Source organism: Eptesicus fuscus, chromosome 7, assembly GCF_027574615.1.
Source record: "Eptesicus fuscus isolate TK198812 chromosome 7, DD_ASM_mEF_20220401, whole genome shotgun sequence".
Classification (NCBI taxonomy): Eukaryota; Metazoa; Chordata; class Mammalia; order Chiroptera; family Vespertilionidae; genus Eptesicus; species Eptesicus fuscus.
This window is the reverse complement of record NC_072479.1, coordinates 96,873,925-96,983,116: the sequence shown is the minus strand read 5'-3', so window position 1 is coordinate 96,983,116 and position 109,192 is coordinate 96,873,925. Positions and strand designations below refer to the sequence as shown.

Genomic DNA, 109,192 nt, shown 5'->3' with positions numbered 1-109,192 from the left:
TGACCAGTTGCTATGATGCGCACTGGCCACCAGAGGGCAGACACTCAATGGAGGGGCTGCCTTCAGCCTGCAGGTCCCACGCCAGCCAAGGCAAGTGCCGGGGAGTGGGGGGGCAGGGGGGGGGGGGGGGGGACCCAGATAGCCCCACCAGTTGCCTCCCACAGAGGGAGGCGACTGGCAGCGGCAGTGGGAGGCAGGGCCGGCCAGCGGGCGGCACCAGGCCGCCAGCCAATCACACCAATCACCCAATCACCCCACCTGCTGGTTGCCCCACAGATCGGTCCTGATGGCTGGCCAGGCCTAGGGACCCTATCCTATATATTGGGAACAGTCTCTTAGATTTAAAAATTAAAACCTGGCAAGGATACTCTAATACTGAAAAAACAGGATGATGGCAGTGATGACATGCATGGACTCTGGCTTGCACAGTGGTCAGCCCTGATTCTGACACTTACAACTGTGTGACAAAGCCAATTACTTAACTTCTCTCTGCTTCAGTTTTTCCACCCATAAGATGGGGAAAATGGTACTACTGCCTCAGAAGGATCACGTTATGTACTCCTTTTTATAATCAGGGCAAAAAAATGCAGCTGCCCATACAACAGCAAGATGCCTTTTACCTGTATGAAAAGTATGGTTACTGGTGCATGCAGTGTCCCGGATTGCAAGAGGGATGTCTGACTGCCAGGCCAAGGGACAACCCCACCCCTCCAATGCATGAATTTTGTGCACCAGGCCTCTAGTACCTTGGTCGGCAAACTGCGGCTCGAGAGCCACATGTGGCTCTTTGGCCCCTTGAGTGTGGCTCTTTGGCCCCTTGAGTGTGGCTCTTCCACAAAATACCACGGCCTGGGCGAGTCTATTTTGAAGAAGTGGCGTTAGAAGAAGTTTAAGTTTAAAAAATTTGGCTCTCAAAAGAAATTTCAATCATTGTACTGTTGATATTTGGCTCTGTTGACTAATGAGTCTGCCGACCACTGCTCTAGTATATTTAATAAAAATATGTTAAAGTAACTGTCTATATGCCATAAAAACCCTTCAGTCTGTGAGAAGTGCAGTTAACAATACTGACACTTTTATAATCAGTACTTAGATGTGTAAATGAAAGTTACACACCCACCCACATACAGCTGTCTGTTAAAAAAAAATCCATCTTCATTGAAGGAACATCATAAGTCAACCCTACACAAATCAATATTCTCTTCCTCTACCTCCCACTGTCTCATTTGGATGCTTGAAAGCAATTCTTAATGAATGTCTTTAGACACAATCTGCTTACTTTTAAACTGCCTAAAATGAAACGAGAAACACTGTATTTTTAAAAGTACTAAAGGCCCTGGAGTAGGAGGCAATCCAAGCGAGGGCACAGCTCTGTACGCAACGTCCTCTGCAGAGGTCATGGACCCCTCAGAATGGTAATTACCCAAGGCTCATCCCATTGCTAAAAATAACTTTCTAGTGAACGAAGAGTTTTCACATATAATTTTAAGTGCTCTTAAGAAACCAAGGAAAAAAATGCTATGTCCTCTGCGTGGCAACAAAAGCAGGGGTAGGGAATACTTTCCAGACACACTGGCTCACTAGATGACTGAATTTGTATTACCATTATTAATTTGCTAGTAACGAAGTAGCTTAGAACAACAGGCATTTATGGCCTCACAGTGAGGGAGGCCAGAAGTCTGAAATGAATGTGTTGGCAGGGCCATGCCCCCTCCCTCTGTAAGCAATAAGAAAGGACCTGTTCCGGGCTGCCCCCTTAGCTTTGAGTACATAGTTCCTTGTCTTGTTGCAGTTGTGGGGGAGGAAAATACTGTCCTCTACCCTCAAGCTTCTTTGGCTGGTCAAATAGACATGAGACAGAATTGCAAGAGAAAAATAACTAAATTTAATACATACATGTGTAGGGGAATCCCACATACATGAGAGAGTCAGAGACCCCACAAACACAAGAGGTTCAGAGACAGAAAGGGAACGTGGATATGTAAGACATTCTGAACTGGGGTGAGGTATTGCCCCTTGGGGCTTCAGGAGGTCACTGCAGGAAGGAAAGCACATGTTCAGTGATTTACTAGTTTGCCCTACCATAGAGATACTTAAAAACTTATTTCTGGTGATAACGCTTTTCATAGGTCAGGCTCCTGATTTAAATTCTTCTAGGTAGTGGAGGTGGGAGGCAGAAGTTTCTCTAGAGCCTGCAGGGTTCATCTGCACACCACTGAGGCACATCTTGGGGTGACTAGCTCTGAACCCTCTCCTCCCCCAGCATAACTCCAATCTTCACACGGCATTCTCCTTGTATATGTGTCTGTGTGCAAATTTACCCTTTTTTTTTAAGGACCTCAGACAAATTGGATTAGGGCCTATCCTAATGACATCTTAGCTTGATCTTATCCTATATAATAAAGAGCTAATATGCAAATGGTTGTCACGCCCTCACGCAGTAACAGCTCAGACACTCAACACTGGGGAGGAGGAATGGGGACCAGCCAGGCACAAATGAGCTCAAGAGAGGAATGGGGACCAGCCAGGCACAAATGAGCTCAAGAGAGGAATGGGGACCAGCCAGGCACAAATGAGCTCGAGAGAGGAATGGGGACCAGCCAGGCTGTGGCCCAGGAGAGGAACAAGCCACACACCCCGCGGTCCCAGGGGCCAGCCCCTGTGCCTGCAGCCCAGAAGAGGGACAAGCCACCCACTCCATGGTCCCGGGTGCCTGTGGCTGCAGCCCAGGCGAAGCCACCCATCCACGGTCCCCTGAGGCTGCAGCTGGCCCGGGCAAAGTCAGCCCGGATCCTGGCTGTCTGCAGCCGGCCAGAGGGAGGGAATCCTGGGTCCCGGGTGTGGGGTGAGGCAGGGGCGATTAGGAGCGATCAGGCCAGCAGGGGAGCAGTTAGGATCGATCAGGCAGGCAGGCAGGCAGGCAGAGGAGATTAGGGGTGATCAGGAAGCCAGGCAGAGGGGTTAGGAGCCAGCAGTCCCAGATTGCAAGAGGCAGTTGGACATCCCCCGAGGGGTCCCGGATTGGAGAGGATGCAGGCCGGGCTGAGGGGATTCTTCCCCGCCTCTCCCCCCACCCCCTCCGTGCACGAATTTCGTGCACTGGGCCTCTAGTTTTCAAATAAGTTCACACTCACAGGTACTAACTAGGGTTTCTATGAATTTAAAGCACACAGTTCAGGCAGTAACAATTGCCATATCCTTCTTCCTCCTAACCTTGCCAGACTCTGGTGGCAAACAGCATTCATTAACTCAGTCATTCAATCAACATTTGATGCTTATGTATCAGGTTCTGTACTGGGTAGGTATTGATGCAAAAAAAAAAAAGAAAAAAGAACTGGGTGGGGCCATGGTCCTTAACAAGTCACACTTTAGAGGGAATCAGAGGCACATTATTATAGTAGTAAGTACAATTATTGAGCACCTACTTGCACTAGTGTTGAAGTAGGCACTTTTCATTGTCTTCTCAATATAATCTCGAGTGTGGTGATTATCAAACATGCGGGGGGGAGAGGCAGGAGTATTTTTACAAATTAGGTTGCACTGCATCTGAGTCTAAGGGAATGTGCAGAAATATGCTAGGTAGGGCAAAGGTGGTTGTAGTGAGCAGCAGATGCAAACGAAGATTTTATAGAGGGGGAAAAAAATAGCAAAGAGTAAAAGTTTAAGAGATACAGATTGTAAACTGGGGTTTTAGCCCATTTTCTTCTCTCCTGGATCTCCAGCACTTTGAGCAGTGTCTGGTTCATTCAGTAATTGTTGAATGAATATAAGGGCATCACATGAATAAGGACTGGCATGGATTACAGTTCAATGTCCTCGGTACGGTGGGCAACGGCCGCACTCAATGTAAGAGACGAGGGCTCCCATACTGTTGATATTCGCTAGTATTAGGGAATTACAAGAAGTCCAGGAATGCTTGGCACCCGCCCGGCCAATTACTCCACATCCCCAGAGCAAGTTCAAGGGTTACAGCACCTTTGGAATGGCGCTGCACACTCCAAAGTAGGGTTCTTTGCACAAAGCTGGATTGATGCACGCAGTTTGGCATCAAAGTCGACGTTGAGCCTCCTCCGTCCTACTCTCCTCCGTCCACCCCATCTGCCCCCACTACCCGCCGGGCCCCCTCGCAAGACTCTCAGAGGGAACAAAGCCGCCTCCGGGCCTTCTAGGGGACCCCACCACCCGCGAGAGTGTCCCAGTGCGTCAGCCCGCGGCCCCGCCCTCGTTCCCCCAGGAACGCAGCGAGAGCGCACGCGCACCTTCCCCGGCAGAGCGCGCGCCCGCGAGCTGCCCGCAACCCCGTGCTCATCCGGGTCTCAGCGAGCCTCAGCCAATGGAGGAGGCTCACGGCCACCGGGGGCGGAGCTAAGCCTTCTCTCACGTGGGGCCTGTGAGTCCCCGAGGCCCTACCAGGCAACCGCGACCAGCCCGCCTAGAAAAGGGGTTGAGGTAGAGAGCCCAGCTTCTAGGCGAGGGCCCACAGTTTTGAGATCGAATGGCTGCCGCCCCCTAGAAGCGACGGAAGAGCGAGCACATCCCCCAGCCCGCGCCGCAGTAGTAAACACACTTCAGAAACGTGAGGTGCCGGTGGTCACGTGGGCAGCGCGCCTTCCAGTCAGGAGCTGGGGGGCGGGGCCGAGGCCGCTGACGCGGCGCCGGCGGCGGAGTCACCCGGGCCGGCTCGACACCGGTCACCGGCGGCAATCCTCCAGCGGCCTCGACCGTCGCCTCCGCGTTCCGTCCTCGCTCCTGGGCTGAGAGGCAGCGTGGCCGGCAGGGACTGAGTCCTCGCTCCTCCTCCTCGGTGGCTCGCCTCGGGCGGGCCGCTTTTCCTCAGGCACCGCCTCGGTGGGGCGAGGTTTCCGTGACGAGCCTCCTGGGGCTCCGGGGACCGGCTCGGGCTGTCGTGGCGGCTCGAGCTCCTGGAACTCGCTCGCCCTCCGGGGGTCCGCGGCCCTCGGAGTTATGCGTGTCCTCCAGGCGGTTGCGGCGGGTGCCGGCTCCTAAAGGGCGTCACACCCGGACTCCGCTGCCCGGGCAGCCTCCGTGCGGCTCCCAGCGGCGCCTCCAGCGCCCTCTCCCTCTCCGGTCCGCTCCTCAGACTCATTTTTTCCTGTCCCCCCTCGGCCGCCCTGTCCTCCTCCCGGGGGTGCGGCGATTCTCCTGGAAGCGGAGGTGTCGGTGATGAGCCGGACCCTCGTGCCTTGAATCTCTTCGGTGGAGGAGGTCGGCGGTGAGCCGCCGCCCGCCGCGTGCCCGGGATGGTGGTGAACGCGGTGCACTGGTTCCGAAAGGGGCTCCGGCTCCACGACAACCCCGCCCTGAAGGAGTGCATTCGGGGCGCCGACACCATCCGCTGCGTCTACATCCTCGACCCCTGGTTCGCGGGCTCCTCCAATGTGGGCATCAACAGGTGGCGGTGAGTCAGAATCCCGGGGGACATGGTGTTCGGTGTTTTAATGAATCAGGGACTTGGACAGATCGGCCCAATCGGAGCACTTCAACCCGGGACCGCCTGGCTTACGCCGGTTGAAGAAGTGTAGCTGCTTCGAGTCTGAACTAGAACGGACCGAATGGTTCTCTGGTCCGAGAGCGCTGGCAGCCTGGGACACCCGGGCCTCCCGGCTGTGAATTACGCGTCTCGGCGCTCCTGGGAACTCTTTCCCCAGATGTATGGGGACTTCTTGGTGGCGGGCTTGAGGAAACACCCGCCCATTTCTCAGTGGCCCGCGGGTTGATTTCCTTGGCCTCTGGGTGGCATTCGAAAGGATTGCGGTTTTTAATGTTTACGGTTGTGTCCCGGTAATTCATAGTATGGAGAAAATTACTCATTCAGTACAGTCGCCTCCAAACCCAGTTTTCTTCCACCTTGAGGTGGATGGAGGAAAAGCAAGGGAAATCGCCTCTGGTTTCTCTTTGCTCAGCGCTTCCTCTCGAGCTCCCCCTGGTGGTGGACCGGGCAACACGGTTTTTCTTTCTAGGCAAAGGATAATCCTTCTAGGGATCAGAGGACTGGCGGAAATCGTAGAGACGCCTTGATGATCTTCCCCCGAAATACCAGGCTAGGTGCTTGTTCGGCCCCCTGGTGGAAATGAAAGTGTTCGATGGCCCTAGCCGGCTTGGCTCAGTGGATAGAGCATCAGCCTGCGGACTGAAGGGTCCCGGGTTCGATTCCGGCCAAGGGCACATGCCTGTGTTGAGGGCCTGATCCCCAGTAGGAGGTGTGCAGGAGGCATCCGATCAATGATTCTCTCTCATCATTGATGTTTCTATCTCTCTCTCCTTCTCCCTTCCTCTCTGAAATCAATAAAGAAATATATTTAAAAAAAGAAAGGAAGTGTTCGATGAACAGAGTGATCACCTACTATATACCAGGCAGGCACTGCTTTAAACCCCAGGGATATAGCAGTGAATAAAACAGACAGTATGCTTCAGAAAGTAAGATATAGAGTATTTGGTGGTGGAGAAATGCTGTGGAGAAATATAGAGCAGAGAAGGGGGATAAAGAATATAAATGTGGCGATTGGGAAAAAACTCGAGAAGGTGGCAAGTGAACAAGGTGATGAAGCAAATATGGACCGCAGCTGTCTAGGGGAGAAGCATTCCAGGCAGTGGGACGTCGGAGAAAGGGCCCTGAGGTGCAAATGTCCTTAACCTTCGGAACAAACAGCAGAAGAAGCCAATGTGACTGAAGCAGAATAGGTGAGAGGAAAAGTAGTAGATGAGGTCAGAGATGTAACAGGGCCATATTGAGTAGAGCTTTATAGGTAGTTGTCAAGATTTGGACTTGTACTCAAAGAGGGAAGTGGGAATAATGGCAGGATTATGAGCAGAGAAGTGACATGATCTGACTTAAGTTTGAAAAAATGTCTCTGGCTGTGGTTCTGAGAACAGACTGAATTGGAAGGGGGTGGGGTGCAGGTGGAAAAGAAGCAGGAAGAGCAGTTAGGCTGTTGTTCATCCAGGTGAAAGGTGAGAATGGCTTGGACCTTAGTGATAGTGGTGAATGTGGTGAGAAGTAGTCAAATGCTGAATATATTTTGAAGGCAGAATCCACAGTATTTGTTGGCAGGTTGGATATGTGGTGTGAGAGAGAGGAATTAGGAATGCTTTAAAAATATTTGGCTTGAGGAACTAGGAGGATGGAACTGCACTTTGCTAAGAAAGTGAAGTTAGAAAAGCCATTGGGAGGGTGTTTGGAGTTCTCTTTTGAACTTGGTTAAGTTTGAGATGTTTATTACACATCCAAATGCAGATAGCAGACAGGCAATTGGAGTTCAGGGCAGACAGAGATCTAGGCAGGAGGTATAAATTGGAGAGTCGTCAGTTTATATATAACATTTAAAACTATTTATTCATCCATCCATTCATTGAGCATACATTTGTAATGTATTTAATATATGCCAGGCACTGTGTTATGTGCCAGCATTCAGCATAAACAAAACAGCTAAAACAAAACAAAATCCCTACCCCCTTGAAGCTATATTCTAGTGAAGCCATGAAACTATATGAGAACAAGAAGGAAAAAAAAAGAAACTATATGAGAACATTAAGAAAATAAGTATAGTTAGAAAAGAGAGAAGAATATTGAATGTCAACTGTAATTTAAACACGAACTGAGCCTTGGGTGCTCTAATGGGTAGATATTGAGGAGAAACATCTATTAAGTTAGAAAGAAAACCCAGCAGAGTATAGTGTCTTGAGAAGCTAAGTAAAGAAAGTATTTTAAAGAGTGTGTTTTACCTATGGTCAGGTGCTGTTGATAGGTCAGGTGAGATGAGGATGAAAATTTAAAAATTGTATTTAGCATTTTGAGGCCACTCATAATCTTGAATAGAGTGGTTTTAGTAGTGTAAAGACAAAAGCCTTTTTGGAATGTCTCAAGGGAAGCTGATAGGAGAAAGGTGGGAGACAACTCACATAGACAGCTCTTTAGGAAGTGTTGCTGTAATGGGATCAGAGAAATGTGGTTCCTTGAGTGCAGTGAAGTCGAGAGGATTTTTTTTTAAGGTGGGAGAAATTACAGTATGTTTGCATGTTGGTGGGAATGATACAACAACTATATATGAAACACTCATTAGCAGAATTAGTGTCATTAACGTTGATCCAGGGAAAGATGGTAGATGTAAAATATTTTAATGTATTAATATCTTACAGTAATAGAGTAATAATTCCCTTTTCATAAGATTGTTAGGAGAATTAAATTACTTAACAAATGTAAAATGCTTAAAATGTGAGTGGTAGTAGTAAACGCTTGTCAATTGCTATTAAATTGGAAGCCTTAGGTAAATAATATCTAATTAAATGTCTGTAGTAAGTTTTTTTCTAGAGCAGTTTATAAATTTATAAAATCTAGACTGTTAGCTTCTGTAGGAGGGGGATTATATATTTTTTAACTTTGTACACCCAGAAACTCACATTAATGAGTCAAATAATGAGTGAAATAAAACTGGTAACCACAATAGAAGTAGTCCCATATTTTCCTTCTTAAAACGATTCTTTATTAAATATAGCCCTTTCTAAAGATGGGTAAAGCTGTAAATAATAAATAGAGACAAACTAAGTTATGAAAAGGAACAGAGTTTTATTTAGTCTGTTCTCATAGAACCAAATTCAGTGTTTTCCATAAAATAGTAACTTGGTTATTTGTTGAATGAAATGACATCCATGAGTCAATAATTTTATGTTTTTAAACAACTTTATTTCTCTATTGACCATAGGATAATGTGCAAACTCCTTGGCATGGCATTTAAAATCTTGTGGGTTTCTATCTTCCGTCTTTGGTGCCATTTCTTTCAATCAGCATTTCTTGGAAAAGTGAATTTTTTAAATTTTTTTTCACCTAAATAAATTAACAAAAAAACTTTTATTTCATTGAAAAGGATGCTTTCACATAAAAAAGTTTGAGAGACATTGTCCTTAAAATAAAGGACAGTCCTTTGACTTGAATAAATTAAGCTTTATGAAAATTCACTTTGCCTCATTTGATCTCAGACCAGTGAAAACTTTATCTTGAATTTGTCATCTTTGGAATTGAATGGTTTAAAATATTTCAATTCCTCCCTTCACTTATCTCTTATTAAAATCATATCACATAAAAACATATACAAATATTCATAGATTATTCACAACTTATTATTAATCATAATACATGTCCATCTACTGATGAATAGATAAACAAAATATGTTATATCCATAATATGGAATATTATCTATAATAATAAAAATGTAATATGCTAATTTGACCGGATGACCTTCTGGACGAAGTGGGGGCTGCGAGGGAAGTCTGGGTCCCAGGTGCCTGCCGGTGGCCCGAGGGAAGCCTGGGTCCTGGGTGCCAGAGGGAAGCTGGTGGTGCGGGGGTGGGGGGGGGGGTGCGCAGGGGAGGAAGGCCTACTCTTGCACAAATTTCGTGCATCAGGCCTCTAGTTCAATTATAAAAGGAAATGAAGTACTGGTATATGCTGCAACATGAATGAACCTTGAAAACATGCTCAGTGTGAAGAAGCCAGTCACAAAACCCCACATATTATTTGATTCTATTTATATGAAATGTTCAGAATGGGCAAATATGTAGAGACATTGGCTTCTTAGGGTTAGGAGGGTTGGGGGAGTTGGGAGGTGGTAACTAAGGGTCATGGGGTTTCTATTTGAGGTAATGAAAATGTTCTAGCAGGTTGCACACTCTGTGAATAAACTAAAAACTGTTAAATTGTACACATAAAAAAAAAATCTCACCCCTTTAAGGCCCAGTCCAAATGCCATTTTTTCCATATTACCTTTTTTTAAAATCTTCACCCAAGAATATGTTGATTGATTTTAGAGAGAAGGAGGGGAAGAGGAGAGGAAGAGAGAGAAAGAGAAAGAAAGATTAATGTGAGAGAGAAATATTGTTTGGCCGCCTCCTGTATGCTCCCCAACCAGGGACTGAACCCACAGCCTAGGTGTGTAATCTAACAGGAAATCAAACCTGCAACCTTTTTGTTTATGGGACAGCACTCCAACCAACTGAGCCACCCAGCCAAGGCTTTCCATAATACCTTTCTTTATTACCTTGTCCAGGATGATTAACTCTTGTGAACTCTTAATCCATTTTTTGATTTGCTTCTCACATCACTTTTAGTATTTACTCCTTTCATTTGTAAATATTGATATAGTCCTCATATATTCATTTCTCCCCATTTAATAGATTGTACCTCTCCTTTCTGAAGAGAAGGTACCATTTCATTAAATCAAAAATTTATTTTGTTCTTATTCATGGCAGGCATTATTTTTGGTACTGGGGATATAATAATGAATACAACAGAAAAAGTCCCTGCCCTTGAGGAGCTTCTTCTAGTCTAGAAGGAGAAATAGACAATAAAGCAAATATGATAAGTCAAGTGATGGTAAGTGTAATGGAGAGAAATAAAGCAAAATGTGAGAACAGAGACCTAAAGGAAGGAAACCAGCTATGCAGATACTTGGGGAAGAGCCCTCTTTTGTATTCTCCCCAATGTCTAGCATTGTGTCCTATACAAAGAAGGCATTTGATAAGTATCTTCTAAATTTCTTTTCTAAGTCTAGGTTTTAAGAGTGGGGCAGTTACTTCATTTAACTTAAATGCTAGTGTATAGCTTAAACTCATAATTCAGAAAAATACTTTTCAATTAACAGATTATTTTTAATATTTAAACTTCAGCATGTTATTACTATCGGATGTAGAGTTTCTTAATTTTCAGTAACCAAATCTATACTTATAACATGTCTGATTTTGTTGCTGGGGTTTCATGTTAACGTTCATGCCTTTGCCCTCTGTCCAACACACACACACCACACAGGAATTCCATGTCCTGTGGCCGCTTCATCCTGGGCTTATGCATTCCTGGGTCTTTCAGTGCCATCTCTTATTCTCTAGTTAGCTTCCTTCTTTCAGCCGGCCCCAACGGCCAGCGCTGCGGGAGGACCCATGGGGCCGGCAGAAGGCGCTGGTGGCAGAACTCGGGGTGGCCAATTGCGTGGCTGCCGGCACCATTTTTCTGCCAGCACCAGTTTTCCTCTGGCCACCCGCTGATCGGAGCGCTGGTGGGAGGCGCTCGATAGAATTAAGACTAGAACAAGCCTTCTACCCATAAGAATACATGTATCTTATTTCTAGATCCTTGGGGGGGAATATATTTACTGATGCTGTATGTTCAAACTTCATGTGGCAATAAATACATTTTGTACCACTGAAGTCTTTTAGATCTCACAACACTAAGGCCACTACAAAAAATCTATCTATGTATATAAAATGCTAAGTGACCATCCGACTGTCCGAACGGCCGGTAGGTATGACGCGCACTGACCACCAGGGGCCAGATGCTCAACGCAGGAGCTGCTGAGCTGTGGTACCTTGGCAGCGGCAGTTCTCGGGTGACACATCCCAGAACCAGAGAGGAGGGAGCCCGATTCCTCGTGGGGCCACCTTCGGCAGTGGGTTTATTGTTCCTGGGACACTGCCAACCCCGAATCTGGTTTACTGCACACTTGCATTTGCGTTCCACACCTGTACGACAACAACTGCAGAGTGCTCTCTCGCACTCCAGGACCCCTTGGGGGATGTAAGAGCCAGTTTCAGCCCAATCTCTGCAAGCCAGGCCGAGGGACCTGCTGGAGGGACCCTGCTCACTCCACAGATGTAACTTCGAGCCGCGGCGCTGCCCCAGGTGCAGCTGGCCGGCTGGGGAGGGACCGCAGAAGGTTGGGTCCATGGCATGTCCAGCCATCTCTCCCAGTCCTGCCCCCCGGCCACCACCCAGGACCGCCTGCATTAGTCCCCACACGGGAGCCAGTGCCTCGAGCTGGAAGACCCGAATGTGAGTTTTCTTTCTCCCCCCCCCCCACTCCTTTCAATGTGCACGAATCCGTGCACCGGGTCACTAGTGTTTTCATATGTCTCTTGGCCTTCTGTTTGTCCTCCTTCGAAAGGTGTCTATTCAGTCCTTTGCCCATTTTTTTATTTGATTGTTTATCTTCCTTTTGTTAAGTTGTATGAGTTCCCTATAAATTTTGGAGATTAAACCCTTATCAGAGTTAACATTGGCAAATATGTTCTGCCATGCAGTGGGCTTTCTTGTTGTTTTGTTGATGATTTCTTTTGCTGTGCAGAAGCTTTTTATTTTGATGTTAGTCCCATTTGTTTATTTTCTCCTTAGTTTCCATTGCCCTAGGAGCTGTATCAGTAAAGATATTGCTATGACAAATTCTGCTATTTTGCTGCCAATGGCTTCTTCTAAGATTTTTATGGTTTCCCGCCTTACATTATGGGATCATGTTAGTCTTGTAAGATAAATTGGTAATTTTATATCCTTTTTATGCTCGCTAGTGGTACAAATAACAGGATTTCTATGTTCCATAAAGGTTTGCTAGAATTCACCTGTAAAGTCTTTTGGGTTGGGGGCTTTGGGGAAGAGGCAGATTCTTTTTGTAGATATCTCAGTGTACCTGCACAGTCCACACCTTAAACTACCCACATCAAAATCCTGACTGAAAGGATGAATTTAGCTTCCACTTTAGTAGCTCTGTGATCTACTTTTTCTCCTGTGGATAGTTTATTGGATCTAGAGTCAATGCCTGACCCACAATGTACCAAATTGGAACATGAAGGTTTGGAAAAGGGATACTGAGACTCTTATTGGTTGGTATTGGACCTTAACACTGAGCAGTCATAAAATGCTAAGTCTCTTAGCATAGAAAGATGATTATAGAAAGAAAAAAATGAGCACATGTGCAGAAAGGAACAAACAAGACCATTCAGTTCCAAAAAGGAGCCGGTGTCCTGGTTCCTAAGATTCTAGAATCTTTTTACTTGACTTTATTTCCTGAGCACAGGTTCCATGAGATACTCCAGTATTCTTCCAATACTTTTTCTTTGTTTGTTTTGGCTTAATATGAGTAGATTTCTGTTTAGAAATAATTACTGATGTAGGCCATTTTTTGCCATACTTTTCAATTCCATTGGTGTTTATTAACTTTCTTAGGTTTCCTTTTCAGTCAGTTCGTTAGTTGAATTTGATAATAATTCTTATTTTCCTAACATGTCTACCATTTAATGTAGTCTGACATTTCTCACATTACTAATACGTTTTATTTTTCTTTCTTTTTTTTGTTTCTTGGTTAGACTTGCCAGATGCTTTTCCATTTTATTGATCTTTTGAAAGCAAAGCTCTTACAGAAGAAATAAAGAATATTGTTAATGAGTTACGTCCATAAAAAGCATCAGGCTCAGTTGTTTTATAGTTTGGTTCTACCAAACTTTTAAGAACATGTAACTTTAGTGTTATAAAAAGCATTGTTCTAGAGCAGAGTAAAAGAAGAAGAAACTACAGTCCTATATGATTTAGGAATAAATGTACAAATTTTTCAAATAGAATACAAAATCATACTTTAAAAGTATATTCTACATGTACATTGAAAATGCAAGGATAATTCTATATTGGAAATGTATATACTAATATAAAATATTAATAGGCCAAGGAAAAATTGTAAGATCATCTTCATAGATGCTGAAAAGACTTTTGATAAAGTTCAACATCCATTCTTTTTTTTGTTAATCCTCACCAGAGGATATTTTTTCCATTGCTTTTCAGAGAGAGTGTGGAAGGGAGAGAGAGGGAGAGGGAGAGAGGAGAGAGAAGTAGACATGTGAGATTGGTTGCCTCCTGCAACTGGGGGTGGGGAAGGGATGGGAAGCGAACCTGCAACCCTTTGGTATACAGGCCCATTCTGTGTCCAATGAGCCACACCAGCCAGGGCTCTTCCCTTAACTTTTCTTATACCTTCCTTCCCCAGTTAGTATGCACTCTATTATCCTGCTGTATAGAGTCTCCTCCTCTTCTCCTAGAAAGGCCTCAGTAAAACCACAATAAATTCCCAGTTCATAGATCAACACTCAACCACTGAGCCATGTTGGCCAGGCAGTATTCTGTTCCTCTTGCCAAGATTTATCTCTTGGACTTCTGTTCTCTGTTTAGTGTGTACATTCCTATTTAAAGTTTATTGTTGGGGTGTATGTGTATGTGTGTTTACCAGGTGCTAGTGGAATAGAATATTATTCATTCTGTGTGTCATCTATTAATATTATAGTATTATCCTGAGTATGGATATTTTTTGTCATGAGCATTATTTTTTTTAAAAGAGTTGTGTTTTCATCTGTAGCTTTAAAAAAATCTGTAGCTTCAACATTTCAGACACTTTTCTTAATGATTGTGTGCCAGTGTTCTCACTCTTAAAATTTGGGCTTATGAAAAAAAAACAAAGACAGAGAGAGATTCTTTTATAAGTATATTCTACATGTACATTGAAAATGCAAGGATTAACCTCCAATTTTAGTTTTATTTCTCATTGGACTCATTCATAATAGGGTAGGAAGGACTTTATCTCTTTCAAATCCTGTGCTATACTGCTTTTTTTGCCAACCCATCAGGTGCCAATTATTTATGCCTACTCTATAACAGGTATACTGTAATACTTTCTACTTAACATTTACCAGGTATGATTTACACTGTTTAAACAAAATACCTGTGTGACAGGAACTTTGTAATTCTTTCTACTTCACATTTTTTGTCTTTATATAATTTTCAGTGTTGTCTAGTCAGTTCAGATTTTTTAGTGAACACACAGCATTAACTATAAGGGAAGAATTTATCAATTATTAATTTAATTTCATTAAAATTAAGAATTCTGTTTATTAAAAATGATAATAATAAATAAATAATACAAGAATAAACTGTGATTTGTATAGTCACAACTGTAAACCTACTTTTGCCTCCACACTGTATGTAGCTCTCTAATACATTTGCCTTTTATAAACAGATTTTATTTCATTCCATGTAAGTACCATAAAGTCCCCAAATAGATGTCCTTCTTGATTTTATCTGTCCTTTTGAGGTCACAATGCAGTGCTGTCTAAAAATAGACAAAGATTAGTAGGAAGCCTAGATCGCAAATACATCTATGTGATTTTTGAAATGAGGGTGGCATAAGTTCCATATACTTACATTAGTGTAATTTAGTTCCAGAAGATTACCTGATATTTCTGTTGAAGATCATCTTACACTGTTATCAAAAAGTGAAATGCTGTGATAGTAAAAGACCCGTATCAAACATTATCTTCGTGAAATCTTATGGCCCGCCTTGACAGATTTGATTCCTCTGTGTTTCCTTGGTGCCATGCACTTTTAATAATACAGTTTAATAAGTAATAGTTCTTATACCTTATTTTAATTAAATTTGAGAGGCATTAGGATGGGAATTCTATGTTTATTTTTCTATCTCAGTAAAATGCCCAAGTGTTAAAGAATGAATGAATGAATAAAAGTGCTTCAGATATGTTTTTCTTCATTTTTTTAGTCACTAGTAATTAACTATTAAAAAAATTTGTAAAAGTGCTATGGACCATACCACCAGTGTGTCTCCCCCTCTCCCGATCTAGAGACCGCCACTTTTTCTTATCTATCGCTTCCCTGCTACAACTCTTTTTCTCTTTTCTCCCATCCATCTGTTCTTTCTTCTATTTGTCTTACAGCTATTAACACCACTTATGCAATGAATCCCAAGTTTATAGTTAACTATCAATATGTCTATCCTGAATTTCAGAGTTACATACATCATTTGATAATTAACAAGTCCACTTGCCTATCAAATAGACACCTCAAAGTAAATACATATAAGACTGAACTCCTGAGCATTTCTGTTTTTGGAAATGTCTGGTTAGGTTGTCTTAGACTAATATAACTGCTAAAAATATCTAGAGAAGCTGAAAAAGTATTTGTGAAAAATCTCTTTGAAGTCATCAGAGAGGTCCAAGCACAGTAAGAATTGGTGGGGCTAATATCTAAAAGAAAAAGAAAACCAAAAGAGTTGGACCTGGCATTTGATGCTGCTTTTTACTTAATGCAGAAGTCAGTTCTGAAAATTAAAATGGTGACTTAGAAGCTAAGCATAATTTTCAGCAGTCTCATGGGGCTAGAAGGAAAAAGTAGAGTTCAGAACCTGCAAATTCTCTCAACTTTGGGTTGGGACCCTTGAGGGGCAATATTCTAGGAGCAGGGTTTGAATAAAACAGCCTGTACAAGCACTGAAGTTCTGCATTAAATTAGTTCAATCACTGTTTGATTAATGGCATCAGCTGTAGTTTAGAAACTTTCAACAAGCAAAAGTTAATAATTTTCTAAAGGAGGATATAGTTTTTTTTATGTGCATAATATTCTGTACACCGTCAAAATTAACAAGGCATACTAAAGGCCAAGAAATTATTGAAACAAAAGAAAAAAACTATTAGAAGCAGACCCATAAGAGATCCAGATATTACAATTATCAATCATGGACTTGAAAACAATTGTGATTAATATTTTCAAGAAATTGGATAAGAAAGAATTTTGGCAGAAAGCTATGAAAATAATCAAATGAGAATATTAGAAATGAACAATTCAATAGCTGAAATTGATAAGTCAATGAATAAGTTTAACAAAAAGATTAGATGTTGCTGAGGAAGGAATTAGTGAACTGGAAGATAGTTCAGAAGAAAACAACCAGAGAGACATTAGAATAGAAAATACAGAAAAGGCTGTGAGAAACATATGGAACCTGGCAAAGAAGTCTAGAATATTTCTATTGAAATTCCAGAAGGAGAGGAGAGAAAAATCATTCAGGAGTAGCAGATCAAATATGAAGGATATTCTAAAAAGATTCTGTCAGGCAAAAGAAATTATTCTATATAAAATACAAAGATACAGGTGTTATAAAGACAATAGAAATGTATCTGAATGAATACTTACTGTTCAAATAAATAATAATGTCTTTTATTATGTGTGTGTATACACCTATATGTTAAATGGAGTCAGTATACTCTAAGGTCTTTGCATTGTTAAAGAATCAATAAAAATACTCATTTATAGTGAACTTTAAGAAGTTAGGGATGTATGTTTTGATTTCTAGGTGACCTCTAAAAGTACAGTTAAAGAAGTTATAACTAACAATCTGAAGAATTGAGGAAAATTGTATAATTTTAAAAAAATTTAAAAGAAGGCAAGAAAGGAGACTTTGAATAAGTGGCACAAATATTAAGATGGTAATTTAAACATATGTATGTCACTAATACTATTAATTATAAGTGGATCACATTCTCCAGTTAACAAAGACTGTTCAAATTTAAAAATATAATGAATTATCAGATTGAGCTATATGAAATTTCTGTTTTGTAGATCGATAACACTAAACTATTAGCAATTTCATATGGTTCAACCCCAAATATGCTGCTTATAAAAAATACATTTTAAATACGGGGTTTTAGGTGTGCGTCATTTCCGGCGGCGCGGTCGCGGAGTGGCCAACGGAGTGCTAACGGCCTGCAGAACAACATGCCGAAGTTTTATTGTGACTACTGCGATCCGTACCTCACCCATGACTCTCCATCTGTGAGAAAGACACACTGCAGTGGTAGGAAACACAAAGAAAATGTGAAAGACTACTATCAGAAATGAATGGAAAGAGCAGGCTCAGAGCCTGATTGACAAAACAACTGCAGCATTTCAGCAAGGAAAAATACCTCCTACTCCATTCTCAGCTCCACCTCCTGCAGGGGCGATGATCCCACCTCCCCCCAGTCTTCCGGGTCCACCTCTTCCCGGTATGATGCCAGCACCCCATGTGGGGGGCCCTCCCATGATGCCAATGATGGGTCCTCCTCCTCCTGGGATGATGCCAGTGGGACCTGCTCCTGGAATGAGGCCGCCTATGGGAGGGCACATGCCAATGATGCCTGGGCCCCCAATGATGAGACCTCCTGCCCGTCATATGATGGTGCCCACTCGGCCCGGAATGACTCGACCAGACAGATAAGGAGAAAGGGGAGCCTCTGTTACTTGTTCTGCTTCACAGGAGATCGAGGTGCTGTGACTCTGGGTGTTTTCTAACAGCACACAAGGAAGACTCACTCCCTCTTCCTATCTAAGAGAGAATAGTGTTTGCGGGGAGTAGTGGGACAAAAAAAAAAGCAATTTTCATTTGTATTGTGAAATGGGAAAATAAAATCAACTCTTTAAAAATAAATAAATAAATAAATACGGGGTTTTAGATGGTCTGCAGTTAATAGTAAAGAAAAAGTTTTATGCAAACACTAATAGAAAGCTGGTGTGGCTTTTCTAATATTAGATAAAGGGGAGTTTAAGCAAGAAACCGTTATTAGAGATAAAGAGGGATGTTTAACAGTAATTAAAATGAACAATCTTCCTGGAAGATACAACAGTTCTAATTTTGTATGTGTAAAACATAGCCTCAAAATACAGAAAACTCAAATTGATAGAACTTAAATAAAGGAGAAATAGACAAATTCATAATCACAGAGGGAAATACTAATACATTTCTTTTTAAAAAAATATATTTTATTGATTTCAGAGAGGAAGGGAAAGAGAGAGATAGAAACATCAATGATGAGAGAGAATCATCAATCAGCTGCCTCCTGCACACCCCCTACTGGGGATCGAGCCCGGGCATGTGCCCTTGACCAGAATCAAACCCGGGACCCTTCAGTCCTCAGGCTGATGCTCTATCCACTGAGCCGAACCAGCTGGGGTCATTCCTTCTATATTTATTAATTGGAATTCTGTAATGAAGAGTTGTTCTTTTCCCACCATTTATTTAATTATTCAATAATCTATACATATAAAAGCCTAAGTGACCATTATAACCAAACAACCAGAATGACTGAAATGACCGGTTGCTATGATGCACACTGACCACCAGGGGGCAGATGCTCAATGCAGGAGCTGCCCCCTGGTGGTCAGTGCACTCAGCCAGAAGCCAGGCTCACGGCTGGTGAGCGCAGCTGCAGTGGCGGCAGTGGCAGGCGCAGCAGGGCCAGGATGAGTGGCAGTGGAGCTGCGCCCAGCCCCAGCTGCCTGCCACTTTGGCACTGCTACATCCCTTGAGGGGTCCCAGATTGTGAGAAGGTGCAGGCCAGACTGAGGGACCCCACCCATGCACGAATCAATGCACTGGGCCTCTAGTATAAAAATACTAGGGGCCCAGTACACAAATTCTTGCACCTTGAAAGGAACTGTGGGCCGTGAGGCTGAGGTGAGCACAGGGGCCGGTTTCAGCCCATCCTCTGCACCCCCACCTGTCCCCTCCCGCCACACGCCCTGGTCCCCTGTCTGCTGGCAGCCCCACTCACGCCACCGCCGCTCCCACAAGCTGATGGCGCCGGCCCTGCTCACACCCATTGATGGTGTAGAGCAATTGGGGCCGTCGCCAACAGCGGGTGCGAGAGGCTGCTGCTGCCCCAATCACCCCTCAGGATCAGGGGGAGGTAGAGAAGCTCTCAGGGGCAATCTGGGCCAGCAGCCGCCATTCACACCCACTGACGGCGCTGAGTGATCAGGACCAGTGCCAGGCACTGGCAGCAAATGGGAACTGCAGCTCCAGCATCAGCTGCAGGTGCTAGCGGGGCCATCGCTGGCAGCAGATGTGAGAGGCGGCTGCCAGCCCCGATTGCCCTTCAGGAGCAGGGGGAGGTGGAGAAGCTCTGAGGGGAAATTGGGGCTGGCACCGGGTGTCAGCAGCAGGTGTAAGCGGCGGTTCCAGTGCCGGCAGTGGGAACAAGCAGGGCTGGTGCTGGCAGCAGGTGCGAGCACTGGGCGGAACCGTGGCATGCAGGAGCAAAGAATTTTCAGAGGCTCGCCCCGATAACAGCTACCAGCGCCCCCGCTCACCTGCTCCACCATCTTGCCGCAGCCAACACCCACCATGTCCCGTGCTTGCCCCCTGGTGGTCAGCACACGTCATAGCAACCGGTTGTTTGGGTGTTCTGTGATTTGGTCTATTTGCATATTAACCTTTTATTATATAGGATGGACTCATGAGTATTTGTTTTATTCTTTGGGTTAAAATCTGTTACTGTTACTGTTTATTTTGTTGTTTAAATTGTTCCAGCTTTGGCATCCATCTGTATTTTGACACACATCCATCTTATTTCTCTGGAGCTCTTCCATACTTTGTGACATTTTTGAAATGCTATAGTTCATCCTGTACTTTCCTTGCTCAGCCCTGAATCAGCCACTGCTCTGTAGAACCCTTATTGGAGAAGGATGTTTAGAAACCAAGATCTGGATGCTTGTTTCATCTCTCATAGACTTTTCCCCCTGGCACTCCTGTTGTTTTGTTTTATATTGTATTGTTTTATTTTACAGTCCTGCTACTGAAAACCTATGAAAAACATGAATTAAATCGAGAGTAAAATTAGCATTATTAGGAAAAGCGAGTTTTCTGGTAGGAATATCAGAAAACCATTATGTGTACCTCTGTCATTTGCTTTTGTACATGTGTTGAACAGATTTTATTTAGTTCTATTTTAATACTCTAAAGTCTAGAAGTAGATTTGAAATATTATTTTTGGCCTATTATTATAGTGTCACAAGCAGTGGTTTCTAAAAATACACACGGAATAGAAGTCCTAGATTCAAGTATCTTTATGTGATTTGGGGATTAAGGAGGTATAAATTACATAGCCTTATCTAGTGTAAGTCGACCTCAGAAGTTAAAGATACTTCAAGTAAAGTCTAATTTAAACTGCTGTCACTAAGTGCTGTCATAGATACTTAAAAATCCATATTAGTCATATCTTTGTAAAACTTTGGAGATCTTCCTCAGCATAAATTGCCTTGCTTTTATATGTCCTTTAACAATAGGGACTTAAGTAATACAATTACTATGTAGATGCCCAAATGTTGGTTATATAAATGAAAGGATATAACTCAGAATATGTGATGCTGTATTTTATTAAATTACAAATAATTAACTCTCAAATATTTCTGAGAAGATTAAAAGTTAATGTGATTCTAAATGAATCTCTTTACCAAATGAGAAATGGTGGGGTAATACTTGGGTTCATTTTGTCTCACTTATTATATTTCTCTCTCTAAGCACAGACAAGTTCTATTATATATCATCCACAAAGACATTTCTTATTTTCAACTGTGAAATCAAGTGTATATGGAATGTGTTTGAGGCCTATGACTGGTTCATAATTTACTTATTAGTAATTAAATCAAATTGACCCTTTTTTGTTACTAAAAACTGCATCAGACTTAGGATTCTTAAGTTTCAGTTTGATTGTTCCTTCATACCTCCTTTCTTCCCTTTTTTGACTCTTGCCATCCTACCCTCCATTCCATCTTTGTCCGTTCTTGCTTCTCTGTCTCATCAGTCTTTGTTTTTGTTTCATATACTCTTGCTTCTCTTTTTGAGTAGAGGTTGGAACATGATGTGAGTTAACTTTGAAAATAATCACTTGGACAGGGTAGAAAATGGGTATCAGGCAAAGGGCAGAAATAGGAAGACCACTTAGGAGTCTGGTATACTTATCTTGAAGAGATGATGATGGCATGGATAAGAGTGGTAATGGTGAAAATGGTAAGAACACTTGGAATCTGGATAGAAATTTAAGAGGTAATACAGCATAGGAAGTGGGATTATTAAATCTGGAGTCCAAAGTAGAAGTGTAGGCTGAAAATATAAAATTGTGAGTCATCAGAACATAGGTGGTATTCCTAAAACTAAATAAAGGGAAAGAACTGATGGAAGGAATGACCTTCACTTTGAATGAACAGGAGGAATGCTAGACAGAAGGCTACAAAGAAGGCTGGAGAGAGAGAAGGGGGAAAGATGGAATAAAGTTTGGATAGAAGCAAAGAATAGATGTATGTATTTCTAGAAGGAAAGATGGATGGAATGACTGATGGAAGGAAAGGAGGAAGGGAGGACAGAAAATGGGATAAAGAGCAGTGACCTGGGAGAGAGAAGCATAATCAGTTATGGCCAATTAATTGTGTTATTAAGTGCTTGGCTGAGTCAGTGTAAGGCCCCTTTATGCTTCTCTGGTTTTCCCCTTGTTGTGAAGGAGTCCTTTTGTTCAAATTATGGAACCATAAGGTCAAAGCAGCTAGAATGATAAAGTCACCACTTGGAGAATAACTACTCAGAACTGCAGTGAACTCAGCATAAGCAACATAAAAACTTGTTTTGTCAAGCCACTTATTTGGGGCTTGTTTGTTAACCAACATAAGTATATCCTATTCTGACCAATCAGGTGACACTTTGGCCCGAGTAACTTTAATTATGGAATCATTATTAACTAAGATTAGGAGATATGGGAAGAGAAGGTTTGAGGGGACTTTTAAAAGGAGATGTTGAATAGGCAGTAGGGCATCAAAAAAAAAAAAAAAATCCTTCTATGACCACTCTATAAAGTTACCCTGTCCTCCTTTTACCCTATTTTAGTTTTCTCTATAGAAATGATCATAACTTAAATACTGTGTAGTGGTTCAAGAGCTTAATATCTGGAGCCAGATTGAATGGGTTTAAAATCTTGGCTTTGCTACTTTTCTCTTAGTGAGTCTTTGGGAAAATTACTTAACCTTTCTGTGCCTCAATTTCCTCATTTGTAAATGAGGGAAATACCTATATCAAAGGGTCGTTGTGTTTATGCATGTAAAGTGCTTAGAGCAGTGTATAATACACACTTTTAAACTTTCGCAGCTATTGCTATATTGATTGTCATAGTCGTCGTGGTTGTCATCGTCATCATCATCATCAAATATGCAAACTTCATGACTCCAGGTACTTAATTTTGTTCTCACCTTTACCCTAGGGACCACAACAGTATCAGTAGGATCTCAATAAATTTTTGATGGATAGATGGATGAATAGATAGCATTTATATGACTATCACTTTTTGCAGCAATGTAAGTGTGGGAAAGATTTTGACCTTTGGCCATACTTCAGACAGACCTTTGTGACATGTGCTAGATCATAGCTTTTTTTTAAAAGAAGAAGAAAAATAAGAAGAAATTTTCAACATTGCTGCCTTTTTTTTTTACAGATGAAAATTAAAATTTTATTAAATTATGTTTTTAGCTTTATTGAGATACTAGAGGCTCAATGCACGAAGATTTGTGCAAGAATGGGCCTTCCTTCCCCTGGCTGCTGGCACCGCCTTCGCTCCAGCCAGAGCCCCCTTTCTGCCTTCGCTCCAGCCCCGGAGCTGTCTTTCCGCCTTCTCACACTGCCCAGAGGCCCGGAGCTGCTGGGGCGGTGCAGAGAGCCTGCATCATCACCATGGCAACGACGCAAAGCGTCCCACCCCTGGCCGCTTGGCGCCTGTGTATGCAAATTAACCCACCATCTTTGTTGAGTTAATTTGCATGCTCACTCCTGATTGGCTGGTGGGTGTCGCGAAGGTACGGTCAATTTGCATCTTTCTCTTTTATTAGTGTAGATAATTGACATATAACTACTCTTTCTGAAGGAGAAATTTTTCAAGTAGGATTATTAGAATGCAGAAAAGTATTTTACATAGATCTGGGACAGCATGTTTTTGACCACATGTTGGACAGATTTTATTTAGTTGTATGTAAATCCTTTAAAGCCTGGAAATACATCTTATACTTGATTTTGGCCTAACCTGGTAGAGCCACAATGCCGTGGTTTCTAAAATTAGACAAGTAATAATAGTCGGTCTAGATTATAAATAGCTTTGTGTGATTTAGATAAGAGAGGCATAAGTTATATAAATTGTATTAGTGTAAACTGATTCCAGAAATTAAGTGATTTTAACCCTTTTAAATCCCATTAATTTTAATAACTTTTCTGTATTTCTATAAGTATTTTTGTGGCTGCTCTTTTTCACATTAAGGAAGTTACTAAATAAATTGAATTTTAGTGTCTGCTCGTTCTGCATCTGTTAAATTGGTCATATTTTTTTCTCTTTATTCTATGAATGAAGTGAATTACATTAAACTAACCAACTTTCTGAGGTTAAGCCCAACTTGGTCATGATGTATATTATTTTTTTATATATTGCTGGGTTTGGTTTGCTAAAATGATACTATTGACATTAGCTTGCAATTTTCCTCTTGTGCTGTCCTTATCAAATTTTGGTGTCAAATCTAACCTTATAAAATGAGTTGAGTGTTCCTTTTTTGTCTATCCTCTGTATAAGGTTAGGATACTCTATAAAATTAGATTTGTTTATTCCTTAAATGTTTGATAGAATTCATCTGTAAGGCTGAGTGCCTTTTATGTTTTCTTTGTAATATTTTTAACCACTGATTCAGTTTCTTTAATGGATATAGGAAGGACCATTTATGTCCTCTTTTGCTCTTGAGTCAGCTTTGGTAAGTTTTAAATTTCTTCTTGAGTTAGTTTTGGTAAGGAACTTACACATTTCATTTAAATTTTCAAATTTATTTGCATAAAATTGTTCATACTATCTTATTTTCTGTTTAATCCCTGCAGTATCTGAAATTATATTCCCTTTTTGTTATTAATATCCCTTATTTTTTTCTTCTCCCATTTCCCCCTTAATTTATCTTGTCAGAGGTTTATATTATTGTCTCTTCAAATAATAAATTCTGGCTTTGTTCCTATTATGTATTTGTGTTCTATTTTCACTAATTCCTACTCTATCATTTTCTTCTTTTTATTTTTCTAAAAATTTTGCTGTTTTCCTAACTCAATTTCACATCTTCTTTTCTAACTATTTAAGCCTATACATTTTCTTCTAATACCACTTTTTTTTTTGTTTTGTATTCTGCTCATTTTAGATATATTTTCCTCATTATCATTCAATTCCAGATATTTTCTAAAATCCATTATTATGTTTTATCCCATAAATTGTTTAGAAAAGTGTTTTTTAAATTCAAAATATATTAATGATACCCTTTCCTTTACATTTGTTCAATACAGTGTTTGTTATGACCTATTAGAGAGTAAATTTTCATAAATATCCCACGTATACTTGAATAAATATTCTCCATATATTATATTATAATACCCATTTAATATAATATTCTCGGGCTACTTTATATATTTTATTTTTGGTTTTGAGTAATTTCAATATGATGTGTCTATATGTGGATCCTCTCTCTGCCTTTGTCCTCTTCTCTATATCTCTTCTCATTTCTATCTGTTCTTCATATCTATCTTTAATTCCCCTCTTTCCCCCCCTCCCCCCAGCTTCATCCCATCCTCTGTCCCCTACCAGCTATGTTCTTCTCTTTCTTATGAACCTTTTTTTTTTCCCCATGAGCTTCTTGAATTAGCATCTTTTAGCAGTTCCAAAAAATTCTCAGTCATTTTCTGGCCTCTCATTCTGCAATTCGGATTTAAGTTGTTTCCTTGTGTATTGTGTGATTGATTGTTTGGTTGGTTGGTTGGTTGGTTGGTTGGTTGATTTGGGGGGAACTATTTTGTGGAAATTGAGGCATAAATTGAAGTCGAGAATCCAGAGAATACTTAACTGTCATTTTAGATCACAACCAACCTGGGATCACTTAAAATGCAATGATATGCTTGAGGTGCTTGAGACCACTTAAATTCCATGAACTTGCATTGAGATTATGCACTTGGAGGCATAATTTTAAAATAAATAAATGAATAATAATTATAGATTTATACAAAATTTGCAAAGATAGTACAAAGAGTTCCTGTGTCCTGTGTACCTAGTTTCCCCTAATATTAACGTCTTACGGTACCACCGTACTTTAGTCAAAACTAAGAAACAATAGTACTAACTAAATTCCAGACTTCATTCAGATTTCCACTAATGTTCTTTTTCTGTTCTAGAATCCTATCCATGATACCATGTTGCATTTGGTCATATGTCTCTTGAGTCTCCTCTGTCTTTGATAGTATCTCAGGCTTTCCTTGTTTTTTATGACCGTTATGATTTTGAATACTGGTCATGTATTCTGTAGACTGGCCCTCAAGTTAGGTTTGTCTGATGTTTTTCTCATCATTAGATTTGGGTTATGGGTTTTGTGGAAAATACCACAGAGGTAAAATGTTCTCATCACATTATATCAGAATGTACATGATATCAACATGATTGACTTACATGGGTGGCATTTACTCTGATCATGTGATTAAGGGAGTGTTTGCCAGGTTTCTCCATTATAGAGTTACTATTTTTTCCCTTTCCTTTGAGGAATGGGAGATTTATCTTCTTTCAACTCAAACTGAGTAGTAACAGGCAAGTTTCTTTGCTGTGCTATGCTGTGACTTAAGACTTACATCTAAATTACACTTGAATTGTGGGTAGTGCTTTTTGAAACCCAGGTTTTATATTGAGGGTCTATTATTAGCTTCCTCACCTTGGATGGGCTTTGGGCTTTATTTCCTGACCTCCTCAACCTGGATTAAGTTCAAGGTTTCCAGGGCTCTGTAAAAATCCTCAAGGTTAGAGCTGACTTTAGTACCCTGGTTAACCTCTTGACTCCTTACTTTTGGGGTAGTCGAGTAAATATGTTTAAAAGTTTCCTTTTGTTGTTGTTTGTTATTAGTTATTTCTATTAGGGTATTTTATTCCAATGTAGTATCAGCAACAGAAGTTGGAAGGTATTTTTTGACATTGATTTTGACTATATTTTGAAATGTTAACACTTGGGTTGGAGAAAATTTATATCTTAGTATTAGTATGGAACTGGTAGTCATTTGCTCAGTCCTCTCTCCCCCCACTCGTGTGTATTGTGTTCTTATGAATTCCTTGACTTAAGGACACTATTTTCTCTGCTTTGATTGCCCTTTTCTCCTTTATCCTCTTGATCAACACTTACTGATTCAAAATTGTGCTTAAATGTTTTTTTCCCTCATGCTTACCCTGTTCCCTTTCTTCTGCCTCTACACACAGTTAGATTTTTGTCTGTGCTGCCATAATACACCCTTCATTAAGAAATTCACCATTATATTCTCTTTGTATTGTTAATATTGCTTATTGTTATATAGCATATATATCAATATTGTTTAGATATTATGGTAGATATTATTACTGTTCACCATTATTCAGTGTCATTTACTGCAGGAAGTTTATGCCTTCTGCCTTGAAGTCTGGTTTGGCCATTTGACTTGCTTTAACCAAGTAAATGTGAGCAAAAATGCTTCAGCTGATCTACAATAGATATATATCATGAGTGAGAAATAAACTTAGTTATTTTAAGACACTGAGCTTTGGGGATTGTTACCTCAGTGTAACCTAACATATTCTATCTTAATTGACATCATGCTTGTCCTCCATCTGGAAGGTAAAAACTGTATCTAATCACTTTTATGTCCTTAAAGCTATCAGATTAATTTTCTTAAGACATTTTGATTATTATATATCCTGTAGTTTAGCAGTGTAGCATAGTATAGTGCAAAGAGCATGGGTTTGGAGTCAGACACATCCAAATTAAAATTTTTACTTTATTGCTTAGCTGAGTTACTTTGGAAAATGCCCTTGATTAGTTTAAGATTCATCATTTAAAAAATGAGATGTCTTATATAGTTGTTGTATACATAGGATACCCAGTACAATAGACATTCAGAGAATTTTCTTTTTCTTACACTACATTGACTGTTGAATCAAGTCTCTAACGTCCCTTTCATATGCCTTTACTTAGTTATTTGGTTTAGTTGTTAGATAAATATTTTTCAACTTCCATGTATCAAGCATTGTCCATGCACTGGAAAGTGGTGAATAAGGCCTAGTCCCAGTCTTTAAGGAAGTTATAGTCAAGTAATTCTCCCTCCCTATCTCCCTCCCTATCCTCCCTCCCTATCTCCAGATATTAAAATCATATTGATACTGCAAGGCCTCACCACATCCTTGAAATTTTTGCCTAAATTTTTCCCCATTTCAAAAAAAAAATATTCAGAAGTACATTCCCAATCCTGATTTTTCAAAGCACATTAATGGTATCCATATGTATCTCTTACAATATACAGTATATTGCATTCTGCTATAATAGGTTTTGTTATATTCATATACAACATGTATATTTTCAAGTTTCTTTTCTAGATTTTAAGGTCCTTGAGTATTGGAATCTCATATTATTTATCTTGCATTCTTCAAATAAATGAAATGATGTGAGTAATGAACAGTATCACTTCTTAGAAGGTCTTTTAAGAATTTGTGGGTACATTTTTGTTCGTCACAGTGATTGGAGGTAGCTAGTGGTATTAGTAAAAAGAGGCCAGGAATGGAAAACTTCTTGCAATGCTCAGGATAGTTTCTCAAATAAGTAGTTGTCCTGAGTCCCACATATCTTTCAGATGTTCTACCAGATATTTCATGTAAGTGAAAAACTTACTCATTTTTTTCTGACCTAGAGCTTAAATCTATTCTTATATGTAAAAACTAGGATTTTTTACACAATTTTAATATATACCATGTTTTCCTGAAATATATTTATTGCCTATGTACATCAAGGAAAGATACTTAGTTTTGTCCAGAACTTTACTAAGTCTTGCCTAACATTACAGAATATCACTTCACCAAAGGCAGTACCACTCATGCTCTTTGAGTTGCCAATAATGTGCAACTGTATGAGTCTGTTTTTGTAGCTGTTGGATTTAAAAATAATTCCGTATGTACTTGTAGGTTTCCAACTAATTTGTTGTCTTTTTGTGTCATGCCCAGGTATTTACATACAGAAATATATGTTACTTTTTTAATCCTCACCTGAGGATATGTTTTTATTGATTTTGGAGAGAGGAAAGGAGAGAGAGAGAGTGAGAGAAGAGGGGAAGGAAAGGGAGGGAAGGAGAAAGACATTCATGTGAGAGAAAAACATGTTTTGGTTGCCTCCTGGCTGAGCATCAAACCTGCAGCCTTTTGGTGTACTCACTGATGCTCCAACCAATTCAGCCACACGGCCAGGGCATGTGTTACTTTCTTTTAAAATATAAATGACCCTCCTTTAACTGACCTCTCCCATGTATTATATTAGAGCATTATATAATGTTTTAAAATTGTGTTTATAGAGATACTCTATTATCTATGAATTTCATTTCATAATGTAAAAGAGGGCATTGTAAAATATTTATTAAAGGGACACTGTGACATGGTATAGATCCACTGATTTATTACCATTAGAGCCTTCCAAAATACAAAATTTGCTTTTAAAATATATATTTAATCTTTATTGAACATTAAACTATTCTCCATAGAAAATGTATATTACAAATATTCTGACAATTTGAATGATGATTTAGCAGCTAAAAGCACTAAGAATTTGTTGCAAACCAGAAAAAAGCATATATAAACTTTATGCTATTTATAGAGAAACAAGTTGCAATTTATAATTTTAAATTTCTAATAAAATACCATAGACTTTGGTTAATGACTGAAACTCTCTATTTTTTCTTCATTATAGTTAATAAGTCCAGAACTTTAATTTTTAAAATTTAATTCTATTGTTTCATGCAGAGGATAAGAGAGAATATTATGCATGGGGTTTTAAAGATTTTAATTTATATTCTTTAAATCAGTTCTCTAGAGTCAGCAATGAATTGTTTTAGCTTAAATATTCAAAGTGTAGTTTTTATTGTTGAGCATATATTTTATAAACTAAAGTTGCAGAACCAGATCGTTTTATTCTGGTATGATACATGTTAATTCATAATGCCTTACTTTCAGCACCAGAGGGGTTGTGTCATATTCTACCATTGTCTTTTATAGACTATTTTATAGACAGAAATTCTAGTTATATAAAGCTGTTCTAGCACAGGCTGGAAAGTAGGTCATTGTGACGGGGAGTATACCAAACTGCCCACTGGTTGCTATGGCAGTGACCTACTTTAAGAAACAACGTCTGTTGATTCATGCTGAAATCATCTTTGGAAATGGTATAAGGAAACTCACTGCATGTGTTTTTTCTAATAGTAGTAAGCTAGTGATCTCTGGAGGTTAAAAGCAATCCTTAAAATGTTTAAAGGGAAGAAATATATTTTCTCACCTAGCACCTCTGCAGTTTATTTTGAACTAGTACAGTTAGTGTTATAATTAAATAACACGAGAACTGTGCTTCTATGTAGGCAATACAATTATGCAAAGGGGGATATAGTGAGTTTTACTGGCCTTAGGCCTATTTAAAAACTAATCTGTTGCATGTAGTTAATAGCATTATTAATTTAACCTTCAAAGGATTGTAATTTCAAGGGAACAATAAGTATGCCAAATTGGAGGTCTGAAAATATATTCCTGTTAAAAGTGTGCCCTTTTTGTATTTTCAATATCAGTATTTAAAATCATTGCATTCCATATTGGATGCCTGTTCTAAGGCACATGTATTTGTAATATATAAAGGTTGAAATTGGTGTGTTCTCTGGAACACACTGAAACTGAACTCTGATAGAGTTTACTTGCTTCCCAGCTGAGGATAAAGGATGAAAGGTTAGACTTTATGTAGCACCCTTTCAAGTAACATTATTGGTTCAGCGCTAAAAAGATATCTGTCAATAAGTTGATACTTTGAACCTGAGATATCGGAGGTTTTATTTTATGGTATTATCAAGGAAGAATTATATGCTTAGAGATTAGTTGATTCAGGGTCTTAATTGCACTGTATCTTACCATATATATTCATATTCACATTTGCCTTGTCACTGGAAAAATTTTCATGGAATCTTTATCCAAAGTCACATTTAGGGGAAGTGATAAATTCAAGATGATTCTGTATATAAGTGTATATAGACTAATTCATTGTCTGCTGTTGGCATGCCCAGGTATTTGCATGTAGAAATACACGTTACTTTTTTCCAAAATATAAATTATGGCCCTGGCCAGTGTGACCCAGTTGGTTGGAGCATTGTCCGTCCCATGCACCAAAAGGTGGCATGATCCATTCCCAGTCAGGGCACATACCCAGGTTTCAGGTTCAATCTCCAGTTGGGGCATGTACTAGAGGCAGCTGATGTATGTTTCTCACATCAGTGTTTCTCTCCCTCCCTCCCTCTCTCCCTCCTTCCCTTCCTTCCTTTGTCTAAAATCAATATCTACACACACATATATAAATTATTACCAAGGGAGAATAATTATAACTTCTGTTTAATGATACCTGCCGAGTACTGATGATTCTACTAGGTGATTTTATGCTATTTATAATCCTTTCAACACTGTACAAGACAACTCTATAGGTCATTTTATCCTATTTCTAATCTTTTCAACAAATTGTATAAGGCACATGATGAGATTTGTTTGCAAAATGTAGAAACCAAAACACAGGTTAGGAAACTGTGGTTAGAAATGAAACACAGATACTTTATTTGAAATTCATCAGGAGGAGAAGGTGGTGTGTGGTGTGTGTATGTGTGTTAGCTATAAGGTGCCATCTGAAAGTTTCTTTAGGATGAAGTACATTATGTTCTTTGACAGTTCAGAGGATAAAGAAGTTAAAGCTGGAAGACTGAAGATTAGTAGGATATGAACTTGAAGAGATGGGAATTGGGAAAGGTATTCCAGGCCAAGGGAAAACATGGAGCAAATTCCAGGAGATTGGATGTCTAGGGAAAAGAGATGTAGTTTGTTTTGGTAGAAGGGGAAGGAGAGTGGTAGGAAATCAACTGGGAACCCTAAGTTAGTGGCCAAAGAAAAGAATTTGTTCTTTATTCTATAGAAGATCTTTGTACAGGAAAGTAAGCCTCAGGAATATTTGCTATTGTGTATAATGGATTAGAGTAGAAAGAGATTGTTAGGCAGATCTATTTTAGGCATTGCGGTAACTAATACCAGCAAGAAATAACAAGGTCTAGAATTATTGTAGCAAAATTAGAAGTGGTAGGAAGGAGGGGACAAAAAATAATAGATAACACATATAATCATGGTTACTATGGGTAAGGTACTTACCCATATACATTTCTGTTCCTTTGTTCTAAGAGCTTCGCATATATTAATTTATTTAATTCTCACACAATGCTATGTATGATATGAATCCTATTACTATCCCAGTTTTACAGGTGAGGAAATAGAGCTTTTCAGGATTGATTAAAGGATAGTAATTTGTTGCTAGACCTATTAAATTATGGGAAATCTGGGTAATGGGAGTACAGTAAAACCATGAAAATTCTATTGCTTAAAAAGATGTTCACTATGGATTAAACCAGGTTTATAGAAGATACAGTATTTCTCAGTTTTACTCTACTTTGAAGGATGCTAATTATCAATTTTATACCTTTTTATGAATTTTTTATAATTCTTTATTGTTGAAAGTATTACATTTGTCCCCTTCTTTCCCCCATTGACCCCTTCCAGCCTTCCCCTACCCCACCTTCCACCCCAGGCCTTCAGCACCCTGTTGTCTGTGGCCATGGGTTATGCATATATGCATACAAGGTCTTTGGTTGATTACCTCACACCCACCGACCCTCCCAGCCTTCGCTATTAGATTCCGCACTCTTTTCCATGCTTCATGTCTCTGGATCCACTCTGTTCATCAGTTTATTTTGTTACTTTTTATGAAGTTTTTAAAAAGTGTTTTCTTCTTCAAACCCACCCCAAACTCCCATTCCCCAAGGATAGCTGTTGTTAATAGCTTGGTATAAGTATACTTCCAGTTTTTTTCTTTTGCATATATAACATAAATAGATACATGTTATGTAAATTTTATTTTATCAAAATGATATTTTTTTTGAAATCATAGTGCAAAAAGCCTTGTAAGAAAAGATAGCATAACTGTTTTTCTTTTCTTCACAAGTCTTTTCTATTTAAAATATTTGAATACAAAGTAAGCATTATATTTTTTAAAGTACTGTACCTATATTTGAATACACTGTACTTCTGCAATTTTTATGTGAAATTACAGTGAGTTATAATATCCATGAAAAAAACACCATCAATAACATCTGTTTAGTGGGGTAAACTGTAGCATAGGGACTATAGTCAATAATATTGTAATCACTATGTATGATGCCATGTGGGTATTTGTATTATCAGGGGGGATCACCTCATAGATTTATGAATGTTGTGCTCACTTCGGCAGCACATGTAATAAATTATGTAATTGTCTAACCACTGTGCCGTATGCCTGAAACTAATATAAAATAATACTGGATGTCAACTGTAATTGAAAATAACATTTTAAAAAATAACATCTGTGGAAGAAAAACACCATATTGAAATACATTTCTATTCCTTTGTTCTGTTAAGTGCCAAAACAAAATTAATTCTTTGGTTGCAAAATTTTTTATATTGCAATACATTGATTGCTTCAGTCCATATCATTTTGTACAATGTTTGTTTGTTTCATAGGGTGTTTATTGAAAACATTAAGAATGACTATTCAGCCGAAACCGGTTTGGCTCAGTGGATAGTGCGTCGGTCTGCGGACTGAAAGGTCCCAGGTTCGATTCCGGTCAAGGGCATGTACATTGGTTGTGGGCACATCCCCGGTAGGGGGTGTGCAGGAGGCAGCTGGTCGATGTTTCTCTCTCATCGATGTTTCTAGCTCTCTATCCCTCTCCCTTCCTCTCTGTAAAAAATCAATAAAATATATATTTAAAAAAATATAGTGGCTTCCCCCCTGCGTGTGGGGGAAAAAAGAAAAAAAAGAATGACTATTCAGCTTGTGAACAAGAAAGGAAAAATAAAGGGCCAATTATTAATTAATAGAGACATTCATTTTATTAATTAATCAGGTCCTTTTTATTTTCCCATCTGACAGTCTATCATTGACCTACTTTTACCATATAGAAATATTTTCAACAAAAAGTTGAATGAGGAGAAGAACTCTTACTATATACTACCAGGTCTAGTAGAGAAGATACTGAATGAAACTAATGGTACAAAAAAGATTTGAGAATTATCTCTGCCTTGAATTATCCTTCTAGGACATTTTACTCTTCTACTGTTTAAATTTAAGAAAACTTTAAATTGCTAGTTCATTCAAATTTTTAATTTTTTTTCAACTTTTTAATTTTTGATCTGACTACTGGTATCTAAAAACTCTTTAGCCAAGCAAATGCATAAACTAGATGATTCCCATTAAACATTTATCACCAAACATTGGAAGTTACAATAATCTTTTCCCCCAAAGAATTTGCACATTGGTAGTGGTGGGGTGAGGTAGAGTGAGGATGGAGTGTTAGTGGGGTAACTATGAACCAAGATAGAAAAGGAAGGTGGTGAAATATAAATGTGAGAATACAAAGGTCTGTTTCCTATTTGTTTTAGAATGATGGTGAGACTACTGATGGTGAAATCATGAGATGTCTTTTAATGTCCACCTGAGTATAGCACTATGACTCCCCAAGCCCATAGAGATCATCTTTCTAGCTGAGGGGAACAGAATATAGTTGAAATGTTACAGAAAATTAACATGAGGCAAACAATGAGGTTGAGCCTTCCAGGGGTGGAGGTGTGACATCTCTTTCAAATTTGTTCTTAAGTGGCCACTCCATTTCTTCACAATAAAAGATGCACACTAAGCAGTCTTCTGGTACTGCCCCAGAATTTCCCCAGATATCTATCGTGGATAAACCTTGTTGGTACTTATTTTATTGAAAAAAAATCTGTAGCCCTACCTGCCTCATGAAATCTTTTAAAAAAATAATTTGACATACTTTACACTCAGAGTTAATGCCATGTAATTTAATGTCTATTATCAACTTCTTTTTCTTTAATTAGATCAGAAACTTGAAAATGAGCATTGTTATCTCTCTCCTAGATCATTACAGTATCCCCTAGTAACATGCTCAAATTTTTAAATTATTCATTTGCTCAGAGTGATTAAATAGGATGTTTCTATATTTTTTCCAGTAGAAAATGCTCTGGATTTTTCAGATTCATTTGTCTATATGAACTTGAATTCATTTCATCATGTTTAAACAATGAGATCAATTCATTTAATTATTTTATTTCTTAATATAATTTTTATATTTACAAATTAAACTTTTGTTAAGTAACTATTATTTAATGAAAATTAGTGATTTAATTTACGAACTTCGTTAGGGATACTAAGAAACTTTTGCTGTAGTTAGAAAACATTAGACATATAGATTCTGGAAATAGTAATTTATATATCAACTAGAGGCCCAGTGCACGAAATTCTTGCACTTGGTCGGGCGGTGGGGGGGGCGGGGGTGTCCCTTAGCCTGGCCTGAGCCCTCTCACAGTCCAGGAGTCCTCGGAGGATGTCCAACTGCCAGCTTGGGCCGCCCCCTGCGCCAGTCAGACATCCTTAGTGCTGCCATGGAGGTGGGAGAGGCTTCCACTTCCACCCCTGTACTCACCAGTCATGAGCCCGGCTTCTGGCTGAGTGGCACTCCCCCTGTGGGAGCGCTCTGGCCACCAGGGGGAAGCTCCTACTTTGAGTGTCTGCCCCCTGCTGGTCAGTGGGCATCATATTGACCAGTCGTTCTGCCATTCGGTCAATTTGCATATTAGCCTTTTATTTTATAGGATTAGAGATGATAAGAAATAAGATGATGGAGTTGGCATTTCAACTTTTAGAATAACATGATTTTGCAATATTTTATATCTTCTAAGTATATATTTTAATAACTTTAATAATAATATTTCTCCCTAGATTTTTGCTTCAGTGTCTTGAAGACCTTGATTCTAATCTGAGAAAATTAAACTCTCGTCTGTTTGTGATTCGTGGACAACCAGCAGATGTGTTTCCTAGGCTTTTCAAGGTAATTATGTATAAAATAGTAATCTCTTGTCAGAGAAGACACATATTTGGTAAATAAGGTGTTTTGAGTAATTTAAAGTGTGGGAAATACAAGTTTTTAAATAAAAATTTTGTGGGTTTTTTCCTTTATTTAGTAAAAAAAGTTACACATTATAAAATCAGACAGTAAAAGAAGTGGCTTATAATGAAAAAATTTTTCTTGTGCCTTAAACTGCTAGTTTCTTTCCCAGAAGTAAAAACTACCAGTCTCTTGTATATTCATTAGAAATATTTTTTAATAAATAAAAATGTATATCTATGTATTTTTGTGTGTATGTTATTATCCCCCTTTTTAAAAACACAGCATTCTGTGCAGTGCTTTACTTATATAACCATTATTTTGGAGATTGTTCCATATTACTTCCCCAGTCTTTTAAATTGCTTCATAGTATTTCATTGTGTAAATATGCTATAATTTCTTTAGCCTTTTACTGAATATTGAATTATTTTTCCACAGGCCTTTTGCTAATACAAATAATGCTGTCAGTGAACATTCTTGTCCAGACATACATATCTTTGATCACATGTGCCACTACATTTGTGGGATAATTCTTAGAAGAAGACTTCTGGGTCAAAGGCCTGTAACGATTGACATGCTACCAATAATACAAAATTGTGGTGTGTTTTTTTAACTTGGTAGAATTGTAAAAATCTCCTCATCTTATTTCTTTCTTCTTATTTCCAAATGAAAAAATTAGTCCTAGAGAGATTGAATGAGTTGACCAAAGTCATACAACTAGCTCATGAAAGTGCTCAGACCAAAAGCTGAGTTTCTTAGCTTTTTTTATTCATCCCTTCCTATTTACTACCCTTAGAATTCCAAATGTATATTTTCTTTTTGTCTTGCAGCTGTTTAATTCATCAAGTTTTTATAATAGCAGTGTTTCTATTTTTAATTCAAAAGAGAACATTCCTTTCCCTGAATGAGAATGTTCCCAGTGCTGGGATTCAAGTAACACTTCCTAGCTTTTTCCCACTAGTGTGAAAGAAACCTGTAATGTTTAGGGTTTGACTAATGCAAGAGTTTTGACTAGTGAAAATTTATTACATTAAAATTTGTTCACTACTGTAGCTGCTTAGAGTCAGAATTTAACTTAGGTATATGGAAGAGATTTCAGTAGAAAGCATATCAGGAACAACAGTAATAGTTTATCAACAACTCATGAGTAAAAAAGTATGTGTGGGTAATTGCTTCAACCTTATCTCTGAATTGATGTGGTATAAATAAAATCAATCCTAAGAAGATTGTAGTTGCTTTAAAAATAACAAAACTTTTATTTACTTGTTTTTTAAAAAACTTGTTTTAAGTCAGCAAATCTTTTGTGTTCTTTGTTTTGATCATTTTTTTGCACAAAATAGCATATTATTAGATCAAACAGTCTTTTGCAATTAGGTGATCTCCTGTCTAGTCAGTTTGCAGAGAGGCACATACAGATAAAGTGCTTATTATTTTATTCTGATTTTTCCTTGGGCTACATACAATAGTCTGTATAAAAGGCCATTTATGAAAACTTTCTTTCATATTTATTTACTCAGTCTAGGACAAGAGGGAATTAAAATTTTTTTAAATTGTATTGATGTGTGTTTTCTAAAGTGTTGTTTAGAGGTTACTACATGCATGTGTTTGGAAAAACAAAAGTCTAAACGGTTATAAAATAAAAAAGTAGACCTCCTTCCCATCTCTAATCACACGCTCAATTTCTCTGAGGGAAAAAATACTTGTGTCCATGACTAGCTGACTCATTTACATTATTGCTTCTGTTTTTTTTTAAATTTTTAAAATTTTTATTCATTATTTTTTAGAGATAGAAGAAAGGGTGAGGGGGTGGAGAGAGAGAGAAAAAACATTGATTGGTTGTCTCCCTCGCGCTCCCCGACTAAGGATCAAACCCACAAACTAGGTATGTGCTCTGACTGGAAATTGACCCACAACCTTTTGGTGTAGCAGATGATGCTTCAACCAACTGAGCCACCTGGCCAGAGTGCCTCTGGTTTTATTATTTTAATACAGAAAATAGTGAGATTTTTTAATAGGTAAGTAATCCTATTTCCCACATTAGAGGTAAAAATAGTTGAGACCTGATAACAGTGCCTTTAGTTTATTGGATTGGTGACAATAGTTTCAGTATTGCTGTCTTTTTTAGCATGCATTTTCTTCTCTCTATAGCATTTGCTCATTCCATTTCTGTTGAGTAGACTTAGGAATGGGGTCAGAGCATTTTTATATACACATATTTACATGCACATATGTCTGATAAATTTTTTTCTGATGTGTTTTGAGCCCTAGCCAGTTAAAGATTGATGTATGTATAATCATTTGATATACAAATTATGAATTTAATTTCCAACCTCCATTCTTAAAATTTGTGTTCATTTTGCCCCTTTATCTTATTTTAGGAATGGAACATTACTAAACTTTCAATTGAGTATGATTCTGAGCCCTTTGGAAAGGAACGAGATGCAGCTATTAAGAAACTGGCTACTGAAGCTGGAGTAGAAGTGATTGTACAAATTTCACATACATTATATGACCTAGACAAGTAAGTATTTTTTCCTTTTTTATTACAGTAAAATACACATAACATAATATTTGTCATCTTAACCATTTTTATTTTTTATTTATTTATTTTTTAATCTTTATTGTTCAGATTATTACATATGTTCCTCTTATTTTTCCCCATAGCTCCCCTCCACCTGATTCCTCACCCCACCCCATGCCCTTACCCCCTGCCACTGTCCTCATCCATAGGTGTAAGATTTTTGTCCAGCCGAAACCGGTTTGGCTCAGTGGATAGAGCGTCAGTCTGCGGACTGAAAGGTCCCAGGTTCGATTCCGGTCAAGGGCATGTACATTGGTTGCGGGCATGTCCCCAGTGGGGGATGTGCAGGAGGCAGCTGGTCGATGTTTCTCTCTCATCAATGTTTCTAACTTTCTATCCCTCTCCCTTCCTCTCTGTAAAATATCAATAAAATATATTTAAAAAAAAAAAAGATTTTTGTCCAATCTCTTCCCACACCTCTCACACCCTCTTTCCCCCAAGAATTCTCAGTCCACTCCCTTTCTATGCCCCTGATTCTGTTATATTCATCAGTTTATTCTGTTCATCAGATTTTTTTATTCACTTGATTTTTAGAATCACTTGTTGATAGGTATGTATTTGTTGTCATTTTATTGTTCATAATTTTTATCTTTACCTTTTTTTTCTTCTTCCTCTTCTTAAAGAATACCCTTCAGCATTTCATATAATCCTGGTTTGGTGGTGATGAACTCCTTTAGCTTTTTCTTGTCTGTGAAGCTCTTTATCTGACCTTCAATTCTAAATGATAGCTTTGCTGGGTAGAGTAATCTTGGTTGTAGGTTCTTACTGTTCATCACTTTGAATATTCTTGCCACTCCCTTCTGGCCTGCATAGTTTCTGTTGAGAAATCAGGTGACAGTCTTATGGGTACTCCCTTGTTAGGTAACCAACTGTTTTTCTCTTGCTGCTTTCAAGATTCTCTCTTTGTCTTTTGCCCTTGGCATTTTAATTATGATGTGCTTGGTGTGGTCCTCTTTGGATTCCTCTTGTTTGGGGTTCTGTGTGCTTCCTGGACTTGTAAGTCTATTTCTTTCACCAGGTAGGGGAAGTTTTCTGTCATTATTTCTTCAAATAGGTTTTCAATATTTTGCTCTCTCTCTTCTTCTGGCACCCCCATAATTCAGATGTTCATACGCTTAAAGTTGTCCCAGAGGCTCCTTACACTATCTTTATATGTTTGGATTCTTTTTTCTTTTCTTTTTTTCTGGTTGGGTGTTTTTTGTTTCAAATCTTTGGTTTGATTCTTGGGGTCCTTTGATCTACTGTTGAATTTCTGTATATTCTTTATTTCAGATAGTGTAGGCTTAATTTCTGACTGGTCCTTTTTCATTTTTGGGGCATTCTCATTAAGATCTTTAAAGGTCTCACTAAGTTCCTCAGGTTTTTAGCAGATTCTTGAGTAACCTTTTAAATGTGGTTTTGAACTCTATGTCCAGTAGTTTGCTTTCCTCCATTTCTTTCATTCGTGACATGTTTCTTTGTCTCCGCATTCTGGCTGCTTCCCTGTGTTGATGGAGTGGCTTTGTGTGGTAGGTGACCTATAGGGCCCAGTGGTTCAGCCTCCACAATCACCTGAGGTGGATACTCTGGGTGCACTCCTTTGTAGGCTGAGTGCACAGTCTTGTTGTAGGTAAGCCTTGATTGCTGTTGGTATACTGGGAGGAATTTACCTCCAGGCCAATTGGCTGTGAGGACCCGCTGTGACTATAATGGAAGAACTGCTGTACTGGAGACACCCTTATGGGGCTGGACTTGTTTCAGTGGGGCTTTGGTGCTCACTGAGTCTGCCTCTTGAATGTGTCACTTATGGATGTGAGAAGTTGAAATCTGGTGTTGTCTCACACTGACCACTAGGTACACTGGGTCTGGATCTCCAATGGCATGCAGGTCAGCTACTATTTGAGGCCACCCAGCAGGAGCTACAGCGAGGTCTGCAGATTTCTCCTGGTCTGACCAGAGCTGCAGTTTGTTATGTTAAGCTGCGATAGGGCAGGCCATTTATATGCAAAAGCCGCTGTGCAGTTTGGGTGGGTTTGTAAATTGGGCGGGGCGGGGTCTCAGGGAGTCACTAGGGCGTGGCAAATAGTGATGGCTGCCAGTCAGCTGTCTCTGCGTCTCCACGTTTCCAAGTCCCCACATCCCGTGCTTCAGCGCAGTAAACAATGATTCCTGCGCGCAGCTCTGCAAGAAAGCCACCTTCACTTTCCGACCCGATGGCAGACAGTCCAGCTTCTCCCCGTAGGGGTCTGGGTCCCCAGAGTCTCTCTAGAAACTGGAGTTCAGAGTAACGGGGAGTTGTGTCTCCCTTCGGGTTGAAACAGCACACCCAGTCGCCAACCACCAGCCCGATTCGCGCGCCTATGTACCTCAGCTTTTCCGCACTGTGCACGTCTCAGTGCTCTTTTCTCTTTCCTTCTAGTTGTAGAACTTCTACTCAGCCAGCTTTCCCGTGGTTCTGGGTGATAGACGTTTTGTCTTTTAGTTGTAGTTTTGGTGTGGTTGTGAGAGGCAGCATGTACAGGTGTATACCTTATGCCTCCATCTTGGTTTTTCCCATCTTAACCATTTTTAAATGTACAGTTAAGTAGTAGTTTGTACATAGACAAATATGTCTTAAGCTATGGGACATAGGTTTCTAAAATGGAAATAACATTTACATAATAGAGTTGTGGGAGAATACAGTTGTGGGAGAATTAAATAAATATATATTAAACCCTTAGCATAACTGCTATAAGTTTTACTTACCTCATGATAGATACCAAACTTAACAGCCATCTTATCTAATAATAGACAAACATGTAAATTGACCGTACCTCCGCTACGCTACCAGCCAATCAGGAGTGATATGCAATTTAACCCAACAAAGATGGCGGTTAATTTGCATACTCAGCCGCTGAGTGACGGGGGCGGGATGCTTGCATCGTTGCCATGGTGACAACGCAAGCGTTCTGCCCCACCCCCAGTCTCTCAGGGTCTCTGGCAGTGTGGGAAGGAGGGGCCGGAGTAGAAAGAGGTGGCTCCCGGAGCGGAAAGAGGTGGCTCCGGGTCCTGAGCGGAAAGGGGCTGAGCCGGAGTAGAGAGGCGGTGCCAACAACCAGGGAAAGGAAAGCCCATTCTAGCACGAATCTTTGTGCATCGGGCTTCTAGTGGTACATAAGACGAAAATACTGAGAATTTTAGTTTCAAAATATTAAGAGTATCAAAATTCTCCTTGACTATTCTAACTCAGCCTACTGTTGGTCTTGCCTTTCTGGGCTCTTAGCAACATTAATTTTATAGTTTATTTGATACATAGGCATAAACTGCCTTGATATATTTTATATGACTGTCTTAAGTTACTTAACTTTATGTATGTATCTTGTCTATCTAGATTTTAAATCCAGATGCAAATTGTATAAAATATTACTTTGGATAGCTAGAGTCCTCTCAACAATGGCATCCTATATAATAAAGAGGTAATTTGCAAATTGACCATCACTCCAGCACACAAGATGGCCGCCCCTATGTGGACACAAGATGGCCAGCACAAGATGGCCGGCAGGGGAGGGCACTTGTGGATGATCAGGCCAGCAGGGGTGGGCAGTTGAGAGGGACTAGGCCTGAAAAGGAGGGCAGTTGGGGGCGATCAGGCCTGCAGGGGAGGGCAGTTAGGGGTGACCAGGCCAGCAGGGGAAGGCAGTTAGGGGTGACCAGGCTGGCAGGGGAGGGCAGTTAGGGGCAACCAAGCCTGCAGGGGTGGGCAGTTGGGAGCGACCAGGCCTGCAGGGGAGGACAGTTAGGGGCGACCAGGCCTTAAGGGGAGGGTAGTTAGGGGAAATCAGGCCGGCAGGGGAGGGCAGTAAGGGGCAATCAGGCTGGCAGGGAAGGGCAGTTAGGGGCAACCAGGCCTGCAGGGGAGGGAAGTTAGAGGTGACCAGGCCTGCAGGGGAGGGAAGTTGGGGGTGACCAGACCGGCAGGGGAGGGCAGTTGGGGGTGACCAAGCTGGCAAGGGAGGGCAATTAGGAGTGACTGGGCCAGCAGGGGAGGGCAGTTAGGGGTGACCAGGCCGGTAGGGGAGGGCAGTTAGGGGCAATCATCTGGCAGGGGAGCAGTTAGGCATCGATCACGCTGGCAGGGGAGTGGTTAGGGGGTGATCAGGCTAGCAGGCAGAAGCGGTTAGGGGCAGGCAGGCAGACAGACAGGCAAGCGGTTGAGAGCCAGCAGTCCTGGATTGTGAGAGGGATCCCAGATGGAGAGGATGCAGGCTGGGCTGAGGGACACACACACCCTGGGCCTCTAGTAGTAGTATATTCCTCAAAGTGTATTTCTTGAAATATCAGTCTTTAATGATACTTTGCCCAACAAAAAGTCTGTGGTCAAGTTTAAATTTAGGAAGTATTATATGCTGTGAGTTTTGAAAGTTCATAAGATTTATTAATTTATGCATACTCTTGCCCTCATAAGTGCAGAATTCTCATAATTTATCTACCTTTTACATTGTTTTACCTTTTAATTTACTTACACTTTTTTTTTAATATATTTTATTGATTTTTTACAGAGAGGAAGGGAGAGAGATAGAGCGTCAGAAACATTGATGAGAGAGAAACACCGATCAGCTGCCTCCTGCACAACCCCTACTGGGATTGTGCCCACAACCAAGGTACATGCCCTTGACTGGAATCAAACCTGGGACCTTTCAGTCCGAAGGCTGACGCTCTATCCACTGAGCCAAACCGGTTTTGGCTTTACTTACACTTTTTATCAAGTTAATATAGCTAATTATAAGTAACATGGCAAACTAGTTAATTTTATTCTACTTTTCCAAGTGTATCAAAAAATGGTGACTTGATTCAGCAAGGATCTTACTTGATATTAAGCCAGAAGTTATATATCCTTTGATAATAAACTTGCCTTCTAATTTACCAGTTGTTTTTTTTAACTCTAGGGAGCTTTAGCAAGGAGTAAAAACAGGATAAGAGCAGTTGCTTCTAAGTGGAAGACCAGTGTTATACATAAAATTGAATTGTTTATTGGATTGAATGTGAAGATTAACCATGTATAATCCATCATAAAACAATCTAATCTAATAATAGACAAATATGCAAATTGACCATACCTCCGACACACCCACAAGACACGCCCACCATCCAATCAGAGCAAGCATGCAAATTAACCCAAACCAAGATGGCTACAGCCACAGAGAGCAAGGTTTCCTAGGTAACAGAGGAAGCCAAGCTTTCTGCCAGCCGTTGCAGGCCTAAGCCTCCACTCAAGCTACAAAGTTTCAATTATAGAAGGTAGACAAATTCAAACAAATGGCGGCAGAATGGAGCTTGAGAGAGCAGGCCAGGGTTGCCGCTGGCAACAGGGGAAGCAAAGCTTTCCACACACCCTGGCCAGGCCCACCCGCTTAAGGCAACAAAGTTTCAATTATAACCCCAACACAAATGGCTTCGGGCCTCGGAGGGAGCCCCAGGCTTGGCTCTGCTCCAGGCTACAAAGTTTCAATTGTAGAAGGAAAATAAATTCCAGATACCAGGGCCTCCGCTTGCGTTGCCAGGGGGCATGGCCGGCCTGCAAACCACCACAGGCCCCTCACTCAGGCCGCCCCACGCCCCAAGGGTACCCCACCCTGATCAGGGACACCCTTCAGGGCAAACCAGCTGGCCCCCACCCCTGTACCAGGCCTCTATCCTATCTAATAAGAGTACTATGCAGATTGATCATCACTGCAACACACAATATAGCTGCCCCCATGTGGTCAAAGATCCTGCCCCCATGTGGACACAGGATCACCACCACAAGATGGCCAGCAGGAGAGGGCAGTTGGGAGGCACCTGGCCTGCAAGGGAGGGCAGTTGAGAGGGACCAAGCCTGCAAGGGAGGGCAGTTGGAGCTGATCAACCCTGCAGGAGAGGGCAGTTAGGGGTGACCAGGCCAGCAGAGGAGGGAAGTTGGGGGCAAACAGGCTGGCAGCAGAGTGGTTATGGGGTGATCAGGCTGGCAGGCACAAATGGTTAGGGGCAATCAGGAAGGCAGGCAGGCAAGCAGTTGGGAGCCAGCAGTCCTGGATTGTGAGAGGGATGTCCGACTGCCCGTTTAGGCCCGATCCCAGGGATCGGGCCTAAACGGGCAGTCGGGCATCCCTTGAGGAGTCCCAGATTGGAGAGGGTACAGGCTGGGCTGAGGGACAACCCCCCTCCGTGCACGAATTTCGTGCACCGGGCCTCTAGTGTAACATATAGAAAACTAAGGTTTTTATTTTGTTTCTGTTATATAATTAGTAGTAGTGTCATTGCAGTATCATTATAATTGACAGATTTCATTATGACCCTAAGTATAAACTCAAAGTATTACACCAAAAGCAAAACTATTGAAATTAGAGAGGATAATTTTTTTGTTATGACCTGTACATATAATTGATACATAATATATGTGGCATAATGAAAAATGTACTGTATTTGGATTAAGAAAACTTTGATGTGCTATTTATTAGCTATGTGACCTTGACTAATTTAACTCTCTTGGTAGGCTTTGATTTCTGATCATGAAATGATGGAGTTGGATTTTACCAGTAATTCTTTATTAAGGCTAAATGCTAAACAAATGGCCATAATAAAAAAGAATAGTTATTCCCAAATAGTGTTGAATTCAAACTACCTTTGGCAAACATGAATCTTTCCTTTTAGTACACTTGATTGAAGCAATAGTGATTGGAAGGAAACATAAAGTATGTACATAAAATATATATATAAAATATGTATGCTGATATTTTTAACAAAAGCATGAGCAAATAGAAAATAGCAAGTGATTGTCACTACAGTAATATAGAATCCTAATTAATGACTTTGTTTGCTCTTTGATATAATATTGGCCTGGTTTAGTTTTTATTGATGATTAATAGATTCTTTGAGCTGAGTTATAATGTCTTTACATTTGTACTTTGAGCTAAGTTATGTTTTTACATTTTTATGTTATTGCCTTTAATATGTTATTGTTATTTGGCCACTTGTTTTTTCACTCATAGGGGCTTAATATCCTTAGTCTTAAAGGTTTTGGTATTTACATGCTATATATTTTTGACATCTAGCAGATGTCTAGAAAATGAAGGAAATTGTTTTTCGATTCTTTACCATTTTTAACAAGTTTCCTGGTCATTCTATAAGTCAAGTAATTTTATTTATTTTCTGGTTTTAAGCCTTTTCAGAGCTTAAATATATTGTTGTTTTTTATACTAACTAGATTTTACTAACTTTTGTAATAGGATCATAGAACTTAATGGTGGACAACCGCCTCTTACTTATAAAAGATTCCAAACTCTCATCAGCAAAATGGAACCACTAGAAATACCAGTAGAGACAATTACTTTGGAAGTGATAGAAAAGTGCACAACTCCTTTGTCTGATGACCATGATGAGAAATATGGAGTCCCTTCACTGGAAGAACTAGGTGGGTATAAATGGTAAAAATTAAAACTTAAGAGCTAATAAATCACTCAGAGAACCCATTTCTGATTTGACATGTATTTTGCATTAAGAGAGATAGGAGAAAAAGCAAAAGAAACTAAAACTAAGATGTGATAAATCTGTGTATTATTTATGTGTTCTAAAATACGTGATCACTCTGGCTGGTCTGACTCAGTTGGTTGAGTGTTGTCCCATGCACAGAAAGGTTGACAGTTTGATTCCCAGTCAGGGCACATGCCCGAGTTGCGGACTTGTCCCCTACCAGAGACATGTGGAAGGCAGCTAATTAATGTTCCACTCTCACATCAATGTTTCTCTCTCTCCCTCTCCTTTACTCTCTCTCTAAAAATTAATAAATATATTTTTAAAAATAAAAATAAAGTATGTGATCTCTCTTGTTATCAACTTAAAATATACATTTTAAAGAATAGAGAACATTATTGTCTATATGCGAGGATCTATCCAGGGTCATCAATTCATTTTTATTCTACTGTCATAATTTTTCTTCAGTTATTTTTCCTTGCAATTATTTGGGTTAAATAAAAAGTATTTATGTTCCGGAATTATTATTATTATTATTATTTTTTTTTATTTTTTTTTTTAGGTTTTGATACAGATGGCTTACCCTCTGCAGTTTGGCCAGGTGGAGAAACTGAAGCACTTACACGTTTGGAAAGGCACTTGGAAAGAAAAGTACGATAATATAGATCATGCTCATATTTCCAAACTGGCATTATAAAAATAATTTTGCTTTTTTTAAAAAACAAAAAATAGACTGGTGAAAAAGGATTGAGAGAAATACTTAAAATAGCATAAACTGCCCTGCTGGTGTGGCTCAGTGGTTGAGCGTCCACTTATGAACCAGGAGGACACGCTTCAATTCCCAGTCAGGGCACGTGCCCGGGTTGCAGGCATAGTCCCCAGTGTGGGGTGTGCAGGAGGCAGCTGCTCAATGATTCTCTCTCATCATTGATGTTCCTATCTCCCTCCCTTCTCTGAAATGAATAAAAATATTTTTTTAAAAAACAGCAGCCATCTCTTTCACCCAGTTTTCCTTAAAAAGAAAAAGAAAACATAAACCTAATTGTTTGAAAATGAACTACTATCTCTTTACTTAAATACCTCTTTCCTCCTCATCTGATTATTTCCTCTTTAGCTTTTACCAACACTACCTCTTCTATTCTTTTTTGTGTAAGTTGGTATCTGATGACCATAACTTTGAAGCTAGGGTAGAATTCTTTTATTTCACCTTTACTTCAGTGTCAAAGAGACAGGTGAAAGGTGCTCTCAATGTTGTGTTAGGAATTTGGAGGTAATTTATTTCACACTAGAGGCCCAGTGCACGAAATTCATGCAGGGAGGGGGATGTCCCTCAGCCCAGCCTGCACCCTCTCCAGTCTGGGACCCCTCAGGGGATGTCCAACTGCCGGTTTAGGCCCAATCCCTACCCAGGATCGGGCCTAAACCGGCAGTCGGACATCCCTCTCACAATCCGGGACTGCTGACTCCTAACCACTTGCCTGCCTGCCTGCCTGATTGCACCTAACCGCTTCTGCCTGCCGGCCTGATAGCCCCCTAACCCCTCCCCTGCCTGCGGATTGATGCCTAACTGCTCCCCTGCCGGCATGTTTGACACCTAACTGCTCCCCTTCTGGCCCGATTGCCCCCAACTGCCCTCCTCTGCCAGCATGATCACCCCCAACTGCCCTTCCCTGCAGGCCTGGTCCCCCCCCCCAACTGCCCTCCCCTGCAGGCCTGGTCACCCCCAATTGCCCTCCCCTGCCAGCCATCTTGTGACAATGTGGGGCCTGCCATTTTGTGATGACGTGGGGGCACTCATTTGTCACAACATGGGGGCGGCCATCTTGTGATGCAAGGGCACGAGGGTTAATTTACATATTACCTCTTTATTATATAGGATTTTGAGTATGTGCTACATGGGGATGGTTGAAACAACAAAATGCTCACTTTTTTTTTTAAATAAATCTTTATTCAGATTATTACAGTTGTTCCTCTTTTTCCCCCCATAGTTCTTTCCACCTGGTTGCCACCCCACCCCCTGACCTTAACCCACCCACTGTCCTTGTCCATAGGTGTAAGATTTTTGTCCAATCTCTTCCCGCACCCTCCACACCCCTTCCCCTGAGAATTTTCAGTCCACTCCCTTTCTGTGCCCCTGATTCTATTATATTCACCAGTTTATTCTGTTCGTCAGATTTTTTATTCACTTGATTTTTAGATTCACTTGTTGATAGGTAAGTATTTGTTGTCACTTTGTTGTTCATAATTTTTATCTTTACCTTTTTCTTCTTCTTAAAGAATACCCATCAGCATTTCATATAATACTGGTTTGGCAGTGATGAACTCCTTTAGCTTTTTCTTATCTGTGAAGCTCTTTATCTGACCTTCAATTCTAAATGATAGCTTTGCTGGGTAGAGTAATCTTGGTTGTAGGTTCTTGCTGTTCATCACTTTGAATATTTCTTGCCATTCCCTTCTGGCCTGCATAGTTTCTGTTGAGAAATCAGGTGACAGTCTTATGGGTACTCCCTTGTTAGGTAACCAACTGTTTTTCTCTTGCTGCTTTCAAGATTCTCTCTTTGTCTTTTGCCTTTGGCATTTTAATTATGATGTGTCTTGGTGTGGTCCTCTTTGGATTCCTCTTGTTTGGGGGTCTGTGCGCTTCCTGGACTTGTATGTCTATTTCTTTCACCAGGTAGGGGAAGTTTTCTGTCATTATTTCTTCAAATAGGTTTTCAATATTTTGCTCTCTCTCTTCTTCTGGCACCCCCATAATTCGGATGTTGGTATGCTTGAAGTTGTCCCAGAGGCTCCTTACACTATCTTCATATTTTTGGATTCTTTTTTCTTTTTGCTCTTCCGGTTGGGTGTTTTTTGCTTCTTTGTATTTCAAATATTTGACTTGATTCTTGGGATCCTCTAGTCTGCTGTTGGATCTCTGTATATTATTCTTTATTTTAGTCAGTGTATGCTTAATTTCTGACTGGTCCTTTTTTATATCCTTGAGTGTCTCACTAAATTTCTCAGAGGTTTCTAGAAGATTCTTGAATAATCTTATAACTGGTTTTGATCTCTATATCCAGTAGTTTGCTTTCCTCCATTTCTTTCATTTGTGACATGTTTTTTTGTCTCCGCATTTTGGCTGCTTCCCTGTGTTGATAGAGTGGCCTTGTATGCTAGGTGTCCTGTAGGGCCCAGTGGCTCAGCCTCCCCAATCACCTGAGGTGAACACTCTTGGTGCACCCCTCTGTGGGCTGTGTGCACCGTCTTGTTGTAGTTAAGCCTTGATTGCTGTTGATATCACTGGGAGGAATTGACCTCCAGGCCAATTGGCTGTGAAGACCAGCTGTGTCTACAATGGAAGAACCGCTCTGCTAGAGTTACCCTTATTGGGCAGGACTTGCTTCAGTGGGGCTTTGGTGCTCACTGAGTCTGCCCCTTGAGTGTGTCGCTTATGGATGTGAAGAGTTGTAATCTGCTGTGGTCTCACACTGACCACTGGGTACACTGGCTCTTGGATCTCCAATGAGGTGCAAAATCAGCCACTGCCTGAAGCCACCCAGCAGGAGCTACAGAGAGATCTGCAGATTCCTCCTCTTTGTTTGGGGTTTGAAAGTGCCCAGATGAGGCCCAGCTATAAAGCAAGGCAGGCTGCTGCTGCCGGGCCTTGGGCCTTCTTTTGGAAGCTTTGGAGCTCTCTGACCCAAGTGCAGTTTGTTAGGTTTTAGGCTGCAAAATGCCGGGCCATTCATATGCAAAAGCCACTGCGCACAGCTTGGGTGGGGTTGTAAATTGGGTGGGGCGGGGTCTCAGGGAATCACCAGGGTGGAGCAAACAGCAATGGCTGCCCATCAGCCCTGCCCCAAAGAGGCCCCTGGGTCTCTGGTCCCACAGCACCATGCAGGAACAATGATCACTGCAAGCACCTCTGAGAGAAAGCCGCCCTTGCATTCTGGCCCTTTGCCAGACAGTCCAGTTTCTCCCCGTATGAGTCTGGGTCCCCAGAGTCTTGCCTGGAACTGGAGTTCAGAGCAATCGGGGCTTGTATCTCCCTCCCAATTGAAAAAAAACAGCAGCACACCCAGTTGCCAGGCCCTTTCGTGCATACCTCCACACTTCCTACCAGTGTCAATGCGCTTTTTTCTTTCCTTCTAGTTGTAGAACTTCCACTCAGCCAGCTTTCCCATGGTTCTGGATGATATTTGTTTTGTCTTTTAGTTGTAGTTTTGATGTGGTTGTGAGAGGCAGCAAGTACAGGTGTTTACCTATATCACCATCTTGGTTCCTCCCCAAAATTCTTTCTTTTATCCTTTCTTGTTTTCTATTAAAACATGTCATTGTGGCTGGAATAATAAGATTTTATTCCCTACGAACTATGTAACAGTTTTTAAAAATCTAAATCTTAAACACTCCTTTAAAGTGGAAAAGTTAGGGTAATTCTCTGTGTGTTTTCAGGCATGGGTGGCTAACTTTGAAAGACCTCGAATGAATGCCAATTCTCTGCTTGCTAGTCCTACTGGACTCAGTCCTTACCTCCGATTTGGTTGTTTATCATGTCGACTATTTTACTTCAAACTAACAGATCTCTACAAAAAGGTATTAATTAAAATTGCATTATTTTATTTTATTTTTCAAGATACTTTTTTAAAAATTGCTTTTAATACTTTTTTGCTTTTTAATCTTAGGTAAAAAAGAACAGTTCCCCTCCCCTTTCCCTTTATGGGCAATTGTTATGGCGTGAATTTTTCTATACAGCAGCCACAAATAATCCACGCTTTGATAAAATGGAAGGAAACCCCATCTGTGTTCAGATTCCTTGGGATAAGAATCCTGAGGCTTTAGCAAAATGGGCAGAAGGCCGGACAGGCTTTCCATGGATTGATGCCATCATGACACAGCTTCATCAGGAGGGTTGGATTCACCATTTGGCCAGACATGCAGTTGCTTGCTTCGTTACACGAGGTGACCTATGGATTAGTTGGGAAGAAGGAATGAAGGTAAGTGTTCTAACTAATGTAGCATGTCTTATTTTGAAGGACTATATACTTTACTAAGACATTTCCTAGAAGTTGTCTATTATGTTTATTTATAGTTTAGTTTTTCACTGGTCAAAGAATTTAATTCCTGCAATGCAATCACACTTTTGGAGACCAGTATGGTGTAATTGGACAGGAGATATGGCAAAAACTGGTTCAGTTAATTTCAAGTCACTTCTGTGGGTAAAACCAGCCTAGCCATCAAGGGAAATAGAAGATTTAACACTCTGGACTTAATTGCATTGACATACTTATAGGTAATCATTTCTGTCACAGAAAAGATTCACCCAAGAGTTTTTAGAAATAGTGAATTCAAAAAAAAGGAGATATATGTACTACTATATGTAATACTTAAACAATAAAAAAAAATCAATTAAAAAAATTAAAAAATAAATAAAATTACTGCAAACTTAAAAAAAAAAGAAATAGTGAATTCATAGCATACATTTGAAAATATATATCCTTTCACTTCACTTCAACTTCACAACATTTTGGTAGTACTTTCATTATGTAAAGTGAAGCATACTGTACTTTATAGCATCATATTGGTTATATATAACAGTACTTATATTTTTTACCTTCCTACTTATATCATAAATTTCCCCTCTCCAAGACCAGTTCTGATCCTGTTGGGTTTTTTTTTTACGTCTGTTACATTTCCTAGTACAGAGTTTACATGAGGAAGATGTGTAACACCTACTTCATGAATTTATTAAAAATGGTTTATTTTAATTCTGTTTTCCTCTTGGATCAAGAAATTCCAAACTTATTTCAACAATAAAGATTTTAAAAATAAATAAGTAAATAAATAACTGATATTCCAAACATAAACTGCATTTTCCAAGGTCATTTAATTTGGATGCTCTCTATAGGTAGGCTGGTTTACCAAGCTTCTGCGTTTCTGTTGGTGATTTATTTGTTAGCATTTTTGCTTTTTTGAAAGTGTTTCTTGCTTTTATGTTTCTTTCATTTTTTAATCTCATATTCCTTTTAAATCAGTGACTTGAATAATTTTTTACCCTCCTCCCACATAACACTGCCTTTTGGGAGAAGGGAGAAAGGTAAATTCTATTCAGAAATCCACTTATATTACTGATATATTTGTTTTCCTGAAATAATTCATAGGACAAAACAGAGACAAGGAAGCTAACTTTGGAATGTTTAATTTTATAGTTCTATGCTAGATTTTCTTTGTTTTGACTTTTGATCTACAGAGACCTGGAAAATGCTTGCTTTGAGAATTATGTGTGTGCAAACTAATTGGTTACTGTTACTTCTGAAGGTATTTGAAGAATTATTGCTTGATGCAGATTGGAGCATAAATGCTGGAAGTTGGATGTGGCTGTCTTGTAGTTCTTTTTTTCAACAGTTTTTTCACTGCTATTGCCCTGTTGGTTTTGGTAGGAGAGCAGATCCCAATGGAGACTATATCAGGTAAATCAAGGGTGATTGTTATTAGTTTGGAGTAACTAATCCAGGAAGAGCTTTTAATGTTTAACACTTTAAGTATACCCCTCATGATAGTCAGCAGAGATGAGGAGAAGGGTAAACAAATCATTTAAATGGTACTGATTTGATCTTGGTTATTCATAGCTAATAAATAGTTTGTTATAATTTTCTTATAGTTCATTTTATTAATAATTTTTCTCCCTTCTCCCAAAAGGCGATATTTGCCTGTCCTAAGAGGCTTCCCTGCAAAATATATCTATGATCCCTGGAATGCACCAGAAGGTATCCAAAAGGTAGCCAAATGTTTGATAGGAGTTAATTATCCTAAACCAATGGTGAACCATGCTGAGGCAAGCCGTTTGAATATTGAGAGGATGAAACAGATCTACCAGCAGCTTTCACGATATAGAGGACTAGGTATGTCAGTAACTGCCTTTGATTTGCTTCTTTGGCAGCTACCCTTGCTTTTATCTTGGTCATAATTTAATAGGATATTTTTTCCCTTTAGGTCTTCTTGCATCAGTGCCTTCTAATCCTAATGGGAATGGAGGCCTCATGGGATATTCTACTGGAGAAAATATCCCAGGTTGTAGCAGCAGTGGAAGTAAGTGAAAAGGAAATTTCTATATGTAACATCAAGAGATTAATAATCAAATATATTGTTTATTAAACCTCACTATGTTTTTAAAAATCTCTTTAAAATGTATGTAATAATTCTTTGTACATGTGCATACATGTGTACACACATACATACAACACACACCCTAACTCCATTTTAGTGACATTTTAGATAGAAAGCATCATTACATGTAGTAGAATTAGGTCAAGGTAAAGATCTTCTTGCATACTGAACAAGGAGAGCAATTTTAAGGATAAAATAAAACTCAAATATCATATTTTCAGAATGCTCATTATTTTTTACTCTCTAGGTGTATATCAGCTATAAGTTAATAAATATAAGGTTAGTGGCCCTGTCAACATGGCCAAAAAATTTATCATAGACCTCTAGTCCTTTGCACATGAGTTTTTCCTTACAAAGTCTGATTTTAATGGTTTTCTGTATGATAAATGTTTAGTTGCCACATATATTCTTTTTTTTTTTTTAATCCTCACCTGAGATCATGCTTATTTATTTTAGAGAAAGAGGAAAGGTAGGGAGCGAGAGAGGGAGAGGGAGAAACAGAAGAGGAGAGAGAGAGAGAGAGAAAGAAACATCAATGCGCGAGAGAAATATTGACTGGTCGCTTCCTGTACACACCCTGACCGGGGATCTAACCTGAAATCTGGTATGTGCCCTGACCAGAAATCGAACCTGCAACCTTTTGGTGTACAGGACGACACTCCAACCCATTTAGCCACCCAGCAGGGTGCCACATATGTTCTTAATTCAAGTAATAATAATGTCAAGAAGTCAGTATATATTTGCAATTTGAATAATTATGTCAGTTTTCAAAGGTTCTAACAAAAAATAGCATGAAGCTAATTAATTTGTAATCTTAATATATACTTCTTAGAATTTAAGTAATTTTACTGTGCTTTAAATACTAACAGGTTATACTCAAGGGAGTGGTATTTTACATTATGCTCTTGGAGACAGTCAGCAAACTTACATATTAAAGCAAGGTAAGAATAAAGTGAGCCCAGCCAGTTGGCTTAGCTGGTTGAGCATCAACCAAAAAGGTTTCAGGTTTGATTCCTCATCAAGGCACACACCTAGGTTGTGGGTTTGATCCCTCGTGGCACAAATGGGAGGTATGGGAGGCAGCCGATCAATGTTTCTCTCTCTCCCTTTCTCTCTAAAATCAATGGAGATTATCCTTGGATGAGGATTTAAAAAAAGAAGTAGAAAGCATTTGAGCATATTGTTGTGTCTCTTCACTTTTCCTATTTTAAACATATATTTTTTAAATGTGTAGGAAGAAGCTCCATGGGCACTGGTCTCAGCAGTGGGAAACGTCCTAGTCAGGAGGAAGACACACAGAGTATTGGTCATAAAGTCCAGCGACAGAGCACTAATTAGGTAAATATTTTATAGCCTTATTTCTTGCTTTAGTGGACTGTGTAATCAATATAAATTAAGATAATTTCCAAAATGGAGCTAACCTCTCTATTTTCAGACCAGAGAGGCATAAATTTTTCAGTGGTTGTTACAAAATCAATTAGTTCTTAGACAAGAGAAATTCGTCTGTACTGAACAAAGTGCTGTACTCAGTTTTCTGGTCATCTCAATCAATTATATTTAAATGTGAAAAGCTTATAAATTTGTCCTTAAGTTTTTTTTTTTCTCAGAAAGACATCTTACTCATTTCCTTCCTATGTGACAAATCTAAAACAGTTAAAGTGACTTTTTAATTTCAGTGGTATTAATATAATCCCTTTATGAATTTTTCCCCAAATCTTTGCCTCTTACGTCTTTATAAATTTATTTTACCTGTTGTGATACTTTTAAAATCTAAATTCTTTCCAGTTTGGAAATAGTTTAAAGTATATTTTTTAATGTTGGCCCTTTTTGGAAGTACCAAATGCCATGCCTGTATTCAATTCACTTATCTATGGGATACTATTTTATGATTTAAATTTATATGAAAAGTATCTTTTAAATATATTTTTATTAATTTCAGAGAGGAAAAGAGACAGAGAGAGAGAGAGAGAAACATCAATGATGAGAGAGAATCATTGAGCGGCTGCCTCCTGGATGCCCCCACTAGGGATTGAGCCCACAACCCGGGCATGTGCCCTGATCAGGAATCGAACCGTAACTTCCTGGTTCATAAGTCGTCACTCAGCCACTGAGCCACAGCAGCCGAGCTGAAAGTATTTATAGTGCGTTTGACAGTTTTTGAAGACATTTGTTTCTTCAGTTATCTTAAACTATTTATATTTTTTAAATTATTACTGTTTTTTATTGCCAACTTAATTAGACTGTCAATTTCTTGAATATAAGATCAGTAAATACTCATCAAATTTTTGTCATTTAATTCCTTGCAATTAAGCTTTACCCAGTTTTCTTTTTTTTTTTTTTCTCCCCTTAAATCACAGAAGACACTCAGGAGGAATACTGTTCCAGCTGAAATTGGTGGGGAGTTCAATACTTTTTTCAGTTAAATTATATTAAAATGTTCTTCGTTGATGGAAAGCATTTATTTCTAATTATATTTCTGTGGTTTTTAACTTTTCAATGAATTTCACATAGGACACATGGTAATTTGTATATAAAGAACTTGGTAAAAGACTTTGCTTAATGCAAATATAAATATCACAATTAGTATAGACCCATCAATATATTTTTGATAATTTTTCATGTATGGTAAAAGTTAAAGTGGCAAACTGATATTCTGATAATAAAAAAAATCAAAGTTTTGATTGTCAATGTGGGAAAATAGGAGGTTTTTAGACTTTCTTAAAAGACTTTGTTAAAATTTTCTTGACATTGTTTGCTCTAACTTTGCACTCTTTGATAATAATGTTTTAGGAAATGTGTGTAATCAAAATTTGTAGTTTATAGCCTCTGTTAACAGACAGTATATGTTTTAAAGCTTCATGTATGCCTGTTTGACCAAACTTGTGCAATAATCATGTGTTAAGTTCTCTTTGTCTCCCTCTCTTTGTTCATTTACAGTTAAAGTGACCTTGGTTATTAAAGTATATGCATATATGGAATCTTGTGTATTTGGTGGTTGTTTTTCTTCTCTTCTTTTTTTACTTTTTGTTTGTTTTGAGAAAGAGGGAGAACATTGATTTGTGAGATGTGATTACAAATTAAAGATATTCTATAAACTACATGTCACCATTCTGAATGAAGGAATAGCCATCAAATACAGGGGTGGGCAAAAGTAGATTTATAGTTGTGAATACATGAAACACAGAGTTTATTCTTGTATTATTATTAACTAGAGGCCGGTGCATGGATTCATGCAACGGTGGGGTCCCTCGGCCTGGCCTGTGCTCTCTTGCAATCTGGGACCCCTTGCGGGGTATCGGATAGCCGGTTTCTGCCTGATCCCTACAGGCCCAATCCAGACAGGAGGGAGCCCGATTCCTGCAGGCCCGATCCCCACAGGCCTGATCCCTGCAAGCCTTATCCCTGCAGGCCTGATCCAGACAGGAGGGAGACCAATCCCCACAGGCCCGATCTAGACAGGAGGGAGCCCAATCCCCACCAGCCCAATTCAGGCAGGAGAAAGCCCGATCCCTGCAGGCCCAATCCAGGAAGGAGGGAGCCCGATCCCTGTAGGCCCGATCCAGTCAGGAGGGAGCCCGATCCCCGCAGAGCCCAATCCTATGCCTTGAACATCTGTCCCCTGGTAGTCAGTGTGCATCATAGCAACCCGTCAACCAGTCATTCAGTCGCTTAGGCTTTTATATATATAGATTATTGTTTCTTTTCCATACGAACAACTATAAACCTACTTTTCCCCACCCATGTATTTAGTAAAGTAGGATTTTTCAAAATTATTCCAAATAAGAATATTGTCTTCCAAATACTTTAACATTAAAAAATAAATAAAGTTATCTGCAAGAAAGATGTAAAACCAAAGTGATTTTTTTTCAAGTAATGGGGATTGTAACTGTGAATTAGTATAGGATAACATATTAAGAATGTGGGCTCTGATATAAGCATAACCAATGTATGCAAGACACTGGGGGTTGGAGGGTGAGGGCATGTGCTGGGGGGTAGGGGAGGCCGGGGGAAGGTCAATGGGGAAAAAAGGAGACATATATACTATTTGTAATATTTTAAACAATAAAGTAAAATAAAATAATGTAGGCTCTGGAGTCAAATGCCTGGCTCTGCCACTCAATTAGCTTTGAGATCTTGGACAAATTATTAATTTTCTGTGCCTTCTTTTTTTTTTTTTTGTCTATAAAATGGGAATGAGAGTATCTGCTTCATACCGAGTATGAAATGCTCATGACAGTGCCTGGCATATGGTAGGATCTACACTAATAAAAGAGTAAGATGCAAATTGACTGTACCTTCATGATGCCCACCAGCCAATCAGGAGTGAGTATGCAAATTAACCCAACAAAGGTGGTGGGTTAATTTGCATACGCAGGTGCCGAGCGGCCGGGGGTGGGGTGTTCCACACCGCCCCAGCCACTCCAGGCCTCTAGGCAGCATGGGAAGGTGGAAAGGTGGTTCCGGCCGGAGCCAAGGTGGTGCCGGCAGCCAGGGGAAAGAAGGCCCATTCTTGCACGAATCTTCGTGCATCGGGCCTCTAGTATCTAGATAAATGTTATCTCCAGGGCTGCCATGCTGCATAGCTCACTGGACTATGCAGTGCATGGTCTGTGTCACTGTATGCTGCAGCTCTGGTCAGCTGTCACTATTATTATTATTATTATTACTAGAGGCCCGATACATGAAGATTTGTGCAAAAATGGGCCTTCCTTCCCCTGGCTGCTGGCACCGCCTTTGCTCCCGCCCAGAGCCGCCTTTCTGCTTTCCCACGCTGCCCAGAGGCCCGGAGCAGCTGGGGCGGTGCAGAATGCCCCCAGCCACTCGGCATCTGTGTATGCAGATTAACCTGCCATCTTTGTTGGGTTAATTTGTATACTCACTCCTGATTGCCTGTGGGCGTCGCGAAGGTACAGTCAATTTGCATCTTTCTCTTTTATGAGTATAGATTATTATTATTATTATTATCCTTTTCCTGTTTCTGATAGGCTAATTCTTACCAAGTAGCTTTTTGTTTTCTTAACTTTAGTAACGGTAGATGTTTAGTGTGATAATTATATTTAAAGGTAACAGGATAAATTTGAGTCAAAAGTCCAGAAACAATATTACATTTTAGATGATATTCATTTTTTAACAGTATCCTAATGAATTAATAATGATCAATAAATTCTGTTACTGAAAAAAAAAATGTGCCTTATCTTCTGTCACCATTGTTAAGAAGGAATAATATTTAATTGATTCTCAGAATACCCATACTTCACATCATCCTCTTTGGACCTGATTGCACTATACAGAACTGAAAAAATTCATAGGCCTGGGATTTGCAGTCACCATCCAGGGGAATAAAAGATGCAGTTTTAAGATGAATAAGTATTTTAATAAAAGAACACTATTTCAACAAAGCCACTGATATGTTGGGGATTTTTTTTTAGGGTTTGGTGGGGTTTTTTAAAGCTTTTTTAGTTTGGTCTAAATTGTGACTAACAAGAATGACATCAATGTGCTCCAACTGAGTAGGTGCACCATGTTTGAATACAGTGTTCTCCCCTCACTAGAAGGGTTAGTGTTCTAAAAACCCTACCCTTGGTGGTTGAGGGATTCAAGACCTTTTACTCATTCAGCAAATACTTCTTGAATTCTTACTACCAAAAAACTATGCTGGCAACCTGGAAAAATTGAGTTGAGAGAACCAAGCTTTTGAATGAGCCAATGCAAGGTCCTTATATTTTTCACATTCACTTAAAATAAATTAATAAATTTGGGATATAAAAGACTGATAACAGTATCATTTTTTAATGCATCTCTTACATCCTAGAAACTTTAGGATTTTCCCACAATTTCAAGCATGCTTGTGATTTTCTTATAGATAACTAGAGGCCCAGTGCATGAAAAGTCATGCACCCCAGGGGGCGGTCCCTCAGCCTGGCCCGTGCCCTCTCACAGTCTGGGAGCCCTCGGGGGATGTCCACCTGCCAATGTAGGCCCACTTCCCAGGGGATCAGGCCTAAGTTGGCAGTCAGACATCCCTCTGGCAGCCTGGGAACCCTCGGGGGATGTCTGACTGACAACTTAGGCCTGCTCTCTGGGAGATCAGGCCTAAGCCTTCAGTTGGACATCCTTAGTGCTGCGGAGAAGGCGGGAGAGGCTCCCGCCACTGCTGCTGCATTTACAGCCGTCAGGCCAGTTTGTGGCTGAGTGGAGTTCCTCCTGTGGGAGCGCACTGACCACCAGGGGGGCAGCTCCTGCGTTGAGCGTCTGCCCCCCTGGTGGTCAGTGCGTGTCATAGCGACCAGTCATTCCTGGTTGTTCTGCCTTAGGGTCAATTTACATATTATCCTTTTATTATATAGGATATGCATAATACTAGGTGCTTTCTCCCATTTCTCCATCCAAAGTTTGTTGTTGTTTTTTCTGATTTTATGGTCCTAGAAAGCCACAATTTAAATATTTAGGATGGAAAAGCTTTAGGTAACATTAATACAGTTGGCATAGTTGAGTTGGTCAGTTTCAAGTTTTGATTACAATTCACAGGTTATGCGTATTATCATTCCTCACACAGTTATGTGGAGCCCTGATACAAGCTGCTAGCACCGTAGTGGGTATCTCTGCTCCCTCCCTCCTGACCATACGGTTCTAAGGCCTGGTATACATTCCTTAACTTCTTTCTCTTCTCTGTATCCTACTCTGATTCCCTGTTCCTAAATACACTGGTTAGTCTGGATACCAACTCCCTGTATATCAGGAAAAAGAGTTCAATAAAACCACAAATAATAAGGTGTGTTTTTTTGTTTTTTTTTATAAGGGTAACTTAAAAGGAAAAGCGTTACAGGACAAGCACTCTCCTACCCTATAGTATACAAAAAACAGTTCATTCTAGAATATCCTGGAGATCAAAGTCAATCTTGAGACCAGGAGTCAGGATTCTTGCATTAAAGTCAAATATCAGTCCCTCTCAGCAAATCCTATTGAGCACAAATTGGGTACTAAGACTAGCCTCAAAGATTCAGTTCAAATTTCCTGAGTCCCTACCATGTGCCAAGCATGATTCATAGGAAAGTAAATTCATCAGTACACACAGGGAGTTGACTCCACAAGGTGAGAGGGCAGCGTCGAAGAATCGCAGAGCTGTATGTGAAGACTGTTAGAATCGTGCACAGTGCGCTATGGGAACACTAGGAAAATCTGACAGCTTTCCTGACTCCCAACTCCCACACACCAGCAGCGGACACCTAGGCAAGGTCAGGGCATCCTGTCCTTGGAAACATTTAACTGGAGTTGCCATTTATCATGTTGTTGGTTGTTAACGTCTTTGTCTTCCACTAGAATGTAAACTCCCAGAACAGGAAATGTACTTTATTCCCCTTGGTCCTGTCCACTGATGTCTATCTTCTCATTGCCGTTTCCCATGATTGAAACTTCATTAGGCATGCCATAAATATTTGTTGATTGGATGGATAAACGTGAGAGTAAATGAGACGGACACTGAGCCTGGTTTTAAGGAGGAATTAATTTATTAAACTGGCATCACAAGTAGTCATTGGAATGTAAACCATTTGGCAGTTAACAGAAAAGGCAAGTACCATATTTTCCGGCATATAAGACGTCTGGGCGTATAAGACGACCCCCAACTTTTCCAGTTAAAATATAGAGTTTAGGATATACCCGCCCTATAAGATGACACCTGGCGTATAAGACGACCCCCGACTTTTGAGAAGATTTTCCTGGGTTAAAAAGTCGTATTATACGCTGGAAAATACGGTACTTCGGTGAAAATGGCAGGAGGGAGGTTTTTTGTTTGTTTTTTTGGAGGGAGGTTTTTAAAGATGAATCAGACACCTCTGACTGCTGGGTGGGGGACTGGAACAATGGGTCGTAGAAAAGCTCCACATGTTCCAAAGAGTTTGGGGGCTTTTGTAAATTCTTTGCCTATTGAATTATTTTGGGAATTCTGGATGGCTCTAGCTTAAATACACAGTGGTTTCTGAGTTAGTTCTACGTTTTTTCTTACGGGTTAGTGACATTCCCCCAGGGACCAAGTAACTGAAATTCCCAACTTTTATAAATCGCTGGAAAGGAAAGGCTGTGAAAATGCCAGAGGCAGTAATTTGCCTGCGCCCGGCTCAGTTCCCGGGAAAGGTGATTCCCACGCCGCCCCGCCCCTACCGCCCCACCCGGCCCCTGCCTGCGACCCGGCCCCTCCTAGCCCTCCCCGCCTTTCGGCATCAATGGGCGTCCTGTGGGTCACGTGGCCTGCGCTGCGCTCGGATTGGCTGCGCTGGGGGCGTGAATCTGCGGGCTCACGGGTCTCCCGTGTTCTGATTGGCTGCCGGTGAAGGCAAGTGACCTAGTTGGCGCTGCTGAGGGAAATTCACAAACCGCTCCAGGCCCAGGGCCTCATTCCTAATCCGCGGGCAGACTACCGGCCACCGTGACCCTCGGCCTGGTGAGGGAGGGAGGACAGAGCCGGGGGCCCGCGACCCACTGCGCCTTGCAAGGAGCGGACGCCTCCCAGGTGAGTCACGCCCTTTCTCCCCCCGCCCCGGGGGGTAGTCGCCCCCGGCCTGGCCGTGGCCGTGAGGCGGGGGTCCCGGGGCCGCCCGCCGCTCAGCTGCGCCTGCCTGGCCTGGGCGCACACCTGGGCGCCACGGGTCGGAAGTTTCTCCGGAAAAGCGCAGGCCGCACTCGATGGGTGTGTGGCTTTCGATCGCTCCCCCAGATTCTCTAACTTGGGCCTTCGGTTTTCCTTGCCTTTATACCCATGGGGGCTTATGCGAAACTCAGAAGTTCGTACGCGTTATAAAAGTAGAACTTAGTGGAGATGACCGATTATCGAGTGGCTCGTATATAAAAAGGATGCGTGTTATAGAAGTGGACTTCACTCCTCAAAAATGTCGAGGAAACGTGAAGTTTCAGAGAATAGCTCGCGTTGTGTTTCAACAAACATTTACCAAGAGCGTTATTCTGTGTAGGGCACAGGGCTAAGGGCTGGGCTCTGTTGGGTTTGAACACAAGGTCTGCCCTTTATTAGCTGAGCAACTTTGGACAGGTTACTTTTCCTGGTACTTTATCTCTTTTCTCATCTTTAAAATGGGTTGTAGAATGAGTTTTCTGAATACTCTGTGGTTTTTGTTATTAACTCCTTTCATCTTCACAATCACCCAGGAGGTGGTGTCCCGGTTTTCCTTATGATCAGACTGAGGCAGAGGTGAAATGACTTCCTCAAGTCACAATACAACATGACCAGGAATTAAGCCCAGGCAGCCCACAGTTTTAGCCACTAGGTTAGGTAGCTTCATGGTCTTGGTTTGTTCATTCAGTTCCAGTTGACAAACACTGATTTTATTCCTCTGTGGACCAAGTTCTTTGCTTGGTACAGAGATAAAGTAGAAGAGCATCAGACCCTGCCCTCCCAGTGCTTTGTTCATAGTTGGGCTGCAGGGTCTGAATCCTGCTTAAATTGATCCTGCTAAAATCTTTTGCAAAACAAGTATTGGTTTTTGTTTTGTTGTTTTTGTGTGTGTGTGTGTGTGTGTGTGTGTGTGTGTGTTTGGTTGTGTGTGTTTTTTGTGTTTTTTTTGAAAGAGTCTGTGGCTCTCATCATCAGGTTCTCTGGTGGGTCTGTGATCCAGATGTATGAAGAAACATTTTAGCAGAAGAGCTAATATTAGCATAATACCTGACACATTGTGTGAACTTAAAATAAAGCCAAAATACTTCTGATTGAATGAATAACAAACTTACAGGAATGTAGTGATTGCTACAATAGGATCAAGAGTTGGTTGCTATGGAGGAGCACACACAAAGGTCACCTGACTAGGAATGCCTCCTAGACTCGCCTGTGTCAGCCCAGCCGGTGGAGGGTAGGGAAGCAATTCATTGGAGTATAGTAGCCAATCTCTGCCTCATGGAGGGCGAAACAGAAATAACAGGTGAACAACTGCAGCTATGACAAGTGGCACAGAGGAACCATCCATAGTTTCAAGAGAGTCTACAGTATAATGGGGACAGGAGGCTTCATCTGTTTATGACGACTCATGCTGTACTGTGTGTGGACTGGGAAGACATGCTAAGCGAATAAGTCAGACACAACAAGACAAATGTATGATTCCACTTATATGAAGTACCAAGAACAGGCAAAGTCATAGAAACAGAAAGTAGAATAGAAATTACCCGGGGCTGAGTGGAGAAAGGAATGTGGAAATATTGTTTAATGGGTACAGAGTTTGTGCCTGGGGTGATGAAAACGTTCTGGAAGTAGTGGTAGTGGTTGTGCAACATTGTGAATTTACTTAATGCCACTGATAAAAAAAGGCAAACGGCAGGGATAGTTAAAAGGCAACACAGATGGTCAACATAATTTAAGAAAAGTTCAGCCTCACTAATAATAAAATGAAGTTAAATTAGTGTTGTATTCATTTTCACATATTAAATTTATAACTGATGAGAGAATCACTCATACTGCTTGTGAGAATATAGGTTGGGATAGTTTTTCTGGGTAGTACATTAACAACTGAACTTCACACATCTCCTCTTCAGTAATTCTATTCCTAGAAGTTCATCTTAAAGGGAAAAATATGAAATGTGCAGCAGATATTTAGCATATAGCAAAAAATTACAAATAGCCCAACTGCTCAATACTAGGCAGTAAATTACAAAATTAGAGTATATTCATCCGATATATCATGCAGTCATTTTATATATTTAGAGCACTTTTGATGCCAAGGTATATATAGTGGATTAAAGAATAAAATACATATAGGAGGGTAGGCAAAAGTAGGCTTACAGTTGTGAGTACACAAAACACAAGAGTTTATTCTTGTATTGTTATTTATTACTAGAGGCCCGATGCACAAATTTGTGCACTGGTGGGGTCCCTCGGGGTGGCCTGCGGAGATTGGGCCCCAACTCGCGCAGCCCCGCCTGGCACCCGCCTTGGTCTGGCGCTGCCCCCTCACCTGCTCCACCATCCCACCAAGGTCCTGCTCTCATTGGGGCCCATCAGGGCTGACAGCACCTCCACTGCTGCCCGCTGCCAGCGCAGTGTTGCTGACGCCCACCATGTTCCGTGCCGCCCCCTGGTGGTCAGCACACGTTATAGCAAGCAGTCAAACTCCTGGTCAAGGGGACAATTTGCATATTAGGCTTTCATTATAAAAGATTTTGTTAGTACTACAACTGTAAACCTACTTTTGCCCACCCCTGTACAATGTGTATTGATTGTGGAGGAGCCACAGCATTTGTGCTTTCCACTTTCGTAGTCAACTATGTTTGTTCATCAGAGAGAGAAAGAGCTAGAGCGAGACAGACAGCTTTAATTGCTCAGACAACTCACCTGAACACATGATAGTTCACTCCGGAGTAAGCAGGCAGTGGGAGGCAGCCCGCTTTTCCCTTAGCCTCACTGGGCAAGAACGTCATGCTGTGGTCAATGTAGTTCTGATATTTAATGATCTGTCACTTTTTATAATGTAACTCCAGAGTAAGCCAGCTACTTCATCTGGTGCTTAGCCAAACACTGGGATCTGTTCCAGGCCTGGAGGAACCCAGGGTGCGAGACTTACAGAAGACAGCATGTTGGTATTCAGTGTGGTGCCTGCTTGGGAGATTTTCAGGGAAATTTTTGAGTTTCTGCAATTTTCACTTGATAGGCTGAGCTTAGAACCTAATTGTCATGTATAAGGCAGATTTATGAATTTAAAAATTATAATAAAGGGGGCAAGAAGCATAGAATAAAACTGTACTTACATGTCAAAATATGAATAGTTTTCTATAGGTGATGGGATTATGAAAGATTTTTTCCATTTCCTTATACTTTTCAGAATTTGGCAGATTCTCTATAGTGAGACTGTATTACTTTCATAAGCAGTTATTTGCTTATAAAAGCATTTACAATACAGTTTTCACAATTTTCAGTCATTCTTTGTATAATGTACTTCTGTCTAAAATACAATTTAAAGTCACATTACTACAAAAATTTTAGCTCCATGTTTCCTAGTAATGGCTATCATTTATTGAGCACTTATAACATACCAGGCTGTGCACAAAGTACTTGACGTGCATTTTAACCCTCGCAATATTCCTATAAGGTTTACCTGCTGTTCTACTACACAGATGATGCCATTGTTATTTTAATCTTATTGAACATTTACTGTGAGGCTGTATTCTAATTACTACTTGTTTAATCTGAGGTTAAGTAACTTTCCCAAGATGATCCCATAAATTAGAGCCAGGGCAGTTGGTGAGTTTGGCTGCTGAGCCATACTCCTTCCAGCTGGTGGTACAGATGTGAGGCTCGAAGTTGTGGGATTCCATGACAGTGGGGTGTGGGACTCCAGCCTAGATGTACCTCCTTGCTGTTAAAATCCTTGATCTCAGAAATTTAAAAAATATTATTTATATCTTGGCTATTAGAGAGTTATTTAAGGAAACTGGTATTAGGAATTATCTGAAGAAAACTCTGGTTGAACTACTAGAAGTAAAACAGAAGCTATGCCTACAATTACTTTCGACATCATAGGCACTAACTGAACTATTTTACCAAAAGTAAACCAAAATGAGAGCAGTGTTCTCTGTTATTTTTCCTTAGAAAATAGAATAATCATTTATTTGGAGTAGTTAGGACTTGAAAGTGAGGAGTCCTTGCCCTAACCAGGTTTGACTCAGTGGATAGAGCGTCGGCCTGCGGACTGAAGGGTCCCAGGTTCGGTTCTGGTCAAGGGCATGTACCTTGGTTGCGGGCAAATCCCCAGTGGAGGGTATGCAAGAGGCAGCTGATCGATGTTTCTCTCTCACCGATGTTTCTAACTCTCTATAACCTCTCCCTCACTCTCTGTAAAAAATCTATAAAAATATATATTTTTTAAAAAGTGAAGAGTCCTTGGCATATGTGGCAAAGGCATTATTAAAGGCAGGGATTGGAAATGGCTTTTTCCCCCCCAGTTTTCCTTCAAACCTACAAATACTAAGGAAATGCTGTTAACTATCCAAATAGCAGCACTACACTTATGTGGTACAGCCAAGACACTTCAATCTCAGGTACCAAAAGTAAAAACAACAAACTAAGCATGTTTTCATTACCAGAAATATGAGAAAATAGTGCAAAGGCCACAATGCATCAGGCACAGTATAGCATCTCTAGGTAGCTAAAGCTGTCAAGTGGGGACAGCTGGTTAGACTGTTATAACGTACTAGTGACCCAGTGCATGAAATTTGTTCACAATAAAAGGGAATTAGAGGAAATATTTTAATATTGCTATTTGTCCTTTCTCTATAATAGAAGTGTCAGAGATGAAAGAAAATTAGTAAAACGTATATGAAAATCTTTCTCCTGTCAGAGTCTGGGGTGCGCCACGGGAGCCAGAGTCAAGTCCCCGCCCACCCACATGTGCCTCGAAATCGCACGAGACCCAGACCCGGCCGGCCCCACCTCCATCAAGCCCCGCTGGGTGGGGGTCACAGACTCAGGTCCCCCGGCCCAGGGCAGGGTGTGCGGCCTGAGGTCCCGCGGCCTGGGCCGGGGCAGGGGGCAGGGGACACGCCTTAAGGTCCCCGTCAAGTCCCGCTGGGCGGGGGGCGCAGCCTCAGGTCCCCAGCCCAGTGCCACGCAGCCTCAGGTTCCTGCTGATTGTTAAGGCTCATTATGGGAACTTGGCCTCTGCTGTGGGCGCAGCCATCTTGTGTTACGGAATCCCTGCCTCCGCTGTGGGCACAGCCATCTTGACCGTTACAGCATCATGGTCAGTTTGCATATTCCTTCTTTATTAGATAAGATGGTCCCCATTCCACAGCTGACATGCCACTCCCATGGCTCCGCTGGGGCAGTCACACATCTCTCTCATTGTACCTGGCTAAGACTTATTTTAATTCTGGACTTGTAAAAAAATGTCCACATAATTCTCATAGAACAAGCATATATTTATTGACTCACTTTAAATAAAACAAATTAACTGACTTATTTGGGTAATAGTTATTCAGCAAAAATATTTTCTCTGAAATATAAAATTAGAGATGACGCCCCCCCCCCTTCTTAATAAGTATTTGCTTCTGCCAAATATCACTTTGAAAATGTAAAATGTTAAAAACAAGAACAAACAACCTCTGTGTGTATGTAAGTAAGTAATATATGTCTCCTAAAGAAAAACATATCAGAGTTGTAGGAGGGGGAAGTTGTGTCAAAATAACATCTACGGTCTGTGATTCTTTGAACTTTTTGTGGTCTTGCTACTGCTCTGTGAAAGAGAAATAACTACTGCAAAGCTCAAATGACAATGTATTTATAAAGTATAAGATAGTCTAAGTTGTGAAGTAGTTACTTTACAAATTATGTAAGAGGATATATTTAATATTCCGCATGCATAGTTTTCCTAATTTAAATCCATGTTATTTCCATGCTTACTGCTTACAGCTCAGGTTTGTGTTCTACAAGTCAACAACCCATATGTTAAATCCTGTATTTCCTTTCTTACAGGCACCCTGAGTACCTTCTGCGTCACTGGACCGTGGGGATTAGCTGGTGGATTTCAGGCATGCTGTGGAAGTTGCTGATGAGATCCCAGCCTTGCAGGCTGTGTTCTTTCAGAAAGATGCTATCAGCTCCCAAATACAGACCTTTTTTAGCTTGCTTCACCTATACAACTAACAATCAGTCTAACAAAGAAAATCAAAGAACAGTAGAAAAGCTCCATAAATTTTCAGTTGACATCAGGAAAATACGCAGATTAAAAGGATGGGTCCTTTTGGAGGATGAAACCTATGTTGAAGAAATTGCAAATATTTTACAACAACTAGGTGCCAATGAGACTGCGGTAGCCAGTATTTTGGAACGCTGCCCAGAAGCCATTGTCTGCAGTCCAACCGCTGTTAACTCCCAGAGAGAACTCTGGCAGTCCATCTGCAAAAATGAGGAAGAGTTAGTCAAGTTAATAGAACAGTTTCCAGAATCTTTCTTTACAGTTAAAGACCAGGAGAACCGGAAACTGAATGTTCAGTTCTTTCAAGAGTTGGGACTCAAAAATGTGGTCATTAGCAGATTTTTGACAACTGCACCTAGTATTTTTCATAATCCTGTTGAGAAGAATAAGCAAGTGATAAGGATTCTCCAAGAGAGCTATCTAAATTTAGGTAGCTCTGAGACCAACATGAAAGTTTGGTTACTAAAGTTATTAAGCCAAAACCCATTTATTTTGTTAAATTCTCCTGCAGCTATAAAGGAAACACTGGAATTTCTCCAGGAGCAAGGTTTCACAGACTCTGAAATTCTCCAACTTCTGTCCAAACTGAAAGGGTTTCTTTTTCAACTTGGCCTAAGAAGTATACAGAACAGTATTTCCTTCTCTAAAAATGCTTTTAAATGCACAGATCATGACCTGAAGCAGTTAGTTTTGAAATGCCCTGCCCTTTTATATTATTCCGTTCCCATTTTGGAAGAGAGAATTCAGGGATTATTGAAAGAAGGAATTTCCATAGCTCAGATAAGAGAAACGCCCATGGTTCTGGAGTTAACACCGCAGATAGTGCAGTACAGGATAAGGAAACTGAATTCCTTAGGCTACAGAGTAAAGGATGGACATCTAGCAAGTCTAAATGGAACGAAAAAAGAGTTTGAGGCTAACTTTGGTAAAATCCAGGCCAAAAAAGGAAGGCCATTATTTAACCCCGTGGCACCGTTACATGTTGATGAGTAACTCACTGGCTGATCCTGCTTCCCTCTGGCAGTGCAGAGTGAAACTGAGGAGCAAAGACACAGGATTCAGGCTGTTCGTAGGCACCAGTCATTTTACCTCTAAGTAAATATCCCCCAACTCATATGCTATATTATAAAATATAAGTTACATTTGTTTTAAATAAAAGTTACTAATTTTGATCTTAGGCTATTTTTTTAAAAAAAATCTTGTATTACTCAATGGCACATTAGTGTGATATAAGTGAATCATTTCTAAGAAACTGACAAGTGTCATTTAATAAAAAATTTATTTTTATTGATTTCAGAGAGAGGGAGAGGAAGAGATAGAAACATCAATGATGAGAGAGAATCATTGATCAGCTGCACACCCCCTACTGGGAATCGAGCCTGCAACCTGGGCATATGCCCTGTCTGGGAGTCAAACCATGACATCCTGGTTCATTGGTTGACGCTCAACCACCAAGCCACACTGGCCAGGAAAACAAGTGTCTTTTTTTAAATTTATCTAGCACATTTCATCTGGGATGTAGACCCAGCCTTCTTCCTCCCCACCAGCTCTGAAACATCACTACTGTGGTCTGAGTTCTGTAGCTTAGTGTTAAAGTGAAACATCAACAGATTTCTAATACATTTTTTTAGGGAAAGCTGATTTTATCTCCTGGTTGGAATGAGTATCAGAACTAAGCATTACTCATTCAGAAAGAACAATTAGAGCTTATTTGTATGGTCAGCTTGTTTAAAATTGACCATTTTTCTCTCTCACGAAGTGCTTTTAAGTGCATTCATTACTTTCCCCATTTACAGACGAGGAAACTGAAGCTTAGAGAGGCCGCTCAGCTGCCAAGTGACAGCCCAGATTTACTATGATCCGACTTCTTTTCAAACCTTGTGAGTAGAAAAAGGATTGCTTATGAGTTGGCATGAAAAAAGTCACCCCTCCCTGACCTGCCAAAAGAGTGAGTACCAACAAATTTAGGGATTTTTATTAAAACTTCTCTGTAAAATGCCTTCAATTTGAAATGATCTAATTCATATACATTTGAAGTACATGGAGCATTTTTAAGAACTTTCTGAAAATCCAGGTCTGCCTATAAAAGGGAAGGTGTGTGATGGTTGGTACTTCAGTAGCATTTCACATTTCTATTTCTAAATCTTGCCAAGATAAACATTACCCAGATAAAGACTGGCCCACTTTCAGCTGTGGAGTTTGAACTTTGTAACAACCAAACGACGCTGATAGTCAAACCTCTGTGCACTATGTGTGCATGGCCTTTTATTAAGGAAAATATTATGAAATATGCAGGCCATGTCTTCAGCAAATGCAAGTAGCCCTCACTATCCAATTCTGTTAAGTTCCTTAGGAGAGGAAAGAAATCTACGCAGCACCGAGTGCCAGGCACACTGTGCTTTGCAACACTAGGAGTTTGGTACCATTGTTACTGGTCTACAGATGAGAAGACTCAGGCACACAGAGGGTTAGTTACTCACCCAAAGTCACATGGGGATGTTTGTTCAAGAAAAGGAATGGCAGTACAGTGGGGGCAGGTTGAGGGGTAAGGAGAGTGGTGCAGGATAAGATGAGTATTATACGTCCAGCTAAAGAGCAGAATCTCATTCTGAGTGCGATGGGAAACCCTTGGAGAAACTAGATGCTTTCAGTGGTGCTTTGTCAATGGTCTCAGTTTGAAATACATTGTATATTATGTGGTCACCTTTTAGATGTTAATTTTTGAGATGTCTACTAGATATCTGAGCAGAGATGTCAAAGAGGCAAATGCTAAAGTCCAGAATTGTGAGAAGTTAGGAATGGAGATAGACATCCAGGGGTCATCGGCATATCTATGAAATGTAAAGCTATGGCTCTCAATGAGCTTATCCAGAAACAAAGTGCAGATCTGTAGCAGTGGCTGGCCAATCCTGGAAAGGGTTCACCAGTGGAAGTCTGCCAAGAAAAGAGGGCATGGTCAGTAAGATTGAATGCCATGGAGATGCCAACTAAGATACAGACAGGTGACTAATGGATTTGGCAAACAGGAAATCATTAGTTGGCCCTATCAGGAGTGATTCTGGTGGACTGAGAAAGGTAAGAAAGCAGCTGGAGCAGGTTGAAAGGCTAGATGAAAAGGAAGAAACTGCAGTTTTTTCACGAAATTTTTCTTTAAAGAAAGCAAATACTAAGACTTGTTTACTAGTACATGCTGATGGGTATGACCCAAGAGAGATGGAGGTGGAAAACTGTGGGTTTCATATCCTAAAGGAAGTGAAGGTCGGCAGACTGGATAAGCACAGATACTAGTCCTGGTCTGAGTGTGGCATCAGGTGTAGGCAGGTTGATGGAGTGGGTGGTAGCGGAGGCAGGAGAGCTGCTGTCAGAGGACAGAAGGATGGGAGATGGGAGTATGTATAGAAGAGGGTTAGCAGGAGGAGGTATGAAAGTCACCTGGAGGAGTAGGAAAGTGAACTTACAAGAGGGTATATAAGAAAGTTTGTCAGAATTGAGTGACCCTGTGTGCTTTGTGGCCATTAATTTAGTCTAGTCATTACAGCAGTGAAATTTAAGGGCACAGGCCTGCAAGTATGACCGCCCCACGTTTGGGCTGCCAGTTGCGAGTGTCCCCCCCCCCCCCACGTCCCGCGTGGTTCAGGGTTCAGGTTCAGGAGGAGGCCGCACGCAAATGAAAGAGACAAGAAAATATTAATTTGGAAATATTGGGGCCAGGCGGGAGCCCAACTCTGAGGGGAAGGACTCCACCCTGCTCTGGCCTTGCTATCCCTTTTATTAAGACTGGGATACACCCATAGCCTTTAGGCAGGCAATTCCAGTAATAGTCAATCAGCAAGGATTTACCTAAAACTAAAAGGTGGAAGTTGCTTAGCTCCCTTTGTCTCAACTAGACAGTGGGTGGTTGGCTCTGATCTTTCAGAGCTTCAAGGTTGACCAGCCTTCAGGGTTCCTTGTCCACACCTCACTGCTAGTGAAGGCAATGGGCAGCTTCCAACACAGGTCCATATAGAGAACTTAAGACACATACAGTTTTAAAAATACATTTGTAACTTACTCTAACTTGAAAAGATTAAGTTAAAATCCACATCAGCCTGTCGTCTGAAAGGTCCCGGGTTCAATTCCAGTCAAGGGCACATGCTTGGGTTTCCGGCTCGATCCCCAGTAGGGGCCGTGCAGGAGGCAGCAGGTGAATGATTCTCTCTCATTGTTGATGTTTCTCTCTCTCTCCCCCCCTCTCCCTTCCTCTCTGAAATCAATAAAAATAATTTTTTAAAAAATCCATTATATTGACTTTATATTCCCTTAGACTAAATGTTACTACATTTTCTTTTGTAAACCTTTGAATCTGCCTTTTTCCATTCTTGCATTCTTATTCGGATCTTTCTATGAATAAAATTTAAAAGAATTCAAAATCAACAATAGAGCAGGGGGAGATACTCTCACATAAAACACTAGAGTCAAATTTTTATTTCCTGTGTGAAAAAAGACTCTAGTAACAAAATTATTTCCTTTAAGTCATTTAGTGGAATATAATTACACTAAACTCATTTCTGTGGCAAAATGTAATTAGCTGCCACAGTAAATCTGGTCACCAGGAAGTTCAAGCTAGATAGCCTGGTAAATCTAACACAGGCAGCACTGAATGCCAACAGCAGAATTAAGGACTTGTTACTGATGGCCCCATTTCTGTTTCTGGACCTAAGCTGGAGAAGTGACTTCCACTAATTCAGAAATTATATAGGAAATTCAACTAACATTGAAAGACTGTTCCATATTTGTACGAAGAGAATGAAGATATACCCTCGAAGTGATTAAATCAGATAATGTGTGGATAGCACCTCGTGGGTAAGTAGATGCCCAATATATATCCATTTTCTACCTTACTCCAACTGGTTCCCATCCCTTTGAGTCAGTTCTGTTCAGTGAGGTGTCTGAGTTGGTTCCACAGCTACGTAGGACAGAGCGAAGTGCTCACTACTTTGTAACTTCATCAGTTCCCAAATGTCAGCGTGCATAGGAACCACCAGCAGAGGTTAAACTGCACTCTACAGGCGCCACCCAAGAGATTCAGCAAGTTGGGTAAAACCCAGAAATCTACATTTTTAATCTTTATTAGAGTTGTTTAAAAATATATTTGCATTTCATTTATTGTGTTGGCATCAAAATATATTCAGAGATGTTTTGTTTCTTCATTAATGTCAAAAAATGTTAAACTTTCTAAACTGCTATGTAACTAAAAATTTTAAGACTACCCTGTTTTAAAATTTCCTTTATTTCCTTAGATCTTTATGAAACATTTCATATTTTGTAGATCATAGTGTTTTATTAACAGATTCATGTATTCTTTTCTCATTCCTTTAATACAAAAAAATTCAGTCATCAGTTATTTTCATCTAAGTGCAGGACTCATAATATCAACATTATTAGATCAGTCATTCAGTGGGTCACACACGGTTGCCCTCATTGTGTAAATACCCACTCAAAAGAAAAGCTAAATAACAGATACCTCCAGGTATGTACAACAACCTTAGTTTCTTAAAGTGAACTAGTACTGTTTACAGGTCAAATGCTAATCTACAAAAATAAACTGAGAAAGACTCAAGTGTACAGCTATACATATCAGATGGCAAGTTCATTTCAACAAGAACCTCCATGACTAACTTCATTTGTACAGTTCTCTGCTATCATTGCAAAAGCCTCTCCTGAACAAAGTTACAGTTTAGAATTTAAAACAAACTCGGTAAGATAAAATGTACCAGGTGGCTTTTCTGTAGCAGAAATTAATCACAACCATTTTATTTTCCTCAAGCAATTTTAAAGATAAGCAAAGTTAAAAATAAATATGCAAGCATACAGTAAACTAAAGTATATTTGGAAATGCAGGTATAAAGCACAGCAGAACCTATGACTAGAGAAGATAAATTAGAAATATGACCTATTAATGAAGTAATAATTTCTTTCAAATAGCAGGAAACAAGTTCTCCACTACCATTATTTTAGGTCATTATTTGTGTTCATCTATTAATTTTGGATTTAAAAAAAACAACACCTTTGCTAATTATGACATCTGACCAGATATACCAACAAGTAAGTATACCTTAAATAACACGGCATGAAATAAAAGGCCATTTAATTTCTGATGAATTGAACTCCTTAACAACTTTTCCGTTTTATATACTGTAGAAAAGTTCAAGAACCTTTGTAGATTTGCTTAAAATCCCTACTGGTATTTATGAAAGTTTTGAAAAGTAATGTTCTTATCCAGTTTGTAATCCACATTATTAATGTAAAAATTCTTTGTTGTTTATAAACAGTTCAGCCTTGGGTGCGAAAGTGATCTGTTTTAAGTTCTCAGGGAGGCTATTTCACTTAGTTACTCCAGAGCATCATACCTTTCCTTCCCTCCCTTGCAAGGAAAAAAAAAATCTGCAGAATGGAGGCAAATATCTGGACTTAAGTATAAACTAAGATTTTTTTTCCCAGGATTGGATTATAACCCTTAGTTAAGAGGAATGCCATATATATATATATACATATATACACACATATATATATATGCCACTTTTAAATTTTTTATGAAACAAGAAACAAAAAGATGAATTTCAGCTAAGTCATATTCTTTGAAAATGAATGAGACATGATGAGATATGTTAAGACATGACACACTTATCATCCACAATCAAAAACTTCAATTCCCTGCCTGAATTTGACTTCAAAAACGATATAAAGTCTACAGCTGCTTTAAAGGATGGTGAGATAACATTTTAAAAGCCTATAAACCATTGAAAGCACTTAATATATTTTACATTCAAAACTAATCCATGGAGCTCATTTCATTCCATTTAAAAGGCAGCTCTCACATATTTGTGGCTCTTTTTACCATGTTTTTAAAAAGACCTGCTTATAATTTAAGCCATCCTAGATGTAAAATAAATGTGAAGTATTCTTTTTATATCTGGGATGTTCTAGGTAATTTTTAAAAACTGAAAATTTTGTCCATCCTTAATCTGAAACTCTTCCAACAAAGCTTCTGACTAGCAAAGACATGTCCCTTAGGCACTGTGAGGCGTACTGACGATGGAGCATGAACCCAGGTTGAAACATATTGTCTGGTCGTAACTACAGACAGATAACAAAAAGTTAACCACTATTTAATCTGCTAAGAGCAAGAAATTCCTTTACACCACGACTCCTGAGATTCTTAAAGAGGGAAAACTGATCTCATACAAACAACTTTTAAGAGAATCCGTATATAATTCTAAGAACTGCACAATTAGGGTGTTAGAAAAGATGTTTTCTTTTGTAAGGCATCGATGATGAAATAAATATAATGTATATCTAACAAAAGATGGTTAACACTCGGGATCATAAAACCATTTATCTTTTCTTTTAAATTTCTCTAAATCTTGCTACTTTTACCAGCTTAAATAAGAAAAGAATGCCTCTTGGCCTAATCAACTATCATTATAAAAAAACTAAGACATCTGAAACTAGTAGGCACATCAAAATTACAGTTTATGTAGTTCAAGGTTCCCTTTTTAAGGGACAGATGTGTTACCTGGCACATTATACATATGGAATTGTAAAGATCATCCACTAAATTCAACTTTCACATTTTTAGTTAAACTAAAAGACTTATAGTAAATACTCAAATATATCTTCAGTTACAGCTGATAAGTGTAACATTTTACCAGATAAAAAGCTGGAATTTAAGTATGAGAAACTTTCATACACTGTGCTAGTATTGGTCTCTTCTCTTTAGACGAAAGCCAGTCATCAATACTTTCAACACAGCAGTTTAAGAAGATAAACGTCCAAAACAGTTGACTTAGTTGTAGTCCATAATTTAGCAATTCAATGCCACTGGCATCATAATGCTGTAGAGAGCAAATGTATCTCCATGTTTTAGTCAGATTTGTCTTTCTTCTTTCCTGTTAAGGGCACTTTGTTTACAACAGCAGACCCAACAGCTGTAACACCTCCAGCCACAGCAGACACGCCCCCTTTCACCAGCCCTATTCCCATGGAAGGCACAGTTGTAACAGCTGTTTTGGTCACCTCCAGACTCTTTCCACCAATCCAAGCCACGCCACCAATGGTGGCACCAACAGCTCCTTTTGTAACACTGAAAATACCGCCAGTCACACGGGACAACATGCCTGGTTGCTGCTGTGGGTGATCTTTCATTGATCCTAATGAGAAAATAGAATGATATTGTTAGATATGTCTACAAAAAACATTACAAATCAAGTAACCTACGACTTCCTAACAATCAGGAGGTTGTTTTGAAAAGGTCGACCACATTACAAATGTCCATGTTCAGCAATGTCTAAATTTTTAAAATCCAAGTTTTTTATTTAAACTATTTGAGTAATAAACATAGTTAATATAAATTTTTAAATAGCTGAATTAAAAGGCTTAAGATATAGATAAGCATTTGAATATACCATAGTCATGCCTTACCTATGGTTTCCCTTGGTTTGAAAATATTAAATGGCAAATTTCAGAAATAAACAGTTCATAAGCTTTAAATTGTGTACCATTTTGAATAACATGATAAAATCTTGACCCATCCCCCTCCATTCTGCCTAAGAGGTGAATAATAATGTCCATCACAATAAGATAGTTTGAGAGAGGGAGACCACATTCACGTAATTCTTTTACAGTATATCGTAATTGGTCTATTTTATTATTCTTGTTAATCTCTTGCCTTGTCTGATTTATAAAGTGAGTTTTATCATAGGCATATATGTATAGGAAAAAAACATAGTATTCATAGGGTTTGGTACTATCCAAAGTTTCAGGGATCCACTGGGGGGTCTTTGAATGTATCCCCTGTGCATAAGGGGGAACTACTGCATTAAGTATAAGACTATGATGGAAAGGATTACATAACTGGTCATTCTTTTGTAATCAAGGTCAAGGTCAGTAATACTAGGGAAGGAGGAAAATCCTGATTTGAGGATAAAACATAACTGCTTCACATTGAACACCTCATATAGGATCAGACTGCTAGGCTAAATTTGGTGCACAAGCATTTAATGAAGATAGTTTTTCTCAGTCAAATCCAATAAATATTAATGCTGTTGATCTAATTACCACACTATAAATTATCTACTTTGCAGACTACTTTTGTTTAGCAGGTTGCCATGCACAGCCATTCCTGAGGCTTGTTCTTTTCCCTGGCGGTCATGCTCCTGGAGAGCCTTTATCTCTTTCCTAGTGACTTTCTCACAAAGTCCTTATTAACTTTTTCACTGAGCCCTAACTTCTTTTCAGGGTTTTAGCCCTAAAAAACAAGGAAAACAGGTGAGGTGATAATTTTCTAGACTATTTCTCCAGCAAACTAAAGCTTAGTTACCTCCATCCTCTTTTAGGCTTAAGTATGAACTTTTCATTGTGTTTATTTTCCTAGTGATTTCATTTTTGTCTGCTAACATAAGTATAGGAAGAAAGTTTTGGACAATGGGTAACGGAACTGGGAACAGAATACAATACCTAGGGCTAGAAGTTAAGCCTTAGCCTCTTCCCAGAGACATCCTCATCCGTCTGCTACTGTAATCTATCTGGTCTGTAAGTCACTTAATATCCCTTATTCTCCAATTTGATTCTCTTTCTTACCTAATATGACTGTCCTGTACAAACAGGCAGTTGTCCAAAGAGATCACTATTCGAATTAAAGGTAGTAATATTCTACAACAAAACCATAAATAGAAATTGCCCATCAAGACATGTAGCACTACAGTTAGTGTTTCCAAGGATTGCTGAAGTAAAGGTAAGAATAAAATGATTCATGATACAACAATTTTCAAACTAAAGAGAATGTAAATTAAGCAGACCCTAAGACCATGTATAATATAGGAAGAGAGAGCTACCAATTAATAATGAGATGAAATGATAGGAGTTTAACAACAAATCACAAGTACCTCTTTTTTTTTATGTATGTACAGTATCAACACTAAACACAGTCCAACTTTCCTCAGCATCCCACCCACTCTTGTTTACAAATTAAAAGATATTCTTACTTGTGAAATGGTCTTAAAATAAGAGTAACAGAAAAATAAATTTTACATGTACTCATTCACCAATATCAGTGTTTTCTTTTGGAGGCTAAAAAGGTTTTTCATAGATTATTTTTGGAATGTATTTACTGACAAGGTAGTTATTTTTTAAATTTAATGAAAACAATCAGAACTTGGATTCAATAGGATATTTGTTCTATTCTTAGTGTTACAAATGCATACTTACCTTCTGGTGGTTCATCACTAAGGTATGATGGGATTTCTTGTTGATTTTTATCTGCCTGATTCATGATCTAAAAAAACACACACACATATTTCATTTTAACCTTAACATGGGAGACTGCCATTTATCACATGCTCAATTAAGACTTAATCAGCTTTATTCAGATAAACAACATTTTAAAACACCCATCACAAGACTACTACTTCTTGTTTCTCTCTTGTGGTATTTAAGACATACTTTTAGTTAAACTAGTGTACAATATAAATCTTATCTCAAACCAGAGGCCCGGTGCATGAAATTTGTGTGTGTGTGTGGTGGGGGGGGGGTGTCCCTCAGCTCAGCCTGAACCCTCTCCAATCTGGGATCTCTCTCACAATCCAGGACTGCTGGCTCCCAACCGCTCACCTGCCTGCCTGCCTGATTGATGCCTAACTGCTCCCCTGCCAGCCTGATCGACGCCTAACTGCTTCCCTGCCGGCCTGATCGATGCAAACTGCCCTGCCCTGCAGGCCTGGCTGCCCCTAACTGTCCTCCCCTGCAGGTCCAGTCGCCCCCAACTGCCCTCCCCTGCTGGCCCGGTCACCCCTAACTGCCCTCCCTTGCCAGCCTGGTCATCTCTAACTGCCCTCCCCTGCAGGCCTGGTCCCCCCCCAACTGCCCTCCCCTGCAGGCCTTGTCCCTCCCAACTGCCCTCCCCTACAGGCCTGGTTGCCCCTAACTGCCCTCCCCTGTAGGCCTGGGTCCCCCCTAACTGCCCTCCCCTGTAGGCCTGGGTCCCCTGCAACTGCCCTCCCCTGTAGGCCTGGGTCCCCTGCAACTGCCCTCCCCTGCAGGCCTGGTCACCCCCAACTGCCCTCCCCTGCAGGCCTGGTCACCCCCAACTGCCCTCCCCTGAAGGCCTGATTGCCCCCAACTGCCCTCCCTTGCAGGCCTAGTCCCTCTCAACTGCCCTCCCTTGCTGGCCATCTTATGGTGTCCATCTTGTGTCCATCTGGGGGCGGCCATCTTTGACCACATGGGGGTGGCCATCTTGTGTGTTGGAGTGATGGTCAATTTGCTATTACCTCTTTATTATATAGTATACCAACCAAAGAATGGCAGGCATTGTATAGTACACGTTTCCCTGTTTTATTGCTGCTTCAACTTAAACTGAAGATGACTAACTGAAGAAAGTTGGAAGGTGGGGGTTAGCAGATAAAAATTTTAAGTGCTTCCTCTTACAGAATATTGGCTAACTCAACTGTAATTTATTTCCAGAGTTAGAGAAAAACCTATGACTAAAATATTTTCTATCTGAAAATTTTCTAAAAAAAAAAAATGACATCCTTCTATAGAGATGACACCAGAATCACTAAGAAAGATTTTGATGACTTTTTTATTGTTGTTTTTGGAGCTCTAGTAAGTAGGTAGCAAAAGAGTCCAAAATCTATGAAAAAAAATGTACTATGATTACCTCTAAGTATAAGTAGTAAAAGAACCTAATAAAGCTATGCTAGGATGAAGAAAACAAACTTTCTTTTCCCAATTTCCTTTTGTTTAAAGTATTTACATATGTCCCCCCTTTTTCCCTACTGACACCTTCTAGCCCGTCCCCCACCCCAGGCCTTCACCACCCTATTGTGTGTGACCATGGGTTATGCATATATGCAAACAAGTTCTTTGGTTGATCTCCTTTACTATTTTAAAATATTTGCTTTTATAGTCACTTGACTAAGTAAAAATTAAAACAAGTCAAGACTGGCCTAAAATTTTCTTGCTTGGCCAGAAAGTAGGCCTGTGGTCCCAGCAGTCCACTAAGTATTCTGGACTACGTAGGCCCTAACAAGGCCAGGTGGTGGTTAGCTTTTAACTCTTGAGTGAGATGGGGAGCCAATAAAAGGTACTGAACAGAGAGGAGTGATATGTTCTGATTTATACTTTTTAAAACAACAATTCTGGCTATTGTGGGAGAACATGCAACAGGAGAGCAAGAACAAGCAGAAAGACCTCTTAGGAGTCTTAGAATAATGTATTCAAGGTTCATACATATTGCAGAACAGAGTGGTTGAAGTGGTCAAAGGAAAGTCAGGAAAGTTTCCCTTTCCTTAATGATTCCTAATGATTTTAAAGTACTGGATGATCAGATAAAAACTCATTCATATTTCCTTCTGTAGCTCAATAATTACGGCAAAAGTTGATAAATGGGGGTAAGAGAGGTAGTGGTTGTGAGAAGTGGGATTTTTCAAAGGTAATTTTAACTTTATGTAATTCAACTTGCAATGCCTTTAAAACCTAAATCCTGTGTAAGTTGGGACTTCACTGTATCCCAGAGTCCTGCAGCACCTGCCCGCGTGCTTACGTATCTTTCAGTTGCTGTAGTGACTCGGGCCACTTACCAAGAACACCTATCTTATGCTGGTCTGGTTTGTGAATTTAGCAGATTATTTTATACACACTTTAGATTTAAAGTGATAGTAAAGGGGAGAACCAAGATGGCGGTATAGGTAAACAGCTATACTTGCTGCCTCTCACAACCACATCAAAATTACAACTAAAAGGCAGAACTACCACCCAGAACCGCGGGAAAGCTGGCTGAGTGGAAGTTCCACAACTAGAGAGGTAAAGAAAGCGCATTGAGACTGATTGGCAAAGTTCATTCTGTATTGGAGAGAGTGTGGGACAATGGGGCACTGGTACACTGCTGGTGGGAGAATCTTCCTGAAGAAGCACTCAAAAGAGTGAGTTGCCTCCGGCCATGCAGCATGCCAGCAACAGCCAGAAGAGCATTCATGGTCCTCTGACACCAAATCAGAGCTGCTGCTAGGATGAGTAAGGTCTGCAAAGATAACTCCCTACTGAGCAAGGCCAAGGGAGGCTGGCATGGAGCCATCGATGAGAGGGAGCTCAAAAACAGCTCTTGGGAATATTTTTAAAGACATATAAAATAAAAACTAAAAACAAAGTAGGCCTGAGACCTTCACAGTATTATTTTTAAAAAGCAAAACAATAAAATATCTTACTACTTAAAAGTAATAATAATAATAAAGAAAATAAAGTGATAGTAAAGACATATAGTAATCTCTGACAAAGAGCAAAAACAAAAGAATATCAGGTGATGCATTCCTGGGAGAAGGAGTTCTTGACTGACCTGCCTCAATTTTAAAGCTCCCTTAAATCAGAATGTTAAATTTGTTTCCATTCATATTTATATTCCTTTAATTTAGCATCATAGGTATTACACAGCATAGTGTTTACGGTTCTGGGATCAGAGACCCTGAGTCTCAAATCCCAACTTGACCATAAACTGTATGGCTAAGGACAAATAATTTCATGGATCCATGTTGTTCAGGAAATAAAAAATAGAAATTAAAGATATTCTAGTCCTAACTCTAAGGTGAGAATACTATTTTAACAAATTGAAGACAAAACATTCAGAAATTCCTGGCAGAGTGTATGTGTCCCTTCCTAAGGAATAACTATTTCAGAGCTACTTTCTTCCCCACTAAACTGTTGATTCCTGAGACATTTCGTCTAGCTTGTTCATCACTGTAATCCCAGTATCTGTATACCATACACATACAAATCCAGATCACTAATCAATAGAGGCTATCATACCCTGTACAGAAATATGGGGAAATTATATACACATTATACATCTTACAGATTTTAGCAAGCGTTAAAAAGTTGTGATAGTAAAAAAAAAAAAAAAAAAAAAGTTGTGATAGTAACTGCATACATTTCAAAACTGCCTTCTGTATATATCCCACAAATCCCTACTAAGAGTCTTACCTTTTCCTCCTAATACAGAACCCTTTAAAAAATATTTTTAATTTTTCCAAATCTATCTTGTAATAAAAAAGACCACTTTTTTATACTGTGCTTTATGAAAGCATAAAAGATATGTGCAAATTCATCTAAATAATATGAATTACCTTTACCTTCCTGTGGGTAGGCAATAAGGAGCCAGGAAGCAGAATAACATTGTCAGACCTGTGCTTTAAGAAGCTAACTGAAGCAAGAACATTTAGGACAAAAAGATTAAATACAGTAAGTGGCTAATTTAGTAGTTTAGGGAGATGGAATAACAGTCTGAACTCTGCCAGTTTTTCCTGTCTAAATAAATGTTTGGGCCAAAAACTTAGAAGTCACCTTTGATTTCCTCTTTTTTAACATTCCCACCTAATCACTGGCATATTGTTGCCTAAATAAATCCAGCATAGGACTTCTCACCACCTCTACTGCTACCACAATCAGTTAAGCCATCATAATCTCTTACCTGGACTACAAAATCTCTTAACTGGCCTCTGAGCTTCCACCCTTGGACAGCTAGATCTTTCTGTCTAGCCATGTCATACTTTGCTTAAAACCCTCCTGCTGCTGCCTGTTTTTCTTAGAATAAAGTCCAGAGTCCATCCCTTCACCTCTGAGACCCAACATCTAATACTCTGATGTCATTTTCTACCATTCTGCCTCTTGCTCGGTCCAGTCTAGCAACATGGGAGCTTCCTTACCTTCTCCTTAAAGGCTCTTCCCCTATATACCTGGCTTCTTCCTTATTTCCTTCAGGTCTTTGTGTAAATGTCCCCTTATCAAAGGTCTTCCCTGACCACCTTATAATAATGGATAAGCACTCTCCTAACTCCTCTCCTCATTATCACCTAACCCTGTTATATATTCTTCACTGTGCTTATTGTCGCTTGTTATATGTATGTGTTCACTTTGTGTCTCTTCCAATTAGAATGTAAGGTCCATGAGAACAAGACTTGGTTTTGTTCCCTGTTCTATCGCCAGGGCCATAATCAATGCCTGATACATGGACACTCAAGTACTTGAACTTTTTGGTATGAAGTAGAACATAACTTTGAGTATTAATGAGAGATAAAAGGAGAATAAGCAACTAAATAGACAGAGATGATGGTGAAGACAAGCAACAGGAGAGGAGAAACCATTTATTTCTGAGAGAATATGGACTTTTAAAATTTTATTTTATTGTGGTAAGAACACAAGATCTACCCTCTCATAAATAAGTGTACAATACATTATTGTTGACTACAGGCACGATGAAAGGACTTGTGTTTTTTTAAAAATATATATTTTATAAAAAATAAAATAATATATTTTATTGATTTTTTTACAGAGAGGAAGGGAGAGGGATAGAGAGTTAGAAACATCAATGAGAGAGAAACATCAATCAGCTGCCTCCTGTACACCCCCAACTGCGGATGTGCCATCAACCAAGGTACATGCCCTGACAGGAATCAAACCTGGGACCCTTGAGTCCACAGGCCGACGCTCTATCCACTGAGCCACGCCGGTTAGTTAGAACTTGTTTTTGAACAGCTGTATTTGAAGATGCCTTCAGGGCATCCACAGAGGTTTAGGAGGGAATAGGATTTAAGGGGCTTGAAACTCAGCATGAGTCTGACTTGAGATCCTGAGAGTGGTTTGAAGTGATAGCTGAAGCTGTGGGAGGTGGGTGATATGATCAAGGAAAAGAGAGAAGTAAACTGATAACTGGACTGCTCATATTTAAGAGGTGAAAAAAAAGCCAACAAAACAAAAAATATACCAGGAGATGAATAGTCAAATGAGTACACACTCATGGAAGGCAAGAGATGAATTTATAAGCTTTCTAAAAACACACACTGCAGACATTAAAATAATTTATGAAGATCAAATACTATGGGGAAATGCTAATGTTGCATTTAGAAAATATAAAAGGCATATATCATTGATCCAGCTTTTTTAAAAATGCACATAAAGAGACTGGAAGAAAGTATACTAGAGTGTTGACAGGCTGCCAGTATGGGGATGGGGGGGGGGGGACGGGGAGAGATTATACACACACACACTCACAAAGCATTTCTACATATAGAGATGAATATAATTTAATTTTCTACAGATTGCTTTTGAAATGAAAGAAAAAAACATATTTTTAAATCTTAGAAATCAGTGATATAAAGGACATTTTAAAAGATTATACAGTTCATCTACCTAGTTATTCTAGGTTTTCATCCTCAAATCAAGTTGGTCATCTGAAAAACAATGTACTTGAATCACAAAAGCTGACTGGAGGAAAATGACATCACTGAGTTTTATTACTGGTTATGTCCTTGGGAAGGGAACCGTGACAAACAACCTTATGCAGGCTATTACTACATTAACTATACCACACTGTTAAGGAATTACCCACTAACTACATTTCTTTAGAGCTATTCAGAAACCTTTAGAGGTATTCAGAAAACTTTCCCCCCCCAAAAAAAAAAAATACTTAGCATGTTTTCTTCTTTTTGAGACCTGGCTTCCAGGACTCTTAGTTAAAATTCCTGCTCAACTAGCTAAGTTCCTGTGGCCTGGATAGAGTGTCCCATTTCCCTCATCCCCAACTCCACACCACCCTGAGACTTCGCTCTTATTGCTATTATCTCTGGTCTGCAATTTAAATATCTTACTTATATTGTTACCATTTTGCTAGTACATGTTTTTGCTGTAAACGGACACAAAGTATTTATGGAATTAGTGGGATAAAAATATCATTTGAATCCACATTAATTTTAAGCATCACAAAAATGCACAACAATATATGGTCCAACTTTTCGGTTAAAAAAAACACAAAACATTTTAAGCTAGAATCATGCTTTTCAGATGTACATCTTTAAGATTAGGTAATGGTATGCTGGTGCTTCAAGAACCACAAGAGAGACATGCTACTTGCATTTTAGTATAGTACCCAGTAATTTAAAATATTATTTAATTTTTAAATATACACTAATTAAAAAGAGAAAAGCACTTGAGAATTTTTAAAGATTACTAGACTTTCAAGAAATTTCATTCTAGCCTGGAACTTATTCAGGATATACTCAGATTTACCAGCTCTCTTCCCAGCCCAACCACATCCCCATCTCCCCCATGACTTTGCTCTTACGTTTGGAGTATTTGGGTAGAAAAGCTTGAAATATAGGAATCTAGAAACTATTATACAGAAACACCCACAGTTACACTGAACATTGTTAGCTAAAGTTACCAACAGGATTATCAATAAACAATAAAACAGAAAAGCTGGAGTTCTGCCAGGCCAGAAGCCTGGCTCCTTAGACCAGAGGATCTTGTTATTAGAGGGCTCTGAAAGTCCTAAGAGGCTATAGACACGTGTGTGTGCGTGCGTGTGTGGTGTGTGTGTGTGTGTGTGTGTGTGTGTGAGAGAGAGAGTTTCTTGTACATCACTGGTATTAACAGCAAGTATGCAGTATTAAAATTCCTCTAGAACAATTAGGGTAATAAAAATTGTGTAAATGCCATATGTAGAATATTTTTCTAAATTCTCAATTTGGTCACAAGACACCAAATTACCTTAAAAAGGTACTTTTTTGCTAAAATCCTTAACTATCTATGCCATCTGTATAGATATATCACATACACCATTACAAACTTCTCCACACATGTTTGTCAAACTTTTGGTGATATCACCTCTTTATGGATATTATCACTTTCTCACTAAGGATAAATAGTTTTTACATTATCATCCTGTTATCATTATTACAAGGGGGCTGTTTCTCTTAAATTGGGAATTATGAAGACAAACACACCCTTAAACTCTTAAAATTATGAAAAGTAAATAATCTGCTAGTAAAATTTATAAGTATATAACACATGGAGACAAGTAACAAATGACTGTACAAGTGTCAAAATGACCATTTTTAAATGTTACCCTTATACAGAATTATTAAATTCTATGTAAACTATCTGCCCTAAATTCACTGAGTCATTACCCCACCCACCATTCATTTGAGTCCCTACTATGTGCCAGGCATCTATTAGGCACTGAAGATTTCAGTGTGATTAAGGACACAGGACTACTCTCAACCAGAGTTTACAATCCAATTTGGATACACTTTCCCTGCACTTATCAATTTAGTTTCATTCAAAACCAAACAAACAAAAAAAAATCTGCTCTCTAGGAATTCATAATGCAAACAAGTTTCTATTTTTAAAAATGCACTTTTCTAAGGAAGGCAAAAACAGAAAACAGCCTTTAGGGAAGAACAAATAATTTATGGACATTTTACTATTTGGTCCTGACGTGTGATCAAACTATACCAACTTAAAACTGGTTATAAGTATGTGCTTTTTTTTAACAAACTGAAATGTGCAGGACTTGTCCAGTAAAATAATATCATTGTTATTGCAGCTGGCAAATATATTGAGCAAGGATTAATAACACTTTTTCCTAGAGGATCATTTCTTCCAATAATAGAAATAAGTAAACAAATGCCTCTTAGGAAGCTTTCTTTTTAAAAGGAAAACAGATGAATCAATGTTGTTTGTGGATATCTGTAACACTTTACATATATGTAAAGTTTGCATTAATAATGAAAATAACATCTGAAAAGAGTGCATAAATTTGCCTGTGGTTAAACCCCTCTATGTGTACCAAAGGAATCTAAACAGCACTAACAAGCTGTATAAAGCTTTTTACAAAATCCAGTGTAGAGCAGTTTACCTTCAATGCCACTTCAAAAACCTGTTATTAAACAGTAAGTGCTAATTTCCCTATAAAAAGAAGACTATAAATGAATTAGTTAAATTCTTCTACATATTCTATTATATAGGAACTTTGCCACATCCTCACTCCCATGTGAGGGTGAGTTCTTTGCCAAATGACTACAAGGAGTTTCAAATATATATTTATACAGGGCTTTAACACACATACACCAACAAGCAGTGTATAGTAAAACACCAGCTTACTATTTTTAGGCTTCTCTAGTTAGCCAAGTATCCTGAACAGGCTGCTTTTAAGATGGGCCTTGCCTATTAAATCAACAGCAAATAGACTATAAGAAATGCACTGAATCTGGCAGGAAAGAAAAAATAATCTGCAAGTAAAACTTGTGATTACCTAGTGACAAGTAACAACTGACAGTATCAAAATGGCAATTTTTGTGTTGCCCTTAAATGAAACATTAAGCAGCAATACAGTACACTATCAAACCAGATAACCAGTACATCAACCATCTTCATAAGTTATTACCTCATTAGCTCAACAGGTATTTGTGTGCCTACTATGTGTCAGACACTGTATTAGGTACTGGGGTTTCAGCCTGAACAAGCATATAAAGGCCCTCTTCTGAAGGTGTTTATATATATATAATCCAGTGAGCTATCTTCAGGAAGTAGCAAGAGAGCAAATACTCAATGACTGAAACAAAGAAAGGTAAAGATTTCCCTGTAGTTAAAAAAAAACCAAAAAACCTAACACACACACACACACACACACACATACACACACACACACACAAGAACTACTTCAAGCTTTTCTAACGATGTGCCTACACGTAGACAATTTTTTACTGACCGTGGTTTCTGGTACATTTATTATAACAATGACTAAAGAAAGGAAAGTGTAAAAAAAATCAAAACAGGATGCATATAGATTTATTAAAGGTTACTCCCCTCTTTAAAAAAACAACAGGTATGGACACACAGTCACGTACAGGTTGATGTGTTAATATTCTGAGCACCCGCACCAGGAGAAGTTTTAAAGGGTAAACAATAGCATATAGCAAATAATCACAGGTAGTAAACACTGTCATTTGAAATCAGCACGGTGTTCACAAGGGCGTAATAGATCAAATAATCTTCCTTTTTCTCGGTGTTTGTGAACCTTTCCCAGCGGCCCCGTCTCCCCACACTGGTCCCTTTAGGTACTAGCAAGTCTTTTTTTTTTTTTTTTTTTTCCCTTTAGCAGAGGGAGTGACGTGGCAGGAGAGGCAGAAAATGACCCTGGAGGAGCCGTGGCTAGAGCGGAGCGCAGCACCTCCCTCAGCTCCACGTTGAACACCCAGCACCCCCACTCCCACAGGAGTCCAGGATTTGTCTTCTCACAGAGAAGAGGCGACCTGTTTAGGAGACGGGATCTGACTGGAAGGGGGAGCTTGGGAACCAGTCTTGCGTGTGCTTAGCGGGCACGGCGTTAATTTAGACCCAGGAGACTAATGCGCCAGCGGTCCCCAGTCACCCCTGGCGCCGCCGGCGCCTCTCCAACCCACACTGGTAGGCTTAGGTTAGGCGCGGGGGCGAGAGCTTTCTACCTGGGCAGAGCACCGGGAATGTCCACTGGGGACCAAGGTTTGTGTGCCCGAACCCCAGAGAGTGGTTTATCAACAGGTCAGGAGTCCGTGGGGCGGGGAGCCCAGCACAGCCGCTCGGCTGCATCCCTCTCCTCCCCCGGGCTGACGGCTCCCCCATTCTCCCAGCATGACACCCAAGGAGCTAGGAAGTCAGGCGGAGACTTGCAAGGTGAGGTCCCAACCTCAAACCACGGCGGAGGAGTCAGGGACAGGTGAAGAGGGGTGACTCCGCCAGCGAACCTCCGTCGGCCCCCCAACATCGCCCAGCCCCTCCCCCTTTCCTGCTCGGTGCTCCCAAAGGCCCCACTCGCGGCAGCCAGGCCCGGAGAGGGGGGGCGGTGAGGTGCAGAGCTAACGGAAGAAAGCGACCGACCGAGAGGGGGCCACAAGCCGGGACGGTGCCCCCCGCCCTGCCATCCCGACTTACCGCCGGGGTCGGGGCCGCCGCCTGGGCCGGGGCCGGCGGAGGGAGCGGGCAGAACCAAGAAGAGCCGAGGCGGCTAGTGCGGCAGGCACAGCCTCGGGCGGTTGCGGGTTCCGGAGGCGCCTCCTCAAGCGGTGCAGCCAAAGACTCCGTTGACGGCGGCGCTGGCCTCTGGCTGCGGACGTGGCGCCCGCCGCGACCCGCCCCCTCTGCCGCCTCTACAGCTCCCGCCTCCTCCCGCGACTCGGGCTCCAACGCGCACGCGCACGCGCACCCCGGGCCTCTCCGGCGCCCACCCGTTTCTCGGGCTGCCCAGCCCTCCCAGCAGCCCCCAGCCGCCGCCTCCCGCCTTGCGCACGCGCGAAGCCCTCACCCCCAGCCCAGCTCCCGCCCCTTCGCCCCCTCGGAGCCTCCGCGGGAAACCCTGGCCAGTCTGCGCGCGCGCCTCCTCCAGGGGTCCTCCCGCCCTTTTCCTCCTCCGGCCAATCAGATGGGGCGAGGGGCGCCGAGCCCTGGGAATACGGCGGCGGCCGCCCGAAGGGTCCCAAGCTCCAGCCCCGGCGGCTACCTGGAGCCGTCGTTCCGTTACCATAACGGTCGCCCGGAATTCAGAACCTTCGCCCCGGGAAGGTGGGACGCTCGCCAGTTTCCTCGGCTCTTTGCCCTGGGGTCTCAGCCTCCTTCCCTACCGGCTTCCCCTCGGGGCAGGGACCGGCTGGGCCTTCTCGCAGCCCTGGACTTTGGGACCCGCACGCCCTTACTGTGGAGGTGACAGGGGCGACGGACGGGAGAGCGTGCTCATCACTTGTTACTGCACGTCTTCCCTGCCCTCAGATTGAGCTTCCTGAGAGGAACACCCCCTGGGGCATCACCGGCGCCCAGCGCAGTGATGCCTGCAGTGCCCGGGGCCCGCCATGCACCCCAAATCGGAAAACAGAAGTGAACTGGACATTGGAAAACCTGGCCTCAGGCCGCTCCCTCGCTCCCACAGCCCAGCGCGGGGCCTCCCCGGTCTCCCGCCCCGGCTGAGGCCCGCTCGCCGCCCTGGAAGGTGCCGAGAGGAGCTGTCGCTGTCGGGGTAAGGGCACTGCGGGCCGCGGCTCCCGTGTGCGAAGCCTCGCTCCGCTGCCACGTGGGGTGTTAACCGCTCCACAGGTCCTCGCGAGGCCTTAACGAGGTACGCTGTGCAGAGGCTGCTGAACTAGATAAACGCTATCTATTAACTTTGCTTCTTTCCACACTTAGAAAATGAAGATGACGATAAGCCAATTATAGGGTTTTTAAAGAGAAGCAAGAGGTGGTGGGTTTGAAAGGGCTTTATAAACGGAATTCCTAGACTGGTTTAAGACCTTCCTTCACAATCTAATTAGCAAGACAAAACATGCACGTGAAGCAACCAATCAATGACTCAACAGAATGTTTTTCCTACTGCAAAGTCAGCAGGGTGGTGCAACTGAGCAACTGTTGACCAGGCTCAGAAAAGGACAACCAAGGAAAGTACCTGGAAGAAGCTGACTTTGATCCACGTCTTCAGTGGAGTGGACTAAACATTGTTTTATGGTTTCAGCCTAATCATTGATTTATCAAAGCAGCCTATCAAATCCACTTAGACCAATGGTCGGCAAACTGCGGCTGGAGAGCCACATGCAGCTCTTTGGCCCCTTGAATGTGGCTCTTCCATAACATACCACGTGCGTACAGTGCGATTGAAACTTCGTGGCCCATGCGCAGAAGTCGGTTTTCGGCTCAAAAGAAATTTCAGTCGTTGTACTGTTGATATTTGGCTCTGTTGACAAATGAGTTTGCCGACCACTGACTTAGACCATGGTGCTGAGACTATCAAGATATTTTAGTTTTCTAGAATTTAAAGAGGACATTAAGCAATCTTGTCGCTTTGAAATACGATTTGGGGCCCTGACCCAGTAGCTCAGTTGATTAGACCATCATCCCGTGGCAGGGCACATACAGGACTCCACCAATGACTGCATAAATAAGTGGAGCAACAAATCAATGTCTCTCAAAAGTAAACTGGACAATTAACAGGTTTATAATTATAGATTACAACCCAAAGTAAATTATTTTGCTTTTTCTTTTAAAAAAAATATATATTTATTGATTTTTTTACAGAGAGGAAGGGAGAGAGAGTTAGAAACATCGAGGAGAGAGAAACATCCATCAGCTGCTTCCTGCACACCCCCTACTGAGGATGTGCCTGCAACCAAGGTACATGACCTTGACTGGAATCAAACCTGGGACCCTTGAGTCTGCAGGCCGACGCTCTATCCACTGAGCCAAACCGGTTAGGACTATTTTGCTTTTCTATCCTCACTTTTTTACTACTCTTAGACTTACCTGGCACAATTACCTGGACTATACTTGGTTTGTTTGTTTGTTTTCTCTGCCCCAATATATTTTCTGTGATATAATAATAACTAAGATTTATTTGGTACAAGTTTTTAGTATGTATCATCTCATTTCTCCCAACAATCCAATGAGGCAAGTACCATTATTATCCTCCATACTCATATGAGGAAGCTGAGGCATAGAGAAGTTAGATAGTTTACCCATGGGCCCATAGGTAGTGAAGAGCAGACCTAGGAATCAAAGAAATTGTTTTTTACTCCAGGGCCTCAGTTCGTGTGTGTTGTGCGTGTGTGTAGGTCAACCTGTTGGGTAGCCTAAGGGGTTGTGCTTCTCAGAACCTTCATAACCTAGGGCCTCAGTTCTTAGCTGCTATATTCTGAAAAAGAGAAAAGACGTCCCTCATACCAAGTAGCTGGTCTGGCACTGTCAGTTGGGTCTTGGTGTTTCTGGGAACTGGCCCGGCACAGCTAGTCCTTGGTGCCTCCTATTGAACAAAGAGTTTCTGAGAACATCAACATCAGGAAAGGTCGCTCCATGACCATGATGGATCAGGACAGAAATAAGACTACTCCATCATCATGTCTGAACACTGCCAAAAACTTGGACCTTACTCAAGCCTCCAGATGGAATACACCAACTGAAAATATCAAACTAATATGAGTGGCTGTTACTTCTTTACCAATTACAGCTTTAACCTCATTCTAATCTTCCCCTTTTCTACATAAGGTTTATTAAGCTACAGTCACAGAATTATCCCTGCTTCTTGACAGCATCTCATTTTAGAGCAAAGTCCCCCAAATCACCTACCACAAACTCAAATCTTAATATAAGCCCTTTGTAGCACCCTCTTACTAAGATCCTCCCAGTTCCCCATACTGTGTGTTCTTCCTGGCTGCAACAAGTAATGAGTTCAACTTGTTCAGCCACAGGTGTGTTCCTGGTGACCTTTGGCTAGAGAGCATTGACAATTTGGACTGTCCTATACTGTGCATGTCGATGAAGTGAAAAGCATGCTATGTAGGCATTTCTTGCCAGTCAGAAAAACGGAACTGCTCTCCTATATCCAGCCATATGATTGTCACCCAAAAGCTGGCAGGGTTCCATCCTTTTTGTAGATTCTATATAGCATGTTTGCTACATGCAACCTTATCAAAAAATAGTGAAAAGAAACAGATGATGTTGGAGTAAATGGACATCATTTTGCAAGGAAAAAAATAGAACTTAGGTCTGTCAACCCATTCCTTGCACCACATGTAAAATAACTCAAAATGGTTCATAAACTAAATGTAAAATTAGAAAGCTTTTAGAAGAAAACATAGAAGAAAATCTTTGTAATCTTGAGTGAGGCAAAAAATGTCTTGGATATAATACCTAAAGTACAATCCATAAAAGAAAAAAACGTGTTAAAAACTTAGGCTCTTTGGGTGACACTTAAGAAAATGAAAGAATAAACAACAGGCTGGAAGAAAATATTTGCAAAATACATATCTGATAAATATATATTCTGTGTTCAGAATATATGAACAAGACAAACCAATTTTTAAAAACATAATTGAACAATATCCATAGAAGATAATGGATGGCATAAGAAATGATGCTTAAGATCATTAGTCATTAGGGAAATGCTAATTAAAACCACAATGATGTTTCACTACTTGGTTAAAATAAAAATAATTGCAAATGCTATTGAGGATGTAGAACTTCCAAACAGTGTTGATGGAAATGCAGAATGGTAGAAACACTTGGGAAAACAATTTAGCAGTTTCTTATAAAATTAAACATACACTTACTATATGACTCCTAGATATTTATCCAAGAGAAATGAAAACATGTTCACACAAAAACTTGGACACACATTTTATAATAGCCAAAAACTGGGGACAATCTAAGTGCCCTTTTATTGGTGAACGGATAAGCAAATGGTGGTGCATATATACAATGAAATCTACTCAAATAAAGGGACCAAACAATACAAATGAATCTCAAATGTATCATTCTAAGTGAAAGATGCAAACTGAAAAGTAGTTGGGACCTGGAAGGGGTTAACTAATAAGGGACTTGAGGGAATTTTGGAGGGTGATGGAACTGTTCTATATCTCAAGTGTGATGTGGGATACACAATATACGCATCTTTTCAAAACTCAGAAGTATACACTAAAAAGACTAATTTTATTGTATTAAATTACATCTCAATAAGTTTGACAAAAAAGAAAGATGTTAAAATGGGGGAAAGTTGGGATGAAGTAGGGCCAATATGAAAACTCTGAAGTAGCACACCTGATATTAAATTCTAAATCTAAAAAAAAAGAAAGAAGATGGAAAATGTGCATTATGAAAGACTTGCCCTTTTTTTCTTATAGAGTAACAATTGATAATACATTGAAATTATTTTTTTAACAAAGAGGAATTACTTGGTTTATAGTAGAGTAACATAAAACTGAAGTTGACCGTCACTGCCAACTGCTGATCAATCACAGATGAAGATTAAGCATCTCTGAAGCTATTGGAACTGTGGGAAAATAGAATTGGTTTTCAAAAACTCTGATTTGCAGTTTTTCAGGAACATGTTCATTGCACAAATGTGCTTCCTGATGCTGTATTGTAGAGGTAAGGCGTATTTGAAAGCAGGAAGTAGCCAACAGTGCTCAAGTGTGGTGAGCAATTAGGCAAAAACATAAAAGCAAATTGAGCATCTTCAAACTCTAGTTGTATTACTGAAATTACCACGAAGTGCTGACCTTTAGGAGCATAAGTGGCTGCTCTTTTAGACTTAGGGACGGGAATGAACTAGAATGACTTAAAATGTGCAAATGCATTTTGTAACCTCATGTGGTTTAGAGATCTAATATCCGGGTGAATTAATTTGAGATTAACTTCACAGTTCATGCTAACAGTTCTGCTATCAGAAGTCACCAATAATCTCTGCCACAGTGGACCAAGTTCTCCCACCCACCAGTGCTCAGAAGGCCTGCTTTTGGTGGACTTCCTAATTTCCCTTTTCTCCAGAGGCAGTGGAGGCCAGAGTCTTCATTCTGCTTAAGTGCTCCAGGCTCCTTTTAAGAAGCCCTTAGAGAAGACTGCATAGTTCCTAGGAACCTTCCAGTTTCACAGAATTCAGTCTTACTGTTTCCTGTTTGAGTATAAAACTTCATTAGATGGCCATAGAGCTGTTCTCTGCTTAAAAGGTCTCAATGAGCCCACTTGGTTTATCTACCAACTCTTCCAGCATTAGTAATTACTGTCATCTTTGTTTTCCTGGAGTTTTCTTGACTTTGGGACTCTGCCAAGGTAACTTTTCCTGAAGAAGTAAAACTGGGTCAGGCATGTTGTATCTGGCATGTCTTTGGGGTCAACCAGTTGCACTTCCAGATCTTTCATAGAATCATCTTTAATTTGTATACACCTAGCCAGGGGCTGCATTTCACCTGTCTCCCCTAGCACCTCTTCCTCCTGCTCAACCACAGTCAATTGTAAAGAAGAAACCCCATCTGACTTACCTCCCATTTTTTAGTTCAAGTTCCTTTCTGCATTATTCCTGCTTCCAGCTCTGAATTCTCTCTAAGTCTCCTAACCTGGACCCGGGACAGAGAGTCAGTAATTATTGAAGATTCTCTCTTATTGTTTCTGTCAGTTGCTAAATTTGTTCGCCTCTTTTTTAGCCATTGGTTTGTCTGACTCATCTCTCCCTGTGTCTTGGAATTTTCTCGTGCACACACTGGAGGTGATGTTCTCTCTTCCCAATAGTTCCAAAAAAGAGGGCCTTCAATTATGAAAGGTAAACCATTAACCAATTTTAATAAAATTTAATAAAATAGTAAATAGTGCTTTCATAGATCACTATCTTATGGTCTTAGTGAGGAACCATTTTAGAGTAGGAACTTGCTTTACTAAAAGGGATCATTTTTTTGGTAAGAAAGAGAAACCCACTTGAGCTGAAGTCAAAAAGGAAGTGGAGTTAAGAAGATGTTTGTGTAAATATCTCATGGAAGGCAAGGGCACTATGTGCAACCAGACCTCATGAGGAGCTACCGCCATGAACTGGTAGACTCTATGACCAAGGGAGCTACCCTTTGCTTTTCTCACTCTCACCCCTAGCTTCTCTTGTGAGAATTTCCTTATTCCCACTTTCATTATCTTTCCATGTCCCTAACCAGATCAGCGTCAAACAGCTTTCTTACTAGAATCATTGATACCCAAGTCTGTATGTCTGGGGGAAAGTAATCTAAGTACCCCAGTTTGAATCTGCCTCCTACCCCTTATTCTACCCTATAGAGTGGTAGAACACTAAATATCCTGTAGTCTGATTCTGCTACATGCCCTGCTCTTCCTATGGGCTATTTGGCTTTGCCTGGTTCCTCTCAATAGTTTCCCTCATTACTTATGGTTACTATAGCCTTTGTTTCTTAGAGTCAGGAGAATCTAACCAAAACATTAGGCATTTGTTATACACCAGCCATATGTTTAACGCTAGAAGATAACAAAAATCTTATCATTGGGGAGTTTACAGTCTAGATAAAGGCAAGACAGATGCACATTCAGTGTTTTTAAGTCACTAAGTGATATCACAAGTAAATGCCAAGATGAGTGGTCAGAAAAAGAGGACTGAATGAATGCCAGAAAGATAGATATGGATGTGGGCTGCAGAGAGCTCCTGGGACAGAGAGAGGGAGGAAGTTATCTTTTAATAAGTGTTAAGTGCCTGCTTTTATAAGCTGGATACTTATAAATAGGCAGAGTGTATACTTGAGCTGGATACTTATAAATAGGCAGAGTGTAATGACTACTATTTCCTACCACATCCAGTATAGATGTTAGACCCATGCAGAGGACTAGTAATAAACCTAAACTACTTTACCTTGAGGCAAAGCACCCAAAGGTAGTAGAAACCTTTTCAATGGTAAAGAGTTAAATGGGGATTGGCAAAGGTGGAGCTTTAAAAAAATTACAGAGTAGAGCAACCCAAAGTTGAACCTATAGGGTCCTTTATTGTCATCTACAATAGTTGATTATGTTTACCACTAGAGGCCCAGTGCACGAAATTCGTGCATGGGGGTGTGTGTCCCTCAGCCCAGCCTGCACACTTTCCAATCTGGGACCCCTCGAGGGATGTCCGACTGCCCGTTTAGGCCCTCCCCTATTGGGATTGGGCCTAAACGGGCAGTCGGACATCCCTCTCACAATCCAAGACTGCTGGCTCCCAACTGCTCGCCTTCCTGCCTTCCTGATTGCCCCTAACCGCTTCTGCCTGCCAGCCTGATCACCCCTAATTACTCCCCTGACAGCCTGATTGATGCCTAACTGCTCCCCCGCCAGCCTGTTTGCCCCTAACTGCCTTCCCCTGCAGGCCTGGTCCCCCCAACTTCCCTCCTCTGCAGGCTTGATCACCCCCAACTTCCCTCCCTTGCAGGCCTAGTCCCTCCCAACTGCCCTCCCCTGCTGGCCTGATCACCCACAACTGCCCTCCCTTGCAGGCCTGGTCCCTCCCAACTGCCCTCCTCTGCTGGCCATCTTATGGCAGCCATCTTATGTCCACATGGGGTAGCCATCTTTGACCACATGGGGGCAACCATCTTGTGTGTTGGAGTGTTGGTCCATTTGCATATTACTCTTTTATTAGATAGGTGGGGGCCAGCTGGTTTGCCCTGAAGGGTGTCCCGGATCAGGGTGGGGGTTCCCTTGGGGAGTGGGGTGGCCTGGGCGAGGGGCCTGTGGTAGTTTGCAGGCTGGCCACGCCCCCCGGCGACCCAAGCAGAGGTCCTGGTATCTGGGATTTATTTATCTTCTATAATTGAAACTTTGTAGCCTGGAGTGGAGGCCTAGACTGGCCAGGGCTGCAGAAGCTTGGCTTCCTCCATCGCCGGGGGCAACCCTAGCCTCCTGCTCTCTCCAGCTCCGTGGCTGCCGCCATTTCTGTTTGGATTTATGTATCTTCTATCATTGAAACTTTGTAGCCTTGAGTGGAGGCCTAGTCCGGCAAGGGCAGGCGGAAAGCTTGGCTTCCTCCATCACCGGGGAAACCCAAGCCTCCCTCCTGCTCTCCATGGCCACAGCCATCTTGGTTGGGTTTATTTGCCTATTTGCTCCTGATTGGCTTGTGGGTGTAGTGGAGATACGGTCAATTTGCATATTACTCTTTTATTAGATAGGATGAGTTGGGAGACTTACTCAGTTAATGTTTCCCATATGACCCCAGAGCACAATATGTTTTTCTGGGATTTGTGTGAATTACAGTAAGAGAGCCTCTCAGTTTGGCCTGTGTTTGGGAGCAAATGACCACCTGAGAGGTATGGTCCCTCTTGTATAGGTGAAGAAAAAGCCTGAGAGTATCTAGCATCCTAAATCAAGTCCTCTGTAACCAGGATAAATGGATTTTTCTTAAGTAAAGCACTGATATCAAACAATATCAAAAGACAAATGAGCTTTGGGAGGGGAAAAGCTGTTTAGGGTACCTTTTGATACTGTCCTTTGTACTCACATTGAATGTGAAGGTAACAGCCATAAATCCTTCACCAAAGTATGAAGGAGCTAGCATTAAATTCTCCCTAGATCTAAAACTGCCAAGCTAAAATTTGTTATCAGTGACTGCTGACCTACTTTCTTTCCTTGCTTTGAGGGCACATTGCTTTGGGGTCTAATAATTTGTTTGCCAAGAGATTAATTAGCTTTTGAGAGCCTCTGTACTAGTTGATAGTCCCAAAATAGACCACTAGTCCCACTGCCCATTGCTTCTTAGGAGGACTGATTATAGGAGTGACAAAATTTGAGGGAGGTGTGTTTGTTAGAGCCTTTATGCTTCTGGAAGATGTAACTGACCACCTCCTTGACTCAGTTGGTCTCTGGCAGACCGCCTTATCTGCGCCCCTCCCCTCCTTCCCTCAAGACTCCCAGAGCCTTGAGTAGATTGAACCTGAGTATCAAGGTGATGTGACTAGGCAATATGATGTGGTGAATCCAAGTCCAGGTGCTGTAACCAGACTTGGGTTCTAATTAGGACTCTACTATTTTGGTCAGGTTACTTGCTGGGCTTATTTTCCCTGATCTCTAAAATGTGGACTAATAATAGTCCTCATCTCCTAAGACTATGGTGATGATCGAGTAACAAAATAGATGAAACTGCTCACCCACAGACTAAGTACTCAGCACATGGTAGCTGTTTGCATTGTGATAGACCATGGTAGCTGTTTGCAACATCCTCTCCCTTAAAGCTGGTGAGGTCTGGGAATAAATTGGATCTGTTGGGACTGCCAGCTTCATAGGGGCTGAGGAACATGGATGTCTTTCATCAAGTTGTTGATAAATGTAACAATCTATACCCAAACATGTAAAACATATAGCACTTGCCCTAGCTGGTTTGGCTTAGTGCATAGAGCATTGGCCTGCGAACTGAAGGGTCCCAGGTTCGATTCCAGTCAAGGGCACATGCCTAGGTTGTGGGCTCGATCCCCAGTAGAGGGCGTGCAGGGGGTAGCCAATCAATGATTCTATCTCATCATTGATGTGTCTATCTGTCTCTCTCCCCCCTCCCTTCCTCTCTGGAATCAATAAAAAAATATATTTGAAAAAAATATATAGCACTCTATTTTCTATAACTTGCACTGATGCTCCCATCCCCTTTGATGGCAGGTGAAAATCACACAAACTTGCCAGTTACTAAGGGTCACTCAGTCTCTGCATTACAAAGAGTATTTTTAGAGCCAACTTAGCCTCTTCAGGGAGAAATGCTTAGTCTTTCAGGGTGGTCTTCCCCACCTTTTCCCTTCAAGTGGCTATTGGTTGTACATGACCTGATGGCAGCATAGAAGAGGTGGCTGCTCCATGGATGGGTTCTTGGGCTCTCCACTAGATCCTCACTGGTATTTCAGGCTCTATCTGAATCTGATTTTTAGTGCCTTCTCACTCTGACTTCTAAACATTGAGTCCCAGCACTCATGCTTCAAATACCTTAATCAAAAGTGACTCCCTAGATTAACTCAGTTCCTCATCTAGTTCTAGTATCATGGCTTTAAATATCAAGTGTTGGTGAGGATGTGGAGAAACTGTAACCCTCAGACATTGCTGGTGGGGGTGTAAAATAGTACAACCACTTTGGAAAACAGTGTGGCAGTTTCTTAAAAAGGTAAACATAAACTTACCAAATGACCTAACAATTCCACTCCTAGGTATCTGCCCAAGAAAAATGAAAGCATATATCTACACTAAGACTTGTGTGCAAATATTCATAGTAGCAGTACTCATAATAGCCTCACTGTAGAAACAACCAAAATGTTCATCAACTGAACAAAATATAGTAGGGTCAACTCTCATTATTCACGAATTCCACATTTGCAAATTTGCTTACTTGCTAAAACTTATTTACAACCCCAGAATCAAGACAATGATTTCCTGGTCATTCTCACACATGTGCATGTGCAGAGCAGCAGAAACATTGAGTCATCCAGCAAACATGTTCCCAGCGGAGGTCAAAAAGGCCTCACTTTGCCTTCTTATTTCAGCTTTCTTACTGTACACGAATGTCCTTTTGCAGTCTACTTAATGTCATGTCTGGTGTTCTTGACTAAGCATGAGAGGTTATGATATGATGAACTTAATGGAGAAAACACGTGTTAGATAAGCTTCATTCAGAAGGCACTAATTACAGTGCTGTTGGCCATGAGTTCATTGTTAATGAATCAACAATATACTGTAGCCGAGACCGGTTTGGCTCAGTGGATAGAGCGTTGGCCTGCGGACTGAAGGGTCCCGGGTTCGATTCCGGTCAGGGGCATGTACCTTGGTTGCGGGCACATCCCCAGTGGGGGTTGTGCAGGAGGCAGCTGATCGATGTTTCTCTATCATCGATGTTTCTAACTCTCTGTCCCTCTCTCTTCCCCTCTGTGAAAAATCAATAAAATATATTTAAAAAACAAACAAACAAAAAAAAACCAATATACTGTATACTGTATATTAAATAAGGTGTCTTTAAACACAAACACACACAAAACAAGGTTATGTATTGATTAGTTAATGAAAATGACATCTTTTAGGAACCTAACTCTGTATTCTCCCTAATGGCAATAATTAAGTATTTGCTACATTAGTGTCTGAAGTGACTTTATAAAATGTAACAACCAGGAATAACAAGAATAGATTGTATGTCCATTCAATGAAGTGCTGTTTAATAGTAAAAAGGAACAAACTACTGATGCATGCTACAACATACACGAACTACAAAAACATTATGTATGTATGTAGGAGATATGAGAAATCAGATTTTAAAAATGCCACTTTAGAAATATAGAGTTAGATAATTTTATTATTAAGCAAAAAATACCAGAATGCATGCAAATTACTCACAAGTCGCTACAAAACTATAGTGGATTTTCAATTCTATTTATCTGGAATTAAAGCTTCAGTTGTTACATATCATCCTACTTTTAATAAACAGAATCAGGTTTTCAATTTGTGTTAATAGTTACGTTGGGCTTATTCTGATATTGTCTTTTTCATAATTCTTTATCAGCCTTACTCGGCTGTACTGACTTTTATAATTTATCAGGCTAATTCTGATAGTCTCTTCTTCATAATTCTTTATCACTGCCTCCTATGGTTGCATCTGCCAGTGCATCTAAGCACATATAATTAGTCACATGCTTCACCATTTCTCAGTGATGTTTCTGACCTCTGAAAGAAGCCGGATGCAAAAGACTACATGTTCTATGATTTCACTTATGTGAGATTTTCAAGCATAGGAAGAGAGAAACATGTTAAACAACAGCATATGGATGCAACCAATAAATCCAAACTGTGAGAGTTCTAGAGGAAAAAATGACCTATTTTATCATAATAAATTGCAAGCAGAAAAAGAAACTTAAGAGTCATATCAACCAAATAAAGTTATGGGCCTTATTTGGGTCCCATTTTATTATTTTTATTTATTTTGTATTGATTTTAGAGAGAAAGAGAGAGAAATGTTGATGAGAAAGAAACATAGTACACACCCCGACTGGGGCTCAAACCAACATGTGCCTTGACCAGGAATTGAACCCGCAACTTTTTGGTGTACAGAACGACTTTCCACCCAGCCAGACCATACTTTTTTAAAACAGTTTTTGTTTAAAATGAGATCAAAACACCCTTGCCAGTGTGGCTTAGTTAGTTGGAGCATTATACTATAGACCATAAGATTGCAGGTTCAATTCCCCGTCAAGGCACATACCTAGGTTGGGGATTCCTCTTGCTCTGTTTCTCTCCCTTCCTCTCTAAAAATTAATAAAGAAAAATATTTAAAAATATTATGTTTATAATAATGATGATAAGGAATTATTAATTTTTTAGTTATGATAGAGATATTATGGCTATTATTTCTAAAAAGTCCTTAATTGCCCAGCCATGGTGGCTCAGTGATTGAGCATCGACTTATGGACCAGGAGGTCATGGTTCAATTCCTGGTCAGCCACATGCCCGGGTTGTAGGCTCGATCCCCAGTGGGGGGAGGGGCAGGTGCAGGAGGCAGCCAATCAATGATTCTCTCTCATCATTGATATTTCTTTTTTTTTTTCATCATTGATATTTCTATCTCTCTCTTCCTTCCTCTCTGAAATCAATCCTATCTAATAAAGAGGGGATATGCTAATTGACCCTCACATAGTCGCAAAGATGGCAGCACCCACAGCCAATAAGGAGGGAATATGCTAATTGACTGCCCCACACTCAAAGATGGCGGCACCCACAGCCAATAAGGAGGGAATATGCTAATTGACTGCCATGTCCTCAAGATGGTGGCGCCCACAGCCACAATATGGTGGCCCCTGGTCCCCTCAGCCCCACAGGGGCCGCAGGCATGTGGCAAGGCCGGGCCCACCACCAGGCAGGCCTGGCCACTCTGTGCGCCTGCTTCTGGAGTCCCCCAGTCCCCTCAGCACCCCCAGCCACCCAGGGCTGGCCCGAGGTGCTTGATCGCCCAGCTGCCCAGGGCCGCCCAAAGCTCAGGTAACCAGGGCCAGCTGAGGCTTGCACTGCTGGCAGTGGCAGCAGCAGAGGTGTGATGGAGCATCACCTTCCCCTGATCGCTGGGTTGCCTCCCGCCCCTGAGGGTTCCTGGACTGTGAGAGAGGGTAGGCCGGGCTGAGGGACCACCCTCCAGTGCATGAATTTTCATGCACCGGGCCTCTAGTAAAAATACATTTTTTAAAAATAAAATAAAAAGTCCTTAGTCATTTCACAAAATATATGCATACCAAATCATCACATTGCACACCCTAAACTACACAATTTTATATGATAACTAGAGGCCCAGTGCACAAAATTTGTGCACGGGGGAGTATGTCCCTCAGCCCAGCCTGCACACTCTCCAATCTGGGACCCCTCAAGGTCAGAGCTGTGACAGAAAGGCATGCTCTCATACAACATGGGAAGACAACAAAAGGCAGATGAGCAAGTGGAGTGACTTGGTTGCAATAACCTCCAGTTCCTGGTGTTCATCTAGATCAGTGGTCGGCAAACTCATTAGTTTACGGGCAGTCGGACGGATATCCCTCTCACAATCCAAGATTGCTGGCTCCCAACTGCTCTCCCCTGCAGGCCTGGGTCCCCCCCCAACTGCCCTTCCTTGCAGGCTCAGCCACCCCCAACTTCCCTCCTCTGCCGGCTTGGTCACCCTTAACTGCCCTCCCCTGCAGGCTTGATCGCCCCAAACTGCCCTCCCTTGCAGGCCTGGTCCCTCCCAACTGCCCTCCCCTGCTGGCCATCTTGTGGTGGCCATCTTGTGTCCAAATGGGGGCAGTCATATTTGACCACATGGAGCAGCCATCTTGTGTGTTGGAATGATGGTAAATTTGCATATTATTCTTTTATTAGATAGGATTATATAGGATAGAGGCCTGGTGCAAGGGTGGGGGCTGGCTGGTTTGCCCTGAAGGGTGTCCCGGATCAGGGTGGGGGTTCCCTTGGGGAGTGGAGCGGCCTGGGCGAGGGGCCTGTGGTGGTTTGCAGGCTGGCCATGCCCCCCGGCGACCCAAGCAGAGGCCCTGGTATCTGGGATTTATTTATCTTCTACAATTGAAACTTTGTAGCCTGGAGCAGAGCCAAGCCTCCTGCTCGCTATGTGGCTGCAGCCATTTTTGTTGGGATTTATTTATCTTCTATAATTGAAACTTTGTAGCCTTAAGTGGAGGCCAAGGCAGGCCAGGGCTGCAGAAACTCGGCTTCCTCCATCGCCGAGGGCACCTCAAGCCTCCTTCTCTCTCCAGCTCCATGGCTGCCGCCATTTTTGTTGGGTTTTATTTATCTTCTATAATTGAAACTTTGTATCCTTAAGCGGAGGCCAAGGCAGGCTAGGGCAGGCAGAAAGCTTGGCTTCCTCCATTACTGGGGAAACCCAAGCCTCCTGCTCTCTTTGTGGCCGCAGCCAGCTTGGTTGGGTTAATTTGCATACTCACTCCTGATTGGCTGGTGGGCGTGGCTTGTGGGTATAGCAGAGGTATGGTCAATTTGCATATTGCTCTTTTATTAGCTAGGATTATAGCACAAAAAAGCTGAAAAAGGAGTTCTTATAATTTAGTACCTGCTATAATATTTATGAATTAGGTAATACAAATAATATCTGTGATTTGTCTAAAAGTAATCTGTGGGTAGGGGAACTGGATGTGGGTGTTGATGATGCAAGACTCTCCATTGGTTGATAAATTGTTAAAGCTGGGTGGTGTGTACTTGAGGGGATTTGGTTTTCTATCTTCTCCAATTTTGTGTATGTTTGAAATTTTTTATAATCAATTTTTTTAATTTAAGAGGAACTTGAAGCCAAATTAAAGTGATTCTCACTGGCAAAGATAGGACAAGTTAAACATCACAATGATTACAACTGTTCATGTATTTATTTAACTTGATTCCAATAAAAATGTCAACTTAAAAAAAATCTAGGCAAGTTGAATATGAGGTTAAAATGAAAATATAAACAAGCAAAAGTTGCCAAGAAAACAATGAGAGGAAACTAGTCCTATCAAATATGAAACACGCTATGAAGTATCCTATCTAATAAAGAGGGAATATGCAAATTGACTGTCACGCCATAACAAGAGGGCTGCGCCCACAGCAGAAGCCGAGTTCCCGTAATGAGCCTTAATGAGCAATTAGCAGGGACCTGAGGCTGCGTAGTGCTGGGCTGGGGCAGGGAACCTGAGGCTGCACCACCCCGCCTGGTGGGGCTTGACAGGGGACCTCAGGCCGTACCCCCTGGCTCGGGCCAGGGTACCTCAAGGTGCGTGCCGCCCCCTCCCGGTGCCAGGCCAGGCGACCTGAGGCTGCGTCCCCCACCTGGCGGGGCTTGATGGGGGTGGGGCCAGCGGGGTCTGGATCTAGCCCAATGGGGGTGGGGCTGGCCGGGTCTCGTGAGATTTTGAGGTGCACGTGGGTGGGTGGGGACTTGACTCTGGTTCCTGTGGTGCACCCCAGACTCTGACAGAAGGAAGATTTTCATATACATTTTACTAATTTTCTTTCATCTCTGACACTTCTATTATAGAGAAAGGGCAAATAGCAATATTAAAATATTTCCTCTAATTATTTCCCTGTTAATGTGTACAAATTTCGTGCACTGGGTCACTAGTAAATAATTAAAACAATAAGCATGAATGGACCACAGATCAATGGAACATTATGGTAAATTCAGAGGAAGATCCAAATATGTACGAGAATTTTCTGTATGATGAAGGTGCCATATCCATTTGGTGGAGTAAAAATGCTTTTTGAAAGAGTTTTTACTTGGGGTAAAAAAAAAAGAAGAAGAAGAAGATATTCTTTACAATGGTACTAAATTAAAACATGGGTAAAAATTTTTTTATAGCCTTGGATTTGGGAATGTCTTTCTAACTGTGATTCAAAATTCAGATGCCATTAAAAAGAGTAATAAATTTGGCTATATAGAAATCTAAAACCTCTTCAAGTAAAATAAACCATAATGAAGGACAAATAGCAAACTGGGGAAAATATTTGCATCCCATATTACAGACAGGGGTTTAATCCCTGTACTAGACAACTCACTATGTAAAGCTGCTAGAATTTAAGATGAAATGAAACAACAACACAGTGGGAAAATGGGTAAAGTACAAGAACAGAGTTCCCAAAGAAAGAGGAAAGGAAGACGACAAATGCCTCTTAAATGTGAGAAGATGCTGGTCTTCACTCCGCATTCATTCTGAGAGAGCTGCAAAGGTAAACTAAACTGAGATACCTTCTCCTCTATCAGATTGGCGAAGACCCCGTTGTTTAGCAACACCTTCTCTTGGAGAGGCTCGTGGAAATACACACTGTCTTGCCTTGTACTGATGGAATGCCAAATGAGTAACTCTTCCAAAAGGCAACTTGGCAATTAACACAATTACAAGCACTTTTACCCTCTGACTCAGCAATCCCACTTTCGGGAATTTATCCTAACGTTCTACTTGCCAATGGATGAAATGATGAATGTATGTTATTCATTACAGCATTGAAATGATTTAACAAACTGTCGTCCACCCACACAATGGGATACTATGCACTTGTTTAAACAAACAAACAAAAATGAGAAAATTCTATAAACTCATTTGGAAAAATCTCTAAGATATATTGTTGGGATTTTTTGTTTTATTGGACTTAATGTTGACTTTAGAGTTACAGAGCTTGTCAGTTATACATGATTTAAACTTTCTTTAGGGTTCTTGACTGTTCTAGTGCAGTGCATCAAATCTGCTGTTGCAAGGTGAATCGCACAAGGAAAGAAGAAAAAATTAGAAAAACACTGAATTACAGGTAAGGTGAAAAAAACAACAAGAAAAGCAACTAGCCAGAAATGATGAAGCTCTCACAAGCTGAAGTCAGGCGATAGCATCGTCTGTTCACTGAAGGAGTTTTTATATCATCCATATAGTTGGGTTTCTTTCTATTTTCTTGTTAACAGCACATTCTGTTATTCACAGAAGCATAAACTTAGTAAGATTTTTCTGCATTATTTCTAAGAGGCCAAACTGGATGTTGCCAGTCATTGACTCAGAATTAAATCTTTTTTGCTCATTCAACATAACTCCATAAATATGCTTTTCCATTCTCAAACATGATTCTGATTCTTTGCTTCTTAGCTAATGGCTGGTGTGGTTCAGGGGTTAGAGCATTGGCCCACACACCAGAGGGTCAAGAGTTCGATTCCTGGTCAAGGGCACATACCTGGGTTGCAGGTTCAATCCCCAGCGCCCAGTCAGGCGCGTGCAGGAGGCTACCAATCGATGAGTGTTTCTCACATTGATGTTTCTCTGTCTCTTTCCCACTCCCTCCTTTTCACTCTCTCTGAAAAGCAATGGAAAAATATCCTTGGGTGAGGATTAACAACAAGAACAATAAAAAATTGGACATATGCACAAAATTTCAACATTTATTTTGTATTAGTCATAGGATTTCAAGCTTTTTTAATTTCCTTTGTAATTTATAAAATTTCTACAAAGATGTTAAGTACTTTTCTAATCAGCCGCAAGGAAATCAACAATGTAGAACTCACCTGTTGGGAGCATGGGTTAATATTCGGTCCCTGAGCTCAGAAAGGACTGGGCTTGAGTTTTGCCTCTTCTACTTTCCACCTGTGTGACCTGGGGCACGTTGTTACCTCACTGCCTATCCGTTTCCTCACCTGTAAAGGGGGTATAGTCAAGGAACCTCAGCCTAAGGTGATGGTGAGGATTGAAGTGGGAGAGGACAGGTAGCGTCCAGTGCTGAATGCTTTGGCTATTATTATTACTTTTAGGGAAAAGTACCACTTTCTCTTGGCACTGTAGGGAGCTTCTCCTGAAAATATGTGTATTAAGTCAAGTTGTAGTTAATATTTAAATACTAAAATTGAGCTTTGCTTAAAATTTAAATAATATAGTGAATCACCAACAGGTGGCAGCATATTCCAGTTTCTTCACGACATTGGACTGGCCATAGCGTCCTTGCTGGACAACTTGTTAGAATCTGTTTCCAAAGGAAGGAAGAAACTTTAGAGTTCATCTAATTTGCCTCCTTCCATTTACATATATGGAAACCTGAAGATGAAGTAAAAACAAAGAGCACAATCTTTTCATTTGCCAGGAAAAGGGGTGGGGGTGGTGGCTGAGGGAGAGCCATCTCTGTGTGTGTGTCACACTGAATTTGGGTTGTTTCCACAGGACCCCTTATAGCTAGTCAAGTAAACTTAGACTACGTGGCAGACAACATTTTCTAGTTTCAAGTGGAAATCTCAGTTTTTGGAATAAAGAATGTATTTCTTATTCATGCAAAGTAAATGGTTGATGAACCTCAAAAGATGGAGATTCCCCTTCCTCACCTTTTTTTGCTATTTTCCAGTTGGCAGAGGCATTGCCCTTCGCTATATCCCTGGGTCCTCACAATCAGGGGCAATGCTATCATTCCTGCTGTACGGACTAGGAACGGAGGCTCCGGGGAGAACATGTCCTCATGCGCAGGGGAATGTGACTTCAAATCCGGGTCACTTGTCCATTGTTTTGTTTACTCACTGAAAACAAGTGTTTGTTAAGTGTGCCAGTCTGTGCTAGCTGCTGGGAACGCATAGGACAATGGGGAATGCACCTCTCTAAGGTGTTGCTTGATGTCTGTCCTTATAGGGTACAGTGTCTGAACCGCACAACGCCACATTCCTGCCTCTTTTCACCACGCAGGCATCTGCACAGTGCCCTGCACACACAGTGGGTCCCCAACAAATATCTATTACACTGAGCGGCCTGAACATATCCCCAAGGGCCCTTGAAGCCACTGGATTGCAGTAATTGACAACATTAGTCAAATGTCACAGGCTCAGAGCTATTTTATTAAATATCACAGGATATGTTGACATATGTATACTCTCTACTGCTCCAGAAAGCACTCAGGGGCTGCAGGATGTTCACACAGCCAATGAAGTCTTTGTGTTTTGATCGATAGCCCCCCGGACCTCTTTCAGAATGCCCCGGGAAAGCGGGCCCTGCAGGGCCCCGGGTGCACTGCTAGGTGGCAGTAGCAGCCCGCGCTGCTCTTGGGCTGGGGTCAGCCTCACATGTAGAGGGTAAGGAGCCTTTAGGAGTAGCTGGTCTATCCCTTCCCGTTACAGGCAGGAAAGCTGCGGCCCCCAAAGGGAAAGACACCTGCCAAGGCCAGGTAGCTTAGTTGGCCAAACAATCTAAATGGACAGAATTGGGGGCTGCTGACTTTGGTGACTTAATAGTTGCAGGAAATTTTCCTTATGGATTCATTAAAAAACTATTTTAAATGTTTGACATAAAGATTTTTTTTTCCCATAAAAATAAACCACCCCAAAACAGCAGTACGAAAGAAGGGGAATGAAATTAAAAGTAAATCTGCCTCCTACCCTGACCCCTTATGCCCTCCCCTAGGTGTCCTCCCCAGAAGCCCCGCTGCTACCAAGTTCTTCACTAACTATCCAGAGATATATGTCATTAAACATACACACAGAGTTTGGGTATTGTAAGTGCACCTCAGTCTGTGTGTGATCAGATGGGTATAATGTGCGCATGCAATATAAAGTAATATGAACAAAAGTGTGGAAGCCGTGTACCTCAGGAAAATGTCTCCTTCACCCTCCCAACCTCCCCTAAAAAAAAAAAAAAAAAGTCCATGAAGTGGTTTCCAAACTCTGGAGTGGCTTTATTTTTACCACTTCTCTGTTGATTTAACAGATTAAAACTCTGCCAGCGGCACCTAGAGTGTCGATCCGGGTAAATCCTGCCTTCTGAAGCTCTCCCTGTTGTAATTAAATTACTGTAAATACAATTAGAAGGCCCCTCTAGGTGGTCTGTGTGACACCAGCCCCCAAGAAATTGTCTTAAGATATTTGAACCAAAAGTAAAGAGCAAAGTGGCGGAATCCCCTTAATCTTCGGGGGCCGATCCTTTGAGGATTTCTGGCCATGAAATAACAGGCCGTCGGTTTTAGCACAAGCGGCACTTTCAGGAGGCATTTTTTTCCCTCAACTATCACTGGCCTTCAAGGTGCGGGCGGGGGCTCTGGCCTCTGCTGCCCACCCCCTGCCCCAGCCTCCACAGTGATTTGTGAATTCTGCTTCCCACCTGGAAGAGGGGAATCTGGGAAGCTGGTACTTTGCATCCAACACCTTTTGCATCGTGTTGGGAGCTGTTGCTATGTGGTCCCACGTGTGTTGCTCAACAAGCTTAAACTTTGCATAGCCCGTGCTAAACTAATTTGCGTCAATTTGTCTACATCATGCCAACAATCGTTGTGAGAGTCTTGAATAGAACATACAAGGCTGCCGATAAAGGCCCTCGGAGCAGATGCCGCCAGCCATTCTGCGGGGCCTCGCCGTCCTAGTTCTTTACCATGGTTTCTTCATATCCTAGTGACAGTGTTAGTTTTTCCACCCTGGGGTTGAAACTTTTTTTTCCTCTTAAACAATGGGCAGCCCTATACAACTGGCACTCCAACCTCCAGCAGACTTTTTTTTTTTTAAGACACGGCTGTGGCTAAATTCTAGTCCCAGGGTTTCCTAACCACTTTTTTTTTTTTTTTTTTTGCATGTTTCAGAGAAAGCAAGTAGAATTAAGATTTTTAGGGAGAGTTTGTGCAACTGTGACCAGTGCTATTCTACTTATCTGTCATTGTGTTGAACTAAAATTTTAAGCCTAATAAATGATCAATTTGT

General features: G+C 40.8%; 3 protein-coding genes and 1 pseudogene across 7 annotated transcripts; 3 read left to right on the top strand and 1 right to left on the bottom strand.

Annotated features, from left to right (window-relative positions):
* The first annotated feature begins 4,586 nt into the window (after positions 1-4,586).
* Positions 4,587-55,695, top strand: CRY1 (cryptochrome circadian regulator 1). 4 transcript variants are annotated; one of them, XM_054719446.1, is made up of 13 exons: positions 4,587-5,419; positions 35,358-35,466; positions 37,902-38,044; positions 45,328-45,512; positions 46,134-46,222; positions 50,006-50,146; positions 50,236-50,547; positions 51,869-52,020; positions 52,250-52,452; positions 52,544-52,639; positions 53,587-53,658; positions 53,956-54,055; positions 55,075-55,695. In XM_054719446.1, the coding sequence occupies exons 1-13, from the start codon at positions 5,262-5,264 to the stop codon at positions 55,148-55,150; spliced, it is 1,836 nt and encodes a 611-aa protein (XP_054575421.1). In that variant the 5' UTR covers positions 4,587-5,261; the 3' UTR covers positions 55,151-55,695. The 4 variants fall into 4 exon arrangements, with proteins under 4 accessions (XP_054575421.1, XP_008142937.2, XP_054575420.1 ...); XM_008144715.3 differs by having other exon boundaries at positions 53,952-54,055; XM_054719445.1 differs by lacking the exon at positions 50,006-50,146 and having other exon boundaries at positions 53,952-54,055.
* On the top strand, positions 17,327-18,075 carry LOC103288927 (U1 small nuclear ribonucleoprotein C-like; annotated as a pseudogene).
* Positions 55,696-61,126: 5,431 nt separating the features above from the next.
* MTERF2 (mitochondrial transcription termination factor 2) lies at positions 61,127-68,561 on the top strand. Its single transcript, XM_008144716.3, has 2 exons — positions 61,127-61,226; positions 67,182-68,561. The coding sequence occupies exon 2, from the start codon at positions 67,240-67,242 to the stop codon at positions 68,395-68,397; it is 1,158 nt and encodes a 385-aa protein (XP_008142938.1). The 5' UTR covers positions 61,127-61,226; positions 67,182-67,239; the 3' UTR covers positions 68,398-68,561.
* Positions 68,562-73,958: 5,397 nt separating this feature from the next.
* Positions 73,959-88,373, bottom strand: TMEM263 (transmembrane protein 263). Of its 2 annotated transcripts, XM_008144718.3 has the most exons (3): positions 88,180-88,373; positions 77,650-77,716; positions 73,959-75,593 (listed from the first exon to the last, which is right to left on the bottom strand). In XM_008144718.3, exons 2-3 carry the CDS (start codon positions 77,711-77,713, stop codon positions 75,307-75,309), a joined length of 351 nt encoding a protein of 116 aa, XP_008142940.1. In that variant the 5' UTR covers positions 77,714-77,716; positions 88,180-88,373; the 3' UTR covers positions 73,959-75,306. The 2 variants fall into 2 exon arrangements, with proteins under 2 accessions (XP_008142940.1, XP_054575426.1); XM_054719451.1 differs by lacking the exon at positions 77,650-77,716.
* Between the last annotated feature and the right edge of the window lie 20,819 nt (positions 88,374-109,192).

Coding starts and splice junctions, on each gene's coding strand:
- MTERF2 (XM_008144716.3), top strand. CDS start 67,240: ATGCTGTGGAAGTTGCTGATGAGATCCCAGCCTTGCAGGCTGTGTTCT.
- CRY1 (XM_054719446.1), top strand. CDS start 5,262: ATGGTGGTGAACGCGGTGCACTGGTTCCGAAAGGGGCTCCGGCTCCAC. Junction 45,513..46,133: donor CCCTTCACTGGAAGAACTAG/GTGGGTATAAAT, acceptor TTTTTTTTTTAG/GTTTTGATACAGATGGCTTA. Junction 50,548..51,868: donor GTTGGGAAGAAGGAATGAAG/GTAAGTGTTCTA, acceptor TTACTTCTGAAG/GTATTTGAAGAATTATTGCT.
- TMEM263 (XM_008144718.3), bottom strand. CDS start 77,713: ATGAATCAGGCAGATAAAAATCAACAAGAAATCCCATCATACCTTAGT. Junction 75,594..77,649: donor TAGTGATGAACCACCAGAAG/GTAAGTATGCAT, acceptor TTTTCTCATTAG/GATCAATGAAAGATCACCCA.